This window comes from Aplidium turbinatum, chromosome 2, assembly GCF_918807975.1.
Source record: "Aplidium turbinatum chromosome 2, kaAplTurb1.1, whole genome shotgun sequence".
In the NCBI taxonomy this organism is placed as follows: Eukaryota; Metazoa; Chordata; class Ascidiacea; order Aplousobranchia; family Polyclinidae; genus Aplidium; species Aplidium turbinatum.
In genome coordinates, this window is record NC_137473.1 from 30765924 (window position 1) to 30904646 (window position 138723).

General features: G+C 37.9%; 4 protein-coding genes across 4 annotated transcripts; 3 read left to right on the forward strand and 1 right to left on the reverse strand.

Moving 5' to 3' along the window:
- The first annotated feature begins 2308 nt into the window (after positions 1 to 2308).
- On the forward strand, positions 2309 to 76458 carry LOC145765295 (ATPase family AAA domain-containing protein 2-like). Its single transcript, XM_082577097.1, has 30 exons — positions 2309 to 2399; positions 17723 to 17826; positions 19829 to 19933; positions 20577 to 20683; positions 23932 to 24043; positions 24842 to 24947; positions 25569 to 25752; positions 26039 to 26179; positions 26569 to 26723; positions 36535 to 36632; positions 36945 to 37059; positions 37209 to 37324; positions 38000 to 38174; positions 38580 to 38736; positions 42524 to 42615; positions 42945 to 43058; positions 43413 to 43544; positions 50817 to 50949; positions 56600 to 56768; positions 57271 to 57445; positions 57687 to 57834; positions 58123 to 58296; positions 59863 to 60029; positions 66831 to 67020; positions 68928 to 69128; positions 69494 to 69645; positions 70856 to 71486; positions 72046 to 72167; positions 72632 to 72736; positions 73264 to 76458. The coding sequence occupies exons 1-30, from the start codon at positions 2367 to 2369 to the stop codon at positions 73327 to 73329; spliced, it is 4479 nt and encodes a 1492-aa protein (XP_082433223.1). The 5' UTR covers positions 2309 to 2366; the 3' UTR covers positions 73330 to 76458.
- An 11835-nt stretch (positions 76459 to 88293) lies between these two features.
- LOC145765661 (uncharacterized) lies at positions 88294 to 102316 on the forward strand. The gene is made up of 4 exons (XM_082577483.1): positions 88294 to 88372; positions 88835 to 88969; positions 101153 to 101275; positions 101736 to 102316. Exons 1-4 carry the CDS (start codon positions 88321 to 88323, stop codon positions 101825 to 101827), a joined length of 402 nt encoding a protein of 133 aa, XP_082433609.1. The 5' UTR covers positions 88294 to 88320; the 3' UTR covers positions 101828 to 102316.
- A 376-nt stretch (positions 102317 to 102692) lies between these two features.
- LOC145764591 (alpha-2 adrenergic receptor-like) lies at positions 102693 to 116655 on the reverse strand. Its single transcript, XM_082576221.1, has 8 exons — positions 116202 to 116655; positions 111738 to 111838; positions 110679 to 110804; positions 109321 to 109424; positions 108144 to 108397; positions 107231 to 107616; positions 106033 to 106174; positions 102693 to 103700 (listed from the first exon to the last, which is right to left on the reverse strand). The coding sequence occupies exons 1-8, from the start codon at positions 116652 to 116654 to the stop codon at positions 103518 to 103520; spliced, it is 1749 nt and encodes a 582-aa protein (XP_082432347.1). The 5' UTR covers position 116655; the 3' UTR covers positions 102693 to 103517.
- Positions 116656 to 119044: 2389 nt separating this feature from the next.
- Positions 119045 to 119596, forward strand: LOC145788499 (uncharacterized). Its single transcript, XM_082600262.1, has one exon. The coding sequence runs from the start codon at positions 119045 to 119047 to the stop codon at positions 119594 to 119596; it is 552 nt and encodes a 183-aa protein (XP_082456388.1).
- Positions 119597 to 138723: the final 19127 nt, after the last annotated feature.

The following is a 138723-nucleotide window of genomic DNA, read 5'->3' on the forward strand; positions in this document are numbered from 1 at the left end:
AAGCCTACGACAACACATTTCACTGATTGTTGAACACTCCACGTTTACTTCTGATCCGGTTTGCAATACGCAAAATGCTACAGAACGACAGGGAATCTTTGCATTCGTTTATTTTTGATTTTTTAGGTTCGTGGTTTTAAACTTCTATACATCAAATAAGTTTTGATGTGAGTGAAGGCTATATTTTATATTGCTATTGCGAAATTGAATTTAGACATTCTATAGTTGATACAAACAGTGTTTTATTTTAATAATTCTTCTGTAGTCATGTATAGCACTGAAAATAGTTTCCAATCCTGTAGTTGTAGACATCCGTGATTCCCTGGTACATATACTCAATAAGACAAATTCATGCTTATTGCTTAGCTAGATGTTCCGAATAGCACTGTTCATGAATTGAAGTAATAATGGTTTCTAGTTTATCTGCTACTACAGTAATTTTTCATTAATCAAATTATGCAAACGAACCGGTCATTATGCTCTGACAGTGCTAAATTATTATCTGTCACATTTGATTGTAAAATGGCATTTTCAAAAAATTATTTCAATTAAGTTGTTAGCGTTTATTTAGCCTTAGAAGTAAATAAAAAATTTGGCCTTTTTTTGGCCTTATTTTATAATGGATTTGGCCTTATTATAGCTTGAGTATCTGGCAACCCTGGTTGATATTAACACTATCTGTAGCGATACGGGGCTGTATGAGGACGACCCACTCTAGTAGTGAAATATTTCTCGGAAGGAAATGTGAAATTTCTTGACTTTTAGTTTTTGGTCTTTGTGAATTTTCTAAACCTACGCTGGTAATTTTTCTACTTTCCTCCCTTCACAATTTTTCGAGCAATGCTTTATGCTAGATACATATAATTTAGGCTGTGGCTATATTTACACTATATAGTGTAAGAATAGCCTCAACAGTGTTGCCAGATAAGGAATTCTGCCCTAATTTGAGCAAAGTTGAAAGCTGTTGAAAACAAAAACTTGTATTTGGAAATCTTTTTAGTCCTGTTCAAAGATCAAAACCCTAAACTTATTCCTAACTCCAGCCCTTACCTTAACCCTTCCTAACTTTAATCTAACTCTGGCAACACCTCATTGTGTAAAAATAGCCACTTCCTATAAAATTTAATGAAAGTGCAATATAAATGTTAGTGCAATTACTTTGAAATGTAAAAAACGCCCAAAAATGCCTTATATTTATGAGCGAAAGTAATTTTTTGTTTAGTTTAGCATTACTTTGTGTTATAATTTTCGGAAAAGTAGAATAAAACCTGATTTTCTGACGTCTTTTCATCTCAAACACTTTATTTCAATAAATTTGTTGGGTAAAACTTTAATTTCTATACGCACAATACACATGCCCTATTATCTTGTAAAATATTTTGGCGCTGTGATTTTCATATCTCCCGTTATTAGCAATTAATTAGCATGGGAGCAAATAGGATGAACTACTTCATTGACAGAACTTTCCTAGGTACTGGCATAGGCGTCGAAATTGGGTGGGCCGGGTGGGCGGCACCCACCCTACCGTGAAATGAGGGTGGGAAAAATATGTTTCGCCCACCCTGTTTTCATTACACTTATGAAGTGTTTGTTACAATTGTTTCCGTTTTTGTTAAACGCTGAATTATCCAACCAACTGCAGCGCAACTTCTTGTTTTACGCTATGGTATGTCTCTCGCTAGGTATCCGACAGAACAAAGCAATTCCGCAACAACGTTGCGTTGAAAAAAAAGGATTTAGGCACAATTTGATATTAAGCCAATACGCTGTAAAACCGCCGCACAGTCAGCAGTCACCTGTCCAAACATTTTGCGGCAAATCAGAAGACACCACTTTAAAGATAACAGGTCACGAGTCATGCGCTGTTTAAAACATAAAATAAGTTTACTTAGTTTAGCAGCGCTCATAAGATCGCAAGGCGCAAGAAAGCAAACATCAAACCTATTAAAGCTTAATTGCTGCAGCGACGCTAAATGCAGTCTTTGTGAGAAAGACTAACCATTGCGAATTTGCAAACATACACATTCAACGAAATCTGTTTGAAAACTCTCGCCCACCCAGAATTTCTCTCTTCTAAGAAAAAATTGACGCCTATGGGTACTGGTATTGATAAATTGCATAAAAAATCTTATACCGTACCTCATGTCATTTATTTGTTTTTCTTGTCTTATTTTTACAATTAAATGAAGCAATAATTTTTTTAATCTTATGTAGTTTAAAGTAATCGCAAACTTATGTCTGATGACAAGACTTTACAATTTTCCTCCAATACTTCCATTTTTCGACAACGACGGGTTGTGAAGTACGCTGAATCCAATGATGATTCTAATGATGAAACTAAAAACCTTTCAATCAAGCGGCGAAGAATGGAAAGTGATTCAAGATATTCTGAAATTGAGGTATGTACTGACTACTGACAGTCAGACATGTTTTAAAAATCAAGGATGTACACTGTGCAGTAGCTGGTGCACTTTCATAATTCGCCCTGTTGGTCAACTGGATAATGACAATATCGTACGTCACACATGTTGGAATGGACTATTATAAAGGAGGAAGTATGGGGTGGTAATGCACTGAAAAGCACCTGAAGGGAATTGTCTCCCATTTATTCATTTGTTGTTCAACTTTAACAAATTTGCTATCGTTGGAAAGCACAAACATAGATCTAACCAACTAAGTTAATACCAAGTCCCAAAATAGTACTAGCTCCATCTGGTGGCCACCTAAACTTGACCAAATTCAAACCATTATCAAAAGTTTACTTTAAATGATAAAAACATTAAACGACAGCCAATTAAAAGAACATGTTTTACTGTGTACTGTGTTACTAACCCTAAACCCTGTGCATTTCCACCTCGTACTTCCTCCTTTATAATAGTCCATTCTAACGTGTGTGACGTATGATGACATGATCGTCCAGTTGACCAACAGTGCGAATTGTGAAAGAGCACCCAGTACCCTATATTGCACTTTTTACTTTCTGACAAACTTTACGCCTCCAATCATCTTATTCTAGTTTTCTTAAATTTTTGCACTCATGATCATCTTTTCGTAACATATTCTGTGATCTGCAATATGTACTTTGAACTGAGCAGTCTGATACTATTCAGAAATGCAAATTCCTCAACGTTGTTACAAATTACCGCACAGACTTTTTAGTACCAAAATCAAATTTGTTGCAAGCACCATTTGCTTGAAGACATCACCTGAATATAAACAAAAAAGTGTAATTTTGTATTATTTGACCTCTAATCAAAAACAATCAGTTAAGTCTTTCACTCTAAGTGCTTTCCAGCTTAAAAATCCGGGGCACACCTGTCAATCTTATGTTAGTAAACATTGTAATTCAATAGTTCTAAATATATTTTAGTTTGCTTTTATTCATTTATATATATATTCAAACCGATATGATGGGCGTCAGACTAGGATGTATCCTATCCCCAGACCTTTTCAATGTTTACAGTGAGGTGATTTTGAGACACATCGAAGATATGAGTTTTTTGGTAAGGGTTTGGGGACAGAACATAACAAACTTGAGATACGCTGATGATCGGCCACCCCCACTAGTGGGGAACACACCGACGATGGATTATGATGATGATGATGCAGTCCTGATAGCAGAATATGCAACCAATCTACAGAATTTACTAAATTCTGTTAATGTCAATTCTATGTCGATGAAAGTACAGCAATGGGTTTAGAGTTAAATTCAAGAAAAACAGAATGTATGACTAACTAACTGTATCAAAAACGAAAACTTATCCAAAATGCAACCTTACACTCAACACATTATAACGTATGATGGCAAAAGTGACTCTGAAATTACAAAGAGATTCGCTATAGCAAAAGACACTTTTAGTAAAATGAGCACAGTCTTCAAAAATCACAACATAGCAATAAAAACCAAAATTAAAGTTTTAAAATCATTTGTAGAATCAAGTATAACCTACGTATGCGAATGCTGAACAATAAGTAATGAAGTGATGCTACTCCGGCTTGAAGTGATGCTGCAGTTCCTGCAGTATAATCATGAACATAGGCGTCGAAATAGGGTGGGCAGGGTGGGCGGCGCCCACCCGGCCGTGAAACGAGAGTGGGAAAAATATGTTTCGCCCACCCTGTTTTCATGACACTTATGAAGTGCTCGTTACAATTATTTCCGCTTTTGTTATACGCTGAATTATCCAACCAACTGCCGCGCAACTTCTTGTTTTACGTTATGTCTCTCGCTAGGTATCCGACAGAATAAAGCAATTCCGCAACACTGCGTTGAAAAAAAGGCGTTAGGCCTACTCACTGCATTGTTGTTGCTACGGCAACTGCCACACGCTGGCAATTCCTGGTGAGAGAAAGCCACGTTTGATCTTTTCTCCGAATGGTCTCACTTTCATTACGTCACAATCAAACTTCAATTCTGGGTCAGCGTAAGGGAATATGAATATGACATCTGAACATGACAATAAAATAACCGATACAAGTTCAGTGATGACACGACAACCTCATCCTCCGATACAACATCTGATCATTCCGATTCTGACAGCTAGTTCTTTATCAAACATACTTTGTGTTGCTCGCAGTATCCCAATTGTGCCGAAATTATGTTGGTGTATACGTAAATCGAGGCAATCTTCTCGCAGGGAGCTATTAATTTGTTACCGGTACTTGGTTGAGCAATTAACGTTATATTATGATAATTCAACGTCGCTAAATATCGAATTAATGTAAAACAAACGTAAATTTCTTATTGAGCATTGTTGTTACGCAATATAACTCGCTGGGAAAATTAAATCGATTTGTGCTGACTCGAACGTTGAATCAACTTAAAATTAACTTTTCTCCCCCCGTGAGTTATTTAACGTGAATTACCGTAACAGCGTGCGTATCGCGTTGCTCGCTTTATCGCTACTTTTAGTATTACTGTATTAGAAAAGATGTATATACTATCCAGAATACAAACCAACATGGAAATTCTACAAACAGTTAAATCAAGAAAATTGAAATGTTTTGGTCACATGATTTGCAATAATTCTATTCAAAGACAACTGCTAGAAGGAAAAATGAACGGCAAACGAAATAGCGGCAGAACACCAAGAATTTGGACTAATGATATTAAAGACTGGTTAGGACTTAATTACAAAACTGCAGTAAAAAAATCTCACAACAGAGAAACTTGGCCTCTCATTGCCTCCTACCCTCGACGAGAGGAACTTAATGAATAATGATGATGAATTGATGATGGTATTATTACATCACAACAAATCAAACAGTGCGGTCGTGATAGACTACTCTAGTATATTTTTCGCTTCTCGTTTTACATGTTTTGGTAGGGGTTTACAGTTGGTTCGTCCCTCTAAGTTGTTTACAGAGACTTAAATTTAGAGAGCTTGTAACATAAGTTTCCCTATCCTTTCTAAGACTTCTTTTAACACACAATTTTTGAAGTTGATTTGATTTTCTTATTGAAGGATTCAAAATAGTCTTTCACAAATACCAAGCAGTAACACCAAAAGATTTTAGCCATCCGGACGGCAAATAACAGAAAACTGGAATGATTGAAAGTAAAGTGAACAGTGCTGGCTCTACCTTTGAGAAGGCGCCTTCCCGCAGGTAAAGCGCTAACAAATCAGATGACGCGTGCGTAGAAACAATAAACAAATGAGCCTCTGGAACATTGCGGCCCCTAATTATTGCACATAATTACAAGCGATTAAAGAAGAGGTTCATTGCCAGGCCTACACATAAATATTTACTAACATGTACCGTACATTATTACTTGCCTGCTGCAGCAGGCTGGAGAGAACAATTAGAAGTAAGCTATACATATACCTTGAGTCGATACAAGTACATTGAGTAAGTATACATATACATTGAATCGAACACTAATCACACAGGATTTAACACAATAACGCAAAGTGATGAGTTGCCGGACAACGTCGACTATGAAGTTTAGTTACACAAACTGGCGCAAATGCAAGGAATAACATGAAGCTCGAATAACACTCGACATAAATTGGCGTGATGCGCACAGATAAGAAAAAAAAAAAAAAAGCAAGGCGTCGCAAATGGTACACAAATTGATGTGATACGTAAGAGAACCGCTACACAGGGCATCACGTATGTTAAACATACGAAAGGTACAAAGCATATAGAGTTAGCAGACGTATTAAATTACGTTGGGAGCAGGGTTGTCCACCACCCACCGATCGAGTAAACTACCTAAATAACAAGGATCCCGAGTACCTTACCGAACTGTGGGATGAGCAGGTCAAGGGGCTTCGGTTTAAGGGCTACAGTAAAGTACACAGTTACGGTTCAAAGTTACGGCCCAAGTTACGGCCTAAGGTTACGGCCCAAGGTTACGAGCCCAGTTACGGCCCAAGTTACGGCATCTCAACTGGGGCAATGCACGAGATGTCTCTTAAGACCAATTTCACTTTGGTTTCACCTGTATGTTCATCACAGTGAGAGATGACAATTTTAGCCCTTCTTACAATAGGCTTACCATTCCTCATTTGAGGAATGACTTCCTCTACTCTACCCATTTGATAATTACCTCTTTTTGCAATATCTTCTGGAGATCCCAACACAACTAATTGGCCAGGTTTTAAGTTTTCGCGTAATTTAATCCATTTTTTTCTGCCTTGCAGCCATGGTAAGTAGAATTCTACCCATTTGTCCCAAAATTGTTTGGACAAGGATACGTTGAAGCGATAGTCCCTTCTGAGGTGATCTCGCTCAGCGGGTTGACCTAATACGGAGAGTGGAGAAAAAAATGGGGTTAAAAGAGTTGCAGGTGTGATAGCAGTGAAATCTTTGGGGTCATCACTGATTGGGATCAAAGGGCGTTCATTAACGATGCGGACAGCATTACTTATGTAAGTAATTAGTTCGATAAGGTTTGGTTTACGTGAGTTCGTATCCAAGATGTGATATAGCACATTCTTGATTTGTTTTACCATTGATTCCCAAGCACCACCTTGGGCTGGAGCATAAGGTGGAATAAAAACCCAGTCAATCCCTTCCTTTCTCAAGGAGTTTTGAAATGGTTTGGACTGGAGGGTTTCAGGTAAACTTTTTTGGGCAGCTTGGAAGGTACTCCCATTGTCGGAGTAAACTGTCTTAACCGGCCCACGTAAATCACAAAACCTTGAGAATGCAAGTAAAAGATCATTGAGCGCCAGTGAAGTGACTAATTCTACGTGAACCGCTCTAGAGGCCATACATGTAAAGAGGAGACCCCAAGCTTTCTTGTGACTTCTTCCCTCTGCGTAAAGCAAAGGGCCAAAATAATCGATGCCGCAATTGAAAAAGGGCTTGTTGTTAGCCGTGATACGAGATTGCGGCAAGTCAGACATAAGTTGTCTAATGGGTTGTGCCTTATTTATAGCACACACAGCGCAGTCATGTAAGTATTTCCGCACAGCAGCATTGCCATTGGCTATCCAGAATCTTTGTCTGGAGGAAAGTAATGTGTGTTGAGAACCACTGTGCGAATTTCGGTTATGGTAAAATAGCACGACAAGTCTTGTTAACGTATGCCTGGAGGGCAGGATCAAGGGATGTTTTGTCTCCAATGAGATGGCAGGGGATTTGCTTAAGCGGCCCTCGATGCGGAGTCCCCCTAAGTTGTCCACGCAGGGTCTGTATTTCTTTAAAAGGGTAATTTCTTTCAGGTTTGCTTGTTTATTAGTAGCGGCATTCGCAATGCAGTGCTTTAATACATGTTGAAAGGATTCTGGAGATTCCTCCTTGGTCTGTTGTATTACATCACCGTACACCGATTTCTGAACATACCGTACAATGTTATTAAGTGCGTTGTCAAGATAAGGGGCGTTCAACTTTGGTATGGCAAATTCACTCTTCAAGGCCTTAGCGCGAACATACTCAACAAAGGCAGTAAGGTAAGAGGTTCTTTTTTGTAACAGATATAGCGTTGGTGCGCTCTCTATGAGCCGATCTAAACCTCCACCATGCGGCGCATTTGATAGATCTGCTTTAATGGCATGGACTGCAGTAGTCTCTTGTCCGGGTGTCAGTTTACCCGCCTGTTGAAGGAAAAGTGGGCCGTTTAGCCAAAGCGACCACAACTCTTTTTTCAGCACAAGATTTGGGCGAGAGCCTACGTCCGCCGCGTTCATGTTGCTTGGGCAGTATCGCCAGTCACAGGCTTTGGACCATAGCAAGATCTTATCGATCCTTCTTACAATAAATTTAGCGAGTCGCAAGTCAGGATTTTTTATCCATTGCAGAACAGTACGAGAGTCACACCAAAAATGTTTCTCACAATTTAAAGATCCTAAAGCCTCATCTGCTTGCTTAACAAGTTCCAGCGTGTTTACCGCTGCCACTAACTCCTTTCTGGCGATAGGCCAGGAGAACTGATTTTTTAGCACAATTGTGCATTTTCCGAGTACAAACGAGACACTCGGCATATCATTCACGACTCTGCGTAAATATACCATGGACGAGAATGCTTGATTAGAAGCGTCGCAAAACCCGTGCAACTGATACGTCACAACGTCAATTGGGCCTGGCGTTATGCCATCCACAAAGTACCACCTCGGTAACGAAAATTCTTTCAAGAGCGACAAGGACTGGAGCCAAACGGTCCAATCCTTAACAACACTATCAGGGATCTCATCGTCCCAATCCAATTTATCGATGGCTAGTTGTTGAAGGATCAAACGTGCCTTTACAAAAAATGGGGCACAAAACCCAAGTGGGTCGAAGTTTTGTCCCAGCTGACTTAGCGTAGTTCTACGTGTGTACTTAACCAGGGGCTCTAGAGAGCATTTAATGAGTAACTCATCAGACTCTGTTTGCCACACACAGCCCAAAGTCTTGGCAGACGGTAAATACGTCCCGTCCGCATGTAAATCAAGGTCACGGATAGCAGGCGCCAGGGACTCACTGGTCAGTCCAGCTAAAATATCCATAGCGCTTCTGTTAGCACTCCACTTTACTAGTTTAAAGCCACGACTATGAAATAATTCTATTGATTCATCTGCGATTTTCTTTGCGTCTTCCAAGCAATTAACTGAAAAGATAAAGTCATCCATGTACATATTCTGCAGAACGTTACTTAAAGTCAACTTACATGCCTCATTGGAATTCTGCTCAGCCATCTTCTTGAAGGCTAAACAGGCTACATACGGGCTGCTTTTCACACCCCAAGGATGGACACAAAAACGAAATGGGACTAGTTTGCCGTTTTCTATGTCATCTTGGTCAAACCAGAGTATTCGAAAGAGATTCCTCTGCCTCGCAGGCAGTCTTATCTGAAAGAAACATTTTGTAACATCGGCCATCAAGGCAAATTTCCCTAACCTGAACCTAGTTAGCACATGTAGCAACGGATTCAAAAGATCCGGGCCAGACATAATTACGTCATTTACACACACGCCGTTAAATTCGGACTTGCCATCATATACAATGCGCTTCTTAGATTGTGAAGTGACAAAATATGGCAGATACCATGTACAACCCGTAGCGTGAGTTGCACTCAAGTCGTCATCGATACGCTCGATATAGCCATTCGACTGCAAGTCTTTCATCGTATCGGTTAGATATTCACAAAGGTCGGGTTGTTTCAAAGCCTTTTTCCGAAGTGCCGCAGCCCTGTCTACCGCCAGCTTATAATTGTTTGGTAAGTTGATGTTACTCATCAAAGGGACGGGGATTTCAAATTGTTCCCCTTCTAACTTAATATTTGGTTCGACTTGTTGAGTTGCAATCACATCATTACGAGATAACTGAGGTAATTCGTCATTTATCGAGATTTCCCTAACCACCTCTTTCAGGTCATTAATTTCCTGATTTTTAGTTTTAACTTCAGATTTGAGGTAAGATATCACATCACATTCTAAAGCCAGACTGGTTTTACCAACTTTTGTAACGCTCGCCTCTATGGGTGATCTCCCACCACAGGCCAGCCAACCAAGAGGAGTAAGAATTGCGTGTGGGTCAGTAACATTTCCTCCTGGGCGCTCCTCGTGGACCAACATGAGATGAGCATTGTCGTTACCTATAAGTACGTCGACCGTATCCATTTTGTCTAAGGAAAAAATCTCTACATCATCAAAATTCCGATAGTCACTCACGTTCTGTCTGTGTGGCAGTGCGTGAACATCATCACCCCAAGGGGGGTTGACTACTGATGTAATGCTGTTAAACAATTCTCCAGTGCTTAATGACTGGATGCTAAACTCTACTAAATCAGCATTGGTTGCTTTCTTCCCAATCATTGTATCCATATTAAACGATACATTGTCGAAAGGAGATAAACCCAGGTCTCGGACTAATTTACTTGACACAAAGGTTAGTTGAGATCCTGGGTCATGTTGACAGTAAACTAACTTCGACTGTCCGTTGATAGGATTGACAATCCGGGCGGCAGTCACACGATTCCAGGCCGCCTTGACATTCCGGATACAGACGCTACGTACCTCTAAGTTGTTGCTGCGTCCAGGTGCCTGATTTCTATTGCCGTTGTAGTGTACTTTTGTAGAAGAATTACCCTGAGGTACCAACTTATAAAGTTGATGTAAGAGGAAATGATGCTTTTCAACTCGATCATCTCTGCATTCACGACAAGTATTACGGTAGGTACAGTCATCAACAATATGGTTACTACTCAAGCAATTCAAACATCTTTTAGCCTTAATGATCAGGTTTTTTCGTTCTACAAGAGACATGTTTAAGAATCTAGTACATTGTGATAAACGGTGATGTTCTTCAGCACCATTCACCGAACAACAAAGACAAGGGCGTGTTGTAGAGGAATATTTACTGTTACTAAATACCTTTGCTGAAGTATGGGCATGCAGATGATTTCTTGTACGTCATTTTGGCTCCCGAAGGGTCAGAATCACCTAGCAACAATATGGCGAAGTCGGAAGATAGACATGTTTCTTCCCGTACTACAAAATCAAGTAAATTGTGAAACTCAGGTTCGTTAGTACTGCCATGTTGCTCAAACAGGAAGTCTAAAAATTTCGATTGTGTTGCCAGTGGCAGTCGTTTCGCTAAGTCTAATACAAACCGTCCTTCCAACTTGTTGCGTTGGTCATGTGCCTGAGCGTAAAGCAAACATTGTGATAATTGATCTTTGTAGTCTTTCCACATAGAAGCCGACACCGATTGCCACTTAGGTCCGTAACGATACTTCCTGACTTCCGGTTCCGCATAAAAGCCACCACGTACTCCAAAGCGTTGTGATAGCCGTTCTAGAGACATTTTAATCCTAGCCTCAGGAGGCAAACCTGGGGTATCAGAAACAAGATTAGCTATAGTTTGCGCAGCCGTTCCGACACACGCAGCTTGCAGTAAAGTTAGGCAAGATTCTTGGAAGGGGCAGCTTTTCATTAAAGCAGTGATGCGATTTTTGAAAAATATGAAGGGCATATTCTCCCCATTATAAGCAATCAAAGTAGCTCTATCGAGATAGGCCCTACAGTTTTGATATTGAAAAAATGAATCTTGTTGTGTACCATTAATTTCAGACTCCCTGGGTGGCCGAGAATCATAGATGTTAGAACGACCAGTACTTACGTGCCTTGGGATTACTTGTGGGTTGTGAGAATGGTTCATACCAAAGTTCTGAGTTCCTGTCGTCTGGCACCCATACGTGTCCCTAAAGTTAGACTTGGGCACATAAGGCTCCGGGGATCGGGAGACCGCTGGGGTTTCGTCAAGAAGTAAGGCTTCCCAGGTTAAATTATCGTTCCTATTTAAATTCGACTCGGTGGGGACATCTCTAGCGGCCCCAAAGCTTACATGTCTTTTAAATTCCGGGTACGTGGGGTCATCTCTAGCGGCCCCAAAGCTTCCACGTCTCTTAAATTCCGGATACGTGGGGTCATCAAAGGGAACGTTAGTATTCAGATTAGTGCTAGACTCGGGAAACGATCGGTGATCTTCACCCAAGCCAGTAGTGACATTTAATTTCATTTGCTGTTTCTTGAATTCAGACTCGGCACTTAAGTTTTGAATGGCTAGGTTAGATCTTATCTCTTCCTTTTTCAATTCATTCCTAGCTATCAGGGCATTAATTTCTCTTTGTTTATTAAATTCTATAAGGGCTTCAGAGTGCCCTGCATCGGGGTCAAAGTTTCGAGGCTGTAGTTTAAGTCGGGATTCGTAAGCAGCCAGATGAGATTGAGTTTCGATCTTAGCTTTAAGCCGAGTTGTCATGGGATGAGACCCCTTTTTATATGTGTAGTTAACTTCAGGAACTGTCTCATCACACTCTTTAGTCAAGTTAACGATCGGTGGGTGGGTGGCCCTCAACACATCACCATGATAACCAATTCCAACATTTAGGCCCTCAAAGATACAACTAGATATGGGCGACGAAGACATTCGCCTAACAATTACTGGTTAAAGAATTACAGTACAATACTACAATTAATTACCGGCTAAGAAATACAATATAATACAACACTACGATTAATTACTCAATTGAGAAAAGTTCGGAACTACCTTGCATGCCAAGAGTTCGTTTGTTTGGCTGTTCTTTGTTTCTTCTGAAGCTTCTTTATTTATTCCCTTTATGATTGAATTCTTTCACATTAGATTTCTTTTCTTCTTTCTTCTGATGTTGCAAAGTTAGATTAATTTGATGGTCTTTGAACTACTATTTTTAATTTGGTTCGTCCCTCTAAGTTGTTTACAGAGACTTAAATTTAGAGAGCTTGTAACATAAGTTTCCCTATCCTTTCTAAGACTTCTTTTAACACACAATTTTTGAAGTTGATTTGATTTTCTTATTGAAGGATTAAAAATAGTCTTTCACAAATACCAAGCAGTAACACCAAAAGATTTTAGCCATCCGGACGGCAAATAACAGAAAACTGGAATGATTGAAAGTAAAGTGAACAGTGCTGGCTCTACCTTTGAGAAGGCGCCTTCCCGCAGGTAAAGCGCTAACAAATCAGATGACGCGTGCGTAGAAACAAAAAACAAATGAGCCTCTGGAACAACAGTTACGAGTTAGGGCTGTAATAGTTAAAATATTGAACAAAATTGAAATAAATAGGCTATCGATATTGAAAAGATATCGTATCGAAAATTCGATATATCGCCCAACACTAAAACCAGCTTCCAAAAGGCGTCGAGATGATAACGCTGAAGAAGCCACGTCCAGCACGAATGAACGTAGAGATGACATTGATGAAGAAAGCAGTGCTTCAAGGATGGACAGTGGTGAAGTCAATGTCTCAGGCAATGTACCGGTAGTTGTAGAAGACAGCATGAACCATTGAGCCATGGATCTCTACCTGCTCCATTTGACGTTAGCATGATGCCGGATCAGCTTACGGCTCGAGAAGGTCGCGTGTTGCAAAGGAAGCTTTTTTCCGAATTCCAGTGGATGCGTCTTAACCCTGATGGTACTTGTTACTGTAGCTGCTGTTTGTGGGCCTCGGAAAACAATCGGTTATCTGCCGCAGACCAACGGTACAGTCAGCAGTCACCTGTCCAAACATTTTGCGGTAAATCCGAAGGTGCCACTTTAAAGATAACAGGTCATGCGTCACGCGCTTTTTAGGTCGCAAAGGAAAACATAAAAGAAGTTTTTTTAGTTTAGCAGCGCTCACAAGATCGCAAGGCGCAAGAAAGCAAACATCAAACTTATTAAAGCTTAATTGCTGCACAGTCTTTGTGAGAAAGACTAACCATTGCGAATTTGCGAACATATAATACACATTCAATGAAATCTGTTTGAAAACTCTCGCCCACCCAGAATTCCTCTGTACTAAGAAAAAATCGACGCCTATGGTCATGAAGATAAAGTACTGATTATTAAATTGCATGATGAAGGAACCATGGTAACCATTTTTTATTAAAATGGCAAAAGCAAAACTTGGCTAAAAATTGCAAATTGTAGGTTTGCAATTGAATAGGGGAGTTCAAGAAGGGCCCAAATTCCCACAAAGGTGTTTTTGAGATAAGTGCGTTTTAGTTATTTTGGTCATTTCTTTTGCGGTGGAATTTTGATAATGATAATATGAATAGATGCATAATTAAAAGGACTATACCTGAAAGTGTCACTTGGTGAAGATTCTGTGGAGTAAATCGGGCAGTGCAATTAAGCGTGAGTAAATTGGGCAGCCGGCATGGGACTACAGTATTTAATTTGAGAAGTTTAACTTGAAAAAAAAATCAAGACAATGGATGTAATAAAATGAAGCAAAATTTTGAGCAAAACACTCTTACGCGAAACAATAGTTCATATATCTTGAGCAAGCACTTTATAGGTGATGCAAGCTCGCTCATTTTGCTCTCATGATGCTTTCTGCATTGTAACATTTTCCTGCATTTAATATTTTTTCAAGCGAAAGTTTATGAAACCAAATCGTTGCAATTTGGAAATGATATTATAATAATCATAGTTATATATATATATATATAATAATCGTGTTTTTATTTGTGAGTAAATCGGGCAGTGAATCAATGAATGAAGGCAAAAGATTTTCTGTCAAAATGAAACAAAATTTTGTGTTAAACACTTTTCAACATTAAAACACCTTAAAACATGGAAAAATAACTTTAGGCCTATTCACTATATGCATACTTGCAAGTTGCAAGGTCGGATTAATGCAAAGTACCGTACCTGCACATCATTATGTCCTGTTGAAATCCTACCCCCTCCCTGAAAATACTTGCTGAATCTGCCCCTCTGTATTTTTTTTCAGTAGTCTTACTTTTGTGTTATGGTATTCTAAAGTGGGTTATGCGTTTTTTGTATAGGAATGTGGTCTCACACAAAAACCTGATCTCAGAACAGAATGTGTTTGGCTTTGATTTTGTTTTTTGTGTATGTTCAATTGTTCAGTATTGAGTTGAGTAAACCTTACCCTTCATTACAAACATTCTGGATTAGTAAACTGTTGTCAATTAACCATCACAAGACTCACAATTATGTAATGAATAGTGGTTTTCGGTCCTGGTTTCTTTATCACACTAAACTCATTTCTTGCACTTTAAATTGGAAAGTAGTGGCTGGAAGAATTGTAGTGCCTCTTCCCTACTACTGCAGTCACTACTCCGACAAAAATGTAGCGGTGCTACTGCCCCCAAGAAAGTCGCCAATTGTTTAAATCAAATCTTAATGTAGTATATATTTGGATTTTCGACACATATATATACATATTATGCAATATGCATTCTTCACTCCTATTTTAAGTACAGTAATTGTTGTTAAATAAATAACTTAACGTGTGATGTGAAAAGTTATGACTAACATGAGTCCATGTCACACCATTTAGGAACCATTTGGTCTATTTGACTCTTATATAATAATTGACAGAACTTTAATAGTTTTTGAATTCGTCATAAACTAAAAATTGTCAACCTTTTACTTTCGTTTATTCCTTACCCACTTTGTCATGATATATTTAATTCCACTAAGTATGAAAGTTCAGTCGATTATCATGTGGCATCCTGTCTTTTCTGCTTTATAAATTTACAAAATATATACTGTAGTAAATTTAAGCTTGAATTTTATATTTTAAGTTTTTCAATAATTTAAAATTTAAACTGATAAACTCGCTTTTAAATCACGTGTGGTTAAGTTTTAATTTAGCAAATATAATCTTGCCTTAAAAAAGAACACATGATACCATATTGGGGTCTGCTACTATTTGGTGAGTCCGATTCGGTGAGTCTGATTCGGTGAGTTCCTAACTTCTAACCCCTAACTCTAACCCCTAACCCTAAAACGGCAATGATAATTAGGCTACGGTACCCAATAATTTAAAAAAAAAATTGAAAAAATCCCCCGTTAAGGGATCGGACTCACCGAATCGGACTAACCGAATCGGACTCACCAAATCGGACTCACCGAAACGGGCCATTCCGACCATATTGGTATGTTACTAAGAGAGAGATATAGGCCTACTGTACTAGTGGGGTCTGCTACTATTCGGCTAGTCCGATTTGGCTACAGTCTTTTTCGACAGACGACCTGCGAACATATGCAAGCATTTAAATGGTCAACTTCAATTACAACTAAGACATGCAACGCTGAAACCCAGGTTTATTCTAAACTGCCACTTAGGTTTTAAGTTCATCTTTTGTGTCAAACGCTATTTGGCAAACTGTCTTTTTTTCGTTGACACGTTTTCGCTGAGACTTTATTAACCTCTATTGTTAATCATGAAAAATGTTGCTTTGTTGTAAAACATTTATTTTGAACGAACCCAGACAACAAAATCCGTCATTTTTACATTGATTCAACGTCTGCAGACATTGAATCAATGTAAAAATGACGGATTTTGCCGTCTGGGAAGGCACTCAAAGGTAAACACTGGATAAAATGCAAAAGAAACAATATTGTGGAATAAAATACAAAATTCTCTAAATAAACAGAAGAATCGGACATACATCTCTCTGTTATCATTTTTAATGTAAAAATTCCGTTTTGTGGTTCCTTTGTCTGGAACAAATCCAAACTGTGCTGTTGAAATTTCCGATTTTAGTTTTGGTCTCAATCTCATCATCATGATTCGGAGTAAGATCTTTGTTAGATCATTCACAAGGCTAATTGTTCTGTTGAGTGAGCATTCTGTTGCTCCGGTTTTCTTTGGTAAAGTTATGAATATGGAACGTACCATATCACTAGGGATGTTTCCGGTGTCATAAATATGATTTAAGATCTCAGTGGTTAGGTCTAAACCCCACTCATCTAAAGCTTCGATAATTTCAACTATAAAAGAAACAATATTGTGGAATAAAATACAAAATTCTCTAAATAAACAGAAGGCGTCGTTGGATTTAGAATTTTGTAATAGTTGAGGATTCTAATATATTCTAAGTTTGCATGCAGACGGCGACGCAGGATACATGTCAATTGTCAATTTTATCTGAGCAAACATTAATAGTTCAAAAATAAATTTAATTCGCTTTTTAGTTTTAAGATTTCAGTGATTAGGTCTACACCCCACTCATCTAAAGCTTCGATAATTTCAACTATAAAAGAATCGATATTGTGGAATAAAATACAACATTCTCTAAACAAGCAGAAGGCGTTATTGGATTTGGAATTTTGTAATAGTTGAGGATTCTAATGTATTCTAAGTTTGCATACAGACGGTGACGTCGGATACATGTCGATTGTCGATTTTATGTGAGCAAACATTTCAATTTAATAGTTCAAACAGTTTGCGCTAGATTTCATTTCAATTTATTTTTCTGTGTCGAAATGCAAAAGAAACGATATTGTGGAATAAAATACAATTCAAAACTGTAGCCGAAAAAGGAAATAGTCGAATTGGACTAGCCGAAACGGGACGCAACTTTCCAAAAGGTACCATTAAAAAATCCCCTAAGGCGAAACAAAAGAAAAACCCAAATCATAGTTAAATTAAGTCATTTGTTTTCCATCGGCTGACTTGGCGCAGAGGGTTAGGGCGGTAATAGGCCAGTCATTTCATTGACATGGGTTTGATTTCCACCACTGCTATTGCTCTTTTTTCTTCTGTAATTACCAAACAAACTTCAAAGGGGATTTTTTATGGTACCTTTTGGAAAGTTGCAAGCGGGCCATTCCGGTACTAGTGTACCGGGCTACCGGTAATATGCGCTATGGTTGCAATATAGTTCTGCATGATTGTTAAAGCAGGACTCTAGTTTGAAATGCTATTTAGAATATTTCAATATATATTATAGTATTAACATTTTTAATATTCAACAGCAAAACTTCTAACCTCATATATTTTTAAAGGAGACCTCCAGCCCACCACTCAATGGCAATAGTGATGTAGATCTTCCTTCTAAATCTTACAATGAAAATTCTACGCAAATGTGTAGCCCTTCAAGAAAATTGAGGTAATCACTGTCTTACACTCCATTCAGTCTGTTTGTATCAAGATTGTGGGATTGTTTATTAAGTTTTATGTAGTGAGAATTTGTTTCCAACACCACAACAATTGCAAGAGATTCACACCATAGCAAGATTCAGAAAAACGCAATTAGTGAAAAAATTCAATGAGAAGCGGAGGATGAACTATATCTGCGTTGTTCAGAAAATAACAGTAGCCACTAATTTAAAGGACAATCACAGTATTATCATTGCACTTTTTATTACAAAAATTTCTAATCGACTACCAACTATCTCAATCCAACAAAGTAATCCACAGGGTGTGCACTGTGCAGTGTAGCGGACGCGACAGTCAACACGAGCGCTCATATACAGCCGTCAATGAGGACGGCGACATTCCTGGGCATAACTGGCGAGGAATGACCGGGACACGAAGTCGTCTTCTCTGCTGCCTTGTTTATCGACTGAACTTAATAGAATAATGCTTGATCACAAGTAGAGTTCTTCAAGGCTGCGTTATTTATTAATTCGGCTTCTAACTTCCGAAGAACAGAATCCAAACACGCCAAAAATGAAAACACCGAACGACTAATAACTCCACCACCAAAACTTGGTTCAGCATACTGGCATACGACATTATTAACTTCATTACAAAGGAAAGAACTTTAACTTCGGAATGGAAGAACTTCGTTTTCACTTTCATTTACAATTGCATCTTGATTATGAAGTAGAATTCTACATATTACATCTGGAATCCTAGCTTCATAGTTACATTTTACAGGTTACATCCTACAGGGTCTGCTACTATTCGGTGAGTCCGATTCGGTGAGAACCTTTTTCGGAGAGTTCCCTATTCGATGAATTTTTAATTTTTTTTTTGAAAATTATCGGGTACCGTAGCCTATCATTGCCGCTTTTACATCATTTTAACGTCGCTAAACGTTGAAATAAGACCCTAACCCTTACCCCTACCCGTAACCCCTAACCCTTACCTCTAACATCTAACCCTCTAATCCCTACCCATAACCCTAACCCCAACCCTTAACCCCTAACCCTAAAACGGCAATGATAATTAGGCTACGGTACCCAATAATTTAAAAAAAAATCACCGAATAGGGCTCTCACTGAAAAAGGCTCTCACCGAATAGGGAACTCACCGAATCGGACTCACCGAAACGGGCCATTCCGCATCCTACAAGCCACATCCTTTATTACAACATCTATATCAGGGATCATAGTTTCAGTTTCTTAAAAAGAACTCTAGTTTTGATTAGAAAAGCGCAGCCACAAGCATCGCAAACTCTACACGCGACCATATAACGCAACACAACAGTAGATCTACGTGTCGATAAAGTGCAGTAGCAGTGCGATTCAGGCATAATGCAAAAATTGATTACAAGACTGCATTCTGAGAGCACGCGATATTTGTTAATTGGAGAGGAAGGTTCTAGAATTCGACTTGACGTCAGTGAAGTGACGCGCGTTGCGTCAGAGAAAATAGCTCTCGAGCGCCACATGCAGTATTGATTTTAGTTAATAGTTGTAAATGTTTTGAATTGAGCTCATAGTTCTTTGTTCATTTTTATTTTACTAAATTTGCTTGATGGTTAATGATGTCATGGTTCGAATGACTTCAACCCAAATGTAATTCCCACTATACCTGAATACTACTAGTTCTAGTATTGTTGAAATTGCGCTATTCATTTCAGTGCTCGTATAGGTATATCAAAATCAAATCTAGCAAAACTGACGCCACTGTTGTATACATTGCGTCCATTGTTCACCGTCATGCGTAGGTACTTCTTACAGCGTTTTCAATTTGTATTATATCATAATGTTAAATATCCAAATCGTTTTATAAGCTTCCTTATTAATTATTATTTCGTTGCTTAAGGGAAGCTCATGCTCCATCCGCTGGTGGTAACCCTTTAGTAGTAGAAAAGATGTAAATTTGAGATTTTATCTGTAATGATCATTTTCCATAATAATGACTTAACTGTTCATCAATAGCACTGATTGCGATGACTACCAGCAATTGCCAGTAAAACACAAAGAGCCAGAGGCTGGATCCAAAAGGAGAAAGAAAAAGAAAAGACATATAATTAGTCATAGACGGTTTGTATATTATGATACATTTTTATTAATACATTTATGGAGTCTCAACAAAATAGTGGTAATCCAGTTTTAATCGGGTGACGTCCCCGTTACCGATAGTGGCCGGATCCACATCCACGTGCCACAATCGCCTTCATACCCTGCCTCCACATTGACCTGTCTAAAGCAGGATCAACAAAGAAGTGTATTATTTAGCACTGATACCGTAGTTATAAAAGATTTTCATCGACATCATGTCCATATTTAATACTTGTATTGCACATGCAAAGTGTATGCAACATTGGTGTTGAGTTAACTTTGTAACATCATAGAATGCCATAAGTGTATCAACGACTCAACCTGGTTAAGTATTGCTTCGTATATTGCATCTCCACTTCAGTGCAGTTGTCAGCAATTTGAACACTTGTACGTCGGTTATGCATTTGGTGTTGCAGTTATGCAGTTACTGTATAAACTATAAAGAATAATAGTTTTGACATGTTTTGTGTACGTCTGGAATTACTTACAGTTATGATTTTATTGAGTACGAGTTCCAACAATTAGTCGTATTAGGTAGAGATTGGGAAGTGTGGTGCTGCGTCACCTGATTAATGCATTTTTCTTATTGCTGCTCATTATCTTTCTATTAATGCTTTACGTATAGGTCTCTTCGTTCTCTCGGACTGGAAGAAGAGGGCAGCTCTTGTGAGGATGAAGATGGAATTGGAGCTCTAGCCACTTCCTCCAAACGTCTCAGATCTTCATCTAGAGGTATGTACGTGTATTAGGGTGTTCCATTTCAAAAAAGTTTTTTTGTAATAGTGATTATGAGATGGGATTTTTGCTCAAACGAAGTATCCTTTTTAAATTTTTGACCAACTCCAATTTTTTGAGGTCCCATACCCCCCTTGAAATTTAGAGAAATACCCCCTCGGTAGACATAAAAGTCGAATGTTTGAATGGTCATAACTTCTGGTTAGAATGTAATAAAACCATCATATTTTCATTAATTCTGCATGATTTTTCATGCTAAACAAGATTACATGGTTTTTAAATTCCTAAAATAAAAATAAAAAAAATTTAAAAATTGAATAAAAAGTAGCTTTTGATATTTTTTTGAAACAAAACTTGATAATGGCATTCACTACTTAGAAAGTAACACAAAGAATTTCAATACACTCCACAGGCAACTTAGAAAATACAAGATAAGAAAACACAAAAGACTAACGAAAGTTAATGTAAAACGTTCACAATAACGTACTAAATTTTCATATTAAACTTGTAACATGCTAAACCATTACTAAACAGTAAACATGCATTCTTATTGCATCATTGCAACCACATATTGGCGAATATCATTGTCAGTTTTTTTCTAATTTATCATCATCACTGGCATCTGTGCTATCCTTGACTCGTTTTTCGATGACACATCGTTTCAGCAGTCCAATGACTCTTTCATTGTTCATCTGATTGTTTTTGAATGATCTCCATGCATCCGGTGTGCCCAATGAAAGACATGGAGAACACTGACTGGTGACATCATAAAATGAAATGAGTGTCTTTTTACTTGATAGCGCAAGCATTGATTCAGTTTTTTTAGCATCTATTGGCTTTCTTGCAATCTTGCTGACGTTTTCTGGCAAAATTGGTGGTTCATTAGAATTAGATGCTAGGGTGACGTTTTTTGGGGAAAACCACAAGCTTCCATGCCTGATAAAACTTGGCATCGCATACTTTACAATAGCATGATCAGACGCTGCCATCAAATCTCTATTGAGAAGTGTAATGGCTGGTCCGTTTACAGCACTGGGGTGCAAAAAAAATTGAAATAAACATTGGAGCATACACATCAACTATAAATTGGCTGATAGACCTTAATCCAGCAAGTTGAGTGGCATTGAGTGCAAATGGCCTAAAAAGTAGAATACGAAGATATCCATTGTCCTTGGTCAACTAGCGAGCATGATGAACAGCCTCCTGTGCAACGAACAAATATTGTTTCCACTCATCAGGAATGTCCTGGAATGTTGCACAACTTAGGACTAAGAGTGAAGCTTGGTCACCTCTTATGGATTTGTTGCCTGGAGTTGATGTTGCTATCTTTCCCAAAGATTGGATAAGAATTTGTTTGCTTTTTTCTGATGGCTTAATTAAAGTATCTCTGTAATTTTGTAGTTTATCAACCATTAAGTGATTTTTTGTTAGTTGGCTAATGAAATTAAACACAGCTCCATCACTTAAAAGATCTGGTGATTTTGTATTGCCATCAATAGCTGTTATCACATCTCCTAACAGCAGCTCAATGCAATGATACAAACATTCAAGCGATATTACATCATGACCGTATTTCAGATTGCAATACTTCACAATTCTCGTCACTATTCCTTTTTTTGAGCCTGTGTTAACTGCAGTACTGTCAGAAATTACACACAAGATATTTTGCATGTCATCGTCTGCAACAAGCTTTTTTATAGCTGTAAAACATGCCTCCCCGCTAGCACTTTCCTTTTCTCTGAACGTTTTGAGGGCAATGAAAAAGCAACCACATATAAAATTGGAAATAACAGCCAGTCTTTCCCGATTGAATAGCTTTTTTCCATCGAAACAAAGCTGATGGAAAACAGCATTCCTCAATTTCAACAAACCATCATCAGTGATCTTCTTTCTATGTGCAATGGCATTGCGATACCATGTTGAATGACTTGTCATTGCTGACGGTGAGCCCAAAGTATCAGCAGCACAGTTAAGCAACGAACTAGCTGCTCTAATTGATACCAGCTTTTTAGCAGCTATTACTGATGATTTCTCAGTAAAAACCGTTTTACGCTTGGTATGAGTGGAACGTTGCACATTTTTCATCTCCTGCTCTTGTTGCTGAACAGTATTGGCACAAGAATTGTCATCAGCACTACTAAAACCATCAGATTCTGAACTTAATTGGAGTTGTTCTGCTGTTCCATCTTGATCATGTTGGTCAACAGGAAGTGGAAGTTTCAATGGGTGTCACCTACGGGAAACAACAGATGGAAGAGGGGGGTCGTCTTATCTGGCAAACATACCTTAAATCACAGATTTTTTGCTTGTAAAGTCAGGAGTCGTCTTATACGCCGCGAAATACGGTATTGTAATTTTTTTTAAAAATTTGCAAAAAAATTTGTTCAGCATGAAAAACCATGCACAATTAATGAAAAGATGAAGGTTCTACTACATTCTAACCAGAAGTGATGATCATTCAAACATTTGAATTTTATGTCTACCGAGGGGGTATTTCTCTAAGTTTCAAGGGGGTCATGGGACCTCAAAAAGTTGGAGTTGGTCAAAAATTTAAAAAGGATACTTTGTTTGACCAAAAATTCCATCTCATAATCACTATTACAAGTGCAAATTCAAAAATTTTTGTCAAAATGGAACACCCTAACGTGTATACTGTTATATTATATATAACTGCATACAGTGATACACTGTTTCGGCCTTACAGCCTCATCAGTGCAGTAGGTACACTGGGTATGACCACAGAGGTATAAACCCAGTGTGGTCCCTAAAGAGGACACAAAATTGGTACTTCGCCAACCTTGCCAAAGTGCTCAAACTACAACTCAGTGAGCGATCCTGTGTATTCAAGTAGATTGAATCACTATTATCAAAGTAACCTTTACAGCCTGTTTCACCCTTTGCGGATCGTCAGAAGGTGCTTATTGAAATATAATCTGATAAAAATAGATTCAATTTGAATAAGCTTTTTGACGATCCCGCAAAGGGTGAAACAGGCTGTAAAGGTTACTTTGATAATAGTGATTCAATTTACTTGAATTAGCTCTGCTTAGCATTGCGCTTGGCATTGAGCAATTTGTGGTATTAATGCCGTTTATCGTATACTGTACTGTAGTGTATATTCCTATCAAATTTAATACTTACACTCTATTGATCATCTTTATTTTTTGCATCTTCATAAGGTCTTGACGCAATCATTTAATGCATTTTTTTATTTCGTTGTGTGTAATTTGCTGTTGCTCTTGTAGAATGCTTTCCCAATATGCTGTTGAGGAGGAGCAATCGGCAGCGGAAGACAATCTACAAGACATTGAATGTGAGCTCTATAGAGGAAGCAGCAATGTCACCGGATGTTTCAGAGTAAGTCCTTGCTGTTTTCACATTCTTGTCGTACCGATAACTCACTTAGAAATGCATTTCGTAGTTAAAAGTGATAGGTACAAGTGACAAGCTTGTGCTTTAGCACACACACTCACACAATGTAAGGGGAGGAGTTAATCGGCTTTTTTTTGGAATCCAGATTTAGCCCTATTTTTAGCTTACAGCAGGACATTCTAAGGCATCTAGAGATTCTAGAGATAATTTTGAAATTTCCGTCCTAAACCAAAGTTAAACTACCAACAACTTCAGTGGTTTTCAAACTTTTTTAGACTATGTCACGCTTGGACTTTCAGTATCCCTGCACAGTGCACACTGACTTACTACGTTAATTTTTTATGCATGACAGCAGTTATTATTTTAAGTTAGCTTTATTTCAATCCATGTATGCCAATGCCAGTAAGTCATTTACTTTTACGACAATGTAAAAAATATTTCTGATTATGTTAACGCCTGGAGTCTTAAGACAGTCTTGATTGGAGGCTTCACACCAGTTGAGAGTGATTTGATAGTCAAGCGATTTACACAGTGGGTTAATTGTTGGTCTGCCATAACACGAAAGCAAAGGCTTTCTTCTAAATTTATTTGACACTTGCAGCTTTGCGGTATGGCTGCAACATCCAAATCAAAATTTTAGTGGCACACTTGTGACCCTCTCAGGCTCTCACGACACACTTATAACCCTCTCGTGGCACAATTTTGACCCCCTCACAGTGCATGCTTCTCTGAAAAGTTTTGTTATTCTTCATTCACAAAATTGTGCGTCGAAATTCTTTCTAGACACAGTGGGCCTTCTACGAGGCAGAGATCGGAATCACTTCATAGAGTAAAGCCAGAGGTACGGAATTTGCTCATCTCACAAGGGAAAAGCCCAGAAGACGTTGTGGTATGTAGCACTCAGACTGAGAAGTATCATTAATGGATAACTCTGTAAGCGATTTATAAGCTCTCCAAATATCGGTTGCTGGTTGCTACCCATTCAGTGTGACCAGGCAGTGGCGTCGGACGGATATTGACGTGTCCAGAGTCGTTAAAAAAGGCCGACTTAATAAAATTTTTGCTTGGACTTTTCTTCAAAATATTATTTCTTTTCCTATTGCACTCTAAAATTTGGACCATAAAATAAAAGTGTTTGTTTTTGTCAGTTTTTTTGATAGTCGCCATTTCGATCAGAACTTGAGTAAAATGAAATGAAAAAAAAAACGAAATTAAAAAACTGGCAACACTGAAGTCGGAATCGTCCAATTATAAATCGAGCAGTCGGTGTCGTATATTTTTCGCCCGACTCCACAGCCCTGAGTGTGACTATGACTATATTATACAAAACTAGCTAACTGGTTTACGAGCTGACATTTCTTTGTGTATGTTGTGATAACCTTCATCTTATACTACATACAATTTATATTCTTAGCTATAAGGTAAATATTGTTGTATCAAGTAAAAATAGATTCGCTTTGTGCATTATTGCAGCATGGAAACTGTTGCAATGATTAAATTATTTTTGTAGAACTTCAGTCAACCAGATATATACAGCAACATTAAATCAAGGAAAAGGTCGCGTCGTCCAAAAAAATTCTTTGATGAAACCGATGCCAATATAAAGGATGCTTCGCAAGATCATGCTACTCCCGAACACTCTGATGAAGAGAAGATGGCAGTACCAGAGAAAGAGGAAAAAGCTGAGGATGAAGGTGAGCATAAAGAGCATTTTTATGAAGAATTTTTATGGCCAGTTTTTCACGAAGAAAGGCACAGCAGCGTATGCGTAAATTGATCATTTATTTCTTTGTTTTTGGCTGGTACAGTTTCTTATTTTCAAAGAAACGTGCAACAAGAACTATCAAGGGCTGGTATAAACTGTTGCAGTGTTAGCAATGTCTTAACCATTCAACTAACAAAAAAGCCCGTTCTAACATTATCCTTTTTCATGATACGTTTTACCAAACTATAAAGAAAAAAATAGCAATGAATTAACAGATGAGGAAGAAGAAGAAGATGAAACGGATGACGACGACGATGATGACGACGACGATGATGATGATGATGACGAGGAGAATGTCATAAAAAGAAAATATTCGCTTCGAAAGAAAAGAGCACAACCGATTAGACTTGTCTACGGTCAGTTCTTTAGTTAGAGGTTTTTGAAGATTTTCATCAACAAACACTTTTGTATTTCACGAGCTACGTATTTGAAATTTAGGTTGTCCTTCCATGTAGTGTCTTCTAATTTGCAAAAACATGATAATACCCTACGTGTGGTTGCTATAATTTTGGTTTGCCGAGTTAGAATTTATATAAGTGATCGCTTTTATCATATTGAACAGCCTGCGATCGGTCAAATCCGGTTGTGTCCGTCGCTGGGTGGCACTTTCAGATTTTTTTTTCTTTTTCATGTCATCTCTTTTCTGTACGCCTCACCAACTACCCAAACTGAGCATATCATTTCTGTATTCAACGCATCACCACCGATGACCTGTAAGTGTAAAATCAGACAAATCTATTTTCAGAAATTCAATCTCCCCCCCGACAAGCTCCAAACGAGATTTTTGATCATCTTCCTGCTTCATCACGTCATCGCAGAAGGAGGAAGAGGACACGAGATCTGGCCATGCAGCATTCCACCAGTCCTTACCAGCAGCGAGGATTAAGAACAAACTCGCAGGTTTTTCTATACGTAGCCTGATATATTTGAGAGAAATGCCCCCACTCTGCAATGACATACATCCTGTGTTCGAAAGTTTGTAGCTGCTATTATGAAATTGTATAGCTTTGGGAGAGAAGTAATTTTATAATACCATAAACAAATGACTGACAATAACTTAATAGGATTGAATAGCATAATTCAAAACAAATATTTTGAGTAAGACTATAGTATTCAATCCTGTTAAGTTATTGTCAGTCATCTGTTTATGCTATTATGAAATAAATTCTTGACTTTATTATACCACTTTTATTAAAGCTCTGATTGCAGACTTGTTGAACGAACAAACCTTATCGTAAACGTAGGACGCTTAAAAACTAGAGATGTACCGATACCAATATTTTGACTGATACCAATATTTTGGCCGATACCGATATCACTTTTTTAGGCCGATACCGATATTTTGACCGATACTTTAGTGTTACAAAAAGAAGCAATTTTGGTATTTGCAAGGAATTATATCAAAGGTGAATTATTCGTAAACAGTTGTTCGTAAAACAATTCTTCGTAAATCATTTCTTCGTATATACATCAATTGTTCGTATAGGTGAATTGTTCGTAAACAGGTGATAGGTCAATTGTTTGTGAACAATTTTTCAGTTATTAGTCAGGGGGCGCCGGAAGCGGGGGGCAGGGGTAGGCATCATGGAGAGACAGGGGGCAATGGTGCCCTTTTAAAGTCATGTAAGCCAGAGGTTCTTAACCTTTCGACACTGCCGGACCGGTAAAATTAGAAAAATCTTTTTACGGACCGGTATCCAGAGTATCGAAGACACGTTTATTTCAGTAGAGGTGCGGGAGGAAATTTAAACAAAAAACTTACGCAAAACTATGCTCATATATTCAGCGTAGCCTACTCTAATAGTTTAGTGTGTACTGGGACCAAATTTATTTTAAAGTTGCTTGTATAAAATATTTTTGCCTCTGAAATTGAAATTCAAAGTGCTGGTTTGTACGATCAGTTTGAACAATACCACTTCTACAAATCAGATTGAAATAAACAGAATAGACTGCCATAAAAATATTGTTGCTAATCAATCATATTCAAACTCAGCGCTACTAAAAGACGCTTTCCCACAAAAGAATATGAAATATGCGTGCGGAATAACATAAAATCATAAATCAACATAATCGGTTTTTGGTACCAGAAATTAGAAAAACAAAACATTAATGTACAAGAGTTACGAGTATTTAATGTGAAATTTGCTGCTGTTTCGTTGCTAATATTTGAGATAAACGCGGCTGCAACGAAGTTTCAGAGAGACGAAGTGCTGCATTGACATCCAATCGATTTCTCTGCTTGTTTTTGATTAGAGACAAAGAAGAAAAGCTCTTCTCGCATAAGTAAGTTGTCGAAAGTATCATTAACAGTTTGATCGCTTTGTGACTGAGAGAGGGATATTCGTTTTCACGAGATATCCAGAACTGAGACAACGTTTCCTTCTTGTACCGTGTAAGCAGAGTGGTATCAGAAGACAATTCAATCAGGCGTTCTTTTTCACTGGAATTAAGGTTGCATGTATTGACATCTTCAATGAAGGGATCATTGATCTAGAGGTTTCCTTTTCGGGGATCTTCTTCTTCTGGGAAATAACGTTGGAAGCTGAGAGTTAACTCCTTTAAGTGTTCACTTACAAGAATTATCAATTCTTTGCTAATGTTGTCATCGACATTTTTCAAAAAGTTGTTTATAGTTGGATACATTTCGATGTCTCCTCTTTGCACACGACTTTCCCAAAAAGCCAGCTTTTTGAATGCATCGGTTTTGTTTCTCATAGTAAAAACATTGGTGTTAAACCCTTGAAGAGAAATGTTAAGCTCATTTAAGCGGCCAATATATCCACCAAGTATGCAAGCTTACTCATCCACATTTCATCGATTAAAAATTCTGTTAATGGAGAGTTTATCTCTTGTAAAAACTGTTTTGTTTCTTCCCTGAGTTCAAGCAATCGTGACAGAACACGTCCTCTTGACAACCACCGCACTTCTGCATGAAACAGAAGATGCTGATGCTGCGAATCCATACTTTCACACAGCAGTTTGAACAGCCTGGAGTTCAAAGCTCGACTACGAATTTGATTTACGATTTTCACCGTGATATCCAGCACAGTTTTAAATTCAGAAGAGAGTTTCTTTGCAGACAAATGCTTTCGATGAATTATACAGCGAGTAGACACTATAGACAGTATGTCTTTGTGACTGACTGCTTTTATTCTGGCAACCACACCAGAGTGACATCCAGTCATGCTCGCAGCTCCATCTGTACATACTCCTACGCAATTTTCCCAGTCTATGCAATGCTCATAAAAATAATTAAGAGACCTAAAAATCTCAGAACCGGTGGTTTTACTAGGCAAGTTAAGGCACCAAAGCAGTTCTTCTTTAAAATCCTTTTCCCCTTTGTAACGCACATAGCAAAGCAGAATGGCACAATTACTCACGTCAGTCGATTCGTCGAGTTGAATTGCAAAATGTTTTGACTTCTTTATTTCTTCTATAAGCTGCTTTTCAACATCCATTGCCATATCTAAAGTCCGTTGTTGAACTGTGTCATTCGAAAGCGGTATCGCCTAAGTTTTTGAGCTGCTTGAATACTCAAAACTTCTTCAGCGGCAGCTAAGATGCAAGGTTTTACTAGCTCTTCCCTGATCGTGAACGGCTTCTTTGTTTTTGATATTTTAAGAGAAATTGCATACGGCGCACGAAGAAGAGATTTTTCGGTGGTTGTCATCATTTTTATTTGATTTTTCTGACTTTTCATTTCGCTGAGTAGTCTTCGAAAATAATCCAGCGGTTTACCTTCGAGATTGCTATGCTTCGACAGAAAGTGACGAGAGAGTTTTGAAGGTTTCATTGCATCATTTGATAGAATTTGGGAGCATACTAAACACAAAGGACGTGGCAATTCTTCGGTACAAGGAGCTACAGTAAAACCAAATTCTAAGTATTTCAAGTCATACTGCCTGATGAACTCGCCTTTTCTTCGTTTCTTGGTTCCTTCTGTCAACAAATCAGCACCTTTCTTTTTTGTAATTTGCTTTAATTTTGAAGTACTAGATCTAACATCTTCACTTTCAAAAGTGTTTCTGTTTGTATTTTTAATACTATCCGTTTGAATAAAGAACCGCAAAATGCCTTGTTGTTTGGTTGACTCCATTTCAAACTTACTTAAAATTTAGGCCTAATCTTTGGTTGGATTTTATTTGCGTTATTTACTGAGACAACTAGCATTGCATAAGTCATTAATAAACCAGACTGGGAGTGTAGTATTATCTTCCAGCTGTGAAATTATGACGACACAATCGTAAAAAGAGGAGTTTTTCGTTCACTCGCCATGCCTCGCTACACTGCTACAATATAGCCTCACAGGAGAACATTAGAAATGGCATAAAATTATGCCTACATAAGCAAAATGCGGAAACAACAAAGCGAAACGTTGATTTATCGAAAAAACTGAACAAATGAAGCCAACTTTTTGGCGGACCTGCAAAAGATTATCGCGGACCGGCGGTTAAGAACCACTGATGTAAGCCAGTGGTTCTTAACCTTTTAACAGTGAGGGACCGGCAAAATTTTAAAAAAATGTTCGCGGACCGGCAACCAAAGATCGTAGTGAATAGAATGAATATTTGTAACGTTTTGTTAACCAAAGTTGTCGTTGCGCACCATAATGCAAGGTTTTAGCATATGATTTGTATTCAGGACGAAAATTAGAATAAAACGGCAATCAAATCAACTCAAACAGCAAAATGTCAATCCATTTCCATACAAAATCAATGTCAGTGGGAAATTTGCTACTGTTACGCTGCCAGTAGCCTATGTGAGGAAAACGAGATATCAAAGAAGTTTCTAAAACACCTAGCTCTGTGTTCGGCATCCAGGCGATTTCTTTGCTTTGTGTATTCATCGAGCGTTGTTAGGTCCACATGTCTAATTGTCTATCTTGTGGTCGGTATACAGGACATTGATAGATAATGTGGTGTGCAGTTTGAAAATCTGAGCCACACGCACAAAAGTCAGACATGAAAAAGAACTGTCGTTTCTAAATAGCTGGTTGAAACAATTACCATCAAATCGATTGTTTTGAAAGTTAGGCACGAATTCGTTTGCAAGAGATGAGTAGCGTAGCCAGGAATTTTGATAGGGGGGATTTTGAAAACCCAGCGGCGGGGGGTCTGGGGTAGCAGGCCTATTTTTCAAAATTTTCTGGCCTCCCAGAAAATTTTGAAAAATCACTTTGAATTTGGTGCATTCTGAGAGCATTTTCAACTAAAATGTGGTTACGAATATTCCAGTAAAATGGTGGTGTCTGGTGGCATAGCAAAAGGATATGATCATGTTTTCTTCGGCATTTTTCGGAAATAAAGCTAAGTCTCTATGTTTTCTTGTTGCTAATTCCTGGTTGAGATGTTTGGTATTGGCAAAACTTGCTCTTTTAATGCAGTTTTGTTTAAAATTATCCAATTTTTTTTAGACTGAAAGCATCATTCTCAATATCATGACGTCACACGCGTGCCAAAAGGTGGGCTAGGTCGTGGGGTGGGGTTGTAACCCCCAACCCTCTTCCCCCCCCCTTGGCTACGCCACTGCAAGAGATAACCAGAAGTGTGACGATGATGTTTTTCGAATCTGGACTGCAAAGTAGAAGCATAACATATTGTAATTCAATCAGACTTTCTTTTTCATAAAGATTAAGGTCGCACGTGTTGATATCATCGATGCATGGATTGTTTATCCAAAAGTTTCCATGTCGAGGATCTTCATGTTACGCGAAATGAATCGTTAAAATTGTTAGCCAACTCTTTCAATTGTTGACTCACAACGCTCAGCACCTCTTTACTTTTTTCACCACTCCATTTCACCAGCATTTTCCACAGCAAATCGACTTGTCTTCATTCCATTCTTTGAAAAACAAGATCTTTGCTTTCTCAAACTCCGATTCTGGCAAATTTCCATTGCAGGCCTGACTTCATCCCGGAACTTCAAACTTATCTAATTCCAAATTTTCGTCTCCAACGACTTTGAAATTTTTCAAAATCAAGGACAAAATTCCCCATTTGTTTATGTATTTCTGTGTTTCAAAACTTTTTAAAAACTATTATGCAATTTGTCACAAAAACATTATCAACGGCACAAAATTAGGTCATCAAAAAGTTCACCTTTATTATCAAACAATTTTACGTGGAGATATGTCAGTTGTACAGCTGTGCATGTGCACAGTGCGATCACAATTTTACAATATGCTAATGACTCCACATTAAAATAAGCTTTGCAGAAAGTAAGATCTTTTGCGGACCGGCAAAAAAATTACGCGGACCGGCACCGATCCGAGGACCGGCGGTTAAGAACCACTGATGTAAGCTACTGCGCATTTTGCAATATAACAATTTCTGCTATTCGCTTTTAGCCTAATTATAACACAGGCCAACAAAAAAATTTTGGCACAAGGTGACAGTCATTTTAAAGTATTTCAAGGCCCCTGATTCCGAAAATGCACTTAGTTTTTTCGAATCGGCTCTAGTTTTCGAGATATTAGACAATGAAAATATTTTTGAAATCGTTAATCAAAAGCTTTCAATCTAAAGCTCAAAATAATATTCACAGCACAAATTCTGCAACACAGTAGCAGGCCTCGAAATGCACGGCGGACATGTCCGCCGTCACAGCATATGATGTCCGCGGGAAGTACCATCTAGATCGGTCATATTTGTCCGCCGAAAAATAACACAGGAACTACCGATGCAAATCGTCATTGCATAGCACAAACAGTCGAACAATTGTTGTGAAAATATAATTTCTCGCGCAACTAGAAAATGTGAATACTGTATCCCTTAGCCTCCATTCAAGCAGAAGTCTTACGTCACAATGTCTGGCTTTGATCTACGAGTAATATTGATTAGGCAAGGTTGGTTACAAAATTTGTTAAGTTTTGATATTACAGTAAGAAAGAAAATGCCCAGGGAAAATTCACTTTCGCTCACATGATACGCAAAAATAAACCTAGAGAAAAAGGCCTAGTGAAACTTTGCACAGCAGAAAATAGTAGCGTTAGTGTAGAAGTTTTCCGACTCGTGCCCAGAGCATTGTGACGCAAGAAGCCACACGACCTCGTTCGGTGGAAGTTAATCAGTTATACGGCGTATCAAGCAGCTACACGGCGCTTTGACTCTTCAAGCGCACGTCGTTGGACTGATGAAAGCCTTTCAGAGTGACGTCGCTGAAATTTTAAAAAGCCTTCTAAACCTTAGCTACAGTTCTCGAATAGTGAAGAATTTACAAGATAAAGTGATTAAGCATAACGATCGACGCTAAAACTGGTGTGTCCGCCGTGAGACTTAATTTGTCCGCCGAGATAGCTGCTCAGACCGGACACGTTTGTCCGCCGTCAACAAAAACGAATTTCGAGGCCTGCAGTAGGTTACATCATTATAACATAACATGATGTCCTTCTTTATATACCGGACACTTGTAGGCTATCATTACTCAATACATAGTGAGCTGATAGATGAGCATTATCGCTATATCTTATCGTAAAAGTTTTTTCAAAATTGGCTATTCAGTAACAAAAGTGCCCTTTTTCATAATCCGCCCCCCCCCCCAGTTCAAAAGTTGTTTCGGCGCCCCTGTTGTTACTCGTGCAGGACATTTCCTTTGAAAATGCTCAAATTTCCAATAAGTAGTTTCTTGCCCTTGTGCGTTAAGTGCACTATATTCTTTGTAATAAAGCTGGCCGCCATACAAAAGTTTTGGCTTTCCTTTTTCGCTGCCATTCTGAATCAGGTGTCCGACGTTTTTTTCGTAAACAGTTGTTCGTAAAACAATTGTTCGTAAACAATTGTTCGTAAAATTAATTCTTCGTAAAGCATTTCTTCGTGCATGCAATTGACCGCAAAACAGTTACAATTCTTTACAAACAATTAATTAGGGTAGCGTATATGCTAGATATGTGCTAGATGTGACGTGCTGTAGACGAGGAGACAGAGTGTAGAGTCTCCTCTACACTCTGTCTCCTCGTCTACAGCACGTCACATCTAGCACATATCTAGCATATACGCTACCCTAATTAATTGTTTGTAAAGAATTGTAACTGTTTTGCGGTCAATTGCATGCACGAAGAAATGCTTTACGAAGAATTAATTTTACGAACAATTGTTTACGAACAATTGTTTTACGAACAACTGTTTACGAAAAAAACGTCGGACACCGTTTTACCTTATTTGCATAAACCTATTAAAAAAAGCTTTGAATTGGCATCAAAGCTTTTTTAACAGTTTTATGCAAATAAGATAAAACTTAAAGCACAAGAGCACAAGATCAAAAGTAAAACCACAAGATCTTGTGCTAAAACACAAGATGACAGTGACAAATTAGTCTAAAACCAAAAAATCCCCTAAATTCAAAATTAGTTGTGTTCAAGTTTGGCGCTTACAATAAATAAATTACAAAATACGCCACAAAACCAACCAACTTTGGAAATTTATAGAGGAGCAAGGGGAACTTGAAATGGGCAACATTAGGTGCCCAAGGGCATTGTTACGTCATTATGAGTGACAATGGACGGATTTGGACGTCCTTGGCACTTGAAAATTCAATAATCCAATTTCAACCGCATTGTTGTGTCATAATAGTAGGTTTTAGTAATGAAAGACCACCGTGATTGAGGACTGGGGTAAGGGAAGAAACATTACAGTACATTATAATTGGGGTTTCTGAAAAATTAATAAAGGGTTTGCGCAAACTCTCCAAATAGGCTATCATAATATAATAAGATGTAAAATGTAAACCAAGTCATTTGTGTAGTCGTACAAAAACTATTCGACAAGTAATGTGCAACCTAAGGGCGGTAGGCACTTTAACATGCTGATATCCCATTGAACCACGAACCATCAACCAATCAGAAGCTACGCTGTTCATGACGTCATCAAGGTTGCGTTTCTCGGAACAAAGGAAAAATGCAACTTCCCACCACTGCTGCTATTGTTCTTGTTTTTTGTGTAATTACCAAAAAAAGTTTAAAGTAATAATAATCAACTCTCTGGCTGAATGCTGAAATGGTCACAATTGGACGGACAACCTAACATCTGATGGTTCGTGGTTCGGGTTCGTTCAATTGAATATCAGTATGGCAAAGTTCCTACCCCTAAGGGCGCTTGTCGTTTGGTTGAGAAGCTTTTGCCAGGCCAAGACTACCCACTACCCAGGTAGCAAAAATGTATAATTTTGCATCGTTAGTAAGTTAGTTAGTATTTTTAGTAAGCTGGTTCTATCAGTTTGTGATTTAATTTCCACCTTTCGTTGTAATAAACTCATCAAGCATCAAACAATGTCAGAGTTTAGATGATGTCACGTCATTATGCCGATTGAGATATAATTTAATTCATTTTGTTTGTCGTATCCAGGCTTACGTTGTTACGGCTTACACCCGGTGGTTAAAGATTTAGATTAAATGGACGGGAAGGCAAGGAAGCCAATCTTCGTGTCCACCTTCAGGCACGCCTTTAAGTATCCTGCCACAGACACAGCCGCATGCTCTTGAGCGGTGTCGAACCGGCGCCCTTTCGATTGCCGTTCCAGTGTTCTCACCACTCGGCTATGCAGCCGACATTCAATTCATGACGTTGTATGGATGAAAAACTTTTACAAGTTTTATACTCTGCTGAGTGCTGAGAGTAAAAAGAAACACAAATGATAAATATTGGAGAAATTGAGTCTTCTTACACAACTTAAGAATCGAACAACGCAAAACTGCTAAAACAAAACGTTTTGTTTTTAAAAGTGAAAGAATCACTGTAAGCAACCAATGTTAAAACGTGCGTGCAAGAAGTCATGGGAGTGTGACGTATCAAAAATTTGAACAGGTTGTTATTTTTCTATATTAATGTGACGTTAGTTACAACTTTAAAAAATCTATATCTTTGCGTTCTGTAGAAAATCCGCAGCAAACGCCTTTTTTACGTGTTTAATATCGACCAAATTTTGCCGATACCGATACTCAAAAAATGGCCGATACCGATATATCGGTACATCTCTATTAAAAACTAAAATGAAACGGGCTAATATTTTTTCTTTGAAGCTCATTCTCTTAGGAACGAATTGTCAAGAATATAGTTAAAAAATGGAAACGTTTTGTTAAGATTTTAAAAGAATTGCGGTTTGACTTGCCAAATGGGTAATGGGTACGGTATATATATTATAAGATTGTAGTATTTCTGTTTTTTTTGTTTTTTTTTGTACCTGAGTACATTGTTGATCGTCATGTAATGACAGAGCATTGGCCTATAGTCTATAGATTGTAATGTCCAATGTTCTATTGTCTGTCTCATGAGATGGAGAAGGCTGTGTTGGTACGGACACGTGCAACGCATGGAAGAAGTTGCGTGGCAGAAGAAAATTCAATCCTTTGACGACATGAGTATAACTCTCGAGGACGTCCAAAGAAGCGTTGGCTCGACAACATTCGGAAAGATCTGCGACTGGAAGATTTTGTTTCGGTCGACCATCATGGAGGACTGGGTGGCACTGAGACGTGCTATCAGACAAAATAGACATTCGTTAGCGTTCAACCTTCTTAATATGGGGAAGAAGAGATGTTAAATCGTATGAATAGATTGACTTCGAGCATTGTATTCTGGAGCAAAATATATTACGTTGATTGCTCACTTGGCGCTCAATGCGGAAAAGTGTCCCTCATGAGATCAGATTCCGTCGTTGAAAAGCGGTCAATGATGCTGAACTTAGCGTCAGATCACCGATTGATATTCTGGTGATGTAGGGAGGAGCAAGCAGTGGGACGACAGAAACAGATGAGGATGATGATGAAGCGAGATTTGAGAGAAGAAAGAAGAAGAGCATGTCCAAAGCACGAAACAGGTTGAGTAATATCTTTTGGTTGAACGATTTACATGGCACTTTTGTGAAATTAGGTCAAGGGCTGCTTTCTTCCCCTATGTACTATTTATGCGATTGTTCACAGTTTGCTTTAGTCTTATACTCATTGAAAAGTGATTGACAAATGACGACTACCATTGTCAGAATTGAACAATTTCCCGTTGCACCCCAGACGGTTCACAAAACGAAAGCATACGTATGACGTAGTGTCACATTAATTGCAATACTTTTAAGTTTCAAAATTGTAAAAAAAAAGATCACTTCAAACTTACTGGGGGCGTTGTGCTTTTTCAGATGTTTGCCTATGAACTTGACACTTAACGACCTATCTAAACACGGGTTTGCTAATGAAAGAGGAAAGATAGGATCCTCCCTTGCTGATGTAGATCCAATGCAAGTAGACAAGTCTGTAAGTATGTTTCGTCCACCTTGACTGTAATTAGAACTAATAAAACTAGTTTGTTTTTCTGTACAAATAAAGTTGTTACGATCGCGTTACATTTGTTGTGACTTCAAACCCTAACGTTTTATAATGATCGGTTATTATATTCTCGCAAGGTAATGTTCTCTTCTATCGGAGGCAATCGGAACCACGTGCGGTCACTCAAAGAGATGGTTGTCTTTCCGCTTATGTACCCGGAAGTATTTAAAAAGTTTCACATCAATCCTCCTAGGTAAGGTAGTTTCCACAGCAGACATTTTTCAGCCTTGATAGTCTTGACTGCGTTTTGTCTACAATTACATTGACACGAATTATTTTCATCTCTCTTTAGCTTTTTCATTAGGTCTCTAGTCATCCTTACTCTGAATAAAACTCTCACCTCCTATCTGGTCGAAAAACATTCGTCAAGAATGTTGTCTCATAGCATCTTACATTTCCTATTAGAAAGATCGTGCTTGATGAAGAACTGTTCAATCAATTTTAAGATGCAGTTTTTTTTAAATGGTTTATGTTTTAATTGTAGAAAAAGATAAAAATTAACGGTTAGATTAGATGTATCTACTTCTGTTTATTTATGATGTAAATCAAATTAAAATATCGACCAAGCTGATGTCATATTACTGCTAAGAATTCAATTTAACAATTCATTCTTGAAAAATACTTTAGCCTATTACCAACCATTACATTCAACATGCCAAAATTACAGTCGTAGCTATAAAATGCATGAAGACTTGGCAGCACTCAGGCTTGGGCAGCCGTTGTGGTTAATCTATTTGTAAGCTCGGTAATTGACGTATAGTGTATTGATTAGCAACCCTGCTCGAGTTACAAGGACATGATTACCTGCAGTTTTAAAGCAGCGAGAAACTAACTGAGGAGATGTCTTCTCAAATTTTCATCTTTTCAGGGGTTGTCTCTTTTATGGCCCACCTGGCACAGGAAAGACATTGATGGCCAGGGCGTTGGCAAATGAGTGCTCGGTCGAGGGAAAGAAAGTGGCCTTCTTCATGAGGAAGGGGGCTGACTGTTTAAGCAAATGGGTAGGAGAATCAGAGAGGCAGCTCCGGTTGCTATTCGATCAGGTAATACCGAATAAGGACTTGTCACTTTGAAAAATGCTTTTCATTGTCATTTGCCAGTATTCGGATCCTAAAGAGTTGGTAGTACATAGTACATACTCTTGACCAGGTAGAACTATCCTTTCTTCACTATGGTGTTGACTGCAATGGTTGATGCTTATTTTGTTCCCACAACAGAAGCAATATCGACGTCATGTTGTCTGAATTGGTGACACTAATGATGTATGAAAGATCGAACATGTGTTTGTCGCTAGCATCCTTCACACAATCGACTACCGATTTATAGTCTCCCTGTATCTCAGCTAACAAAAGTTACCATTTTCACATCGTTTCAACATCTGGCTGGGATAGGCCTGTGTAGGAACGTTTGTTTTCTGCTTGTTTAAATCATTATCAACCATTGTTCAGGCTTATCAAATGCGACCTTCCATCATATTCTTCGATGAAATAGACGGCTTGGCTCCAGTCCGATCCTCCCGTCAAGATCAGATCCATTCCTCCATCGTCTCCACACTGCTCGGGCTCATGGATGGTTTGGACAACCGTGGGGAAATCATTGTTATCGGTCAGTGCAAACACTGCAATTTGTAACGTTGATTTAATGTTACAAAATGTGGATTTTTCGCATTCAGACAAAATCTCCATGTTCTGGTGAAAGGCGCCTTTTCTTTTATTATTTTAATTTAAAAAAACTCCATTTTTAGTATGTTTTTTATAAAATTTCAATATTTTCTTGTTTTTTTTTGCTTGTGAAAGTTTTGGAACAATAGTTTGTCAGGCTTGCGTGAGCACGACGCTTAGGCTACGTTTACATGTGAAGCGAAATAAAAATGACCGAAATGAACTCTCAATGAAGCGTGAAAAACTTTTGTTCGCATGGAATCCCACTATAACTGTAACGACATTCCAAACTGAAAAGCACAAACTCAACAAGTGATTCAAGAACAATTACGAGTAAATAACACGGCAGGAAACAGATCACATGAAGTATAAAATACAAGCATGTGACAAACAATTAGGACACACGCAGAAGGAAAGACAAGTTCAAAAAATATCAAGTTCGCCATTGAAAAATCTAATCATACTATCGCTTTTTTAGATGTTGAAATAGAAATTAAACACAATTCTTTTGATACCCGGGTTTGGCGAAAACGTATTAATGCTGGTTTAGTAGTAGTAGTCCAGTTTTAATCCGGTGATGTCCCCGTCACCGAAGGTGGCCGAGGGTTTGCTTTTAAATTATAATACTCTGTGCCCTAACCAGTGGAAATCTGGTTTAATCTTGTTATCTCGTGCCCGTTTGGTGTGTTCTGATGATCAGTTGTTTCAAAAAGAAATCAAGACGTTGAAAAACATATTTTATTTAAATGGTTATCCTTCTCATTTTTTCAATTTTTTGGCTTGTTAAGCCATGATCATGACGGTGAAACCTTCATCTCAACTGAAAACACTTTTATCTAATGCCTTGCTGGTTAGCTCGCAAGTGAAAATTAACTTTTGGATATTTGGCATCATTTTGAGAAGTGTGGACTGTGGAGGTAATAAGAAGATTAAGAAGCAGCACTTAGTGCCATTAGTGGTGAAAAGGCATTTGCTTATTTCAGGCAACTTAATACACATCTTTTTTAATTTCTCAATGGGTCTAGTAGTCTGACAGAAATATACCTCAGGTTTAGTTTTGACGATGACGTCAATGTGGTGTCATAAAAGTCATGATGGCCTTATTCTGTCATTTTAAACTTGAGCTATAATGATCAATTAAAGAGCAAGAGATTAGCTCATTACTCTGTAAGACCAGGTAGCAAAATTAGTAGGCTGCATTGCGGTATTGCTACCTCCTAACCAGAGGTGGGCAGTAGCGCGCTACTTTTTTGGTAAAAGTAGCGGTAGCGGCGCTACTTTTTAGCTGGAGTAGCGGCTGCAGTAGCGGCGCTATTTTTTTTTCAAAGTAGCGGTAGCGGGAGAGGCGCTACTTTTTTTCAGTCGCACTCCCGCTACCCGCTACTTTTTAATTTAAATTGAAAAAAATGCTTGTTTTTTTTGCAATACTCGCGTGGTCAAGCAGCTATATAATCGGCTTGGTTACAAAGTTTCGGTCTTTTCTAGCTGACGTCAACTTCTTCGGCGAATATCTCCGTGTAATGAAGCCTATCTGCCAGGCTTTAGACATTCTTCAGGGCGAGTCCAAGACATATTACGGAGTCTTGCTTCCAACCATCACAATTTTCGGGAAGAAGTTGACCGAGATCAGTGATCTTGTGACCTGTGAGGAGTTGAAAGTGAAAGTCCTTGAAGGGGTGAAGAAACGATTCAACCAGTGCTTCAACAACATGAAATGCGTTATGGCATCATATCTTCATCCCTCCTTCAAGACGACGTGGCTACAATTTCTGCACTACGTTTCCACGGATGATGCTGACGCACTGCGAGAAAAAGTCAAGACAGATGTAATTCGACTGTTGCGGGAGACATCAAGCCAGGTTGATACCGAGAAGAGTGACACCAACACCAGTCATGACTCCGAGGATGTATTTTTTGGAGTGTTTGCGCTATCCCGTAAAACATCGGTGCAGAAGGAAGCAGCAATTGTGGACGCATTTTTTTCGGACAAGAGCAAGTCCTTGAGCTTTTGGAATACCGAGTTAAAACATATCTGTTCATTAAATACTACAACACCCCCATTTCTTCCAGTGCTGCGGTGGAGAGACTTTTCTCTGTTGGAAAAGATGTGCTTAAGCGAAAGCGGGCAGTACTTAGTGACTCTCATTTTGAAATGCTCGTGTTTTTGAAAGATGCGTAACAATAAATTTCCCTTAGAATGTGTTTTCTATAACGGCGTTAAAATGACAGCGTAAACGAATGATAACATTTGTTTTCAAGGTCATTTTTGCGTCACTAGGGACTTGCGTGTTTCCTAGTGTCATTTTAGACAAAAGTAGCGGAAGAAGTAGCGGTAGCGCGCGCTACTTTGGCCCGAGTAGCGGTAGCGGGTAGCGCGCTACTTTTGTAAATTGGTAGCGGGTAGCGGTAGCGCGCACTACTTTGGCCCAAGTAGCGGTAGCGGGTAGCGGGTGCCCACCTCTGCTCCTAACCCTATCAAATTGCAAGAGTGAAAATAATTGAACTGCGCAAATAAGAAAGAACACTCACTCTGAAAGAAAAACTGTTGCTGTATTATTGATACTACCGTTTCTCAAAACATACTAACTTTCCTGCATAAAACATAAAGCTCAGAAAATAAATTACAGCTGCACATTACAAAAATGCAAATACAAAAAACAATGGTATGCAAAGCTACATAATGTTACTGCTTCAAACTTGTCTTCATTGTAACTTAGGGCATGGTAACATGATTGAAGATGAAGCCGTGGAATTTTTCATGAGTGGAGATTTTAACTGTGTTGCAAATGCAGTCCATCAAGGAGTTCAGAAAGAAATATTGGCATTCCCAAAAGCAATTATCGCCAATGGAAACGTTTGCACCGCAGCTTTTCATCTTTCGATGTCAAACAATCAAACCACTGCCTTAGCCGCTACTGGTACTGTATTGACTGGTGGTGCAAGCCTTGACGAATTTTAAATCTCAATCTCGACCACAAGAAGAAGCGAATCAGTTTAAGGTGCCACTTAAGCCTACCTTATAAAACAATTTCGAGAACAACTACTAAACCATTGTGTTTTCATTGAGTGGAAAACTCTTCAAAAATACGCTGGGTTTGCAGCCAGGTCAGGTATCAGAAACTTTGACAATGTCAGTGTTTGGGACACCATAATATGACGAAGAAAAACTGGTGGGTGTGCAAAATCTCAGAGATTCTTCTGGTGCATCCCAAGCAAAAGCATTACTTGAGTTGCTCAGTGTATGGGACCTAAGGAAAATGTAGTTGCATTGATAAGTGTTATAGTAACAACAGTGGAATTCATACTGTGTTGCTAAACGTTTGGAAGAAGGCCTGGTTTGAAAATTGTTGTAGTTAGCTTGACTTCACCATGGGCTGGAGGTAACGTTGATGCAGTGTGGAATATTGTATGTGGTAGAGTAAAAAGTCTTGAAAATCTATGGTATAAAGAACTATGATCAAACTACTAGGATTAATCTCATTGCGGCGTGTTTACATCACCAGCAACCGCTTGATGGCTTTACGTCGGTCAAAACTACCGACATGAAATGCAGACCGCCAGTAATTTTGCATCGGTCGTCGCATGTACTGTAACCACTAAACAGTAAACAGTACGCGTCTAGCAAACGAACCGAAACGGAAATCTTTCATTTCGGGCGCAATGAAATGTCATGTAAATGTAGCCTTATTTTGTGTACCGCCGGCATCCTTATTACTGTTCTTTATGCGAAGGTGCCACAAACAGAATTGACTCAATCGACCCCGCTTTGAGAAGGCCTGGAAGGTTCGATAGAGAGTTTTTATTTCCTCTTCCTGATAAAAAGGTAAGAAAAGTGATATTTCTCGTTTATCAGTTCAGTTTGACAGGCCATAGCCCATGAAGGGCCGCAGGCATTTCTCTCTAGAGTAAATCCATAATCATGAGAGAATCATAATCTCTTTTATCACATAAACGTTTTTTTAATGGTTCCCGTCAGCCTTCTAGCAAAAATCATTCAACGTTATCGCTTACCCAAAGGCATCGACCATGTTGACCTGGGCAGAAAAGTCCTGTTGCCCAGCTTCGATTATAAGCAGCATTTTAGGCTTCAATCAAGATGCAGTGCATGAAGTGTAATATAAAGTGCTTGATGTATCATTATTTTATTTTTAGGCCAGACGAGATATTCTGGCCATCCATACACAGAAATGGTCGCCTCCTCCTGCTAACCATTTGCTGGACAATTTAGCAGAAAAAACTGCCGGATATTGTGGCGCTGACATTATGGTGATTTTTTTCTTTGCTTTTCTTATATCGTGGCTTTTAAATTGGATACACGTTTCACTAATTTAGTTTTTATAACTTTTTTGAAACCTGTATGAAAACGTTTGTAGCCGTGGTTGAGTTAAAACAATATTCCAGTTCCACTAGATGACATTCCCTTAAAGTATTGTTTTAACATGTTACCAACATTTCGTCATTAAACAAAACAAATTTCCTCAATATTCTGCCAAAAAGCCAAAAGTGATTTATGACTATTGGTCAAGATAGTTAGAAATAAATCGACTTCTAATGGTCACAGTGGAAAGGTTTTGACAATCACATCTGTTCTCTTCCTAATGAAGCATCATCACTATACAGGCGTTGTGTGCTGAGTCAGCATTGTTCGCTTTGCGTCGGCGATATCCACAGATTTATGCATCCAGTGACAAGTTGAAACTGGACGTTGACAAAATTGACATCAAAGGGCAAGACTTCTTCAAAGCGATGAAGGTTAGTGATGCTGGGTCTACTACAATAGTTCAATGGACTAATGCATTTCTAAGGCTAAACAAATCGGACAAATAATAATGGAAGCAATGACAGCCCATGCACCCGTACTGGACCAAAACATTTCTCTTCAGTAGCACCCGGCACTAGGAATTATAGTTGACGACCAAGTATCGGCCACAATCGGAAATTTTAACGTAAGAACTGTGCCAACATTACCTGTTACCTCTGTAATAATAGTAACATAAAGATATGTTTTTATATAGCGTTGTACCCCTGTCAGAATATGTGGTTTTAAAGAGATTCACAATGCAGAAAGCAATGTATCAGAAGAGCAAGGTTATTTATATTTATACACAAACTACGCACTGTACAGTGTACCATAGAAATGGTGACCATTCCAGGTCAGATGAAACCAACAAAATATAAGGGTCCTCAGACCCCCCCCCCCCCCTACCACTACTTCCTCAGTCCTCATTCCTCAACCCCCTAAATTTGATTTAGTAATATCGCTATAACTCCAAAACAAAACAAGTAGTATACAGTGTTTGAATTGAGTATGTAAAAAGTATGAATTAATTTTGATAACTACTATGATAAAAGCTAAATTATCTGACTTGCAAATTTTGTACTTTTTCACACTCATTGTTCAAGATTTTTGTTCATATTTTTTATTTGACATGAAAGAGTATTGGTATAAGTATAAAACATGTGAATTTCAGTTCTTAAGTTTTGTACCCATGTTTTTTATAGGCCCCCAAAGTTTGGCCTCCGAAAAATGCATGTAGCAAATTGAAACCTTTATAATCATATCAAGCAATTCTCTGTCAACTTTTGGATTCCTTGGGTCATAAAATGTCTGTCTAGCAATTTTCAGCCATTTTGTAGTATCATATGTTAAGAAATTAGAAATATGATAAGAAATTAGGAAATATCACTGAAGCGGAACAGGCAAAAATGGTGATTTTTCTAATCACCATAACTCTACTAATATTTAAAAATTTTCAATTTTTTTTTGCATTCTTCATATTTCTTTGACATCTACATTCTACAAGTATGCCAAATTTCAATAAAATCTGCGGCATGTGGTGTAACTCATTTGCTCATCTGGCATGGAATGACCCTGCAGTAGTGCAGTAAGCCAATTCCAGGGTGGGGAGGCGAGAAGCAATTTCTAAAAGTTGTCTATTTTCAGCCTAAACGATTATAATGCACTATTTGGGGACCCGTATGTCAGTCTGTCGCGATTGTCTTGCAAAATTCTGCGCATTATTTAATTTGGTTGTAATTGCGTAACGTTGACCAAACGCCCTGGAAGACTCACAGCCTTCTAATTTGGGGCCGGCAAATGTCGAAGTAATACTTGGTAAATGCTGAAATAGCCTAATCGTACAAAATATGAATTGCGCCCGCAAAAAAGTGTCAACGCAAATTTCGTTTATGGTGTTAATTACGGAAACCCAGTAAGCAAATCAATTGTTTTTGCATTGATTTAACGCCTGTAAAGGTTGAATGAATGTAAAAAATGGCTGATGTCCGCCAACAATTGGTTAGGAAAAAACGTGTCCAGCAGCGGTAAGGAAAATTGCAACTCGCTTTGTGGATTGTGAACGTCAATGTCATTAAAAACAGGTGGAGAAGTGCAGCCTTGAAAGATCAAAACAATTGAGTTCAGACAAAACTAGGTCAGTGAAGTGCGCGATGAAAACTCTCTATGGCGTTCTGAAAGCAAAGATATTAGTAACGTGTGAGAATTCAATCGAAAAACCATAAAAGATGTTCAATGGTATTGATTGCAAATATAAATATTGCGCTTTGACGTTCTCAACATTTTTTTAAAGTTTAGTGCCGAAATCGTCATAAAAATACTTAAGCAAGTTACTGTTAAACGATGGAGATTGAATATTACCGTTGTTGGTGGGTGTAGTTAGAGATGTAAATGCAGAAAAACGAACCTTTTTTTTTTTAAAAACGTGTTTTTTTTCAAAAAAAAACTTGGGCCGAAAAAAACACGCGGTTTTTTGTTTTTTTGTTTTTTTTCATACTTTTCTGGAAAAGTTGCAAATTTTTTACAATTTGCAGCTTAGTTTCATTATAGTGCTCTTGAAAAACATTAAATTAGTAAAAATGGTTTTATGGTTGTGCTGAAATTCCTAAGTGTTTGTGCTTGGCAGCAGCATATGTTTTTTGCATAGTCCTACGTTGTTTCGCTTTCTTCTTCATTCTCAGGCATGTTTGTGGCAGTAGACCTGATAAACATTGAATTAAGGCAATTTGATACATGACATAATGTAGATGAGTTAATTTCTTTTTCCTTTTATGGAAGTTAGCCTACAATGTTAGTATATCGGGAGTCGGGACTGGTTATTCTTGTACACACTCAATGGGTTAACGAAATTTTGACAAAAACAAAATGACAGTATTCAGAACACACATTACCTTGTTTGTGGTAATTTACTAATGCACATAATACTTTTCCTGACAAGTATAAAGTTTTACCCATATTCCCGCAATGCAGGATAAAAATACAAAACAGACATCAAAGATGAAAAGTTATTTTATTTGGGAACAAGGCCTACTACTTTTTGAGATAAAAAGAAATTGACCTAACCCTTGAAATGGACCCTAACCCTTACGCACCAATAAAACCATGATGCGTAACTTAAAAAAAAAGTCATTGGGTAGAGGAAAGATTGACGAAAAGTTTGGCGAAAACAGAAAAGTGCTAAAGTCTCAAAGTCCTGCAAACTAGTTTAAATTGGATGGATTAAGTGCAACCATATTTCTTTTAACCATGTCTATGACAGCACAATAGTGTGATTAAAGGAAAAACAAACATGACTATGACATCACAAAGGAGTATTGAACCTCTTCAGCGAAAATAAAAAACATCAAAATGTTCCATCTTTCACTACATTCAAATGTGATTTGGGCTAAAAGTTGCGACTTTAGCACTACACTGCTTTTGCCAAACTTTTCATCTATCTTTCCTCTACCCAATTAATTTTTTTTTAAGTTACGCATCATGGTTTTATTGGTGCGTAACGACAAGAGGTTAATTTCTTTTTATCTCAAAAAGTAGTAGCCAAAACTTGTTTTAATGTTCATAAACAGGTAGCCCACCCAGAAAACATGGGGGTTAGAGCTAAAAATTATCCAAATATGTTGAGCGGTTCTTGAGATATTGCCGTTTTTCTATTGCTCCTTATCTATGAAGCCACCTAGTGGCTAAGGTTATTTCACTTATAACTCGAGAACCGCTTGTGTGGTTTTCATCAAGTTTGCACCAAATGCACATCAACTGGAACAACCTCTTGACGTTGTACTGGAAAAGGTGTGGAGTGCTGGTCAAAAGTGCCTTTGTGAAGCAAAGAAACAGGACACTGACCAGTGACCACCTGGTCCTAACATGCCCATTAACCAAAATCCCAGGTGGCTTCGAAACTGTACACGAGTGTGGTACTGCATTTAACAACTGGCTGGACCAAATTACGGACAATACTTGAGATGTGCCAACCATAGGACACTGTTACTGCTATTTGAGACGATGAGAAATCTTTATGGCTCGTGTGTTGAGACTTGAGATCTACAAAATTGCAATGAAACAATATACCAGACATATAGTCTGATTTGAAATAAGTTATACGAGTTATAAGACTGTTTGTTTGTTGAAAAAGACGCTATTGCAATGAGTTTAACCTAATTGCTGCATATTGTGACATTTAATGTCAAAATAGGTAAAAAAAAAAAACGATAAAAAACAAAAAAAAAAAACGAGCTTGTTTTTAACGTTTTTTTATATCTCTAGGTGTGGTATCGTTTTAAACTTTTCGAGTATTTTTACTTTATTTTCTCTTGTTTTTCTGAAATTTTTTTTGTATGATCAGCTGCTTGCATTAACGACGTTCATTACCCCTATTATTACCCAGCCAACCTTACAATTCATGCGGCCGCTAAGGTTTAAGATCGACTACAACGATCATAGATTGTTACGTAATGAGAACGATTATATACGCAAAAAAAAATGATCGCTTAAAGCAGTTCGTATTGCTTACTGAGTAGTGAGTACTATTTTCCGAAAAGCAGTTAGTTTGTTTCGTGAGCTTTGCATATTAAATAACGGCATAAAGTTTAGAATCGACAAGAAGTCATTAAATTTGAAAATACAATTTGAATCCTGGCAAATGAACGTGTCCAAAGTTTTTACTTCGGCAATTGCCGACTCTATTTCGCAATCCGTAATTTTACGTTGGTAATCATTTTTGCCGCAGTAAAAACATACCAAGTTCGAAGGCTGGACACATAGCACGTAGCGATTACCCTTGCATGCTCAATTGCTCATGCGGTACTCAGTTAAATACAACGCAATGAATGTCGTTCATTCATGATTGAATCCGTTGGTCCATCAAACAAAACAAAGAAGTAAAGAGAGTAAAAAAAAAAAAACTCAACACCTTTTGTTATCTAAATATTGTTGGCGATTTTCGTTTCATACACTCTTGATAAATAGCTTGAACAGTTTCGCGTTCCATCTGTGAAATGAAGTCACAAACTCGATATCAACTTGTTACGGGTTTGACTTCTGGAAAAAAATTATCTACGGCTTCGGTGAGAGCTTGAGCTTCCACGTGATGTGTATTCAAGATAGCTAAGTCACATAACTCATATAAGTCACAAACTCGATGTCAACTTGTTGCGGGTCATTTGAACGCTGCTGTGTTTGTGTAGACCGCAAATACGTTTTCAACCTATGCAACAGAGAAAAAGATTACTTTGCATCGCATGCAAAACTGGGAATAATCATGTAAGTTTACAATACAGAAACAAAGCTTGGTGCTATGTCTGCTAAAGCGCAATTTCTTTCTTGATTTGGGCAATCGGTCCAGTTGTCTAAACTGAACAAACAATAGCCTAGCTGATGTTCACGCATAATTTTTTACTTTTGTAATTATTTTTGTTGTGTATTATTGTGAAGCATAAAAAAGTATGTGGCCACAGTCGCAACACAAATTTGCTAGCCTGTTAGACTAGATATTGCCAAAAGTCGTAACAGACATTCCGGACAAGCTCGTTAATTAACGTTAAATAGACGAAAAATTGCCGCAGCACGATCAGACCCGCAACTTTTGTTACAAAACATCTGGCGAAGCCGACTTTTGGAATTGAACAAAGGTAACTTGTGCATTCGCGTAAACAGCGCAAAGCCGGCAGTTTTCTTACAAAGTTGTTAATACTAACAAAAAACCGAGAGGCCAAACACATCTCGCCCCCTGTCTCAGGCCCGAGGGGGCGCCGCTCCTGCCCCCGCGTAATTGACGCCTATCGACCATGTACAACACATGGTAAAATGGTAATGCGGAATTCAATGCAATAAGTGTGAAGAGTGAGTACATGCAAGATGGAACAAGCTATAAGATTGGCAGGCGTTTTGTTTGTGAGAAATGTAATAACAAGGACAAGGAAGAAGAAAAGGACTGAAAAGCTGATAGATATGCTAGTGATGAGGAAGACTATTAACCCAGTTGCAAAAGAAAACGTATATGTAGAATGGGATATGCTTAGAAGGAAGAAATGTTCGAGATTTGTAGGTGGATGGGAAGAGGAAACGGGAACATCCAATAAGGACATGGAAAACATGTGAATTATAAGGGAGACGAGATTGGCTAAAGGTGGAAGATGCGATAAACAACGGTTGAATATAATTGCTTCCCAGAAAAGAACCTGCGCCACCAAGGAATGTTAACATACAGTAAAAAGAAATGTAGAAACAAAAATCAACAACACATAGATAAAATAAGAAAAACTAGAATCATTGCTGTTGTTTGTAACTGTTTAGAGTGAGGTATTAATTTGGCTACAGACCATCAATCATCAAAATATATAGAAAAAACTTGAAGACTACTCTTTGATTAGTGAAAAAAAGCGAATGTAACATGCTCAAGTTATGAAATAATTAATTTTTAATGCAGTTTGCAGTTATTTTTGTTGATTATTTTGATATGGCAGAGTTTCAGTTTCGTTGTTTGTCCCTGCTTTCTATAGATTGTCTTACACCTTTAGTCTAATAGATACGTCTCATAGTCTGTTGTGTAGTCTGTTGTCTGTAGTCTGTCTGTAGTCTGTTGCCAACCTCCTCGTGGTGAGTCCTGGTAATTCAAACTAATGAAGCGAATGGCAACAATCAGAGACCGCAACTCACAGGGCACCTGGGGTGGTAAAAGGATAAACCCTCGGCCCCGGTGTCCAATGAGAGAAATTCATCTCAAACGCAAGAAGAAGATAGATACGGTTTTTTATAGTTTTTCCATCCCTTGTCACCTATTTCTGCCGCATTGAATGCTTAACCTTTTGCGTATGTAAGTTTTGCATGATGATGTAATAGAAGCGTTTGTTCTAGCTTTCACCGACAAAGCATTTCTGTTATCCTCCTGATTAGTAAATTTTATTTGAATTTTCAACTGCTTGCCTTTACTTAATCAAGCTAGGTCAAATTATATTATTCGAAAGTTGCGTTTTTGCTAAAACAATGAAGAAAAGGAAAAGAAAAAAAGAAAAGAACATGGAAGACATGAACATTTTATCTAATTAATACCGTATGTAAATTTTCGTTCGTTTTGGTACAGTTATGCTGACAGTGTCATCTATTTATTTTGTAGGCTAAATTTTGTTTCAAGTAATTTTGTTTCGATCCAGTTGTGCTGAAGAGTTCTAATGAACGAAAACCGGTTCCACGACATAAATTAAATTTTATTGAAATACTTTTGTGAGTGTTTGCCTGGACAAATGAATTAAGGTTCAGACTTTAGGGAAAAAAAGCTATTGATTTGTTTTCTTAGTGATTGCTTTCTGTATTAGGTAGATCGCCCATTTGAGGAAGTGTCATAGTACCAGATCACCTTTTGCAGTTAGTTCTTCCCACTTTTGACCTTTAGTCTATAAAGTATGAAGTATGTAGACATTTTTTAAAACATTATTTTCTTTGCATATTGCAACTAAATCTAGTAGTTGCAATAAATTTAGTACCGAGCACTGTGTGGTTATCTTGTTTAGTTTTTGAGTTATAGCGATTTTACTAAATCAAATTTTAGGGGTTGAGGAAGTAGTGGTAGGGGGTCTGAGGGCCCTCATTTTTTTGGTTACGTCTTACTTGGAATGGTCACCATTTCTCAATGGCACAAGTTGAATTTCCAAAATGAAGGGAAAATGGTGCACCCTACTGTACACCTAATAATACTGCTATGTTCGTTTGACAAAAGCTGTTAATTTTTTTCCCAGAATGTTGTGCCAACCGCTCAGAGATCTGATGCTAACCCAAGCCACGCCCTCCAGCCTATTATACGACCCTTGCTGGCCAGCACATTGCGCAGTGCCATCATTCAACTTGCCAAGATATTTCCGCTTGTTTGCAGTAAGAAACTAACGCCATGGCTTTCATGCTTGCGTTTTAAATTTGTGACTGCTAGCTACAGACACGTAACACACTTTTTACCAATTATGTGTACAAGTTTTAAGCTTTATTCATCATCAGTCGTCATCTCCGCCTGCGGCAGATTGCGCATCAACATGGCTTATTTGCTTCCAAGAGTGGCGATTTTGAGCCAACTCGCCCAGTGTCGTCAAGTTGAGTCCGGTCCATGATTGAATGTTGTCTTGCCATCGTTTTGGTTATCTGCCACGTTTTGGTTATCTTGCCATCGTTTTGGTTGTCTGCTACGTTTTCTTTTTCCTTCTACTTTGCCTTGTGTGCAAACTTTGCTGATTCCGAATTGTGATCTTTCAGTGTGGCCGAACAGTTTTAAAACTTTTGATTTTATTATTGCTGCAATTGGATGTAGTTTTGTCATAGTTAGAAGATCTTCTATTTTCGTGTGATCAAGTAACCTTTTGTTGGTCATGCTTCTCATGATGTGATTTTGGAAGGTAGTGAATTTTTTCATTGTTGATGATGTACAATTTCCGCATTCTAGACTGTACAGCACGACTGGTAAAACGTAGGTAGGTGTTGAAAATTTTTGCTTTCAGTTTGATTGGGAGTCTATTGGATATTAGAATATTTTTGTTCTGTTCAAATGCTGCCCAGCCTAAGCCAATTCGGTGTTGCACTGCAGTGTTTCTATCGTTGGTCGCGGATAGTCGGTGGCCAAGATATATGAATTCTGGTACTTGTTCTATTTGTTTTCCATAGAGAGTGAGATTGAGTATGTTGTTAGATTTGTCGGTTGTTATACATTTGGTTTTGGACACATTTATTTGGAAGCCGAATTTAGCAGTATTTTTTGACAGAGCATCTAGGTATTCCTGCATTTTCAGTTTAGAATTATTCAAACTGGCCATATCGTCTGCGTAGCTTAAGTTGGATATTACATGACCGCCGATGGTGAATCCAGTTGTACACTCATTTTCTGTTTCTGAGATTATTGCAGTAGCTACGATGCAAAACAGGATAGCAGACAAGACATCTTGCTTAACACCTTTTATAATATCGATTCGTCTGGTTGTTCCGATGTTTGTTTTGATTAGTGCTTTCGAGTCGTCGTACGTTGCTTTCAAGTAGTTGATGTACAGGGTGTAAACGCTAAGTGTAGACAAACAAAAATTGTCATAAATAAAAACAAAATTTGTCATAAAAAGAAGGATTCAGTGGTCCCCTGGGTTGATAGGAGTCTAGGAGACAGCGGGGTGACACTACAGCAAGATGGGGCAACCTCTCATACCGCGAAGTTGGTCCAGAGCTTCTGCAAGGACAATTTCAAGGGATTCTGGTCAAAGGAACTCTGGCCTCCATCTTCGCCAGATTTGAATCCTACCGTATGGACTTTGGTGTCTGGTCACTATTGGAGCAGAAGGCCTGTGTAATCTCCCACAAAAATACTGATGCACTTAAACGAGCTTTGCTCAAATGCTGGGATGAAATAGATGCTAAAACTTTGCGTGCAACATGTGCCCAAGTTTCAAATAGACTCAGACGTTTAATTCATGCCAAAGGTGGATATTTTGAATAAATGGCGATGGATATTAATCAGTGTGTCTTTGTTTTATTATTTAGCCCTCATTTAATGAAATCTATTCGATATTGACTTATTTATGACAATTTTTGTTTGTCTACACTTGGCGTTTACACCCTGTATTTTTTGTTGATGGAAGTTTTATCCAGAAGTTGCCAAAGGTAGGGTAATTTAACACTGTCAAACGCTTTTTTGAAGTCAATAAAGGTGATATGAACGGGATTGTTGAATTCAATCATCATCATCATTAAGTTCCTTCCTCTCGTCGAGGGTTGGAGGCAATGAGACGCCAAGTTTCTCTGTTGTAAGATTTTTCTACTGCAGTTTTGTAGTTAATATACAATAGACTTAGTAGAATTCAATAGACTTTTCTATAATTTGTTCCAGCGCTAAGATTTGCTCGATTGTTCCTCTTCCTGGTTGGTAGGCTGCTTGTGTAGGGGGGAGGGATGCATAAATTACATATAGGTCATTTTTTACGCGTGCCGCAATGATAGTGATAAAGACTTTGTATACATGACTGAGTAGACTTATTGGACGGTAGTTGCTGCAGTCGAGTCTATTGCCTTTCTTGTAGATTACAATTATTAGAGCTTCTTTAAAATTGCTGGGTATCTTTTTCGTTGTTAAGATAGAATTAAAGAGGTGAAGCAGTGCTGTGATTAGAGGTTCGCCTCCTGCTTTGAGGTATTCCGAGTAAAAGCCGTCTATACCGGGACATTTGTCATACTTTAAGTTGCTAATAGCATTAGATATTTTGCTTCTTAAAATAGATGGGATTTCGTCAGAGGCAGAGTCATCGATGAGTATCTGTTGTGGATTGTCGTGATAGAGTTCTTCATAGAATTTTGCCCAACGTTCGAGGATACAGCTTTTGCTCGTGAGGATGTTTCCTTTTACATCTTTAATTCCACAACTGATGTTTTTAGGTTTTGTTTTAAGTTTCTTTATGGCAGCATAATAGATTTTGTGTGGAGGTAGGGTGTTGAGTTCATCAATTTTATCTTCTAATTGCTTTATTTGGTCTTTTTTCACGAGCTTCTTCGACTCAGATTTAGCGATTTTGTATTGAGTAGATGAGGATTCATGTTCTTTTCTAATTTTATGTTTAGATTGGATGGCTTTTTTAGTTTGTTGCGACATCCAGTTCGGTTGGTCTTGTTGCATTGTTCTGGAAGAACAACTTCTGATACTTCCTGTAGTCCTGCAGTTATAGCTTCTTGTATGGGCTCTGGGTCTGTCATTTGGTGTAAAGTGGCATATCTGTTTTGTAAATTTACTTGGAAGTGTTCAGCGACTTCTTGTTGTTTCATAAGGTGGGGTCTCTGGATTGGTTTCCGCTTCTGTTTCTGAGACCATGAGAAGCTTATTCTGAATTTTGTACGTATTATTCTGTGGTCTGATACGTCGGGATTGTTCAAGGTAGAGCTGTTCAGGACGTTTAGTCTAGAGGGCGTGATGCGTGGTAGGATAAAGTCTATTTGTTTTTTGTCTTCCCGTCAGGAAAGGTCCAAGTAAACAACATTTCCTTTTTTGAACCATGTGTTAGCGACTTGGAGGTTGTTTTTTACGCAGAACTGGCCCAGTAGTTCGCCTCTTGTATTTCCGGTCGCCAGAGTGTGTTTTCCAATTGATGACGGGAAAGTTTTATGTAGTTGACCTAGTTTGCAGTTGAAGTCTCCCATAATGGAGGTGATCCCTTTTTGGTGTCAATGATAGCTTGGATTTTGTCATATAGTTCTTGGACTTCCTCATCGCGGTGGGATGACGTAGGGAAATTGCACTGTATGAGAACTAGTTTTGAGAATTTTCCTTGAAGACGTAACACAGCAAGTCTGTCAGATATAGGTTGGTATCCTTCCACAAAGGGAGTATAGGATTTGTGTACCAGGAAGCCGACTCCATTAGATCGAGAGGTTTCATTACTTGATAGGAACAGTTTGTGATTAGAGGTGTTACGGTATGAATTGTAATTTGGCTTTTCATGACTTTGGTTTCAGCTAGACCGACCACATCCCAATTCACATTTTCGAGTTCATGGAACATTGTTTCAAGTGCGTGACTGTTTAAGTCATTGATTGTCCTTTTGTTGTATGTGCAATGTGCATAGGTTGAAATTTTGTTTATTTTTCTTCTTGTTACCTCTGTTCGCTTGTCTTACATCGGTCCAAGGCTCATCATCATAATCCATCGTCGGTTTGTTCCCCACTAGTGGAGGTGGCCGATTGTTTCCGCGCAGCAATTGTTTTAATCCCTTTTCTCCATTTCACCCTGTCCCTTGCATCTTCCTCCTTCAGTCCGACTTTTTTAAATTCATCCTTCACTTGTTGTTTTCACGTTCTTCTTGGACGACCGCGTTTCCTCTTCCCATCCACCTTTAGATCTAGTGCCTTTCTAAGAAAACTTCCTTCCTCCCTCCTTATCACATGTCCATACCATCTTACTCCATTTGCCCTTGCCAGTTGGTCTATGGTCTCTCTCATCTCTAGCATATCCAACAATTCTTCAGTCCTTTTTTCCCTTCTCGTTTTCACCCCACACATTGCTCTCACCATTGACCTTTCCGTTCTTCTCAGGATTGCTAGTTCACTCTCTGTCAATACCCATGTCTCGCTACCATATAGCATTGCAGGCCGCACACAGCTCCGATATACTTTTCCTTTCATCCTTAGTGAAAATTTTCTGCCATGCAACATTTCCCCACATTCCCTGAACTTTGCCCAGCCCAATCTTGCCCTTGTTGTCACCGCTGCTTCACATCCACCACTTCCATTTATCCGATCACCCAGATAACAGAAGTCCGTCACTGTTTTGATGCCATGGCAGAACTCATCATCATGGTCTTCCACTTCATTTCTTCCATTACTGCATTTCCCACAAACAAAACACTTCGCCAATCTTGTTGCGGCTCTCTTGACATTAGCACATCTTGCATGTACCCACTTTCCACATTCCTTGCATTGCATTGAATTTCTCATCACTCTCTTGCCACATATTCCACAGGGATCTACTTTGTTCTCAACAACTGTTCCTTCTGCTCCACTCACCATCACTTTTGTTTTTTCAAGATTCACCTTCATACCCTTGGTTTCAAATGCTTCTTTCCATTTTTCAAACTTTCTCTCCAGTCCCTCCATACTATTACTTGTCAAGACCAGGTCGTCTGCATACAAAATTTCACTCAATAAGCCCTCCCTCACTCCTTCAGTTACAACGTCAACCAACCAGGCTGCTGATGCAAACCCCTGGTCGTAACTGTCACATCAGTCCGGGGCTGCTGATGTGCCCTCCTGGTCGACATGCGAGGATCCTGAGGTAGCCTCCTCTTAGTTGCGATACTATTGGTTGACATATTATTCCATGTGATTTTACAAGCCGTAGGCTACTGCTTCCATGCTGGCTCATGGCAGGTTGGAAGAGAGTGATTTGATTTTGTGTCACCATCACTAGGAGATTGTCTTACTGGACTAGAGGGCTCTCCTGCCCTGGTCGAGGGACTACGTTTTGTCTGGCCTCTACCTTTTGACCAAACTGGCCTGGGTGTCCCTACCAGGAGCAGATGCTCCTGCCAGTATAGCTCTAGAGGTCATCGAGGCACTGAAACTCTCTCACCACGTTAAGGTAGTAGTCCAGGAGAGAGCTTTATTAGGTTTTTGCTAAGTTTTCATTTCTTTAGTGTACCTCCAGTATATTGGCACATTGTAACTGACTGTGCTTTTTTGTGTTACACTCGTTGGTAAAATACAAACTGTAATGAAGTCAAAGAATTTGTGTCATGGTGTCCCCTTTACTGTTAGTTATCAATCTAAAGCTGTTATTAAAGTTTGACATACTCCATCCATTCTGTGCAGATAATCTTTTAAATTACATTCGACTGCTTTTGAACTTGAATTTACGGTGTACCGCAAACGTTATGACGTCAATCACGGTTTTTATCTGCTATTTCAACTTTATTTTCTTGAGGAGTGAAGTAGTCATAGTTATGTCTCCTTAGTAAAAGCTCAGTTTTACTCATTGAAACTATTTGCTTTTTAACTCACGATTTTACTTCAGAGAAATCTAAAATCCTGAAAGCAGACGACGGAAATGATGTCCCGTCACGTTGGAGTGATTCAGACAGCGACATGGATGACGACAACCAACAACCATTATTGCCTCTTCCTCCAAACGGACTCTCCATTAGCAATTCGTTTTTAAATGAAATGTCATCTCACCCTTATCGGTGCTTTGCTATTTTATTGTTTAAGTGCTTTAGTTTTTCGCCGAATATAAATTTGTTATCTTTCTTGTCCGAAGCTCGCTTTGTTCATAGAATTTGCAAATCAGTTTTGGTTCAAACACCGTGACAGAAAAATGCATTACCCCGATCGAATAGATTTCAAAACTCACCATGAATTGACACTGAGTTAGGCGATTTTATTTATGCTTCTAACATACCTTGTTTTTTTCAGTCGTAAACCACAGAGTTTTGTTTCATATCTTATGCACAAAGCTTACTAGCTGCATGTCAATACATACGACTACCGAGTTGGTTGAAGAACTTTTTGCTTAAAAATAGGTTGTTTCGAAATTGAGTAGCCTTTCAGTCTTCTAAAACGTTGCTTGGCATAAAATCATTGCTAAATATCCGTGTTTTATCAAGGCCAGTAGCCAATTATTGTTGTTTTATGGTGTTTTGGCATTATTTTTGTCTTTTAGTGATACGTTTTTATTGCTTGTTACAGTGAGTCCACCACACACCGACCCCGTATTCTCCTCTGCGGCCATCCCAAAGATGGCCAGACTGCCCATCTTGGCCCTGCTTTACTGCACGATCTAGAAGGGCTACCGGTCCACTTGTTGGACACACCAACTCTCTATGGAATAAGTGCGAGAACTCCAGAAGAAGCATGTGGTCAGGTAGTAACGCTCAAAACTATTTTAGACCCCTGATGGCGACTCCATATTTTGATAAAACGAGCATTGTCGTTTTGTACTGTTTGAGTGTTAATTTTATTTTGAGTAAATCTGAAATAGCTGTTATAAGATTAGTGTAGTTCCAGGCAACTTTTGAATAGAATAAAAGCTTTTATTTGAGTTGACCTTGTCATTTATTTTTCCCACAATTATTGCAAAATGTCATTCCAACTTTCCTGTTTAGATTTTCCGAGAAGCACGACGCACTGCGCCCAGCGTGATATTCATCCCAAACGCCTCCATGTGGTGGCAGTCTGCTAACTTCACTGTGCATCATACATTTAAGTCCCTCTTAAAAACACTGCCTGCCTCTACTCCCGTGGCCGTTATTGGTACGACAAATTTATTGTATTGTCATCGTGACTATATGGAATTTATTTTTAATAGTAGCTTCTTTGTTATAGTTGTTTGGATTTTTTGTTTCTATTGTTTTTTTTTAATTATTCTATGATTTAAGTTACCTCTCAACTTGTTGTTATCTTAATTGTTCGCGAGTTGTTTTGAAAACAGTATTTTTTAAATTTTTTCTGTGTCTTTTTTTCATTAGTCGTTTTTGTTTTATTTTTTCATTTTGTTGATTTATCGCTTTTTCTTAAATTAAAACTCCTCCCTTCCCTCAGCCACGGCGGATTGTTTGAGAAAAGATCTTCCTCCTGGATTATCCTCATTGTTTCGAGAATATCGCAAAGAAGTCTTCACAATTCGACATCCGACTGAAGAAGAAAGAAAGTCATTTTTCTCTCCTGTCTTCTTGCAATTAACAAGGAAACTTCCTGTGAACAAGTTAAAAAAACGTAAGAATTGCTACTTGTGTACGTATGTACGGATGTATGTATGTGTATATGTACCTTAATGTACAATGTACAATTGTACATGTTACAGCGCATCTTTCCTTGTTTTCAATACTTAGCGCACTAAATATCCTAACAATTTTGCTTTGGCCTGCCTGAACAATTTAAGTGCCCCAAATACTTTTGTATGGAATGGACTACGTCAAAAAAATTAGCGTTCCGCTATCTAAGTTTTAGGGCCCTTTGAACTTTTTTTTTGCATAAATTTTTTTGTACATGACTGTTCAGTACGTGTATAGGTTGCCAATGTTTTGGTAATGTACTGCAGTGGTCTCCAACGTTTTCAAGAAGCGACCTCCATTTAAAAGAAAATGAAATTAGCGTTTACATGCGACCCCAGTTTGTTTTCTGGTACGGTATGGAGAAATATATTTCAAGTAACGCCAAAAGAAAAACATGAGTGAGTATGCGCAGATTATAGAAAAATTACAGAAAAATCTGCATATGCATTCCAAAATGATTGTTTTTTAAGATTTACTCGTTGACACAAATGATTTTGATTTCAGGAACACAAAATTGTCAATTTGTTTCAACCTTTAATTTGCACTGTTAATGCGTTGGTTGTTTTGCTGCTTGTTTTGTTGTTTTGTTTTGCTCCACAAGTTTTGCTGCCGCGGCTTGACTTTGCATAAGCATAGTTACATGTCATGTTCTACATCCTATCGATTACGGTGTTTCGTTTTTATTTAAATGAAATGCGGTTTGCTGCATCTATTGTCATTTCTGTAAATTCTTCCGCATCACGGAGGGGAAGTTCCGACAAATCTTTGACAAGAAAAGGATCTATAATCCAGTCTTGTTCTTTGAACGGCATCAAGATGTTGACACAGTAGTGCTCAAACTACTTGCCAAGGTTGACAGATACATCTCTGTCGACAATGTGGGGATATTGTTGCAGTTCTGGAAACGTGTTTTCAAACTCAAACTTTGTGTTCAAACTCATTTCGCTTGACGTAACTTTGCCACAGGATAAGCTTTTTATAGAAAGCTATTATTTTGGTAGTGTATTAATAACTGAAAAGCCAGTCCCTTACATGGATTGATTCAAATAGTTCAGCGAATCAAATATGTCTGCAAAGTAAGCCACGTTTGCAATAAATTGCAGGGACGTACTGTGACGTCATTAGCCTATGCGCAATAATCATCTTGGAAATTGTTTAAAAAGAAGAGACGTAATGTCGACCACATCAAAATACTTTCAACTTAAGTTTCAAAAGAAAATCTAAAAATAAAAAGTGCTAGACTGGCAAAAAATAACCCCAAAAACGAGCAACATACAATTTAAACAAAATTACTTAAACTCGAAAAGTTGAAGCTAGTTTAAGCACATAAGTTGTACCAAAACAGCGAGCATATGGTGAGTTATGGCGAATTCAGAAAAAGTTTAGGTGACCCCACTTGGGTTCGCGACCTACAGGTTAAATACCACTGATAACACTGTAATACTTTTAGGGATGTTGTTTTTTTGTATATTTTCATGTATTATGTTTACCATGTCGCGCATTTCAGAGATCCAGAGTTTAGAAGTCCTTGAAGCAGCTCCTCCTCCCAAAGAAGTTCAACTGACGGAGCTGGAGCTCCAAAAAATAGAACTAGAAGAAGAAGCAACTATGCGGAACCTTCGCCTCTTCCTCCGAGATGTACTCACTCGGTTGGCCCAAGATCGTAGATTTAAGGTCTGTTTCATCTCCTCGTGATGTGCTGCTTTTTTGTTAAAAATCTTTCTTCGGCTCTCGACCGGAGAGACACATTGTAAAAAATCTTTCATCACAAACTTGTTCAAGACATGAAAGTTTACGTGACAGGAAGATTGCCCGTCGAAAAATTGCCGTGTGGGAATATTGCCCGCCGGAAACTTGCCCGTGTGAGAAGATTGCCGTCGAGAAAATTGCCACCTGGAAAATTGCCCGTTTTTGCCTAAGAAATAGCTGCGAAAAAATCCAGCTGTGAGTCTGTGATTGAACCATTGTTCCTCAAATAGTTTAAACTTAGCACCCTTGCAACCAGATTAGTGCGACGAAATTTAATTATCACGTTTTGGCACTGATCTTTGTCATGTATTAAGCGAAATTCATGCAGTAGCCTACTTTAATCTGTAGCAAACTTGAAAATGTACATTAGGTTGTTTTTTTTTTTGTCGTATCCAGGCTTACACCTGGTGGTTGAAGATTTAGATTAAGTGGACGGGAAAGCAAGGAAGCCAATCTTCATGTCCACCTTCAGGCATGCCTTTAAGTGTCTTGCCAAAGACACAGCTGCATGCTCATGAGCGGTGTCGAACCGGCGTCCTTTCGATTGCCGTTCCAGCGCTCTCACCACTCGGCTATGCAGCCGACAGGTGAGAGCGCTGGTAATTAGGTAATTACATTAGGTAATTCGCAGTAATAAAGGCACATCACATCATAAATTTATCATTTAGACATTGAAAGTAGCAACAACTTTCATGCGGGAATGACAAGTATGGGGAAAGTTTAATTGATATCAGGAATTGCATGATTACTATTGACTATTGTTGCTCATATGTTAACCAAAGCGATCATACAGAAGGCAAATAATGAAAATTGCTTTTTGTCTCCAATTCCTAACATTTCTACTCATGTGAATTAAATTTGGCATTTGGGAAAGTGCATATTTGTCTAGAGATGAAACACACTCGGAAACCAAGGCACGACATGATTGGTGAGAAGAAACTACCTTATCTTTTAAAGCTTATTTTGCTCGTTTTGCTTCCACAATATCTTTACCTGATGAATGTGTATGTTCATTGTTCATTTACTTTCTTTAAAATTTGAATATTGTCAATATGCGAGTTCGTGTGTAATCTTGCTTTGCAACTTGTAGATTTTCTTTCACTGCACTCCCAATAAATCTTAGTAGCCTACCACTTTCATTCGTCTTATTCCGATGATACATAAATTACAATTCATCTACAAGAATGTCTTTTCCGCGCCTACTTTTTATGATGGTCACCATTTTGGGATGACAAAATTTGAGACAATAGTGGAATCTGAAAGAAGACTGTCCTCAGAACTCATTGTAAAGCTGTATACGCTTGTCGGTATGAGATAGAGAGTTGATATTTATATTCCAGGGCTTCCCAAACTTTTTTGCTCGCGACCCCTTTTAATCTCCTAAAATTTTCCGCGACCCTTTACGGTTAAAAGAACAAACAATGCGAAATATACGTTTGTGATATTTATTGAAAGGCTTAATTTAAACGAAAACTAAGAACAAGCTATCCGTACTCGAACCCTACTACTTTACTACTTGTAGCCTGCTGGAAACAAAACCAAAAAGTAAACACATTTGTTCAGTGTGGTGGGTGCGACTGCTTTCTACTACAAAGCAGGTCTAGCCGTCTCTCGATGTTTGTCAATGCTGGTCTCAAGGCGGTTTTAATGTTACTTATGCTGGAACGGTATTTTATCAACGTTGAAAACACTGACACGCACATATACGTGGAGACAAACAGTAGGAGTGCGGTTACTGTTAAGCCATTATAATGGTGAATATTCCGGTCTAACGTTAGGCTAAGCCAAAAAGTGTGAAACTTTTTTCCAGAAAATTCAAGCCACGAGCCTACTTAGAGTCAAAAGATAAATCTGCAAATTTTTCCTGAGATTTGAAAGAGAGGTGCTCGGTACTTTGTTTTTTGCATTGCAAATGGCTTTTGGATCCAATCTAAATTGGTATTGTCCAATTTTAGATAAAAAATACTTTTTAAACTCTTTCAACAATCTTGACAAGTGTCGGTAACCAGAAGCTTAATAACGTTTGATTCCACGCCATTGTTAGCCAAAAACTTTTCAATAAACGAGAATATTTCAAATGAATCATTTTCAATCTTTTGTTTCTAGATGTTTAATTTTTTGATGAACGTTCCAACTTTAGATTTCAATGTAAAAACATCGATGTTTTCTCCTTGGAAGGACAAATTAAATTCGTTCCCCTTTTTCAAACAAACCGGACATATAGCATAATTTGAAAAGCATTTTTAAAAACGGTGGACAAAGTCTAAACTTTTTTTCCGTTGAAAAAATTACGACTTAATTTTTTAACACTAATAACTTTTTAAAGCATTGACTTTAGTTTTGAAGTCCACGTTTGCAATGCAGCAAAGAGGGTTTTCAACTCCGATTCCATATTTCACCATATAAATTTACAAAATACGGGTAGCCTATTGAGTGCACGACTGTCACAATCAAGGTGCAAATGCCTCGCGATGGCTTGCTTTGTATCTTCAACGAATGTGCTATTTTCATTATGGAATTCTGGTGCGTTGTGTTATTATCGGTTATGACCTGAAGTAACCTCTGATGACGAAATCTGTATTATGTAACGTGTTTTCTGGAATCATTTTCCCTACGTGACCTTCTATAGACTTCTGTTGTTTACATTTAAATGCTACGTGACCGAACGATGGTTCTTTATGATGTAACCTTCTCGAAGTTATTGGACTGAACAGCCAACTATAAATAGTGGTGTAGTTTGTGTAATGTTTATTCGGAGATTCTGAGATTATTATTATGGTGATTATTATGATGATTATTATTGAGTTGGTTATGAGAGTTGTGCTATGAGTTGTAGATTGGTAGTTGATGCAGAAATTAGAGTTATTTGAGAAGCCGTTCGTTAAAGTTCTTCAAGAAGTCAGATTATCATTTCGCTAGTAGAATTATTCGACATTTAATTGACTGCTTTTCGGTTGACCCATTAAACTACGTCATTGAACCTTTCCAAGTCTTTTTCCTGGTAAGAGATAGAAAGAAATCGTGACATTCTGGGGGCTCGTCCGGGATCAACCGAAAAAGATTTAACCGAAAAACCGAAGAATACCGAAAGATTTATTGAAGGAATAATAAATTAACAACAAGCTGTCAAAATGGCGGATACTGTCAAACATGAGATGATTGAAAACTTAGGGAGCATGGCTGAACGAATGGGGCTGACTGGTAATGAAAAGTCTCAGTTTGTGATGGAAGAGTATCACAAGATAATGGACCAAAAAGCTCAGCGAGAAGCTGACGAAAGAGAAGATAGAAGAGCTGCTCGTGAAATAAGGAAAGCAGAACTTGAAGCTGAAGAAAAGCGAGCACAACTTGAAGCTGAAGAAAAGCGAGCAGAACTTGAAGCTGAAGAGAAGCGGGCGCAGCGTGAAGCAGAAGAGAAGCGGGCGCAGCGCGAAGCAGAAGCCGAAGAGAATCGGGCGCAACGCGAAGCAGAAGCTGAAGAAAGAAGAGCGCAATATGAATTGGAAAAGTTAAAACTTGAATTAGAAAGACAAAAGCTGGACATTGGTGAGCGATCTAATTCTACTAATGATAATGCTCGAGATGTTATTGTGGCGCAAGTTAGACGTCCAGATTTGCCATCATTTGTTGAAGAAAAAGATGAGTTGGATAGTTATTTGTTAAGATTTGAAAGATATGCTACAATAGCCAAATTGGAGAAGTCGACGTGGGCTACCCAGTTAAGCATGTTATTATCGGGACAAGCTCTTGATGTATATTCAAGACTTTCGCAAGAAGAAGCCATGAACTACGACAGATTGAAGTTAGCTCTGTTAAAACGATACAATTTTACCGAGCATGGATACCGTCAAAGATTCCGTGAGGCAAAGCCTGAAAAACACGAAAGCCCAGGTCAATTTATTGAACGTTTAAGAAACCTTTTGTTAAAATGGTTTGAACTTTCGGGGGCCGAACAATCATTGGACGGATTGGCAAACCTTATAGTTAAGGAACAATTCACAGATTCATGTTCAAAAGATCTGTCTGTTTATCTAATGGAGAGAAGTCCAAAGAATCTAGAAGAAATAGCCAGTGTGGCAGAACAGTACTTAGTTGCTCATGATGAGAAGTTGTCGACTGAAGAAACGTTGTCATGCGATAATGACGAAGAGCAAACAAATAATTTTAAAGGAGGTGCGGTTCCAAGAGAAGTACGTTGTTTTAATTGTAATGGCTTAGGTCATAAGTCTGTTAACTGCCGGAAGAAGACTAACAGAAATCATCAGGAATCGAGGAAGTGGTGCAATCGTTGCAATAGGCAGGGACACGAAGCGAAGGAATGCAAGGACAAGTCGTTTTCCTTACCTAATCAGTCTGGAAAAGATAAAGACACGGACGTTTATCGATGCGGTTGTGCGTTAATGATTCCTAAACCCACGCTTGACGAGAAGAATCCGGATGAAGATGTTTGCGGAAAAATAATACCTGAAGATCACCTGCCAGTAGTGGATGGAAAAGTTGGAGACAAAAAGGTAAAAGTTTTACGTGATTCTGGTTCTACTGGTATAATAGTGAGGAGAGATTTGGTTAAAGACAGTCAATTAACGGGAAAAACTGGCCATGTGACAAAAATAGATACCACTTCAATCCAAGGACCGTTAGCGATGATATCTATCGAAACTCCGTATTGTAGTGGGACTGTGAAAGCGTTATGTTTACAAAACTCTTTAGTTGATCTGATAATCGGAAATGTTTTTGAGAGAGATTCTGAAGTTACTTGTTATTCTTGTGGCAAGAATGGTCACTTTGCTCGAGATTGTTCTGCAGATAATCAGCAACGATCTCACGATGACGGATATTACGAGCGCGAAGAACCGAGGAGAAGAGGCAGGCGACGACCATTTGGAGTTTGCTATAGATGCGGTAGACGCGGACACTTCGCCAGGGAGTGCGTTGCTGACGGCGGACATTCGGAAAATAGACGTTGCCGTGACAACCACTGCTACCGATGTGGGGAGATTGGACACATAGCCAGGAGCTGCTCTTTTGGTGAAAAGGCTTGCTACAACTGTCACAAGGAAGGTCATCTCGCCAAGGACTGTCCGGAGAGGAGATGTTTCCGATGTAGGAAGATGGGTCATCTCGCTCGCCGATGCACTGAAGATGTTGAGGACGTTGGAGACTTTCGCAGAAAACGTGACTATTGTTTTGAGAAAAGCTATCGTTGGTAGATCATGCAACGATAGACTTATGAGAACTGATTATTGAGTAATTAATTGTTTTATGGTGTGTTTTGTATTGATTGTGTTGTTATATTGTTTGCAACAATATTCAAAGGGGGGGCGTATGTCACAATCAAGGTGCAAATGCCTCGCGATGGCTTGCTTTGTATCTTCAACGAATGTGCTATTTTCATTATGGAATTCTGGTGCGTTGTGTTATTATCGGTTATGACCTGAAGTAACCTCTGGTGACGAAATCTGTATTATGTAACGTGTTTTCTGGAATCATTTTCCCTACGTGACCTTCTATAGACTTCTGTTGTTTACATTTAAATGCTACGTGACCGAACGATGGTTCTTTATGATGTAACCTTCTCGAAGTTATTGGACTGAACAGCCAACTATAAATAGTGGTGTAGTTTGTGTAATGTTTATTCGGAGATTCTGAGATTATTATTATGGTGATTATTATGATGATTATTATTGAGTTGGTTATGAGAGTTGTGCTATGAGTTGTAGATTGGTAGTTGATGCAGAAATTAGAGTTATTTGAGAAGCCGTTCGTTAAAGTTCTTCAAGAAGTCAGATTATCATTTCGCTAGTAGAATTATTCGACATTTAATTGACTGCTTTTCGGTTGACCCATTAAACTACGTCATTGAACCTTTCCAAGTCTTTTTCCTGGTAAGAGATAGAAAGAAATCGTGACAACGACTCTTAATAAAGTTAATAACTTCCACAGCATCTTGCACATACGTGTTAATATGCAGTGCTTTGTGTAAAGTTTGTATACTTTCTGCGACCCCCGAAGTTCGTTACGCGACCCCCAGTTTGGGAAGCCCTGCCCCAGAAGCTCTTTTTCATTTAGTTTAGCATTTGCCGGTTAAAATCTATCACGCCTTTTATCACAGCTGGGTACTAAGTTTAAACTATTTTATGAGAGAAACAATGGTTCATTGCAGACTCACAGCTGGACTTTTTTTGCAGCTATTTCTTACTCAAAGACGGGCAATTTTCCGTCGGGCAATTTTCCGGCAGGCAATTTTCCGGCAGGCAATTTTCCGGCTGGCAATTTTCCGGTGGGCAATTTTCCGGCGGGCAATTTTCCGGCGGGCAATTTTCCGGCGGGCAATTTTCCGGCGGGCAATTTTCCAGCGGGCAATTATCCGACGGGCAATTTTCCTAGTGCCGAAAGCTGAACAGAAAAGTAGAAAATATTAAACAAATATTTCGGTTTTAAAACGGAAAACTTTAAAACATTGTGAACAACGATAAACTTTGTAAATAATCCTCCTTCAGTTTCTCGAGCCTTGAACTCAATTTGGAAACATTCTGACTTGCGCTCCAGTAGTAGTCATTTGGCAACCCACTTTTTATCTCGTTGTTAATAATTAACTTTAAGCTTGTAAAACCTATGAAAATGTTTCAACAATGGCAATCTGCTTTGAAACAAATTTAAGTACTTCATTGTTTAATGGATATGAAGCAGAGCATAGACCTTGGTCTTACAGGTAATTTTTACCAGGTCTTTTTGAAACCAGTGGACACAGAAGAGGTCACAGATTACACGGAAGTTATAGATGAGCCAATGGACATTTCATCCATGATGAACAAGATAGACCAACACAAGTACAACAACGTCGTTTCCTTCCTCAGTGACATCAACCTTATATGTGACAACGCACTGGAGTACAACCCTGACGTATGCGCTGAAGGTATTGGAACAATCGGTTGTAAGAAATACCGGTGGTTGATACTTTTTAAAACTGATTGTTTTTTCAACTCTCGTTAAGCAAACTTTTTGTTTTTTTTTATTAAAACTTGTTCAATGTTCATCACTTAACCAGAAAGAGAAGCGATAGGACAACGAGCGATATCAACGCCAACGTTTTGCATTGATGTGACGTGGATCAGCACTGTGAAGAGTTGACAGGATCATTTATTTTTGCCATACTTGTCGCGTTATGTGTCATTGCAGTTAGTGACAAACTGGATACCCACTTTATCTCGGTACCGTATTTTGAAAAGTCTTTTCACTTTTCTGCCTCAGTTTATCACGAAGAACGTTTACATTAAAAATCTTTTTCATGCTGACATCTTTGCGTGAACTTTCGGAACACGTCATGCTGTGAGCATGTCAGCTTGCGATTAGCAGTTTTCAGTTCAGTTTATGTTTGTTTTGTTGGCGAAAAAGAAAGACACAAAAAGCAAAAACACAATAAACACAAATTATTCGCACAACAAGGATGGCAGCGAAAGACCAAAAGGTCACCAAAGTCAGCTGCCACCCAAACATTTAAACAAAAGACCCAAAATTAAGAACATTAACACATACGGTATATAATATATAGCACAATACCAGCACTTTAATTTGTAAAAATTAACAATGGAATTAACAATACATTAACAATGGAATAACACAGGGCAACATAAAAAAAACATTGTGTAGAGAAATAAGCGGATGATACGTTTCAGGAGTGATCATTGTACAAATTCTTTAATAAACATTTATATTTAAATTTAAAAACATTGTAAGACTTTTCTTTTATTTCTTTTGGTACTTTATTCCATAGTTTCACTCCATTAAAACATAGCATCTTCTTACCAGAGTTTGACGTTGTAGAAGGCAAATATAAATCATTTTTTTGGTTCTGACGGGTTTTATGATGGTGAATTTCATTTACAAAAATAAAGCAGCCAGCAAAGGCCCGGAGCAGCATTTTGTGCACATATTTGTACATAAATTTTGCAGTTTCTAATTTAATAATATCGTCAATTCTGAGCACATTAAATTGGTGATAAAGAACAGTTGTATTTGTTGACCTCGGCAAAAATAAGCAGGATTGAATGAACTTGTTTTGTAACACTTGTAGTGGAGCAAGCAATGTAGAGTTTGCTCTTCCCCAATTTATAATCGAGTATTGGATCTTGGATTGAAACAAAGCATAATATAAAGCCCGTAATACTGTTAAAGGGGCAATGTATCTCAGCTTAAATGCTATGCCGCAGACCTTTGCAGGCTGCTTTCTAAGATTAATAATATGACTATCCCATGTCAATCGCTCATCCAAAGTTACACCTAGATAGTTTATACATTTCTTCCTTTCGATGGATCGGTCACTGATGGACAGACTAAAATTTTCTGCTGCACTTTTTTTGTTGCAGAGGGTCATATAAGTAGTTTTACTATAATTTAATGAAAGTTTATTGGATTTCATCCACACATCAATTTTTTCTATTTCTCTATTAACATTTTTTTGGAGAGATGACAGGCATTTATCTGACATATGAAAGTTTGAGTCATCAGCAAAAAGTGTAGTTGAAAAAGAAGATGCATTTGGAAGATCATTCACATAAAGAAGAAGTGAATACATGAACACTGAACAGTTTGAATGTTCATCAAGATTATTTACTTTTCTTGCAATAGTATTAGTTTACCGAATAAATGAACAACAAGTAGCAGAAAGATACTCATTCTTTATTTGCTTACCGCCCTTTCACTCGCATCCTCAGCGAATATCTGAATATTTCAAAGCTGTTCTTGAAAACACAGTTAATGTTTACCTGTATAATTAAATCTCTTGGAATTGCTGACTGATTCACTGCAATCTTCAATTTGCAGATAAAGCCATCCGTCATCGGGCATGCTTGCTGCGTGATATGGCTCATGCCATTATACAAGGAGAACTAGAACCCAAGTTCGAGATTCTGTGCAATGAGGTAACAGAAGCAAGACGCAAACGAAACGCTGACCCTCTCAAGTTCGCACCGACTCAGTTCAGTAAATCTCGACGCCAATCTCAAACAAAGAAAGCGGGTGAGGGTATGTTTCGAAATATGTTTAAATTTGTTTCATACATGTAAACAAGATTTTGCATATTGCATTGTTTTGATATAGTTTCATGGTATTACATAAGATGCTAACGTAGCTATTCCATAGAAACCAACAAGCTTTTTTATCGTATGACGGGGGTACAAACTTTTTCAAGATAATCTGAATTTCTAAGCTCACGTTGTAGCTTGCATGGTGAAAACTGAACCTACATACTCAGGTGCAGTTTGTTGAATTTTTAAATTAAAAACAACGGTTTTAGTGGGTACCCTTTTGCAATTCGAAAAAACTCTTTTTTTTTCACTGCCTTACGTAACATGATACGACCAACTCACTTAGCTACGTTTGTATTGCAGCTGACTCAACTTCTCAATCCATCCGACGCGAATCCTTCCTTGAGAGCATCTCTGAAGAGCCGACCTGCACATCACATCCTCGCCATTATGACCCACGGAGGAAACCGAAGTCGGTGTGGGCGTCTGCAGCCACCAGGAAGAAGAAAGTCAGAGTCAGTAGTTTTTTTTTTCAAATAAAAGAATTGTCTGCTTTTCCTCATACTTTTCATGTGATAAACAAGTGAAAATAGTTTTCTATCACAACCTGAACAACCGATGGAATCTTGGCGTGACACCCCGCAAAGCTGGTCGTGGAACAATATCATTCTGAAGGAAATTGAAGCAGACGTGTTTACGTGGCTGGAATAGGATCAGCACGATGAGACCCCGTCTTTTCTTCACACTCTACTGCAGTGGTTTCCAACCGGGGTGCCGCGAGCTATTTCTCATATTCAGTTTTTATTTGTTTTCAAACGTTTAGCTAAGATCAATGTTGCTGATGAAATTTTCATGCACGGTTGTTTTTGTTTGTATAAGTAAAGCCTTTACACTACAGTCTACAACTGACCAAACATATTGCTTTGTGGTCACAAATTCCTAGTGTTGCATCCTTTTGTTGTTGTGGTTTTGTGATGTCACACGCAACATCGGTAGAGTTGTGCTGATTGTGATTGTAGTTCATTTAATAGGTAAATGCTGTTCATCGAAAGGTTTTTATTCTTTATTGTGAAGAGCAGCATCTTATATTAAGTTTCAGGGTAACTTCAAAATAAGTAAATTTCACTTTTTTTCCAAAACGCCGTCTCAAAGTGGCATTCAATCTCCCAGTAATACTGCTGTTACTATTATTATGTTGGTTTCTAAAGGTGTTATTATAAATTGCCTTTTCTAAGGGCACAACTAGCGAACTTGTCTACTTTTCGCCACACTGCATAAGAGCTGTATATCAAGCAGAGAAGCCATGAATGCCATTTCTAAAGTCTTTGGTATGAAACAATTAAGGTTTGTTTCAACAATCTGCTGTGATCGAGGTAAAAGATCGTTGGTCTACCACGGGGTGCCACAAAATATTTTCTGTTCAGTAGCGTGCCGTAGTCTTAAAAGCTTGGGAACCACTGCTCTACTGTATAAAATAAATATGTGATCGTCTGATTCTTCATTAATTTTGTTTTCTTATCCAAGTCGTACATTGCTTGGCATAATCACTACCACACTGCCATTTGCTATCACAGCTACAGGAGAGAAAAGAACGTCTTTTCACTCTCCTTCATAAAGCAAGGTGCAGAACAAAACATACTTACCATCGTCTCATGGAGATTCAGTTTCACCAGACATACGTGATTAAGGGAAGGTGAAAGTTTTTACAAAATCTTTCTGTTTCAGATTGAAGATGACAGTGATGATGGAAGCAGTGGAAGAGATGAGGAAATTGTGCAAGGTCACAAAAATGAAAATTTATCACAGAATAAGATGATGTTAGATGATAAAGAAGTTATGTCCACCATCAGGAATGGGGCAATGAAACCTGATAAAATATTGGATGGAGATCATCGAGTGGGACCATCAGGTGATGCGGACACGGAGTTTTACGTGAGAAATTCCCATAAACTTCTTCCTCAGTGTTTTGATGAAGAAAATGATCCCAATTTGAACAATGTCTTCTTGGAAGATCCATCGTCTTCCACAGATAAAAATCCAGAAAAAATAGAAAACATTTGTGATGAAAGTAGTCCCTCTTTTCAAGAAACGCAGGATGCTAGTGGTGAAGAGGTGAAGAGCAGTGGCGTTAAAAAGGAGGATCCTTCAAGGATGTATTCCGACATTTCATCGTATTCAAATGAGAGTGAACACGAAAACAATGACAAGCAGCATCATATTCCTCTGGATGAAACCGGTGACATGATGGAAGATCAACCTCCATCAGAGGTTGCATCAGATAAAACAGAAAATCTTAAAACGCATCGAAAATTTAAAGAACAAAATAAAACAAAAGAATTAATCGTACCGGACACAGGTTCGTAAATGAATGTGTTTAATTTTCTATGTGAATAAACTTAATATGCTGTTACTAATTCTAGCCCTTATCGCAAAATGGTTGAATGCAAATCAAGCTTGTAGCATTATACTGTCAACTTGTCCAGAGAGAGCGAAAGTGCTGCCTCTTTTTACATTGACGTTATCATCCTTTCTTGATCACACGAGATTTTCAATCTCAAACCCAAGAGGTTTTCCCTTTTCAAACCGGAGGTGCCACGCAGATTGTACAGCGAGGCTGGGCATAAACTGGGCTGCTGCTTCATTGTCTTTAGTCAATCAAATCTTACATAGCGATTGCTCTTACATCTTCTTTTCTGTGTAAATGAAACCTGGCTCCCCAGATTATTGTCTTTGTTAATCCTTGCTTACCTATGAGTTAGTTCTCTCAGTGCTTAATATGGTTATAATGAACTGTATACCGAAGTATCATGCCACTGATGCTATTATAATGTTTTGACGGTATCACATACAAATTTGTCTTTAATTTTGTTACACCCCGTTTCTTTTTCATATTACGTATTTTGTTTTCTTTCAAGATCTTAGTAATCGAAATGAACTTTCCAGTAAGGAGGAAGTCGAACCTGTGCGCCTCGCTACCCCACCACCTCTCATTGTGGATGAGAAGAAACTAAAGGGCTTGCTACACTACACAGTGCAGGTACTTTGCGTTGCTCATCCCCCCCCCCCCCTGATGGCTAAATTTGGTTTAACAGTTAAACACCCGACTTTGTGCACAAAGAAATGGAAAAATGAGGCAACACTGATTCGGCTTTCGAGGTGTGCGCTCGATCAACTCATTGCAAGGACTGTTCTCCCTCCAAGCTGCACCTAGTACATGGAATAATTCACAGACAACAACACTTCACAGCAAGCTGACACTTCACTCTCGATCTCGGCGACATGGCCTGCGTCAGCGGTTCAAAACCCCTACAAGTATGCGAAACTTCCTGGTCTGTTAGCATAGAAGTTTTCTCGGTTCTAAAAGATTCCCTCGATCAATTACGCTTTCTGATAGTCTCAAATAAAATCTCATGTTCGTACGATTGGTATCATTGATAGAGTTTTGCCAAAGGCTTCAAGCTTTCCAAAATTTTGTTAAGCACTGCACGTTTTTCATTATAGGCTACCCAATTTTTTTGCCTCGAGGAATTAGAAGAACTCTACTCCGTTTTAACAAGATGTGTTTATAAATACAGACAAGATTACGATAAAACATTGCTAATTCAGGTAAGTCTGACTCAATTTTTACTCGTTTAACCCAGGAGCCTTGTATAAAGGCACACCAGCTCGCTGTTCGTGGTTGTATGGCCCACGGCGATATTACATTTTTGGGGCATAGTCACCTAAGAGCAAGGCCACTTAAAAATGCCTCCATGTATATTGAGACCAACTTTAATTTGATAGTTATATACTAAGCGGTGAGTTACTGATTTCGAAAAGTTGCTAAACTTTAGAAACTCGACATTTTAAAAACTTAAGAATATGAATTTGACGAATGCAACTAATGATTCACAATAGTTTTGGCTTTCTTTCGCTATATTAACTGGGTGAATACAATGCAGTGACACTGATTTTGTAACCAATCATGTTCTATTTGTTTCAACCACCTTTTTGGATCACCCTCATTCATGAGGGGTGTTAAATGTTTGCTACTTTACTTTTGATGTATCGAAGATTAACGTTTTAAGAAGTCCCGCTCCAAGAAATGTCTTTTCTTGCAATAGATTAAAATGCAATATATTTTGTTTTTACAGGAACTTTCTACCGAAGTGACTTCATTTGTAAAATGCGTTGCTGAAGCTTCTGATGTGGACTCATGACGTCATGCGGTCGCGCATGGGGACAATTGATCTACATACTTTTGTTGTTGTTTTGTTTGTTTCTGTCTTGTTGTAACCAAAGACTTATTTTCGTACGTGTAAAGCTTGTAACATTTTGCAATACAATTTCTTGGAACTTGTATCTCGGCCTTAGCAAAGTTACCTGGGCATTGGGCAATCACAAGTAGCTAAGTTTTTGCATTGAGGTGTTGAATTTTGCAAGTAATTCTCTGTGGCCTTTGTTGATCAATATTGCAAAACTCGAATGTTTGAACAAAATATTTCGATTTGTCATCTTTCACTCTTTGCTTTTTTATATTGATAGTTATTGAGAGTTCTTTGATGGAGTCGTTTCTGAATGGAGGCGAAGCGTTAGTTTGAATGAACATTTTTTTATTGACCTTTTGCTGCCATAATCCTGATGAACATATATATCGCTTTCACTTTCAATCAAGTGCTGGAATTCCAACGAATGCACAACTTGGATTTTCCATGAACTCACTGCTCTCAACCAGTTAGAACCAGTTTGTTGGTTTAAGTTACCCCCGCTGTGCAGTTATGCCACAAGCTTCATCTGCCACTGCTTTTGTATTGCTCTTAAAATATTTCCTTTGTTATCAATTCCAAGAGTAAATAAAATGTTGCCATATGACCAGAAGGGTTCGCTTTCTAAGCTGGCCGTTCAGAGCCTTTTGTGGTTGAAAGATGTTACATCATCATCTAAACTCGGTTTTGTCCTCACTAGTGGCGGTGGCCGATTTTTTTCTTGCAGTCAGTTTGAAGAACCTTTATTTTTTTTGCATTATGCGTGAATTAGTAGTTTTAGTAAAACTTGTTAGAAAATTGGCATCATGTTTGATCTCAGCATAGTTCCTATTCGAGGAGATGTACGTATTCTTCGAATCGTGTCAAACATCTGGCTATGTGCTAACCGGTTAACCAAGACATTGTTTCTGTTAGTGTGCGCAGAGCGGGTTAGGCTTTGTTCTGATTTACAGTTAACATGCTGACCGATCGAAATCGTGGATTGTATTTGAATAATCACAAGTAGTAACAGAACTACCACGGCATGTTTTGAGCGGAAATAAGATCACGTCACAGTAACGGAATTTCACACAAAATTACGGAAAAAAGATTTAAATGTTCCACGTCTCCCACAAAGATCTTTCTTCTGGTAAAAATGTACTATTTGTTGTTATTTTGTGTTCTGCATGTTAAGATTAGGCTATTAGCCGACAAGAATGAATTCACCCGTTTAAACTGACAAAGCGTTTGATATACTGTAAATAAAACAAAGTTGCTCCGTTGCAATTCTACAAACCCGACCGTAACAATCCATGTATTAAATGTTTTGTGTTTTTGTAATGATATTTCTAGGTTGCCGGAAAAACAACCAACAATTCAACTTTTGCCTGAAGTTATTAGATCTACTGCCTCTGTTTCTCTGAGCCCTTCTTTTATTTGTGTCAATGTTTCTTTGTTTTAAGCAAGTTTTTACACAGGTTTAACATCATATTTTGTTTTTACATTTGTAAAGTTTTTTTTTCAGTAGTTGAATATGGAAAGGCGCAAGTGGGTATTTAAGACAATAATCCGTCTGAATTTAACATCCATTGGGTATTAAAAATACACCAACATACTACATGTATTTCACTGGGATAGCATCGTTTACTGCTAACGTTAGTTTATTCTGGCAGTTAAATTTTGGCATTAATTGGTTGAATCAGTAATGCAGACCTGATTGATGATAAAGGAATTTTGGCAATAGTGCATTTCAGTAAATGATTATTTTATCCCGAAGAAAGTGATATTTTTATAGTACTATTTTCATACTGCCATGACTCGAACTCACTCATACCAGAATATTCGTACTAAAAAAAACTGGCCGCTTTACGCACGGGGATCTTAAAGTGTAATTTTACTTTCTTTGAAAAATTTAATTTCTAGTAGTCCACAGTTCTCAACGTTGGTTGAGTGTATGGACTCGTTGAAACACATCACAAATTCTATCCGACAAGCACAAAACTATGCACTGTATTTGAATTCCGTTATATTCGTCTGTGCATTCATATATTCCAAGTCGTCTAACGCACCGGAGTTGACTGTTTCACGTCATTAAGATGGAAGTTTATACAGATTGTACTTGATGCAAGCGATTTACTGCATCGCATCAATAGCAATGAAAAGACTTTGATTTGTGCCATTTTGTTTTCGTTCATTTAAAACAGGGGTGGGGAACCTGCGGCCCGCGGGCCGAATGTGGCCCGCGTGACTGTTCCATGTGGCCCGCGTCAAAATTTCTTTACCCAAAATATATTGAAACAACAGCTCAAAAAAGAGTAGGCTCTGCATTCTCGGTATATTGCGAATGGCCGTCGATGAAGAAATGAAACGAAACGAAGTCGATCAGTTCATGAATAATCAGGGAAACCATGTCGTCGAACTCACTGATAGCCAATGGTTGTGTGACCTAGCGTTTATGGTTGACATTAGCGAGCACCTCTCCGAGCTCAACGTCAAGTTGCAGGGACCGAATCAGCTTTTGAACTCCTTGTTTGCAAAAGTGAAATCATTTGAAGCTAAACTACATCTGTGGAAAGTACAACTTGAAAACAATAAGATGTTCTTAATAATGATGTTCCTAATAACTTCCAACATGAAATAGTAGATCTCCAGAATGACGGTACGTTGAAAGCGATGTACCAAAACATTCCACAGCTCAACTTTTATCAAAGCTGCATAAATGCTGGTGATTTTCCAGTCATGCGGGAACATGCTTTGAAATATGTGTCTCTGTTTGGAAGCACCTACCGCTGCGAATCAGTTTTTTCTTTAAATAAAATTTCGAAATTTTTAGTGGCCCGCTTGTGTTATTTCTCATTTTATGTGGCCCGCAATACTGAAAAGGTTCCCCACCCCTGATTTAAAATATGATAATTTGCGCTGTAAAAGTGCCTTTGTGTGTCATTTGTTTACATGCCGCCATAATGATATCGTAGGCTGTTTTATATTTGTTTCAAAATTTGAGACCCTAAAGGCGCATGCTTTGGTCAATAGTTTGCCTCCCCCCGAAAATGTTGACAAATTTTACCTTGTTCTGGTCACTTTTTGCGTGCGTTGTTGGCTTGTTGCCCAATACACCTGTATTTTCGTTTATGACACGCACTTTGTATGTCAACATAGCAAAGGTCGAGAGAAAGGTAGAAGCGACAAAACACAAACGTTAAAACGTGCTTGTGACCGAAGTAAGTTATTAAGTTGAAGCTTAAGCTACCTAGCTTTTAGAGAAATTCGCGTTCATTAGACAAGACCGATAATAACGCAGACATTCTACAGTAGCCTACGTTCCCACGTAGCGATGGTTCAAGTTTCAAGGTGTGCGCTCAACAACTTTCTATTCAACCGGCACTTTGGAATAGTGCCAGAATCGAAATTTCAAAAAAGTATTCTCAGTCCGAGGATAAAGATTCAATTCAGTGGTGCCGAAGTAGGGGGGCATATATCCCCACAATTCAGTGGTGCCGAAGTAGGGGGGATATATCCCCCCAATAATTTAGAAAAAAAATTGCTATGAAGTTGTACTTCGATTTAATTGTTTGCAACCATCTCGAATTGCTGTTGTGCTTCTTTTATTGATGTTTGATCGTAACTTAGTTCTAAATTGTCTTGGATTTGACGCTAGACAATGAAGGACCTTTATTGAAGCAAACGGTGGCCATTGTGCCCAACGAGATGGTTGTTCAAGGTGACACCGATACGGTCAACGGTGGTCAACTATCATGTCATCACGAAAGCTTTGTCAGAAATTGTTGCTTCTGGTCTACTGTCTACGCTAGAAGTAAAAGCACAAGGAATTTTAACAAGCTTAGTTAAAGCTGAAACATGTTTGGGACTTGTGCTGATTTTGAAGTCTTTGGCACATGGAGCAATTTAGTATCACGTTGCAAGGAGAAAAGCTTGACGTTGACTCTTGTGAAGAGCTGTTTCAGGCCCTGAAAATCACTCTAGAGAAATTTCGTGATTTGGAGTTTGAGAACAATTACAAAAATGCAGTTTCACTTCCTGAAAAATTTGCTGCTAATTTTATCACGCCTTTGCAAGCATCATGGCAAAGAAGAGTCCCTGAAAGATTGGGTGGAGGCTCGATGGAAGCTACTGCAGACACTCAACTGCATTATAAACTACTTTACAATCAGTTAATGGACAGAGTTTTCTCTGAACTGACCGAACAATTTAAAAGTAGCCTGAACTCCGGTTCGGCAAAGCTTAAAGAACTTGCACGAATTTTCAAGGCCGTCATAGGTCTTGAAATGATCAAAAATTATCCAAATCGATGAGTTATCAAATTGATTCATTCAGAAAGGCAACAAGAGCAAAATCTATGTTGGATGCTAAAAGTGCTTACCAGGCATTTTTCGAGTTGGAAAATCCTCTCTATTCTCAAATACTCCAGCTGATTAAGATCCTCTTAGTTTGCCTAATAAGCTCTGCTGCTTGCAGAGATGTACGTATACGCCGCAAATTCTACGCCGTACTTTTGGTTTGCGCTAGCGCTTGCGGCCACATTTTTTTGGATAGTTGTCGCTTGAGGCTGCGCCGTAAAGTTTTTGCGGTTTTTTAGCGCATAGCGTCAACGCATACTTTTTAATGTCTTTTTTTGCTACAACACGCCAATACCTTCCAGTGCTGCAGTTGAAAAAATGTTTTCAATGGGCAAAGACATATTGAAACCAAAACGCAGCAAAATGTCAGATGAACACTTTCAGATGCTTGTGTTTCTTTGTGGAAATTCAAAATAAAGCTTGTTTGTTTCGAGTGGTTTATACCGTGTGAATGTTTGGCACCTAGCACACAAAATGAGTTTACGCTAGTGTATGCGTTCACGCTGACGGCGTCAATACTTTTTGTATGCGCGTACATCGCACTGGCTGCTTGTGAGAGGTCGTTTCCAATCTTCGTAGATTGAAAACCCCGGCTGAGAAATACTTTGGGACAGGAATGGTTGAATGCCAGCATTGTTTGCAACATTCACCAAAATATTCTTAATGACATCAGCATAAATGACATTGTTAATGAGTTTTCAATGCGCACTACCGTAAGCCGCAATAAGTTATTATTTTTGTCATAAATTTGCAGATGTTCTTCTGTTTTTCCAAAAATTTCCGTGCCTTCCCTAATTCTTTTTCTCCAAAGTGGTCTGTCACTAGCAAGTAGTTCCCATGATGTTTGCATGATTAGGGGAAGGCGGGCAAATTGTGCAAGTCCCCGTTTGAAAGGAAATTAATAGCGTAATGAACCTTTAACGCCATTAGCCTATTATATTTTCCTATAATGCCTTTGAAGCACGTGAATCGCAGTTATCAGTTTTTTGGGCAGGTTAGGCTTGATCAACGATATAAGGTGTTTACTGTTTAGGTCTTAGGATCTAAATTCGGATGCAAACGAAATTTTGATTGTTTGGATACACAGTACTGTAGAACTAGTCGAACTTTAGCAGTAGTGGTCAGTAGACATATGATGTAGTTGTATTTTCACAGGTAATTTTTTTCGTACATTTGTTAGTTTTCTTGAAATTTTTTGTTCTTTAAAAAAAAGTGTGAATGGGGCAAGTTGTGCAACTGTTCCTGTAAACCGCCTTTGTTAATTTACAAATGTTGTAGCCTATTAGCCATTTTTACATAGTTTCAAAGTCTTCCACATGAATGAATGTAAAAAATGACTAGTGAATGAATGTAAAATTAGCTGATTTGTTAAATTGTCTGTAGGCTACTTTTGCTGGCCGTAATATGTTGCTCAACTTGCCCCTAGTCAAAACGAACGATTGTTCTTGCTTAACTTACCACATGGTGCTACACAGCTTGCCCCATGGTGCTGCACAACTTGCCCCGAAAAAATAATCCGGGACAAGTTGTGCAATCGTTACTTAAACTTGAATATAGTGCAAAATAATAAATAAAACCAACCAGATTTTTGTCTAAAAACTTGGCTTATTATTAGTATGTTTTTGAAATGCAATACTAGAGTCTTCGCAAAAGTTAGTGAAATAAAAAAATTAGATTTTAAAAAAACCTGCTCAGCTTGCCCCGCCTTCCCCTAAGGGAGACTTTCAGCTGATCTTTGTATCTCATTTTTGGTTTTCCAGGGAGTCTTTCCCCTGTCTCTAGTTCACCATAAAGCATTATTCGTGGAAGCCTTTGTTTGTTTGTTTGTTTATCTTTATCCTGCATTGCGGGAAAGCGGACTTGAGCGCTATGCATCGGTGTACGCCTTCCGACGTAGGCTACACCTGACCCACGCTGCAGCCGACGGCAATGTCTGTTTCCGGTTGTCTACTCTATTTATGACTTAAATTTGGTAGCCTACTACCCATTACTCGAAATCGATCACTGGGTAGAGGCAATTATCGTAAAGTTTCTTGCCCAGAGAAACAACAGCAAGTGCGGGTGGCTGGAGTCGAACATACAGGCTCTCGACTGCGAGCCCAACGCGCTATCCACTCGGCCATTGCCTTGTTGGGTCCATTCGTATGACATGCTCTGTCCAGCGAAGGCGGTGTTGCAATATGGTGGCTTCCAAACTGGGCAGCCTAGCGCGATCAAGGATTGCATCGTTGGTAAGACAATCTTTCCAACGAGTAGCCTACCTAGCATTTTCCTCTGCTGGAAATTTTCAAGACGTTTGATGTCACGGCGGTATAATGTCCAGGTTTCACAAGCATAGAGAAGGGTAGATAGAACGACTGCCCGGAAGACCATAATTTTTGTGCGGATAGATAAAGCATGGTTGTGGAAAACACGATAGTTAAGTCTTCCATAGGCACAGTGAGCTGCTTTTATACGTTGTTCAATATGTTGCACATGTTGGTGCTGTTGAAAGTATGCTACCAAGGTAAGAAAAGTAGTCTACTTCACCTAAAGGTCTTTCGTTGATATCGATCTCTGGGGAGACCTCTGTTTCCACACCATTGTAAGTTAGGCTATGTCACAGCTGTTTTTGCCATAGCAATTCGCCTTCTAATTTCCGTGCTATCATCGTAAGTGTCTGCTATGACACTGCCAAGATAGCAGAAATTACTTACATTTTTAACAACACTACCACCAATGTATAAGCTTAGACGAATTTCATCTTTTTTACTTATGGCCATCACTTTTGTTTCTGTGGGATGTAATTGCAAACCATATTCTTCACTGCTTGAATTGACCCTATTCAAAAGTTCTTGTAGTTCCGTTACACTTCCACCAAGGAGGACTATACTTCCACCGACCAACACTATGTCGTCAGCATATCGAAAGTTAGTTACCATTTTTCCTCCAATTTTCATAGGGCCTTCAAAATTCTCCAAAGCTTTTCTCATTATGTGTTGTAGGCCTATATAGATTGAAAAGATATGGTGACAATATACATTCCTGTCTGACACATTTTCGAATGGAAAGCTACTTGGTGAGTTCACTTCCAGTTCTTACTGCTTCTTTTTGAGCAGTAGCCTATACTACAGGCTTCGGATTAAATTGATCAAATGTGTAGGAAAGCCATGACCTATCAGAATTGTTCACAATTGTTGGTGCTTCACTGAAACAAAAGCCTTTCGATTGTCTAGAAAACATTAAAAGGTTGCGTTCTCTTCGTTTCTCTATTAGCATTTTAAGATTGAATATTCCGTCTTTGTTCCTTTGCGAGGTCTATAACCAGCCTGTTCAGGAGTTAATTCATGTTCAAATTTGTTTTCTAGTCTTTTTTAATTATATTGTTAACATTAACTTGCTGGCATGATTAATCTAGGCAATTGTTCGGTTGTTGCTGCATTCCGTTATATCGCCTTTTTTGGTGATGGAACAAATATTGACTTTACCCAATCATCTGGCCAAATGTTGGTTTTCCATATTCTGATACAAAGTTTATGAATTGTTCTCACTGCATTTTCTCCGATATTTTTCAATAGCTCGATGGGTATAGGCTATCATCAGATCCGGAACTGTTGTTGTTTTTAATAGTGTTTAAAGCATTTTCAACTTCACTCAGCAGGGGTAGTGGCTCTGTATCATTTTCATCTTTGCATTGTGTAATTGGATTTGTTTGTTCATTCGATAGGATCTTTTTCTTTGTAAGCTATAATTCTTCGCAATATTCTTTCCATCTCTTTCTTACCTCATCTTTCTGCCACAAAACCTCACCATCTATACTTTTATGTTGTCTAGCTTTGGTTTGAACTTATTGGTTATGCTTGTTACCGCTTGATATTAATCACGACATGAGTTATTGATGCGTGTTTTTCGATTTTACAACACTGTTGTTCTATATTGTCTCGTTTGTCTTTTCTCATGGCCTTTTGTACCTCCCTATTGAGCTGAGTCTACTCTTGTCTGGCCTCTTCTAAATGGGAAATTTTAGCTTTCAATTTTTTCCGTTGTTTTATTTTCATTAATGTCTCTTCTCTAATCCAGTTGTTTCGTTTTTTGTTTTTAATTGGTAATGTGCTCTTGGCTGATTTTAAAATTGTTTCCTTTGTGTTATCCCAAAGCTCCTGAGGTGATACTTCTCCGTCTATACCTAATAACACCTCAAATCTGTTGCTTGTTTTATTTGAATAATCTTCTGTGATATTGTCATAATCGAATGGAAGTGGGGGCAAAGAGTGTGTCATCTTTTGTAGCCGAAGCTTTAATGTTGCTTTTAGCAGCTGGTTATCGGGACCACAGTCAGCTCCAGGATAGGTTTTTACTTTTTAATGTTGCTTCTCCATTTTTGTGATCATGATCATGCATGATCAGATCATGATAAATAGGCCTACCATATTTTCATCGCCTAAAAAGAGGACACGTTTCGCCAGCAAGTAGAATTTTACGCTTGAAGAATCTTTTACATGTTTTTAGATCATTACAGTAGCCTATAGGCCAGTGGTTCTCAACCTTTTTGTTTTGGCGGACCCCTTTTGGTACCTTCGCATCGGTCGCGGACCCTTAAAAAAATTATCTGAAATTTTTGGTATATCGCTTCTCCTATAATGGAATCAAACGTTTCAGAAATTTCGAAACGACACACTTAGAATAATTTGCTGAAATTGCGAAGCACTTATGACGATTGATGACATTGACTAAATTATGTTATCAGCTTTATGTTGGCACACAGCATCAAAAATCAGTAATCTATATGTTGATTTTATGTTTTTCTATTAAGTTTATCAAAAATCAATAGAATTTTGCGACCGTTACAAAGAATTTCTTCTTTTTTTTCATTTCTAATCAATATTAATTCGTTATAATCTTTGTCATTGCAAAACTATGCAAAACTATGCACAACATAGCCTTATTAAAAAACTAATTCATTTATATGATATTTTTTTAGTTGGGAAACCAAACCTTTGTGCAATGTCCTTTGAAAGTTCAAAGGACATTGCACCAGTTAGTTGGGAAGTACAGTTTGAAAATCATGATTATACACAAATAAAGCACAACCAACCAATTTTTAAATTTCGTAATTTATCAATCATTCTGAAAACTCGGAAACTTTCATGGACCCCCTGAAATCGCTTCGCGGACCCCTAGGGGTCCGCGGACCCCGGTTGAGAACCACTGCTATAGGCCTACGCAGCAAAGTAAAGGTCCCATACTCATGAGTAGGGTGGTGGCCAGTTCCTTTCTCTCGGCCCAGTCGGCCGCCTTTCCATAAGCCACTACGCCCACCCAGTTTATTACACCCTGGATAGAGGGGAGCGGTGTTTTTCAACAACTAGCTGAAGCCGGGAGTCGAACCAGGCTTGCATAATTGGAAAGCCAACGCCTTATCCGTTGCGCCATCCCACCGCTCTACGCAGCAAACTTTTGCTACGCAGCAAAAGTTACCAGAAAAAAACAAGAAAACAGATTGACTAGACGTTTAACTTATTTTTTCTCATTTCTAGTGCTTCTAAAGACAACAAATGATTTTATACTTTTAAGAGTCAGCAAAAAGTGAAAAAAGACCTAATTTTTAGACAGTTTCAGTCAGACAGCCATGATCGCAAAAGTCTGCAAAATGTTACAAATCAGCAGGTAGCCCTATCCATTCCACGATTTCTTTTGGTAGGTTAGGTGTTATAGGCTACACATTGCACTTTTAGACATTCGTTTCGATTTGTTTCGAGTAACAAACGAACCAAACTGAGTTGGTAATCATTTAATCAACAACGTCTGCAAGCGTTGTATCAACATAAACATAAAGCGTATGAAGGCAAAAGAATAGTTTTTTGTGAAAGTGTGAGCATGGCCTTTAAAATGTCGTTTAATATCTTACAGTGAACCAAGCAATGAACGTTCAACAACAGCTCCATAAAATGCGCCAGCTTTTTGTAGAATTTAGAAATCAGCATCTTCCGTGGGTATACAAAATGTTTAGAAAACAAACAGCCTACAAGCCGTCGCCGAAACGCCATCAAGCAATATATTCCCATTGAAAATATAAGCATGAAAACCCAAACTGTCAAAAAAGAGGACATTTGAGCATTTTTTAGTGTCCTCGGAGGACAATTCATTTTTCTTGAAAAAAGAGGACAAATCCTTTTAAAAGAGGACGTATGGTAGCCCTAATGATAAATCAATTTGATTTTGTATATTTCCATCGGGTGATGTCCAGGTATACAGTATAGCCGACGAGGATGCTGTGCAAATGTTCTGTTTGTTACTACAAGCTTGTTGTTTTCACAAAACTCTATTAGTTGTTCTCCTTGTGCATTCTTTTGACCAAGGTCCATGGATTACATGTGTACTAGATGCACAATTAACTTTTCCTATTTTTGAATTAGTGTCTCCCATAACTACTAAAATATCTTCTTTTGGAATTTTGTCCATTGTATCTTGTAATGAATCACAAAACTCTTCGATAAAAATTTTCTGCTGATGTAGTAATTTGTCAACTAGCCTACCAGTAGGTCTATCGCCCAAATAATGCGAAAGCACCATAACAATACAAATAGGCTAAACTTAATACGGTACAAAAAAACTATTTCACATCAATAAAATAATAATAGGCTTACATGTAGGCCTACTTCAAAATACAAACTGGCAAAATGATCTTAACAAGTTAAAAGTTATTTCTAAAATTTTACAAACTAAACTTGTAGACTACATTATCAGCTGAGCATTTTGATATTGTAAGTTAAGTCATGTGTTAACGCTGAGACAGTGAGGGTTCTTTCTCATGCAATATAGAACTTCTGAAACGAGGCACATTATTTGTAATTATTTTTATTGAAAAGATTGCTTGAACATGAAACTATTTCAAAATTTGCTGCAGTCTACCTCGGGCGGCATTTTCAACGAAAGCCAGGGGCGGCAGCATAGCCTATGCTCCTACGCCACTGGAGCCCAGCCTCACGGGTGAAGTAGCCTACGTGTCTATCGCTGTCAATTCTTGCTACACGCGACTGCCGAGAAACTCATAAAAATATAATTTTGATTACTTGAGCAAAAAATCAAAACTAAGTTCAATAGTAATGAAATTTTTGAAACATGCTGAAAGTTCTTTCCCAAGTTTTTATCAAATTTTACCAAATTTTCGACTGATGGAATAGTTTAGAAGTGCGGTTGCGCTTTATATGACATTTGCATAACACTGGTCTACAAGATATTTTTACAGGACAAACTAACAATTATTATTTTCAAGTAAATGTGGTCCGCTGAGCTCGAATCTGAAATCAGAATTTGGCTATCAGGTCAAGATTTTATGATAATCCACTTTTTGTTGTTTTTCCAGCAAATAACAAATATTTTATGGAGTTCGTTATCTCCAACATCGTAATTATGACATAACAATTGTTTTAGCAATCTGATGTAAAAGTTCTAATTCTTCGAAATAACGCATTGGCTGTTTCGATATTGTGACATCACTAGCCTATATGTCATAATTGACTGCTAGTTATGTGGCCTACGTCTCTTTCAAGGGGCTGTATCATCTGGGGACTACGTGATTGTTTTTGAGATTGTTACCATTTTGTGCTGAAGTTATAGGCCTACGTAGCCAGTGCTATGCTGTGTCAAACTTAGTATTGTTTTTAGAAGCATAAGTTGTACAAGGTAGCTTTCAAGTTACTGTATGTTTGTTATAAGCATAGCTCGCTTACTGAAAAGCATCTTGCGATACTGACAATGGATATTTAGAGGTATCCTTTTACATTACCGTACTTAGGCTATAACAACAACACTTTTGTTTAGAAAAGTAACTTTACAAACATTATAAAAAAGTGACACGCCAAAGTAACTAACATTTTATGAAACTACACCCTGAAATCTTTAAACCAGGCTACAACCCTAAGAAAAGCCTCTATTTTGGTTCGATAAAAGTATGCTGGGGAGATAGTCAATGCATTTCCGCGCAAGTAACAAGTCCTTACTCTTCCGGAACGTGACATGACTGGACCAAACCAAATTTCACCACAGTTTAGTCATACTCAGAGTAAGTGTTTGAAGCTTGCTATAAACGTTTGATGCGAAACTTGTTTATGATCGAAGTTACTCAGCTATTAGGCTCGCAGCCAGCAGTTTTCTTGAGTTAGTGGAAAGATTAAAATAAAGCGCGATTGAAATAATAATTATAATAGAGCTGTAGGCCTGTATGTACAATTGTACATATAGGTGGAACTTCTTTTAGTTTAACAGGCCATTGCCCTAAGAAAAGTCGTAGGCCTTTCTTTCTAGAGCTGCCACCTGCTCATGATTACGAGAAAAATCTAGTCGATAAGGCGTCATTCCGCAAACGATGCATTTAAACTCCTTACTTTTCCTAAAAGCATGTCAAAGGTTATGAAATTGTAAAATGAACAATATAGTCTACGATCAAAAATATTAAAAAAGGCAGTAGGTTTAAGGCAGTAGGTTTAAAGCAGTGGTTTCCAAAGAAGGGAAAATTATTTACGGGTTTATATGCAATTCTTCTAGCGGCAACGCGACATCACAGCGACGCTAAAGATATTCGTTGTTTGTTTTTATGAGGGATCACTATAACAAAAATCACCAGAAATGCGTGCAACACTAACAATAACTGCTTTCGTTGCTGCTACTTGGCTGATGTTTTGGGTGACTCAACAAAGCTCTTTAAGAAAAACTAGCCTATAGCCTACAATAATCTTAGACAAGTGGTTCTCAAATTTTTTTCTATCGTGGCCTATTTTCGTTGCACAAAAATTCTTATGGCTCATTAATTATTTAAGTAAGAAAAAAAATGCAAAATAGGCCTAGATTTACAAACAAAAAAACAGCAGAAAATGTTCCAAAACAGATTATACCGTGCATCAATGAGATGCGTGCTCCTAAACATTATTAGCCAACTTGATACAGTAGTTACAGTGGTTCTCTTTGCAAGACACAACTATTGTCAATTTTTCCCCACAATAATTCACAAAAAAAAATACTAAAAACAGATTTGCACAAATTTCAGCAGGCTACCGCTTTCAGTTAGGGCCTAACTGATAGGCTATGACTTGATGCTAATCACAAAGTGGTATTACATCAGAAAGTGTTGTGAAAACTCGATGTTGATCTAATTCTAAAACTATGTGTTCAGTCATAAATAAATTAACCATTTCAATAGATCATTTAGATAAATTTACATTTGATTTACATTTCTTCCCAATTCCTTTCAACACGATTATTCCTCCCTTATAGTGAAAAACTTCTCCTTACGGAGCCAAGTGGCTCCCTATAAGAACCACACTGTTGTAGTTGCTTAAAATCAACGTTCGTATTTATGCAACAGACGGCATTGCTTACATCACGCCAACAAAATTATTATTTCAATAATTAGAATGGAAATTACCATTCTGCAACAAATTACAGCAGCACTATTCATTGTTGCTACAATCAAAACAACTAAACAAAGCACACAAGTGTAAAATTAACTATAGTAACAGAAATGAAACTAAATTTTTTCCCTTCTAACAAATTTTTAATGGGTCTGTGGCCCATCTAAAAATCTTTCCATGGCCCACCGGTTGAGAACCCCAGGGCTAAATCAGTTTCTCGGAATTTATCAGAAACTGTGGAGCAGAAAGATCTCGAGATCAGTTGTGGCACAGTTTTTAATATTGGATTAGTTTATTCGATAACCATGAGGAAGGTCAACAGCTTCTAGATGTGTTGAAGTCGAACATCCAGGGGCACTTGAACCAACTTGTTGACCAGCCAGCTCGTTGCGTTTCAAACAGAAAAAAGTGTTTTTTCATCGTCTTTGTAGTCGTTTTCATCGAATAAGAGCCATGTTGCGGATGGTAATCTTCCAGTGAAGAAAGAGTAAATCACCCTCAGGTTAAACGAACGAAAGAAGGTGAAGTTTTAGCACACAGATCTAGATCAACTAATTCAGCAATGCACCATCACTGGCAAAGTTTTAAACATTTTGACATTCTTCTCCACTACTTAGGCTACTTGGTGAGGAAGGATTTTCAACTGGAATGGGTTTGAAAACTCAAAATATTTTGAACGTGCTAAACGATGTAGGCTATGTGTTGCACTCAGTTGTAAAGCTGAGGATTGCAGCTTTGAGATCGCATATGCAGTTTATAGGCGTAGCCAAGGGGACATGCTCCCCTTACATTTATAAGTTTCTTAATTACACAAGGCAACAAAAAAAAATTAATGGCACGGCATGTGAGAGTCGTGTTGGAGTATTTAAAGGCCCCTGATTCCGAAAATGCACTTAGTTTTTTTTTGAATTGGCTCTAGTTTTCGAGATATTCGACAATGAAAGTATTTTCGAAATCCTTGCCCAAAAACACTTGGAAAAATCCAATGATACCATCGCTTTTTTAGATTTTGAAATTGAAAATTAAGGCCCATTACCTTAATGGAGAAGGTTGAGGTTTCAGATTTTATAGTAGTTTGGTTGTGGGTGCCTTAAGGCTACAATTGTACATAAGTTGCTCATTTGGCCTGTCCACCGGCTTTTAGAGATAGTTAGTTAATATTCTAATATGGAGTTATCTTTTTATAAATTTGCAGTGTATCAAAGTTGCAATAAGGAAATATGGGCATGCGTTGGATTTTCGTTCTTCTTCTTGTAGTTTTTTTTTCTCCATGTAAGTGACTAACTTAGTTTACTTGGAAAGTGAATTACCCTTGTTAGGTTTATTACTGCATCGTCTTTTTTAAGAAGGCTACCGTACCGTAGCCCAGCGTTTTCAGGTGGGATGAGAATGCGACAAGCATAAAAATTTTACATCAGGTTGTTTATTTTCGCTACCCTACAAAATGGGATTGTCTACATGCTTATCAATCACCAGTTGCCGAATCATCCTACCAGTGCCGTTGAAAGGATAATTTGGGCCCTACATCTGAAAAATATGCTGAGGTTTCATCAAATTCCTGGATCCCTTGGAAAGGTTACGGGCCCTTAATATCATCCTGGCAGGATTTAAAAGTACCCCCTGGTCCTAGACACCCCTGTTAACGGTACTTGCGTCCTACTATAACGCAGCTATCATTTTTCCAGCTTCCAAAATACTATTTGTTGTTATATCGGTACCGTACATATTTTTTAGGTAAAGGACTGTATTGTTACGAATGTGGCAATACCACGACTTCCACGAGCTGCGGCAGTAAGCCAGTCAATCAATCACAACTGATTAACTGCGAAGAAGAAAAAGAATATTGCATTTTCATGAGATTAGTCATAAGTAAGTTGATGTGTTGAAAAGTTACAGTAGGCTACAGATTTTCTGCTTAGCACGCCACAACAGCAAGTAAGCCACATCGCCTACCCTACATCAATACCTCTACGTTACTTGCAATCCTATTGTTTCTTACTTTCTAACAGATGCATTTTAAGTTTCAACGAAGATGCCATCAGGTTCTTCACCTTTCTTTTTTGATTAGTTGCAAATTGTGAACAAATGCTAACCGGTAACCTCTTCTTGCTCCTTTTAGCTAATTATGTTTCTTGTCATGTCATCTTGCACAATTTATGTCAAAATCAACAATGTTATTTACAGAAAGTAATACATTTTACAATTTGTTTTAGATTTTTGATAACTAACAATAACATAGCCAAGGCCTAATCATCAATAGCGGGTTATTTGTAATAGAGCAAAGTTTCCACAGTGTCGCGCTAAACAGTCTCTGATCTTTCTTGGTGAGAATTATCTGAAATATTCTTGATACTTTCTTGTCGAAATCACAAAGCTGAATATCAAAGAAAATGAAGGGGTTCAAAACTTCAACTTTCATTTTACTACGCCGAAGAGCTCGGAAGATCGAAACACTGGCCACTGTCCGTAGTTACCGTCAATAATGTCTTTTCAAACATTAAACAAATAAAAAAAAGATAGAAAAGTCATGCGACTTTCATTTTGTGTGGAGCTACGTACACTTGAAAGGTTACTGTAATTTTTTTATTCACTAATTATTATCAGACTTAGCTCAAAAGTTACTCGGCAATGACTATGATAACATTTGCGATAGCCTACTCTCGGCTCCAAACTAAACTTTCTATGAGAATCTAATTTGATACAATTTGGGTAGAAAGGTAACTTTTTTAAACCATAAATAGACACAACTCAGCAACAACACTACATTTAAGTTTTAACATTATAAAAACAATAAGCTAACGTTTTCGGCTAGTCATACTAGTCATATTTTTCTTATTGGTTTGAAAAGGGTTTATAATCTGACTTGAGTTCCAGGCTGAAATGAAACCTTCGGTAAAAGTTATCCACATTCCAACTCTGTTTGACTTATTGAAACATGAATGTTGATTGACAGGCTCCTTAGCCAAGCTTTTAATTTGTATTATTACCTCACAAATCAAATCTCCACGTTACAAACCAAAAAAAAAAGTTTGTTCGTACGGAAATCAAGAAAATGAAATATCTTCTGACAGGTGTCAAACCCACAACAATGCTTGATATGAACGACTCGGTTACATGTCTTGTAATAAAAACGAATTTATTTTCACACGAGTCAGTTCAATCATAAACAGCCAAAATCGATTTCGATCAGCTAGCAACTAGATCAGTGGTTCCCAACCGGGGGGGGGGGGGGGGATTCCCCACTAGGGGGGGATATTTTGCAATATTCCGGGGGATTTTGGTTTTAGGATTGTCAACCTTTTTAAGCCTAGTAAGTTGGCCTAGACTAGAGCGTTAAAGAGGAAATTATTATTAGATTAACTCCCGATTATTTAAGAAACTGTGTACTGACATGGATGCAGACCATCACGTAGGCCTACTTTTGTTTCATGCAAGTACTCGATGGCTTTCAAGAGGAAACGTAACCAAGCGAGTGCTTGGGCTTAAATTATTTTTTGACCTTTAAATAAAGTTGGAATTAATTTCATTGCTGAATGATGACAGATGGATTAGATTCCTTGCTTGTTAGGTTGATATGTTTGGTGGTTTGGTACATTGAATAAACTAAACGTATTCAATCAATAGGCTATACGGTATTCAATCGTCATCTCCGTTAAAGCAGATTGCGCATCAATATGGGTTATCTGTATCCATGAGCCCTTGACATATTGATACCATGTGAATTTACAAGCTGTAGGCCTACTGCTTCCATGCTGGCTCAAGGCAAGTTGGAAGAGAGTGATTGATTTATGTTACTGTCATTAGGAGATTGTCTTAAAGGTGCTAGAAGGCTCTGCTGTCCTGGTCGTAGGGTGACTACGTTTTGTCTGGCCTCTACCTTTCGACCAGCCTGGCTTGAGTGGTCCTTCCAGGAGCAGATGCCAGTACCGTTCAGCATTTAAAGATGCATTGGAAGCTTTCACCAGCTAGCTTGATAATTGAAAGAGAAAAGTTAGAATGAACAATTGAACATGTTACCATGTTTAAAGAATTATCATCGGTGCGGGTTGTTGACAGCAAAGAACAAGTTCTTCCAGAGTTGGAAAAAGATTTGATTTTGTAACATCTCACAGGAGTCACAGCATTACAATTGGAATTCATTCGATATTTTCCTGAAATTTATGACGATGAGCTTGATTTAATACGAAATTCATTCACATTGTTGATGGAAAAACTTCCCGATAAATTGCAGGATGAATTTTTAAAACTCAAAACGGATTCTCGCGCAAGAGATTTATTCAGAGAAAAGTCAATCACTGGATTTTGGCCATTAATGTGTAATTTGTAGCCTATCCCAAAATGGCAGAGAAAGCTATTCGAAGTATCTTTCCGTTTGCTTCCACTTATCTATGCGAATCAGGTTTTTCAACTCTTGCAAATGAAAACAAAACAGAGAAACAGACAGTGTCGGGCGCGATAACTCATTTTTCAGTTAAGCGATAACGATATAATCGATAAACGAAAAATGCCTAAAGCGATAACGATAAACGATAAATCAAAAAAAAGTTAAGCGATAACGATAAACGATAAAATTATCGCCAATAATGTCCGATAACGATAATTTTTTTCTTGATTAGCGCTGCCCCATCCCATGCAGCACGAACTGTTTTCATAAGCATGACAAAAAATCGAACATAATATAAGCTACTGTAAAGGGACAAAACTGTCTGTAAGCTTTGCATGAATAGAATCGCAACAGCGGCAGTGGGTATCGAATCTTCAACCTCTTGATCCAGAATCAAACCACTGAGGTAACCGCCGTGCTTATAATTATACCTTCAGACACCAGTTGGATGCTTTTATCAATTGAGTTACACTGCCGCTTACGTGCAGTAGGCAAAATAATTGAATCAAATGAAAATACCATGAAAAATTCCAAACTTTGTATTTTGCTTTCTGCTTCAAGGGCTGTTTACAGCAAAGTGAGCAATAATTGAAAAAATTCCAAAAAACGCAAAATCAAACGAAACTTATGTCGGAACAACAATATCGGATTTTTCAATGTTAAAATTAGCCATTTAATGCCAAAAACTTTCTGATAAACTCCCTGAGCTTCCGATCCTCGGATTCCACTGAGTGAGTTTGCAGCGGTTTCCCAGTTCTCTGGCTGAATTTTAAATGATTTTTCATTCAAATTCACTAAGTTATTATTTGTTACGTTTTTTTTGTCTCTGTGGCCTCTTTTTATAAACCGATTTCTTATTATGTTGATTAGTTATTTGTTAACTTCGATTTGCAAAATTACCATTCCGCATTCATAATATTGTTGCCCCACGAAAACTTATGGCGTTTATTATGTGACCGGCTTTTTTATGACTTGTTCATTAGGTTAACATTTTGGTGCTCTCTCACTTTGGGCAGGTGCCCCCCCTCCCAGTGGCGGCTCGTGTAATGGTGCTGTAAAGGCACACCATTCTATTTGTAATCAAGGTTTATGGATCGATAGGATTTCGATAAACTTGTACCTAAATACATTTACCATCAATAACCTTATAATTATCTGCATCTGATCAACTGTTTAAATAAAATGACACAAGAACAACTGAAGAACATTGTCAAAACAACACTAAAGGATGAAAATGTGCTGACAATAAAAAATTTAGCTGACAATTGTACTTTCATAGACTCAATTGTAAATAAATTATATCAGCTCCTTTCTCAGGATGACAAGTTTAAACAATCAATATATGAAGCTGTAAAAATAGATTTTCAGAAAGACGTGGAAAAACAAAGTCAACAATTTTATAACACTGCAAAAGACGTCAAAAAGGACATCAACAAACTGAAAGAAGAGCAAAAAAAGATTGAGCAATATTCTAGAAGAAGCTGTCTCCTCTTCCATGGTATTCAAGTCAGCGAAAACGAAGACACGGATAAAAAAATTGAAGACTTTTGCAGCACTAATCTTGGTTTTGATCTTCGTAATCATGAGATTGACAAAAGCCACCGTCTAAAAGGCACACCAAAAAAAGTTGGAAAACCTCGCCCAATTATTGTGAAGTTTACATCTCATAATGTGAAACATGAAATCTTCAGAAGAAAGAAAGCTCTTAAAGGAAAACAACTACTAATCACGGAATCATTGACCCAGGAACGAATGAAAATAATCAATCAACTACAGAATGAAAAAATGAAAGGAAATATATATGCATATTGGACAATGGACGGTAATATTTTCTATTCAAAAAGTGAAGACAGAAGCAAAAGGTATTCTTTGTTGCCTTTTCAAACCCTTGCTCTCAATTAACTTTAATACTGTTACTGTATGCTACATTTAATCTTCGTATAATTATGTACTGTTTTAAAAGTTAAATGATGGTACAAGTTTTGATGAAATTGCCTTGACCAGTCCTGTTGAAGGTGCCATGCCCTTAAAGTACCCATGTAGTAAATGTTTTAAACCCTGTAAATCTAACCAGAACTCTTTGTGCTGTGATGTTTGTAATGAATGGATACACTTAAAATGTACCTATATGAAATATGAAGACTTTGTGTCCCTTGGGGCTTCCACTGATCCATATTTTTGCTGTCAATGCTATCCAAATATGTTTCCTTTTACTTCAGTACCTACCTGTGAACTAACTAGCTTATTTTCTGATCAATCTCATCCCGATGTAAATGATTCATCCAAAAGATTACCCCAAAAATTTGACTGTAATTACTGCAAACCAGATTGTCTAATAAAAACAGTTGATTTAAATTTGGAAAAAGCTTTTACACTACTGCACATAAACATTCGAAGCCTTTCAAAAAACTTTGCTAGTCTGGAAGAATTATTGCTTCAGCTGCAAGTAATGCCTGATGTGATTGCAATATCAGAAACAAAACTTCAGCAATTTATATTCTTTCAATTTTCGCTACCTGGATATAACTTTGTGCATAATGATTCCCCAACCTCAGCTGGAGGGGTAGGTTTGTTTATTAATAAAAATTTTGTCTTTAATATAAACAACGATATTAGGTTTGATGTTACTGGTTGTGAAAACCTATGGGTTGAGCTACAACTGGCAAATCAAAAGAAGTTGGTCTGTGGTGTAATATACAGACATCCAACTTATGACTTTAGTGAATATCAAAGTCACCTGTTAGCATCAATAGATAATTTGAATCAAAACAACAGCACTTATTACATATGTGGTGACATGAATATAGATTTACTAAAGATAGAACACAACTTAAAAGTTAAAAATTACTGGCAGTGCTTAGAAAGTGCTGGTTGTAGCTCCCTAATTAACAAACCAACAAGAATTTCATCTCACAGCTCCACTCTCATTGATCACATCTACACAAACGATGTAGTTCATAATAAGAAAGCTCATATACTGCTAAGTGACATATCCGATCATCTTCCAATTATTACAATAATAAACTTGACTAAACCAAAATGTAATGCACACACTAGTCTCATTCGTGATATAAAAAAATTTAATCCTGACCAGTTTCTGTGTGACCTTGATGAAAATCTGAAAAAAATGACTGATATTAATTGCACTTCTGTAAATACCTCTATGAGCAAATTCATTAGTATATTTGAAACAGTCTTACAAAAGCATGCACCACTAAGGAAACGTACCCGTAAAGAAAAAAAATTAACAGGAAAACCTTGGATTACTAAAGCAATCTTGGTGTCTATTAAGCACAAAAACAAACTATTTAAGTCAAGGTTAAAAGTAAACACTATCGAAGCATTAAATGAATACAGAGTGTACAGAAACAAACTAACACATATTAAAGAACAAGCTAAAAAAATGCATTATAGCAAATTAATTCATAGCACTCATCATAACACATCTAAGCTATGGCAAACAATAAATGACATAACAAAATTTAAAAAAAGTTGTAAACTACATACACCTACAAGTATCAAGAAGGAAGATGATGAAATCATCTCTGATTCTACTGCTATTGCAAACTCGTTTAATGAATACTTTGCTAACATAGGCAATAAAATGGCATCAAAAATTTCTGCTCCATCTCAAGATTGTTATCATGACCCTGTCTCAGTTATTCCTAACCACCCTAAAACATTTTTTCTTAAACCTATTACCACAGAAGAAGTATCAAAACATTTAAAAAACTTGAATGCAAATAAAAGCACTGGGATGCATGGAATACCAATTAAGTTTTTAAAAATGTCCTCTCCAATCATTTCTCCAATCTTAACTACCTTATTTAATGAATGTAGGCTATTGTACAAACCACGTATCCAGACCAGCTTAAAGTAGCTCAAATTGTACCAGTTCACAAGTCTGGTTCATTTGAAACCTGTAAAAATTATAGACCTATATCACTTCTCTCCCCAATTTCTAAAATATTTGAAAAATGCCTCTATGAACGGATTTACAGTTATTTTGACAAATCAGATCTTCTGACTTCATGTCAACATGGTTTCAGGAGTGGTCATTCTACCTCACTCGCTGTCTCTCACATATACGATGAATTTATTTCAAATATAGATAAAAAAAACATAACTTGTTCAATATTTCTTGACCTTGCAAAAGCATTTGATACAGTAAATCATGATATCCTAATCAAGAAATTACAAAGATATGGAATACGTGGACTACCTTTGAAACTATTAGAAAGTTATCTCACACACAGAAAGCAATACACAATAATTAATGGTATGGCATCAGGTCTGCGCAGTGTAACATGTGGTGTTCCACAGGGTTCCACTCTTGGACCGTTGTTATTCATTATTTACATAAACGATCTTCCTTCCATTTCTTCTTTCCAGGTGAGCCTTTTTGCTGATGACACCAATTTAACTATGTCCAATAAAAATCTTTCTTCTCTAGAACAAAACGTCAATACAGAATTAATCAAAATTGACAACTGGATGAAAATGAACAAGCTCTCCATTAACTACAACAAAACTGAGTACATGATACTAACTAAACAAAAGCTCGATGTAAGGATGCACGTTACGATAAACGGAATTACATTGCAAAAAAAAAGTGTATTAAATATCTTGGTGTATTAATTGATGACTCTCTCAACTGGAAATGTCACATTCAAAATGTTTGTAAAAAACTTGCTAGAGGCTCCTGGGCCATTCTTCAACTTAGAAATTATGTGGATACTAACACACTGAAGACTGTGTATTACAGTCTTATATATTCTCATCTTCAATACTGCATATCCAGCTGGGGTGGAGCTTGTGACAATGCGCTGGATCATTTATTTAAGCTGCATAAAAGAGTTGTTAGAGCCATGACATTCAGCAACTATACAGCTCACGCATTACAACTCTTTCAAAAACTACAGCTGTTAAATATACAAGAAATTTATAAACTAGAGATAGCAAAATACATGCACAGAGTCCATTTAAATCTATTACCAGAAACGGAATGTAATATCTTCCACAGACTATCTGAATGCCACTCACACAATACGCGCCAATCATCCAGCAGTAACTATTTTGTTTCAAAGGTGCGTACTGAATTAGGTAAAAGGCAGATGTTAATAAGGGGTCCTAAAGTGTGGCATGAGGTCCCAGGTGATCTCAAAGGTCTTTCTCCAACTTCTTTTAAAAGAAACTTTAAACACTACCTTCTTGATTTAAACGCCACTGTTGAATAATAACTGTTTTGTCTATTTAATTACATTATTCTATTTGCTCATCTCTTTGGTATACGTTGCTTTTTATCTTTTTTACTGATTAAAATTGTCGATTGATATCTCTTAAACTCCGCTCACAATTAATTCATTCAGTAGCACGGTAAACCTGCTTAGTTTGTTTGCTTTTTTTTTTCTCTTTTGCATAATGAAAACATGTGTAGGCTATCTGTATCACCAAATGCTTTATTTTCTTTTTTTGTATGTGTGTTTGTGTATTTACTGTATATATGTTATTTAGGCCTACATCACCAAGCTTGAGGTGGCTGCTGACTAGATGACCGTTTGGTCTTTTCGCAGTCTCCTCGTCATATGACACACAACCGATTATTATTGTATACTTTGTATTCTTTTCATGTTTGTGTTTGTGACAAATAAATAAATGAACTGAACTGAACTGAACTGTGGCGCTGCAGCTCGACCAATTTTTTGAGCTCATTCTGCCCGTAAAACACGTCGTGACTTTTCATTATTTTTATCAAATTTGTTTAGGTTTGCAGACCTTTCCGTTTGTTGACTGGAAACGCGAGAAGGAAAGAAAAAAAAGTTTCTCTCAGAGAGGGAAACTACCTCGTTGTCACATGACTTCCACTCAAGCTTGACCGCTATGATTTCGCTCTGAGGCGCTGCGATTTTCCGTGCACCGAAGCGCAAGCGTCATAAAAGCAAACAAAGCAAGTCGAAGTCACGTGACAATGACGTAGTTTATCAGTCTGGCAATGCTAACGTTCGTCGTTTTGGCGCTGTCTTGAACAGCGCGCCTAGGATTGCCATATTGGCGATTTTATCGCCAAATTCAAAAAAATTGCCCATTTTCAAAGGTGTTTGTCTACATATTTGAGGTTTGGTTATTTGGTTCTTTTTTAACTATTTTTTTAGAACCGATTTAGTTTAATTAATTGTGTTTGGCGATTCCCCAACCTATATTAACTTACTTGCAAAACAATACATTGCAAAAGTGTTTAGCAACGCTTTCTGTCACAATAATGGCTGCAGCCAATACACCAATTCAATTTATTTTTCCTTGTCTTAATACAAAAGAAACGATATAGTGGAAATTATATCAGCAACGCAACGAAACCAACACCAGCAACGAAACCAACAAAAGGAAAAACTTCAAACCGCAAAAGGTTTATCTATCTTAACTTTTCATGACAATTTAGAGCTGAAGATGCGCACAGAATGCACCAAATTAAGTGTCATTTTTCAAATTTTTCTGGGGGAGGCCCCCCAGACCCCCCCGCCGTTTTACTCGCCTTCGGCGAAGACGCGACCGGGCTGCGCCCGTCCGCAGCACCACTACTTTCACACCTCATGAGCCGCCACTGGAACCACTGATCTATAGCCTACTGAGAAATGTTAAAGAAAATCAATGTAGCCCATGCTGTAAGCATCTGTTCTTAGTCCAACATCATAATTGTCTAAAACACTGACGTCTAGGTCTAACTCTACAAAAATACTTAATTTACATTAGTCTAACTCTAAACAGCTCAAAAAGCAACTGCAACTCTGCAAGTTAGTGAGGGAGAACACACATTTAGCTGCCTGACTAGCTTCGACTGACAGGGTTGCCAATAGTAATACCACTGGCTTACAGTCCAGCAGTTTCTGTCGTAAGAGAAATTTCAAGACTACAAGATGGCAACTCTGGTACTGCAAAAAACGCAGTCCCTCTCCCAGCCAAAATCGTTGCTTGTGAGAAATTCGCGCATGCGCAATACCGCACAAACTAGCCGAAACTGGGACTGCAGTACCAGAGTTTCCGTACCAGAATTTGTTTAATGCGGTGATTTGTGCTATTGTTTTCTAGATATGACGATAGGTTTGAGAAGATTTTCAAGAAATACACATATGTTAGGTTTTTCAATAAAGGTTAGGTTATACATTAAGTTATATTTGTAACAAGTGAAATTACGCTAGGGGGTGCTGCAGTACCGCAGCACCTTCTGACGAGCCGCCACTGCCCCCTCCCTACTTTCTTCGCTCTGGCGAGAGCACTGAACTATAGGCCTACTGTATTGTTTTTGCATCTTTTCTCCACGGTCATACATAGGGGAAAGTGGTGTAACTTGGACCAGTGTGTAATTTGGACCAGTCCCCTAACTCAAAAAATAAAAATTGTTTTGTCAATATTTTTGAACAGCTTGAAAGAAAAAATAATAATAGCCCGGATGTGAAAAACTCAGCGCATTTGGTTTAGAAACGTGGATGGGAGATTGGAATTTGTGGTTTTGGGTATGCTGATGTTATTTTGGGGAGTTGGTTGCTTTGCGCTCAGATGTTATTGGCATGACGTTTGAGACTGATATGATGTTGGTATTATCTTTAACCTATAAGGAGATGTTGTGATCAATTACAAGACTTATAAACAAGTATGGAGGTCATAGTTGGTAATTTTTAACAGTGCACGACAGTGTGTAATTTGGACCAGTCATCTCACCTATGCAGCATCGCGTCAGTTCAAAATTCCCAAAGATACATTGTTAAGACATGTCAATAATAGGCTACCAATAAATGTGCTACACAAGGGTCAAAAACCATTGGTCGACAACTTGATCTTTCCGAAAATATTGAAGATCAACTGGTCAAACATGTTTTGGAAATGGAGTCAAGATTTTATGGTTTAAGGGCCACAGACTTAAGAAAGCTTGCGTATGACATTGCGTCTGCCAATAGGCCCTAATATCAATACCCGCTTCAACAGTGAAAAGAGTTTGGCTGGAAAAAGTTGGCCGAGGGGATTCTTGAACCGCCATCCACAAATTTCATTGCGAAGACCTCAAGCAACTTCGGTTCCAATTACATACTCCAATGGTCCAAAATACACAACCCAATGGTCCAAAATACAAACCATATGTGTAATTTGGACCATTTTTAAACATTTTTTATTGCTTAATTATTCTGTATTTTTTTATTGTACGTGGTTTATTTTTTCTACATTGGTTTGCAAGTACCTTGGCTGTATCTGGGTGAAAAATAATACACGTTGACCGGAAGTTGGCTGAGTTGTGCTTATTTTTCTTTCAGGGGTGCAAAATACACACCTTTCCTAATTTTCTTTAACTTTAAACAGGAACAACTTTTAACTTGCTACGCCCCTAATCTAAGCCTATGCAATAAAATCCTACTCTCCAGAGTCTTGATCTTGAAAAGTGCGGTAAAATGCACGATGCTGCAATCAGAGTTGCGCTTACATTTTAATGGTAAAATTCACTCAAGATTGCCGATTGCAGCAAAACAACAAGAGAGTTGTTGCATGCATTTCATTGCATTGCAATTTGCAACTCTAAAAATTATTGTGTGGTCAAGGCCGTCGCTGCAGAGGGGCGTGCCCCCTCTCTTGACAACGACCTGTGCACACACACTTCAGGCACTGAAGAAGAACTGGTTTCAATTTTAGTTTCATTAACTAGGTGGCTAGTAAAAATATTACTTTTCATGCTTTTTCCACTTGTGTGTTGATCCGAAATAAAATTTATCAGCGATTATCGGCAATAATCAAATATTGCCTTTGGCGATAACGATAAACGATAACTGAAAAAATAATTGAGCGATAACGATAAGCGATAAAAACTTATCGCCGATAATTATCGCCGGTAAATTATCGCCGATAATGCCCATCACTGGAAACAGATTAGACGTAGAGAATGATATTCGTTGTGCTTTTTCCAATACTCTTCCACCACATTCATGAGTTGTTAAAACAATAAAATCACAAGCATCACACACACTGTTAAATGCATTGACTTGTATTCTGAATTTGAATGCATTCTTTGAATAAACTACTTTGCAGCAACGTTCTCATTAATTAAATTGTTTTAGTATGAAGAGAAATAAGGCTAAAAAGCTTTTTACTAGTGAAAGTTTAGTTTATCCTCCAAGACTTAGATTAAAGTATTAATGTAAACAAGTTTTTAACAAACTAAATTTGTAGGGGGGGGGGGGAATTTAAATTTGAATACCGACTAAAAGGGTCCACCGGATAAAAAAGGTTGGGAACCACTGATCTAGATCATCTTCAGGCTTATTCAAATAGAATAAGTAATATATTCAAATATTTCTATTTGAATAAGCTGAACTTAAGATGATCTAGCTGCTAGCTGATCGAAATCGATTTTAGCTGTTTATGATTGAACTGACTCGTGTGAAAATAAATTCCATTGTAATCGTTAATAAGGGGACCATTTAATATATTTATTAATAACTGCTGATGATATATTAATAGTCCTTGGACTTTTTGACGTCACTGTGACTTCTTTCAAACTGTTAGACCTAACCTAAAATTTGTGTCAACTAAATTTGACAAAAAATAAAAAATATTGAGGACTACCACCTGGTAGGAATTATGAATAACGATTTATTACCTCAAATCTTGCATTGTTGACGCAATCGCAGATAATGATCAAAACACAGTTGTAAGATCATGTTCGTCAGCTGCTGTAACGGACTGCTCGTCAATCACTTCAACTTCGCACGAGATTAAGTCATCAAGTTGCAAAACTTATTCTTGCACAGAAGGCAAGTTTTATTGAAGTTTGGTTAACTAAAGCCTCTTTGTTTAGTTTGTACGGCTTAGGCATTACTTAGGATGGTAAATTGCTCTCGAATGACGATGTAAAAGGCCTCGTTTCAATTTTTGTAGGAATGAAGTTTTCAAAATGACTTATGCATTAATTTGAAAAGTTGAGCTGTCTGCAATGTGAAAAATCAGCCTTGTTCGTACATGATGCAAAGTTAATTAACCTCGATTTGTTATCATAACCAAGTAAAGATAGACACTTAACGACATGCTTGAAAACGATCTTAAAGACAAAACAGGAAAAAATCTTACATTTTAAAAGTTGAAAACCACTTTCTTTGTAGATCTTCAAATTTTTACAACGTTTGGGTTTAAGAAGCTGCATATTTTTATTTAAGCTGCTGCTTTTTGTTTTTGGAAACTTTAGACGTTTGCGAGTAACATTTTTGTCACCCACAGATGGATGTAATGCTTCATCGGCGTTTGCCATCAAGATCGATGTGCTCTGTACTGCCATGCTTTCGCTTTCGTCGCTTCTTTGTCAATTTTAGAAGATTTTACGTTCGGCTGCAACAAGAAACAGCGTTTGTGCATCTTTTACTGGCTTCAAGAAGATTGTGCAGCTGGAGGCGAAAATCCAACCTGCATGGCCGCTTCACAAAACACAGGAAATTTTTATAACCCTCCACACACAATAGTCTCAGTTATACCTAGCCTGCATACACGTTCTAAATCCTGAATTTAATTCATAATTGCACTTCACTTGTAGCCTATATATAGCATACATCAATTGCATTGGATCAGTTATAATATTGAAAACGTGCTTTTAAGCTTTTAATTTTTGTTAGAACTTGCTTTTTAAGTTTGTACCTTGTGTTTCGCATTTTTGCCTTACGCGTTTTCCATGACCTCTTAGTTGTCCGCTGTTAAATATGCTTCCTTGACAGCGTTGCGGCATTTCGTTTCTTGTTTCAACAATAAGTTCAATCGTTTTAGTGCCGCAGCTATGTGGGCGTTCACAATGCTAGTTTATGTTGAAGTCTGAGTACATGTTGAGAATCAAATGAAGCTATCTGTTTGCGTATGACAGTTCGTCCGAGATAGCTAGACGTCAAGGATTCCGTGAAGCAGTACATGGTGTCAGAAGTGGGATTCGAACCCACGCCTCCATTTGGAGACACTGGCGCGGTGAACCTAAAAATCGGGGCAAATAAGTATTATTGCACTTGTCAGCGAGCCGGCAACGAGTCGACAAAAGTGAAGCACTGGAAAGGGAGTGTGGAAAGGGAGCGTCTCCCATAAAATTTCGAACAAAATACCTTAAAATTGCGCATTCTGAGAGTACTTTCAGCCTATATCCGTAGTAAAAATCTGTCAAATAATGTTGTAACAGAAGGTGAAATCTTTATTCAAAATACTTTCGAAGGAGGCAAATGCCTTCTTTGCCCCTTCTGATTACGCTCCTGAGTGAAGACAAACATTCTTGAAAACCTATGCAGTCACAACCAATTGTACTTTATTTTATGAAACTTGACAGAATAGCAAATTTAATTTTCTCACAGTTGTAAATCATTCTTATGCGACGTTATGTTACTGGCGTGTTTCTTCTTTCCTACACTGGACAAAATTCATACAAGAAATTACCAATCACGATGAGAATGAAGGCACGTAGGTAGGATGTTGTAACAGAGAAGCAATTGTTTGTGATAACCATGCATCAATAAATCAATTGTATATCATATTTATCAAACAAAACACAAAAAGGAGATAAAACAAAATACACACGCTCTTTTAAGTTTTGTCTTTGAAAGAGAGACAACGAAACCACCACAGGCTACTACGGTCTACTAATAGTCAGTTGCCACCCTGGAAAGAATAATTTGAAACTATTTTATAATTTAAAAAATCAGTTATACCCAAAAAAGAAAACACAAACAAGGCTAACACTTTTATTATTAGTAACTTAAAATTGACTGTTAGCTTTATAAAATTTTATTCTAAATTTAAGATAAAAGTCTGAAATGAACTTAAGCAGTGACAAGATCCAGTTTGCACAACCTTTTCTTTAAATTTCATGTTTGGCTTACAATTCAGAATAAACGGTAACCGTGTGTCACTGTGTGCAAGTTGTACAACTACTGCTTATAAAATTTTAACAATGATTGAGGAAAGCAAACAACATGCTTCAAGTGGACGAATTTATTTTGAAATTTCTCTTTCTCACCGCTGGTTTTACTCAATTTACCAAGACTTGCGTTTTGAGCATTGAAATAATCTTTTGAACGCCAGTCTAAAGTCTTTGTTAAAGACAGTATATAGAACTGGGTTAATAGCACTGTTCAGGTAACCAACCCAGAAAAACGCCTTGAACATGAAAGGATTGATGCAGCAAGTTTCTCGACATATGGCGTAGACAAAGTAAGTCTGCAAACAAAAATGTATCGGTTGTTGAACATCTCCGACCATGGTACGATGGGTTAGTGAGTCATAATATATTTGTCAAATTTGAAGAATAAAACGATGGCAGTAACAGCAGCTTTGATACAGTTTTCGATTCTACTTCAAAAGTCAACTACTGCTGTGATTATTACAGTTTTTTGTCTGTTTCAAAAATCAGCAGGTTTAGTAAAACACAATTTATGTGTGTTCTATTAACCTATCCAGCGGTTCTTAACCTTTTCTGTCCCGCTACCTCGCTTTAATATCCTGGGCATCTCCACTAGGTTACTCCAGCCATGAACGAGAAGAATAGAGCAACCATAAAATTTATTGAGTCACCAATAAACGAGCAGCCAAATTACGAGCAGAGCTACTAATAGAGAATGGAATGGCGTTTATGTTAAATCCCAAAAAACATGATTAATGAGTGACTTGAAACTGCTTCACTGCCATCAAACTGTTTAATCGTGAGATAGTGAAGCTACACCTCAAGTTCCATCCATTACAAGCCTGTTTTGAGAGTTGATCTTCATAGTTAGCATGATTGAAAACCGAAGACCCTGTTTCACAACGATACATTGGTGCGGCCTGGGCAAGAGCAGCAAGGGCTTCCTCCGCCAGCTGGGGATAATAGTCTCTTTGGGTTGCGCAGAAGGAGATCACGGTTTTACCATCTTAAAAATCGGTTCTCTAACGGTTGTCCTCTCTCAGCCTCAGGAACTCTAACTTCATTTGAACGAGGATGTCAGGAATAGTATTTTCGGCCGCGGTAAATAGTCGCAATGATTCAGGCATTACTTCCTAGTTTTACCAGGCCTGGGAAATAGTCTTCAATCGCTTACGTCACAGCGACAAGGTGTGCTGAAATCTCCCTTCGAATGGAACACTAGGTATCGGAACAGCTTCCAGCAGTAGCGTAGCCAGGAATTTTGAAAGGGGGGGGATTTTGACGACCCAGCGGCGGGGGGTCTGGGGGGCCTCCCCCAGAAAATTTTGAAAAATTACTTTGAATTTGGTGCATTCTGAGAGCATTTTCAACAAAAATGTAGGTATGAATATTCCTGTAAAATGGTGCTGTCCGGTAGCATAGCAAAAGGATAAGATCATGTTTTCTTCGGCATTTTTCGGAAATAAAGCTAAGTCTCAATGTTTTCTTGTTGCTAATTCCTGGCTGAGATGTTTTAATGTTTGGTATTGGCAAAACTCGCTCTTTTAATGCAGTTTTGTTTAAAATTAGGCAATTTTTTTTTAGACTGAAAGCATCATTCTCAATATCGTGACGTCACACGCGTGCCAAAGGGGGGGGGGGGTTGTAACCCCCAAAACCCCCCCCCCTTGGCTACGCCACTGGCTTCCAGTAACTCAGTCAAGTCCGCAAAAAGGGAGGGATTGCCATCACTGACGCACCTTGTGTACAACTCCAGCGTTCTATTGAATCCAGCAATCTTGTCATTGGCGATCGGCCTGAGACTGATTGTCCTGCATGCCAACGTTCAATTTGTTCACGTCAGAGAAAGTCACACAAGTAGGCAACCTTCGTCAAAAAAACATGATCCTGCATCTTCTCGTGAAAATGCCTCTGTGCTGGCTTCGTACTAATTAGTGTTTTGCAATCAATTTAACGGAATATCAAAAAACCAACAATCAATTAATTTTGATTAAAAATTGTTAACAATTAATTTTTGCCCTGTCCTGCTCCTTACTCCCTGGAAGCCCCCAAATTTCCTTATTTGGGGTAATTACCTACCGATTAAAAACCGCTGGTGAATTACTATAACTTAATAACTAGGCTAAATTATAGTTTAAACCAATTGTTTTATTGCAATGTAATGTTGTTGCTGTTCTTTCTGAGTTGTCACAATTAATAAAAAGTAATTACCATTAGGCCTACCCCCATGTGCACCTCAGGAGGATGTCATGATGACGCATTAACGTTCCTTAATATTTCAGGGCGAATCCAACAGGTAGCCTAGACTCGGAAGAAAGACGATTTTAACAAAACACCATGAATAGTTACTTTTGTTGTGTTTTAAGGGGAGGACAACCGCACCAATCGTCCTCTGGACCGTCGACTGCTTAATTTTGATCCAGATACAAACGCTAGATGAACCGTAAATTGAGAATATAAAATACGAAAATGTTGCAGGTGCTTGAAAACTTGCATCCAACAAGACATACTACCTGCTGTATAAGTTTTTGTTTTTATCTCTAATTTTCACACCGGATGTAGCCAGACTTACGCGATGGTGGAAATCGCAAGCACCACGTCAAAGCGTAATTGTAGGCTGTGATGCTTTGAATAAACGAGTTAACTTACAATGAAGAATGGAGACCAACAGACAAGAAAACAGCCTGTAATCACGGTTATTATAAATATGAAGCGTCGTTCTCGTCTCGAAGGAAAAATGTTGTTGCTTTGAGTTGACATAGCACTTGCCCTTCTGGCTAGCGCGCTGTTCCTGCAATGTAAAAATCGATGACATTATGTTTCGTAATAAGTATTTCTCCATTTACAAATTAGGTCGAAGGAAAAATAAACAAAGTCTGTCGAAATGGTATTTCCATATTTTCATTGATTTTCAGAAATTTTCGATCGAACACGATTACGTGCTACCGCGTTGATTAAACAAGAACTGAGGTAAAATCGATTCAGCAATGGTGAACTCAAGCAAGCAACTGGAACAAACGCAAAGTATTTCACTGAGATTTACCAAATATTTGAGAAAAAGCATGTCAATTTATTTAACCCCAAATACATCACAAATAGTAAGCGCCAATTTTTATGCTTTGTTGACGATTCAGAAATGTTATATTTATAAAATTATTTTAATCGGATTGAAGGCAATGTTTTTCAGGAAGGTTAAGATAAAATTTTCATAAATATATTAACTTAGAGTAATAAAAGATCGTTTGTTCAACGTAAAAATCTTATACACTTTGAAAACTAGTAGGCTATAGTTTTACTTTAAATTCAGCTTTTCTGTAATGGCAACACATCTTGCAATGTTACCAATGTGCTGTTTATACAAACAATAAAGCCCATCATTCAACTTTTTTGAGTTTTAATTTGTTTTTAGTAGAAATCTTAGTTTAAGATAAAATAGTGCAGTTAATACGAAAACACCCAACACCCTAAACTGCGGTATATGTTACTGTATAGTACTAGTACATGCAAGGGCTTTGATAAATTGGTTTGGGCCAGGTACCATTGAGCATGCATCGATCTCCGCAAACAAAACTCCTCTAAGAGGGAAAGGATTAGAGATCACTCGTGATTTCATCAAAAAATGTAGTTTTTTGCTAAAAAAAAGAGTTTTGTCTAAAATAAGAATTCGAAACAGATCCAAATGCATTGATGACGATAGAATGACTTCAAAAAATATCTGCGATGTTTGTTTTTCGATTCTTGGACTCCGTGGAAAGATTCCGGATCATCAACATCATTCAAATCCCGGGTCTTGTTAAAGTTACTGAATGCATGATTGCATAAATCTGCTCTTACCACAAATACTCACCTTCGCATATTTGATATCAAAGAGGATGAACTGCAAAATTTTGCTTTGGAACATTTTATATCCACATCAACGCCTCTCGGTTTTCTAATGATACGGGATTGTGGTTTGGTGTCCTTTTCTTTCCAGTTTAGTTTTGTGCAACACGTTCTTAAAAGACTGGAAATTATGCTTAAAAACTTTTTGTCGCTTTCTTGATTCGAATAGGTAGAGCTGCATAAGTTTGATTCGGTATATATCAGATTAGAATTGGTGCCTTGTCTGTTTTCCTTTTGCAGAAGCTTATCCGCGGAAACGAGCTGACTGTCTTCAAAAACTGCATCAGAATGTATCGAGTTAGATTGCCTTTCCTCGATCAAGCTTAAATCAGATCTTGCATTCTTGAAATTCTGAAAAACGCAAGTCATTATTCATTAATGTGTGGTTCTTATAAACTAAAGAGTAGGGGACTGATGCCTACCTACAATCCTTCCGTCGCTCGCTCTACTGTCGCACACATAACTTCCAATCCTTTATTTTTTGATTTACTTGAGTCTACGAGTGGGAATAAAAACTTGATTTTTTCAAACACAATTTAAGGACTTCACATACGGTTATAAACCAAACTAATATCACAAATGTCTAGATAGGCGTCCCACTATTCTCTTGCTTGTTAACGAATACTACTGGTTTTCCAACACAAAAGGGTACGTGGTCTCAATACAATGGTCTTTGGCAGGCAGCAGAAGCGGTTACACAATGAAAATACCTATGGTGTGGTCGGTCCACAGGCAGAACAATATGAGAGCATTTTTTATTTTAAAAAGCAATAAGGCCTTTTTAAGCCAACAAAGTACAAAAGCTCATTTCACAGCAGTGCACGACCACAAAATTTACCCTTACAAACAATCGATAACAATAACAAGTAACTTTTTACCGAATGGTGGAGTGTTATTGCTTGGGAATGGATGTTCGTTGGTAGGGCTAAAAATTGGCCAGAAGTCATTTTTTGTTGGTTTTCCAGCGATTTCACAGAAGGTCGTTTTATTTCTTCATTGTTTGACTGTCCAGTCATTTTCGTCTGAACCGAGCTTAAACTAACAGATCGGACTATACGATCTTCCGCTTTTCGGAAGTGTTTTGAAAGTGGTCTAGGTGAGGACTGTATCTTTTCCATGGAAGAGTACAAAGCTGTGTAAAGTAAGAAGACAAATAAAAACAGTTACCTGCACAATAGCAGGCTATAAATGTAGCGAAAACATAATCGTAGTTTGTAGTATGCGGATAAAAGCTTTAAAGTAAAATTTTTTTAAAACACTTTGTCCTTTCACATTTGAGTTGTCTTAAGCGAAAACAGCATTCAGATATAAAATGTTGACAACTGCATTTTCTTTTCAAACGAAAACAATAACTTCCACCGTTTGTGGTAATTTGTGACCAACAAATTACAAGTCGCTTAATAGCCTACAATACAAACTTTGCGGTGTACAAGGTTTGTGAGCTATGTACAGCTTTATCAATTAGTAAAACTACAAATATCCAAAGCTTAAGTTTTCTAGAAATCTCAATTTAGCGTAATCTAGCCTCATTTTGATGGTCGTTGGACCACTCGGCATGCGACAAATCAGCAAGTGTTTTAACTCAGCAAGTACACTTCAGGTACTGCCAAGTCAGCGAATGAGATTTTATGCTAGCATCGGACTTGCTTGGTCATCGCTTGCTAAACTGAATTTGCTGACTTGTGACATGCCAAGTTTTGGCTTTCTCAGTTTTATCATTTGCCAACTTCAGCCACTTGCTCAAATATGGCTACCTCGGTCGTCACTTGCTCAATTGTCGCTTGCTCAGTTCACAAGAGATGGCTTTTAGGAGACTCGTTTTCGAAGACCTTTAAAAGTTTAAGATGTCCTTTCGCATAACTTTGTCTGTTATTGTCAATATTTTCAAAGGCAACATTTTTTGGTTTGATGATAATAGCCTACATAGTTTTGTCGATCTGGGACGCCATTCAAAAAAGTTTTGTTTCTAATAGCAGCTACACTGAGAGGTGGCACTTCCAAGAGCGACATTTTTCTGTTGAATTAGGTCCTGGAAATGCATAAAAATCATCTTACCGGGTGACACACCAATGTCGGCTTTCCACTTTGATGGGGATTTGGATCCACGTTGTGGCCTCAGGAAAGCGTGTGTTGACTTTATGTCACCCATTTCTGGATGGCTATGATGATATTCGTTTAACATTATTTATTTGTAAATCAAGACAGAAGAAACACTAGTGATAATAATGCATACATGCAATGGTGTACGTTACAACTTCAATTTTTGAGATATAAGCAAAATCGGTATGTTTGTAAATAACATAAATATTTAAAAAATGCATATGACTACGGCTTTCTTGAAACGTTTAAGCTAACTTCTAACGTCTCCAGTTGGCTGAAGGTTACAAACAATTGTGTTATATCACACCAGACCAGTGGCGTAGCTAAGAGTGGGAGGGGGGGTGGGGATTACAACCCCCCTTTGGCACGCGTGTGACGTCACAATATTGAGAATGATGCTTTCAGTCTAAAAAAAATGCTTAATTTTAAACAAAATTGCATTAAAAGAGCAAGTTTTGCCAATACCAAATATCTCAGCCAGAAATTAGCAACAAGAAAACATAGTGACTTAGCTTTATTTCCGAAAAATGCCGAAGAAAACATGATCTTATCCTTTTGCTATCCCACCAGACACCACCATTTTTCAGGAATATTCGTAACTACATTTTTGTTGAAAATGCTCTCAGAATGCACCAAATGCAAAGTAATTTTTCAAAATTTTCTGGGAGAGGCCCCCACACTCCCCGCCGTTGGGTCGTCAACCCCCCTCCTCCCCCCCTTTTAAAATTCCTGGCTACGCTACTGCACCAGACCATAGACGTCTGCATAAACCTGGCTTCAAATAAGATGTAAACAATATAAGCACTGATAAGAAATAATAAAATGAGATCGTCTGTCACTCTGTCACATCAAACTTTTGATTGACAATTGCCATTGATATAACTGCTCCATAGTCTTGCGATATCTCGATTAAATTCTCTACACCTTTCTTCAGACTTAAGACTATCTCATGTATCATTGGTCATAACAAACGTGACAAGTAAGGACAAGATATTTTAAACAGACGTCATCTTTGATCAGAACACTTCTCCCAACAAAAGTGCATTTTCTCACTTCATACCTAAGACTAAAGGTGTAAAGAAGATGTAGTTATCATATCAAAAACAAAACTTAAAAACTGAAAAAAAAATCGTTCAGGATTTTGTTGCAAGTTTAAAAAAATAGCCAGTTTTCCTCACAACAAAAGTAAAATGGCATGTTTACACTTTAACCATGAAGAGAGAGTTGTCAAATGTTTGCTACACAAACTCTATGCACAAATTAATAAACAGTTGTTCATTTTACATGCGGCTTATCTTGATGAACATCGTTACCTGGCAGCATAGCGAGCTCGTTTTGATTCTTCCAGTCTCTTTCCGATAAGAAATATATTGATGTACACTGGACCAATGATAAAAGCTGGAAGAAAGAAGGACAGAGAGGACGAGAGGATGATAAACCTGGGATAAAGGTGATGCTTGTAACTAAACTATAGGCTACAATTCCTCTAAAGTATTTGAGACGTTATATCGCGTCCGTACTAACACTGCAAACATACACGACGTTATAACTTGCAGAAATTCTAGCCTGAAGTAATAACGGTCTCGCGATTGGTTTCCTGGTTACTTTTGGTTTCAAAGCAACATTTTTTTTTTAACCTATTAAATAAACCTCTATCAAGAAATGTATCGTTGACGATTGTTGTCATAATTTTGCGAAGTTGATTTTACAAAATTATGTTTTTGTCACAGACTCTGTAATAGAACTTCGGTACAGAGTTTGTCTTGTTGAATCATAGGCATACAAGGCCGAGCAACGTGATCAAGTTTAACATAATTATTCAAGTTTATTACATTTACAGAAACACAAAACTACGTAACAAATTAAATATCGATCGTTTTCGACATCATAAGATGTCCTCTTCAGGAATAACATACATGCAATTTAACTACATCTGAATAAAATACAATGGCTTACTAAATCTATAAACAAGAAAAAACAAAACCACAGTGCTTCTGACTAGCTCAAACTCAACGATATAGGCTCTACGAGAATCATAGGTAACTGCATCAAAGGGTGTTGAACAGTGATTCTCGTAAAGCCTATATCGTTGAGTTTGAGCTAGTCAGAAGCACTGTGTTTTTTTTTGTTTTTTTTATAGATTAAGTAAACCATTGTATTTTATTCAGATGTAGTTAAATTGTTGGTATGTTATTCCTGAAAAGGACATCTTATGATGTCGAAAAAGTTCGATATTTAATTTGTTACGTAGTTTTGTGTTTCTGTAAATGTAATAAAGTTGAATATGTTAAACTTGATCACGTTGCTCGGCTTCGTATGCCTATGGTTCTGTAATACGACCAAAACATGTCCAAAAATACTCTAGTTCTTACCAGGACGAATCGTTGATGAAACACTCGTTCGGCCGTTCATGGATTAACGCAGTTTCACCTGAGAATGGCAGCAGAGATACTGAAATCGCGTAAATCCAGACCTAAATTGAAAAAAAAACGCCTTGAATAAAGACGCTACATTCCATTTTCTTAATCTAAGATATCCATTTTCACCGAATATAAGTTCAATAAATTTTATTAATTATAGAGTCCAAGGGTATATAAAGCGATACAAGGAGATAGTGATCTATCATTTATGTCAGCTATACATAATAGGTTTCATCATATCACTAAGTAATTAATAATTTACCAATTTATGTTTAAATGATAACAGTCATTCTTTTTTTTTACGTTGAAGCAGTTGAAATTCAGACCTTCAATTGTTGTTATGTATTATTGTATAAACATCTAACTTCATTTTAGATATAACTGCACTGACATAAATAAGCACCTTCTGACGATCCCGTAAAGGGTGAAACAGGCTGTAAAGGTTACTTTGATAATAGTGATTCAATGTAGCCTACTTGAATTAGCTCTGCTTCATTGCGTTTGGCATTAAGCACTCTGTGATATTAATACCATTTTTCTTACTAGGCTAACAGTTTTTCCTACTATTTTACTTATGTATAAAGTATATGAAGTCCAATGGACATTTATGCTATTTCATCATCGCTTGTTCGAATCCTTGTCTGAATCCGCATAATTGGAGAAATAATGTTATAGATTTGATGGATTTGGGTTTAAACTCCGACGGCCATTTGCTTTAACATAGAAAAACGTAGAATCTAACTCGTATTTTGAGTTACAAAAGCAAGAAAATGTATGACACAAACCAAAGACTTACGTACTTATTAGTTACAAAAAAGTATGGTTTGTGTATTTTATCGCGCTACTTTAAAAATCATAAGAAAATGGTATAAATTTAGTTCTTTAATGATGTGCAGCTTCAAGTATAAATAGGTTTTAAGTGCATCACTTTGTTGTATGGAAACTGCCTCTTCTGCGATTCCTTCTTATTATGGATTCCAAGTTATTCTAAAGTAACAGCATAAGACTTATGAAAAAGTCCATAAACTGAAGTGAGCGTGAAACTAGAGCCTATCGATTTCTTAAGCTAAGAATTCGTGTGCTGTCGATAGTATGCGACCTTTCAACAAGCCAACAAAAGTGCCCTTTTTAAATTTCTTCAACTTGGCCAGACGTCAACATCAAACATTCAATCGAGCCATGGTTTTATCTGACAACAAATCATCGATTTAACTGACGAAACAAGAAGCTGGCTTATTTGAAGTGGAAAGTGCATAATATCTTCTGATAAATCTAATTGCAGCCTACTAACGGGTTAATTTTTTTTTTTAATATTTCAAGGGTTTAAATATTTCAAGTTATTTTTTATTGGTTTTTGCATGAAAGATTCTGTGGGATAGGCAACACTTCTGATACCTCATTTCCTACTTTTTCTGTTTGCGTAAATATCAAATTATTCAATGTTTGAAAAGAACATATCATAGGCGTAGCCAGGGGGGGCGAAAGGGGCCATGGCCCCCCCCAAATTTTCAAAGTTTGGATCCGAAGTTGAACACTTTGTTGAAAATATAATAAATTTTGTAGAAACTTATAACGTTTTCCAAGACATCAGGCTATTACACCCCCAAGGACTTGTTTTAGACACACAGAAAGACATACAGAAAGACAATTTTGCAAATCGTAGATCGCGCAAAATTTACGCGATTTACGTTTCTTTTGACTAATTTGTGGAAGCAATTTCAGAATGGCTTACTCTGTTGGGTTTTTATGTAGCTGAGTTTTTGGTGTTCTCTAATTTTAGACACAGATTTTGCCGTTCGTGTGTAAGAGCTACCTTTAAAACGTTAATAGCTGTTTATCTGCTAATAAATTTCATACAAATATTACCCTAGAAGTGTTTCCAGAAAGCGCTATAATCCATCATTTAAGTGTAATTTTGCAAAAATTTTCCGGGGGAGCATGCCCCCGGACCCCCCTAGAATACGCGTGCCTTCGGCACGCTCTAACCCCACCTGTTTTATTGCTTCCCTTGCTCAAGCCACCAAGATACGCCACTGCACACCAGGTGGCGATGTCTTCATTTAAATCAAACACTTTCTCGTTATCTTCAACTCACCAAATATTTGGCCCACCCCAAATTTTTTTCCTGGCTACGCCACTGGAACATATGTTCCGAATTTTTGTTTGTTATTATTTACAGGAGGCTACAAAATATATTAGTATTATCGATCGGGTTTAATCAATTATGTCGTGTCATTTACTTTAGTTCCAGCCAGAAGATAAGTGATTTCTTTTTAGTTTCATATCTTCAAATATATTTTTAGGAATTATTTATTTACAATATTCTCTGTTTTCTAAGCCAAGGATGTTATTTTCTTAATTATGAACTTTTTATCACTTTCAAGCAGTTATGATAGGCAAGCTCAATTTGATTAAGTTGATATATTGCTTAAATAAATGTCTTGAAAAAAATCTGACAGTTAATCGATAAAATGAGTGCACAAAAATATGTTTGAACTTTTATGCTTTTACTCTTATCTCGCCAAGATGAGAACCGTATAATGGGATTTTATTTCGAAACAATTCCTGCAAACCACTTGACGCAAATACCCTGATCAACCAGTAACTACAATCCACTTAAAAAGTTTGTTGTTGCAAGACGACTTTTCCATAAACACTTCCTAGCAAGTGACATGAAATGTTGCTACGTAACTGAAACATGACGTAACAAGATTATGAGCTGTGCCCAGTCTACAGTGTCTACTTTTAGCCTTCTAAGTAAGGTTAATATGTAGGCTATCTATGTAGGCTAGAGAACAATAGAGTTTTGACAAAACATTCAAACTTCTAATAACAAGAATGTAGGTTTTGAAAAATGTTATAAAATTGCAAAAGTTGCTAAACTCTATAAACTTTATTCATCTTTCTTGAAGAACGGGATAGATTATGTTTAGTTTGGTTGTACAAGTTATTCAAAGTTTGAGCTGTATGATACAACAACAACTGGTAAAACAATTTCAATGGTGTTTTTATTGTATACAGAGAATTTACATAGCTTCCTAAAAAATCGTTGAAAGTAGAAAACGTTTGATATATTTCAAAATAACTTTAAATCCGGTCTGGTCATCTGGTTACAACATATAAAAAGTGGAAAACGGTTGGTTGGTTGGTTGGTTGGTTACGTCAGCTTACACACGTTTCATCTTTCACAAAGTTAAACGAGTAGGTTTACCTGAACAAGAAATGTTAGTTTGTGATTTCATGTTTGGTTTTACTGACTGATATCTTCAATTTTCTCAATACCATAGCTTAGATATAATGTAGCCCATGCATGTGCCAAGCTAACATGAATTGATGTTTTGATAAGTATTCATTGAAAGTGGACCCAAAAGTCTCAAAAACGTTTATGTTAACACTAGAACAGAAACGTCTAATTAGTAGATTTTTAATAAAACATCTAAGTACAACTACTTTATGCCAAATACATAAACTTTTAACGGTATTGTTTTTACACTTCACCGAACCTGATGTTACAAGCACTCGTGCGGAACGCACAAGACATGCTGGCCCCAAAAGCGTGCAAATCGCGTTAAAAAAATGAAACATGATTCTCTTGATGACATGCAGTCTGAGAGAGGGAAACAGTGTTCAAACAAAGACTTTTAAACTCACTCATTCATACGTTGCTTTAACATTTCTAAACGCTAAACAGCCACAAGCAACTTAAAGTTTCTAAGCCCAAGTTCTCATTTTGAAGAACACCACCAAACGTTCTCAACCAGAATCTGAACACATGTGCTCTAATTTGTAGGTGGTTAACTTATTTTAACTTTCTAAAGTTGAGAAACACAACTTCCTTGAAACATCGGATATAGGCAAAAGTCAACTGATCTTCATCCTTTACTACACCAATAGCAATAGTAGCTTTACAAGTTTAACTAAAGGTGGTCTACTGGACAGTGGACACCCTAAATGACATCCAGTTATAAAGAATTGTAGATTTGATACAAAATGTTAGTACAAGGGGTCTTTCTTTTCTTTGACGTAGCTTGCCAAGTAAGATTTACAGCTCTCCGCTTGTCAATCAGTAGGTTAAGCGCCTGACTTTACGAACGAAGATACTGCAAGATCAAACGTTGCTGGTTCGACTCTCCAGGCGTGCGCTTGAGACCAGGCATGCGTCAGTGATTCAAAGCCTCGAAAAGTATATGAAACTGCAACGATTAAGCTCTGAAAAAAGTTTTCTCAGTCCGAGGATAAAAATTCAATCTATCAATCACACCACCACTAATGTGTAAAACCAATAAAAATTGAACCAATGCAATTTTACAGCCTGAATAAATTGTATAAAATGGTAACTTATGCTTGCTGGATTTATGTGGTACCACAGCACTAACGGTTAGTTTGATAAGAATGCAAGAAACAAAAAAGACTCACGAATCCAATGGCAAGTCGTATTTTTTTTGTTGTTCTGAACCTTTTATAAGTTGCTGGGTATTTGACAGAGACGAGACGGTCAGCACCGATGCAGCATATGTTGCATATTGATGCCGTACATAGCAAGATGTCCAGAGATAAGTAAATGCGACAGTACACTTCTCCAAAAGGCCAGTTGCCCAATAGTTCGTTAGTTAACGAAAATGGAACAACAGATACGGCCAGCAGAGCATCTGCGGCCGCTAGAGATAGCAAATACTGGTTCTGCTTATGTTTACTGATGACCCGGTCACGAATAATTGCTATGATTACAGCTAAATTTCCAAAAACGGCAAACAAACAAAAAATTCCTGTAACTGTGCACAATATGATCTTTGCAGCTAAATTGTAACCCGAAGACAATTCAGTTTCATTCTTATTCCCAAGACATTGTCTTCTTGATTGATTTATCATATCGTTGGCGTACAGAAAACTGGTGTCGAAAATTAATTCATTTTCAACTGTTGTAAACTCCATTGATAGTTTAGTCGACTTCGTTTCCGCAGCAAAATTTTAGGCGTTTAATATTAAACCAGTCTGTAAAATAATGTAATGTCAGAAAAGTCCCCTACTCCAAAATGACAATCCAACACATTTTAATCCAAGGCACTGGTTCCCAAACTGTGATCCATGGCCCAGTAAAGGGTCACAAATATACTTTCATTAGGCCACAGAGGTAAGGTTATTTAAACAGATCAAGTTATATTGTTTTGCGTCAATCACTCATGGTCGGTTTTCGCTTCTGTTTGAGCAGAATGTACGCGAATCGGCCAGATCAAAGCGCTCTAATTTGGTCGCATCAGTGCGAAGACTCGGTCATATCAGCAGAAGCGTTTTTAGAAGGTGGATTGGCCGCCGTTTCCTCTTCGATGTGCTCACTGAATCGTTGCAGTCATGTAGTTTTGGTAAAGCGCAGCAGCAGCACTGTTACATGCCGGATTACGCACCACTGTTCTAAGTCTAGGACACTTGTTACCAATAAAATTTTCGTGGCAATGTGTATCTGACTTTTCAACACTAGTTACGTACTGTGAAGTACACGCTACGTAGCTGTCTTGAAGTTGAGCAAAATACTCACTGTGGTCTGTCATTAACGTGACCAAAATTTAAAACCTTGTAGCCAAATTGCAATAGCAAGTGTCTCATTAAAAACTAAATGCCTGGATTTCTGTTGAATTTTCATGTTTCAAGAATTGTCTGTGCCCAAACTTTACAGCACGTGATGAGCCACGAATCGCCATTACTTAAATATTTGGGCCACGGGTAAAAGTTTGAGAAGCACTGACTCTCGGGGTTAATTGCAAGGTGAGGGTTTAGTTTTAGCAGTTTGACCGAAAGTGCAAGATTTGTGACCGCACTTAGCGTTGGTATCTAGCGGCCATCACAAGCGTTGAGAGTTGGTGGCACGTTTAAGCAATAGCGGCTTTGACTTATTGCGTTAACTACAAAATATTATGAATTATGCAAAGAAAATTCGCATATTCTACGTTAGATTGGTGACTAACTAGCACTCTGGAAATTATACATTAAAAAATTACCTAACCAGCGAATTAGTGTTTTTTTTCATGTCGCTTTAACGTTTGCAGATGTTGAATTTATGTAAAAAAAGGAGTGATTGACTGACTGGATAGGCACAGCTTACTTCCGACCTTCAAGAGTAATCTCACACCTCAAAGATTTCAAAATGTGCTGAGGCTTAAACATTTTATTTCAATTGTCAGTTTCTCGGCAAACTAAATTGTGACCACGATGAGTCACTCTCCTTCACAAACTACCTAATTTTTTCAATTTAGTCTGACCTTCTTGCATTTTGAATAGACTGCAATATTATTGCTGTGACCACAACAAACCGCGCAGGGTGTTAATTGATGTTGAGATTAAAGTTATTTTAGGCTTGCGATCTTATTAAGATTTTTGTTCTATGATCGATACGTGGTGGTCTACGACTGTTGCGTAATGGTTTTCCTAATGGAATTTCGCGTTGTAGGTTTAAGGAGACATGGAACAAATCTTTAACGTTTTTAAATGCTGAAGGTACGTGTGAAATTCTGTTTCCTTACTTTGAAGTCTTCAATAATTTATTGTTTCTCCCCAGAGTAGGCTAAGTCTCCTGACTGACGTTGTGTTTTGTGAATAAAATGGTATCTAATTGAAAGGTGTGGATAAATTAATTGCTATTTGTTATCAGGGTGGCTGTAAAAAATTAACTGCTTCTAGTTCTATAATATCAATAACTTCAAACGTGCTTTGTAGCCACATTTTTTTGTTCATAGAATTATCAAGTTTGCGGACACTTGAACTTCATACAGTAGAATATCCCTGAGTAGCCTACAAATTTTGCAAAATTACTTTTGTTTAAAAGAGTTTTAACTTTTAATAGGCTACTTAAATTTGAGTACTTTTCCTAAAGTCAACACATTTTTACCCATTGAAAACATTCTAAAAATCTTTAAGTCTAAGGACTGCTGGACCCAAGTTTAGGAAAGCAGTGCTTTTGGATATTATCATCAGGAAAAAAAGCTATAAAAAGTTATTTCAAATATATCCATAAGCATTTCTTGCTTTGATGCCCTACTAAAATTTAACCACTGTGCCATGAAGTCAAGGTAGCTTACAAGTCAAAGATCTTCCTGAAAGTTACTAATGATTTTAAAGTTTCTTGAAAAGTCATCACATACAAAACAATCTTTGTATGAGAATTCATAACTTTTGACCTTGTCAGCAGGAGAGGCCTTTTTCAGCTACTGCAGAAGATTGGTTGTCCCCCACAGCTGCTTAGCATCATCATCTCCTTCCACAAGGACATGCAGGGTGTGGTCAGTTACGACGGGGAGACCTCTGAACCCTTCGCAATTCGGTCTGGTGTGAAACAAGGATGTGTCCTTGCGCCGACTTTGTTTGGGATTTTCTTCTTTCTGTTACTGAAGTTTGCATTCGGTCACTCCACACAAGGTGTCCACCTACACACCCGCAGTGATGGGAAACTGCTCAACCTGGCCCGACTGAGAGCCAAGACGAAGGTTCGCACAGTGCTGATCAGAGAACTGCTGTTTGCCGACGACGCAGCACTGTCAGCACACTCCGAGCACGAGCTGCAGCAGTTGCTCAACCAGTTTGCACGCGCCTGTAAGGAATTCGCACTGACCATCAGCATCAAGAAAACAGTAGTCATGGGCCAAGATGTCCCCAAGCCACCTGTCATCACCATAGGACCAGAAGTGCTCGAAGTGACAGACCACTTCACCTACCTTGGTTCAACGGTCACCAGCAACCTGTCCTTAGATAAGGAAATCGACAGACGGATAGCCAGGGCTGCAGGAGTGATGACTCAACTCGGGAGGAGAGTGGGACAATAATCCTTTGACACTTAACACAAAACTCAAAGTGTACCGTGCGTGTGTTCTTAGTACTCTGCTGTACGGTAGTGAGTCCTGGACCACTTACGCCAGACAAAAAAACCGCCTTGAAAGCTTTCACCTTCGTTGCTTGAGGCGCATTCTTGGTATTTCCTGGAAGGACAGAATACCCAACACCACTGTTCTGGAACGTTCTTGCTCCCTGAGCATACACCTTCTCCTCTGCCAGCGACGTCTACGCTGGTTGGGGCATGTATCCAGAATGAAGGATGGGCGCATTCCAAAGGACATTCTGTACAGTGAACTTGCCACAGGGAAACGCCCAGTAGGACGACCCGCACTGCGTTACAGAGACGTTTGCAAACGAGACCTGCGAAGCAGACTGACATAGACCCTGCCAGCTGGGAACTGATCGCAGCAAATCGCAACAAATGGCGCTACGAAGTCAGTGCGGGTCTAGCAAAGGGTCAGTCGAGGCGGAGGAAGCAACTAGAGGAAAGAAGACAAAGAAGAAAAGAGAGACAGCAGCCTCAGAACTCCTCTGATTTCATATGTCCAAACTGTGGACGAGACTGCCACGCCAGGATTGGACTTCAGAGCCATATGAGAAGCTGCCGTACCCAGAGTGCTACCATCACAGGCCCGGATTTAGGGGAGGGCAGAAGGGGCAGTTGCCCCGGGCCCCCCGACTTTTGAAGGGCCCCCCTATATGGAAAAAAATGTGATTTTGTGTTATTTTTTTCCTTTTGGCCTTTAAAGTTTCTGCAAAATGCTGTGCAGTACTGGAGTGATGCTACTGTAGACCAGGGGCGGATCTACCGGGTGGGCCTGATTGGTACAGGCCCACCCAGATTCACAGCGGGCCCACCCAAAGTCAGATTCATGCAAAAAAAATATTAATGTTTAACACTAGAACCACCAAGAACACTAGAACTGAATTATCCGTGGCATCACTATTTCACAGCATGATACCAAAAAAAAAAAAAAACATTCTAAATGATCCGTGTGCACTGTATGGCATTGAGACCGCATATGCTGAACATGCTGTATTCATTCAACACATCAGAGGGAAAATGGATTGGGAAAACTTTCCTGCATTAATGGAAGGAGGCTGCTGGATAGCTGCCCTGCTGACATTTTCCTGAACATGAACAGTGTTTTAAGGACCATCATAACACTGCCTTCCACGTCCTGCAGCGTTGAGAGACTTTTCTCCGAAACAAACAGGATCCAAACGCGCTTGAAATCATCCATGCTGACTGGACGTCTTAACAACTTAACACTTTTGTCTTTTGAAAGACAACTCATTGACAGTTCGGATTATAATGACATTTATAATCTACTTTTTTAACTCGAAACCTAGAAGACTCCACCTTGTGTAGAAGCTCTGGTAAATTTTTTTTGTATGCTGGCCCGCCGTGGCATCATTGGTGAAGGCCCACCAAGATATTTCGTAGGCCCACCCATGAATTACATTCCGAATCCGCCACTGCTGTAGACGTAGAGATGGTTTTACGCGGCGTAGGCGCGAAAAATTTTTTTGCACGGGGCCCTCCGATCTAAAAGTGCCCCGGGCCCCCCATCAGCTAAATCCGGCCCTGTACCATCATCTGAAAAGATGGAAGGATGCCTACTACTACTACTGTTTGTAGCGAAAACGATAGCACAATAGGCTATACCAAATTGCCGAATCACGAATACTTGTAATAAAGTGCAGAAAATCGAACATTCCAAAAGACGTCGTTGACAAGAGAAGCAAACCAAAAATATTATTACTGTTTCTTGATAATTAAGCCTGGTGAGAGTGCTATCTTCAGAAAGTTCTATGGGTATGTATAGACTTTATTCTCGAGCTCTACTGGCAGAGACACGTAACCTTGGTCCGGTAGCTTAGGTTTTGCATTGAGATTAATATAATCAACAATCACACAAAACGGCGTCTTTGCTACTGTTTATCCAAATTTAACATATATTTCTAATCTGCCGTTAGCCTACCCAACATATTATAGATGCAGGGGGGTACTGAAATTGTAGACATGACACAACGCATAATGTACTTAGTTGATGCGTAATTTGAATGTAATAATAATGTAACACTTTCTCAATCTAATCGTAACAGCAACATTTCGAAAAGCTTTGCGGTATAGGCAAATTTGAAATAGGTATAGTTGAAATAGCTTTGCGACCCACTGATTGGCAAGTACCAAGCACTGGTCTACGAAATCCATTATTAATACAAATTTAGAAGCGTTTTGATTAAGCTCTTGTCTAGGTGTTGTCATCTAAGTAGCCAAAACTGCGGTATGCAAAACTACTATGATAATCTCGCTAAACGTTTGAAATTCTAAATCGCAAAGGACAAATCTTAACCAAGCTGAAACTGACTGAAAATAGAACACAATACTGTACATCAAACTGTTTTCAACGGCTGAAATCATAGTCGAGTAGTAGCTTAAAACCATAGGTGATGGTAGGCTTACACTGTACGGAACAGGCGCAATAAAGACCGACCTGATAACTGACCTTCAGTTCGCAAACTGGAGAAACATAATTAACGAAGGTTTAAATCTTAGAAATTTGATAGTGGCCATGGCTTCTTTGGCCCCCTGACTGCTCCTATGTGTGAGGAGAGGCAATTGGCACCGTTGTACCACCCTGACTGCGCCCCTGCAGCTAGATGCTCATTGCTCAAGTTTTTTTTGCTTCCATACAAAATATCTTCATTGTTTAATTTCGCCACTTTGAAACAAAGAGTTTCGTTTAAGCCGGCTTTCATAGAGTCGAAGCTTGTTTCGTTTAGATTTTAGAACATCTCTATTGGTTTTGTTTTGTATAAAAAAACAAACCAAAAAAACATAGTAGCCTAGGCTACTAATTTGGAGCTGTATTTTAAAATTTCTGAACTAGTTTGAGTAATCCGCCATTGAATGTTTACCCATTTATTTAAAAATGCATAAAAATCCTGAACCATATTTTTTCAGAATGAGATGACAAAATTGATACCAACACTATATTCCATGAAAGAAAAAACAGCGCTTGAAATAATTTTATGAGGACAACCTCATTCAAGAATAAAAAGTCTTAAATAAATAAATGTCCATTGAAAAACTGCATTCAGCAGGAGTAGACGAGTGAGACAGAAAAAAGATTTGGTAAGTGGGTTGTTGCTTTACTCAAATTTTATCTGGTGTTATTTCTTCTACCGAGATTTGTTTGAATTACCTAACATTATGCAATATTTATAGCTTTCCTCTGCATAATAGATGGAGTCTTATTTTGGTTATCAATGTATCTGCTATAAACATTTAATGAACATAAAATGAACCTGGAAAGCCAGTATTTGAAGTGCTGCTGTTTCTACAGACATAGCTCGTAAATATCTAACTGGCATTTATTATATTTGCACACTATGTTATAAAGTTTAATATTCCTTATTTAACGTCTTCAAACGTGCACACAAAGCTATTTCTGACTGATAAAACTTTCTCATCTTAGTCACAGTTTCAAATGCTCTCTTCGAAAACATCTACTTCAAGGTAAAAGCAAAAGGAAGTCTCAGCGATTTGCCTTAGCCGATAAATCTCGCATGTCCCTTTTTCTTTTCTGAATGTAATGTAATGAATGAAGCAGATATAACCAATCAGGCGTTTTACAGCATGAAAGCCAATGACGCATTGTTTCAATGTCAAGTATTGTTTAACCTGGGTAGCAAGTGCACAAAATTAAAGGAGGTATCATGTATCTCAAAATTATGTTTGTTTTCACTTGAACTCCATTTGGATAATGTCAGAAAATTTGAATACAATCATTGTCATTCCCAGTTAATGTGGATTAGCAAATATGGAGTATCGAACAAAGAATTTACAACATGACATTTATTTCACAAAATAATTCCAGTTGTTTTGTATAAAATTTTACTGCCCCACAACTAATTGGGCGTAGTGTAGGCTAATGACTAAATTTTCAAGCTATAGGCTACTATAGGCCTACTACCCTACATACATCCAGCTTAGAAACTTAAATCTAGTTTTACTTGTAGGTGGCTTCAGAAAACATGGACAACAGTACTGTATTAACATAAAAATGTTTTATGTTACTATAGCTTATGATTAAACTTGCGCAGGCTTTCAGGTAGGCCTAATCCACGGTTATTTAAGAGACATTTCTTTTAACCACATCTTAATTTCTTGTTTTACATATCTTTGGAAACTTACAACTAAAAGCTTGTGGTACAAAATTTATTTTCTCCAACGTATGATATTGTCATTGATTATACTATTTGCTATTAAACCACGAAAAATACTTTAAAACTTAATTAACAATACAGTAGACCTATCAGATCATTCTTGAATGAAGCTGATGAGCACGGAATTAACTAAGTGATCTAGTTTAGATAATGAAGGTTTAATGCTGTTATAGCTTGGCTTACCTTCAAACTTGCTACGAATTATTCCCCGAGGAAAGGATTGCGATGCCTCGGAGCAGTAGCGTACGCAGGGGGGGTCCATGGCCCCCCTTAAAAGATGTTGATTTTTTTAGCGTTGTTGGAATTGTGTAGTGCAAACATGTTATTGTTAAAGAGTGGTCTTGGGTAGCAGAGTCGTATTAACCGCCCCTCGTACTTTCCGGGGAGAAGAGGTGTTACGGCTGTTTGGGGACCCACTCATTTCAGTTTTTTTGGCTATTTGAAATGAAAAAATGTGGTAGATATTGCTGCAGAAGCTCTATATTCAATAGCTTAAATCACACAAGGCCCTATTACTGTTTACAAAACCTCAGTTAGTGGGCCCACATCTCTCTTTAGGGGCCCACCCATAGTCATATTTAGTAGGTGCGCGTTTTTCGGCAATTGTATAATTTAAATAAAAAATGTGACAATACTGCTACAAAAACTCGAATTTCATAGCTCAGGATGCATCCATCGATTTTGTATTGCTATTGCTTGATTTTGTATTGCTTATATTGCTGTATTAAGAGGAGCAGCTGACTCGAAGACTATGTCCCTTCGCTGCTTCCTGTCGTCTGTTGTATCGCATCTGTGATCGCAGTGTACTGTATGTTATCGCAATGGGCGCAAATAAAAACACGATTATGATCATCATTTAGAAAGACTATTTTAATCAGTGAAACCAGCCAATCTATGTTATTTTGTTAGAGTTTACAGAATACGTTCTCGCTTTCTTGGAAAACTACATTATATTTTATGCACACTGTAAGCTGTCCATATTTCACCATCATTAATAGTTCATTGTGGTATTAGTGTTTGTGTGATATATCGTACTCGTATCTATGGCTGTTAGGGTTGAGGTTAAGGGCCTTTCTTTCTAGCTTAGGGCTGCTCTTTCTCTACATTCGGTCCTGAATCCAACCTTGCAAACACAACGTGAATAAATAAACAATTTTCTGTGGTTTAGGGAAGCCATCACCCAAATTGCCCTGAATTCGCCACTTTATGCCATTGGCTCCGACAGGGGGTGTGTCGTGTAAATTTCCCCTAGCAAAATATTGTAAAAGAAAAACGAGTAGTTTGTGGAAGGCTCATTCTTACTACTAAAATAAAAATGTACCAACTTAATAATAAACAAATTTATGAATGAAGAGCGTAGTTTTAATTATTTTTCAATCTTTGATAAATGTTAGCCTACTCCAGATGCTTTTACCAAGAACAAATCATTCTTGTGTTAATGTAGGCTATGTTAAACTGCTTCAAGACGTAAAATTTTTGGATGGAAGATGACTCCCGACTGTGTGATTGCGGCTTAACCTTAGACAATCAGACGATGAAGCACATCATCACCAACTTTCCTTTAGCGCTTCCTGTGACGACAACGACCTCAAAAACATTACGGACAATGCTCTTATCTGGCTTCGACACTGACGAAACAAGCTATGAATGAATCTGATGCTGAGCTGATTTCTGTATCACTAAACGGTTTATATGATATTCAACTTGAAAACTAATGCTGCTTTGGCTACGCGCGTAGGCTACTAGTTTTGCTTGACAACTAAACCTTGACTTTAAAATCTAAACGTTGGTCAGACTTATGATATTGCCTATCCAACATATCTGCAAAAATGAAAGATGCCAGTCCAAGCGGAGATTGAAAGAAGCGAACCATTGCTTATGGATGCCGTTGCTTAAATCTAGGTAGAGTTTATATACTGTTAATTAAGGTAAAGTGTTTTTTTTTTAACAACCAGCTAAAGCCGGGAGTCCAACCAGGTTTGCATAATTGGAAAGCCAACGCCTTATCCGTTGCGCCATCCTCCCTTTATACCTAGGGTCTCAAACTTCACTTGCTCTGAGGTGAAGGGTTAGCCATATTGGGGATTTTATCGCCAAATTCAAAAAATTGCCCATTTTCAAAGGTGTTTGTCTACTAGGACCTTTGCAGTTCGTCATATTTTGTATTTTATCTTATTTTATTGTATTCAGTAAATCTTGCTTTATTAGTTAGACCAGAACTTTACAAAACTATTTTGCGCTGAACTCGCTATTCAGATTTGTCTAATTTTTTCGACGCTGCTCGATTTTTACTTCATATTTAGGAGACTTACGTTGATTACTCTCTGGAGTTAAACCTCGAATTAAAAATCTAGTCGCTAAGAAGCAGTGTCAAGTATCTCGCTGATGTGTCCTACAATAAACAGACAAAAATGCATTTTTTGGTATGATACTTATTTAAAATCTAGGGGGGCACGAGGCACATGGCCACTATTGAAGGGGGGCTTGATAGAAAAAGGTTAAGAACCACTGGTCTACATATTTGGGGTTTGGTTATTTGGTTCTTTTTTAACCTTTTTTAAAACCGATTTAATTTGATTAATTGTGTTTGGCGGCTCCCCAACCTATATCAACTTACTTGCAGAACAATACATTGCAAAAGTGTTAAACACGCTTTCTGTCACAATAATGGTTGCAGCCAATTCACCAATTCAATTTATTTTTCCTTGTCTTAATACAAAAGAAACGATATAGTGGAAATAAAACACAGCAAAAAAACCAACAAAAGGAAAAAGTTCAAACCATAAAAGTTTTATCTCAGCTGTACACAGTGAACAAATGAGCTTCAACATGTCTGCTGTGGTGTCAGAAATCAAATTTGTACTGTTGTGCAATGTTTAATGATTAGGTGAAGAAAATACAGTAAGCTTTTTTTTTTCAAGGAAGAATTATATATTTTTATTGGGTGCTCTTGCACAAGACGCCCTGTTGGTCAAGTGGACAAAATGATGACGTCACACACATTGGAATATACTATTATGAAAGAAGAAGTGCGGGGTGGCAATGCAATGAAACACACCAGAAGGAAATTGTCTCCCATTTATTGATTTGTTGTTCAATTTAAACAAATATGCCATCGGTGAAAAGCACAAGCATAGATCTAACCAAAAAAGTTAATACCAAGTCCCACTATGCTACTAGCTCCATCTGGTGGCTACCTAAACTTGACCAAATTCAAACCATAACGAAAACATCATTTTAAATGATAAACAATCTAAATCAAATCCAATTAAAAGAACATGTTACTGTTTATTGAAGTGCTAACTTTCATTTTTATATCTTATTGAATATGCGCGCAATCGTTGTTCGAAAACAGCCCCCCAACGAAGCTTTTGCCCAATGCATTTCAATGGCGAATCGATCGTCTTTCAGTTCACGCCCTGCGTGTTCACGATAATTAATTGTCTCCCATTTATTCATTTCTTGCTCAATTTCAACAGATTTGCTACCGTTGAAAAGCACAAGTATAGATTTAACCAAATAAGTTAATATCAAGTCCCAAAATACTACTAGCTCCATCTAGTGGCCAACTAAACTTGACCAAATTCAAACCATTATCAAAAGTTTATTTGCAATGATAAAAACATTTAACGACAACCAATTAAAAGAACATGTTACTGTTTATTGAAGGGCTAACTTTCATTTTTATATCTTATTTAATATATGAGCAATCGTTGTTCGAAGACAGCCCCCCCAACGAAGCTTTTGCCCAATGCATTTCAATGGCGAATCGATCGTCTTTCAGTTCACGCCCTGCGTGATCACGATAATTAATTGTCTCCCATTTATTCATTTCTTGCTCAATTTCAACAGATTTGCTATCGTTGAAAAGCACAAGCATAGATCTAACCAACTAAGTTAATATCAAGTCCCAAAAAACTACTAGCTTCATCTAGTCGCCACCTAAACTTGACCAAATGCAAACCATCACCAAAACTTCATTTTAAATGATAAACAATCTAAATCAAATCCAATTAAAAGAACATGTCACTGTTTATTGAAGGGCTAACCTTCATTTTTATATCTTATTTAATATGCGCGCAATCGTTGTTCGAAGACAGCCCCCCAACGAAGCTATTGCCCAATGCATTTCAATGGCGAATCGATCGTCTTTCAGTTCACGCCCTGCGTGTTCACGATAATTAATTGTCTCCCATTTATTCATTTCTTGCTCAATTTCAACAGATTTGCTATCGTTGAAAAGCACAAGTATAGATCTAACCAACTAAGTTAATATCAAGTCCCAAAATACTACTAGCTCCATCTAGTGGCCACCTAAACTTAACCAAATTCAAACCATTATCAAAAGTTTATTTGCAATGATAAAAACATTTAACGACAACCAATTAAAAGAACATATTACTGTTTATTGAAGAGCTAACTTTCATTTTTATATCTTATTTAATATGCGAGCAATCGTTGTTCGAAGACAGCCCCCCCAACGAAGCTTTTGCCCAATGCATTTCAATGGCGAATCGATCGTCTTTCAGTTCACGCCCTGCGTGATCACGATAATTAATTGTCTCTCATTTATTCATTTCTTGCTCAATTTCAACAGATTTGCTACCGTTGAAAAGCACAAGCATAGATCTAACCAACTAAGTTAATATCAAGTCCCAAAAAAACTACTAGCTCCATCTAGTGGCCACCTAAACTTGACCAAATGCAAACCATCACCAAAACTTCATTTTAAATGATAAACAATCTAAATCAAATCCAATTAAAAGAACATGTCACTGTTTATTGAAGGGCTAACCTTCAGTTTTATATCTTATTTAATATATGAGCAATCGTTGTTCGAAGACAGCCCCCCAACGAAGCTTTTTCCCAATGCATTTCAATGGCGAATCGATCGTCTTTCAGTTCACGCCCTGCGTGTTCACGATAATTAATTGTCTCCCATTTATTTATTTCTTGCTCAATTTCAACAGATTTGCTACCGTTGAAAAGCACAAGCATAGATCTAACCAACTAAGTTAATATCAAGTCCAAAAAAAACTACTAGCTCCATCTAGTGGCCACCTAAACTTGACCAAATGCAAACCATCACCAAAACTTCATTTTAAATGATACACAATCTAAATCAAATCCAATTAAAAGAACATATTACTGTTTATTGAAGGGCTAACTTTCATTTTTATATCTTATTTAATATGCGAGCAATCGTTGTTCGAAAACAGCCCCCCAACGAAGCTTTTGCCCAATGCATTTCAATGGCGAATCGATGGTCTTTCAGTTCACGCCCTGCGTGATCACGATAATTAATTGTCTCCCATTAATTCATTTCTTGCTCAATTTCAACAGATTTGCTACCGTTGAAAAGCACAAGCATAGATCTAACCAACTAAGTTAATATCAAGTCCCAAAACGCTACTAGCTCCATCTAGTGGCCAACTAAACGTGACCAAATGCAAACAATCACCAAAACTTCATTTTAAATGATAAACAATCTAAATCAAATCCAATTAAACATACATACCAAACAGCGAATCCCACTTGACATATCCATAAGAGGTGATCTTCGAATGTTTCTCACTGGCTTTACACCGGATGTGAAGAAACTGACACTTTCTCAATAAGCCCAAGGTTCACATTGACTACCAGTAGGCCTATAGGCTACTATTTTCATGCTCGCAAATATATATATATTGCTTTTCATCAAATATAGTTACTAGTCTCTAAAACCCTTACAGCCTGTTTCACCCTAAAATGGGATAATCAAAAGGTCCTTATTCTAATAGAAATATAATTCTATTTGAATAAGGACCTTCTGATGATCCCCTTTTTAGGGTAAAATAGGCTGTAAGGGTTTTAGAGACTGGTAACTATATTTGATATAATTATATCGCTCTGTTTGTCTTTTTGCTTGGCATTGAGCACTTTTTGTAGAATAAATAATATTTATTATAAACACTGATTTAAAGTTACTTTGGGAGCAGAAAAAACAATCAACTGACCTCGCCACTTAATTGCACAGCTCCTTTTCAAAAAGCACGATGGCTCATGTCAAAAGAATTATGCATCCATTAAAAATAAATTTACCAATTTAACATGTTTTTGTTATTTCTATTTGGAAACCGTTGCAGCAAGCATTTTACGCTGAAATTTATTTAAAGTTGCTTTCGTATGTTTTTAGATCTTGGATATCGCCACCAAACGGTCAACCATCACCATCATTATGTTTCGGCCACAGGGGTTCATACGAACCACATTGAAAACCTGTGGTTGAATTGTAAACGGAAATTTAAAAAGAATGGGTGGCACCACAAGACACATGATACCTGGGTATCTTGATGAATTTATGTGGCGACATCAGTTTCCACGGGGACGACATTTTCCGGAAGTTCTCCGCGCCATAAGGGAGTCCTACCCATTACTGTAGCCGCCACATCGTCCATTTGCCAAAAAACAGCCCTTTTCAGGGCTACCTAATGATAAAAAAGAGTTGCTGCCCACATACTTTGTGATGTTTATTCTATTACAAACAAACTAGGCTAACAAAAGTGCAATGTCGCATGAAACAATATTATTTTTTTAACTTAATAAAAGTTACGATTGTAACATGATTTTTGTGTGTCAAAGTTTAAGGTTTGGACCTATGAATCATTTTGTTTACACACACGGATGCCTTTGGGAAAATGACTTCATGTGGTTATGAAAGAACACAAGAATGCAAGCCCAAGTCATTTCATTACGGTTTCGTTACTTACCTTTGATCCATATTTAAGCCTAGGTTTATTCGGCTTAGCCTATGTGTTGTGAAAAAATTATTTGGCTAAGCATTGAACAAAACATAAGTATCCGCACCCACTGTATCGCTGGTTGTTGTTTCTTTTTATTATTTGCAGAAGTTTCTCCATCCAAATAGGAACAATTTTCTGGTTCCTGCACTTGGAGCTGACATCACTTGCTTCCTCAACCGAACTTTTCCTGTTGATGTCGACTGCGGGCCGAGTGACAAGAATTCTTCCACGACCTCACGAAGGATCAAAGTTCTACACCGCTCTAGAGCACACATCGCTTTCCTATTGATCAGTGTTCGTTACATTACTTGATTCGGACAAGCCATTACACCACTAATTAGGCTATTTGTGTGCCTGATCCTAATCCTTTCTATGACTTTAGCATTTTTTCAATATAATTGGGAGACAATTAATTATCGTGAACACGCAATGCGAATCCAAAAAGACGATCGATTCGTCATTGAAATGCATTGGGCAAAAGCTTCGTTGGGAGGCTGTCTTCGAACAACGATTGCTCATATATTCAATGAGGTATAAAAACAAAATTTAGCGCTTCAATAAACAGTAATATGTTCTTTTAATTGGTTGTCGTTTAATGTTTTTATCATTGCAAATGAACTTCTGATAATGGTTTGAATTTGGTTAAGTTTAGGTGGCCACCAGTTGGAGCTAGTAGTATTTTGGGACTTAATTTTAGCTTAGTTGGTTAGATCTATGCTTGTGCTTTTCAACGGTAGCAAATCTGTTAAAATTGAGCAAGAAGTGAATAAATGGGAGACAATTAATTATCGTGATCACGCAGGGCGTGAACTGAAAGACGATCGATTCGCCATTGAAATGCATTGGGCAAAAGCTTCGTTGGGGGGCTGTCTTCGAACAACGATTGCTCGCATATTAAATAAGATATAAAAATGAAAGTTAGCCCTTCAATAAACAATAATATGTTCTTTTAATTGGTTGTCGTTAAATGTTTTTATCATTGCAAATAAACTTTTGATAATGGTTTGAATTTGGTCAAGTTTAGGTGGCCACTAGATGGAGCTAGTAGTATTTTGGGACTTGATATTAACTTAGTTGGTTAGATCTATACTTGTGCTTTTCAACGATAGCAAATCTGTTGAAATTGAGCAAGAAATGAATAAATGGGAGACAATTAATTATCGTGAACACGCAGGGCGTGAACTGAAAGACGATCGATTCGCCATTGAAATGCATTGGGCAAAAGCTTCGTTGGGGGGCTGTCTTCGAACAACGATTGCTCATATATTAAATAAGATATAAAAATGAAAGTTAGCTCTTCAATAAACAGTGACATGTTCTTTTAATTGGATTTGATTTAGATTGTTTATCATTTAAAATGAAGTTTTGGTGATGGTTTGCATTTGGTCAAGTTTAGGTGGTCACTAGATGAAGCTAATAGTTTTATGGGACTTGGTATTAACTTAGTTGGTTAGATCTATGCTTGTGCTTTTCAACGGTAGCAAATCTGTTGAAATTGAGCAAGAAATGAATAAATGGGAGACAATTAATTATCGTGAACACGCAGGGCGTGAACTGAAAGACGATCGATTCGCCATTGAAATGCATTGGGGAAAAGCTTCGTTGGGGGGCTGTCTTCGAACAACGATTGCTCATATATTAAATAAGATATAAAAATGAAGGTTAGCCCTTCAATAAACAGTGACATGTTCTTTTAATTGGATTTGATTTAGATTGTTTATCATTTAAAATGATGTTTTCGTTTTGTTTTGAATTTGGTCAAGTTTAGGTGGCCACCAGATGGAGCTAGTAGCATAGTGGGACTTGGTATTAACTTTTTTGGTTAGATCTATGCTTGTGCTTTTCACCGATCGCATATTTGTTTAAATTCAACAACAAATCAATAAATGGGAGACAATTTCCTTCTGGTGTGTTTCATTGCATTGCCACCCCGCACTTCCTCTTTCATAATAGTATATTCCAATGTGTGTGACGTCATCATTTTGTCCACTTGACCAACAGGGCGTCTTGTGCAAGAGCACCTTTTATTGCATGTTTTGCTGTTTTGTTAGGTGTTGAAATTCATACCACATAGGACCAGCATAGCCTACCAGATCTTCCCAACAGCCAAATTCTCGTGCCCAGCAGCCAAAATAAAAAACTTGTGTTTTTAAAAATCTGTTAATTAATGTCGAGTTTTTGCATTCACTCATGTAAGAACAACAAAAAGAAGGCCCTGAAATATATTTGCAGTTGTAGTTTTATCTAAAGCAGTGTTTCCCAACCCGAGTCCGCGAAAGGCTCTGGCTGAGTCCGCAAGCACACCAACTAAGATCATATATGTAAGCAAAATGTGTTTCAATGCAACTCTGATGTAACTCAACGGAATTGTTTGTTTAATTACGCGTGTTCTCTCTGTAATTGTTTTGTACCGGTACAGTAGTTAGTAATTAGCGTAGTGGTCTTTATAATATAAAAATATGTTCATTGAGAAAACCTGGCAGCAAAAGAGATTCAAGAAGACCTAGCCATGTAGTCTTTAATGAGGTTGTATATGTGGGTAATTATATCAAATCCCGCCCTTTGTTTGTTTGTTTGTTTGTTTTTCATATCTTTATCCTGCGTTGCGGGAAAGCGGACTTGAGCGCTATGCATCGGTGTACGCCTTCCGACGTACACCTGACCCACGCCTGCAGCCGATGGCAATGTCTGTTTTCGGTTGTCTACTTTACTTATGACTTAAATTTGGTAGCTACTACCGTACTCATTACTCAAAATCGATCACTAGGTAGAGACAATTATCGTAAAGTTTTTTGCCCAGAGAAATAACAGCAAGTGCTGGTGACTGGAGTCGAACATGCAGGCTCTCGACTGCGAGCCCAACGTGCTAACCACTCGGCCACTGCTGCCGACTTTGTGTACTCCTATATCTCGAGCGTTGGGTGACGAGATGGGTGCGGAGCACGCTGGGCATTTATTTCATTCGAACATCCGTTGGCTGTCACAAGGAAAAGTGTTAGAGAGAGTGGCTAGCCTACGCAAGTCTTAAAGCAGCCGGCGGGCATCGCGGCAATGGCCGCTAAGTAGTGCTTGAATGACCGCCTGTGCTACCGCCAGTTTCTTTTAGCCAATTATTTAATTTCGCAATAGAATGATCGTGGATTAAATGTCGAAAATATGTAGTATCAAAGAATGATGCAGAATTAGGTCAGCGCATCATAGTCACTGCTGTTGTATTGAATATATCCAGCTGCGATCACCAACGCTGTAAGTCTTGTTTGCAATTCCCAATGTTTATTTTAACAAACTGTTAATCCGAAGTGTTAATTTACATCGCCTGGCAATATTGTTGTTTTTATATCGATTCAATGTTGTCGGACATTGAAAGGAGAACTAGGTTAGTTGATTCATAGTTGAGAACGCTGTGGGTTAGTGACTTCACACCCTCAATGGTGACATCATAACAGAATAAATGGTCAGCTTTTATGAAAGGCGGTATGCAGTTGAAACAATTTACTGAGTTGCGAGCAGTTAAAACAATTTAGGGTCGTTAGATGGTCCCGCAATACTGCATTACAATCCCGATAAAGCATTTAATGCGTGGTACAATGATTCTATTGCAGGACGTCGCCCAGACTTCAACAACTCTACGGTATGTGATCAGTTTAACATTGTTGCAAGTTTAATGCTATTTACTTGTGCTATCGTTATTGTATTTTGGCCTCTAAGCACACAGATTTGGCCGCCGAGAAGGAGCTCTCGGTAGACCACGATGGCTGCCGGAAAAAAACACGAGTTTTAAGGCCTGCCTACGCAATGAAATCGGTGCTTTTTTAAAAGAGCAGAATCATAAACTTGCCAAGCAATTCAGCGACAACGAGTGGATTGTCAAATTGCTGTTCTCATCTGATTTTTTCAGCCATTTAAACCAGCTGAACACTACTATGCAGGGAAGAAATAAAATCTTTTTGGATGTATCGGAAGACATTGTCGTATTTAAAGGTAAAATGAAACTGTGGATGCATCGAATAGAAAGTGGAAAGATAGCTGCTTTACTTCATTTATGTTCGAGCTGGATAGATATATTCCTTCCCACAATTTCAACAAAGAGTTTAAGTGGGTGCGAAATCCCTTCGAGGTTTCAGCACTACTGGTTCATCCAGAAATAGATTGCATTGGTAAACAACTGGTTGTGCTGCAAAGTCGACAGCTGTGAAAAGAGAAATACAAAAATGTTTCTGTGACTCAATTTTGGGCCAACGTCCAAGTAATGGAACCCAATCTATCTGAACGCTGTTTGCAGGCAATAAGAGCCCTTTCCCTTTCCGACAACATATCTTCGTGAAGCTGGTTTTTCAGCACTAGCTTTCATTGAAACCAAGTACCGCAACCAACTACAACCAGAAGACGACATCAGATGTGCCTTAACGACCATCAACCCCAATTTCTATGAACTGGTGAAGCAACTTCAGGGACAAAGTTCCCATTGAAATTTGAGAATGTGGGAATAAACAAATTTCGCTAAAACAAGTTCTTTTGTGATTGCTGTTACATGAGTCTGCAAAAGTTTGGGCTATTGCAAAAATAGTCCGTGAATTGAAAAGGTTGGGAAACACTGATCTAAAGGCTCTGCTTCCTAATTCCTAAGTGGATGTAGACTGTAGAGCTATCGTAGTCTTTGAGGTTTTACAGGTTGATGCTCAGACTTTTGCGAAACTTTTATCAGCAATATTTCTCGTTGGCATGTGAGAGACAACCTTGTTTGTAAAAAAGGTTGCAAATGCAAGTGATGAAAAAAGTTTGAAATACCAACAAAGTGGAGAAATGTGGAAGCTGACGATCAAACATGGCCTACCCACTCAGTAGTTTCAGAGACCATTTAATAACTTCTCGGCGGCCTCGATGGCTGCTAAGAGGTTAGAGGCCTGCACAGGATACATTAAGCTAGCCTGTGACTCAAAATATTGAGAATTAAATCCAAAACTGATAAAGAAAAGATGTTGAAGTGGCCACGCACATAAATACACTAATATTGCCACTTAGCTGTTTTCAACATTTATTTACAATATTCCATTTTTGTGCCACTCAGTTGAGTTTTGAAATAGTTAAGCCAGTGGTTTTCAACCTTTTTGGTGGAACGGAACCCAATGAAACATTCCAAAAGCTCGAGGAACCCCTGTTCAATATTATAATTTAATTGCCTTATGCAAAAAAACATCGTTTGATTAATAAAATTAAATTAAAATACTCATGTTCAGATTTATTTATGTACAATAAAAATACAAACTGTAAAAAATTACATTTATTCTAAAAAAACAAATTTAATGAGAAACTTGAGCCTGGTGTTTCTTGCACAAGTCCTTAATATTGGATCGTGTGTTTGACAGACACACACAAAGTTCATCTTCCACAGACAGCAATTGTGCTCGCCTCTTGTGCTTGATGTTTGTCAGAGCTGAAAATCCAAACTCACACAAGTAATAGGTTGAAAACAGCATAAGAAGTCGCAGCGCTTTCTGAGCAATTAATAATAATAAAATAGACTCTCGGATTTGAATGTAAACTTGCGGAACCCCTAGACTTACTGGCGGAACCCTGGTTGAAAACCACCAAGTTAACTGTTGAACGTTGCCATGTTAGTCAGGTCAACTTTATGTGCTTACTAGGAAGCACTGTGAATTGAATTAGTCTTGCAATTTCTTTCCATTAACTGACATTCCAAACTTTGAAGATAATATAATTGCTGATAGCTATCATATATTATAATTGTTGTGTTGTCACTACATAGAGCATCTTCCATGCTTACAAGGAAAAAGAATGCAGCAGCATAATGGGACAAAGATCGTCGAGATTTTAAATGTTGGGTGTTGGGGCTCCTAGAAGTGCTTATTTTGGGCCATCTAGTTGAGGAGGTGGCCATCTCTTGATGTGCCTTGTAAAAAGATATTAAGGCATACACATAGGCGTCGATTTTCTTTTAGAAGAAAGGAATTCTGGGTGGGCGAGAGTTTTCAAACAGATTTCATTGAATGTGTATGTTCGCAAATTCGCAATGGTTAGTCTTTCTCACAAAGACTGCGTTTAGCGTCGCTGCAGCAATTAAGCTTTAAAGACATACTAAATGAAATTTTCAAACGGGAATGAAGCATTAAAATGCGTAAACTGAACATTCAAGAATACATTTAAAAAAGAATTACCGAAAAAAAAATGTTTTGAATGGCACTGGCAAGGCCCAAAGTCCAATGTTTCATTTATTTTTTTATTTTTTCTAAATGACCAAAAAGTGGAAACACTGCTCGAGAATACGTCACTATCGACAGCAATAACAAAAGCCACATTACCACATCTGATGTTTTAACATCAGATGTGATGTTTTGAGCAAACCGTCTGATGTTTTGATGTTGAAATCTGATGTTTTGATGTACATACAATATACATATTACATAGCATACAGTTAAATCGCCCGCAATAAAAACCATTGCCCGATCAGCTGATTGCTAGTCGATAGTGACGTAGACTGTACAGTCGCATGCTTCGCAGCTCACGTCCATTCCCGTTTTGAAAGCTTTGACAAAAGCATGCGCGGAATGCTGATCAGACCGCAATGGGGCAAAATTTTATTCAAATTTGTTTTATGGTAGCATCTTAAACACAAAGAACGTGTACAATCGCCAAGTCAGGTTTTTCCTTTAGTATCCCTTTAATGTTCTGCTTTCTTGTGCCTTGCGATCTTATGAGCGCTGCTAAACTAAACAAACTTTTATGTTTTCTTTTGCGACCTAAACAGCGCGTGACCTGTTATCTTTGAAGTGGCGCCTTCGAATTTGCCGCACTTTGATTTGTAAAAAGCAAAGATTTGTAAAAATCGATTGTTTCAGTACTTTCAGTACGGGTTTAGTTTGTATCGGTCATGTTCATTATGATGTCATATTCACATTCCCTTACGCTGACCCTGAACTGAAGTTTGATTGTGACATAACGAAAGCGAGACCATTCGGAGAAAAGATCAAACGTGGCTTTCTCTCACCAGGAATTGCCAGTGTGTGGCAGTTGCCGTAGCAACAACAGTGCAGAGAGTATCGCATTTTTTTAACGCAGCGTTGTTGCGGAATTGCTTTGTTCTGACGGATACCTAGCGAGAGACATAGCGTAAAACAAAAAGTTGCGCTGCAGTTGGTTGGATAATTTTTTACGTTTAACGTGTTTACGTTTAACAAAAACGGAAATAATTGTAACGAGCACTTCGTAAGTGTCATGAAAACAGGGTGGGCAAAACATATTTTGCCCACCCTCGTTTCACGGCCGGCCACGGGCGTCGCCCACCCGGCCCACCCTATTTCGACGCCTATAGGCATACACATAGGCGCCGACTTTTATTTTTGCACGGGGTGGCGGATAGCACAATATGGCAACCTAAACACTTTCAAACTGCATGTTTTTGTTTGATTTTTACTAAGCGTGTTTCGTAGATGCAATTGTCTTTTCACACCTGATTTGTAGCTCGATAATTTACAAAGCAACTTTAAAACAAAGCACAGGAGGTATGTCTTGAATTTTATTGTTGCGTTGCTGCTCTGACAATTAACATTGGCAAAAGTATTTTTGCGAACAGCAGCTCTGTCAATCTAACTGTTAATCAACTGGTCAGGTTGTCATGGTAGATCGCAAGTAGGTTTTTATGCGTCTGAGTGCACTAAACGATCGCTCCGCCTTGCATGTGGTGGAAGGCAACGATAAGTATATTTTCACAATGGCAGTGGCACACTTTCGTTGCGTGGCGTGGCCACCCCGTAACCCCGTATGTCGGCGCCAGTGGGCATACACACGATTTTTCTTATGCAGTCTACCTGAGCAAATGTGTGATAGTTTCTGTAGGCAACCAGTGATTATCTCCATAGAAACTGCAACTTCACTTCTTTAATCACTGGTCAACACGAGTTTTGTAACATTAACTTTGAAAATTGATTTAGGGCGAGGCAGCTACGGTAAGTAGCCTAGTGCTTGAATGACCGCCGGTGCTACCTCCTCAGTCGGCCAAGTTTGGTTGCTGGTTTCTTCTAGCCAATTATTTAACTTTGCAATAGGATGATCATGGATTAACTATTAAAAATATCTAGTAT

What these genes read in the sequence shown, in the direction of transcription:
- LOC145765295 (XM_082577097.1), top strand. Translation starts at nt 2,367, where the DNA reads ATGGAAAGTGATTCAAGATATTCTGAAATTGAG. An exon ending in ATGTCACCGGATGTTTCAGA is followed by an intron (nt 24,044 to 24,841) that starts GTAAGTCCTTGC and finishes AATTCTTTCTAG; the next exon opens with ACACAGTGGGCCTTCTACGA. An exon ending in CAGAAGAAGCATGTGGTCAG is followed by an intron (nt 57,446 to 57,686) that starts GTAGTAACGCTC and finishes TTTCCTGTTTAG; the next exon opens with ATTTTCCGAGAAGCACGACG.
- LOC145765661 (XM_082577483.1), top strand. Translation starts at nt 88,321, where the DNA reads ATGGGCATGCGTTGGATTTTCGTTCTTCTTCTTGTAGTTTTTTTTTCT. An exon ending in TGTAGTTTTTTTTTCTCCAT is followed by an intron (nt 88,373 to 88,834) that starts GTAAGTGACTAA and finishes CATATTTTTTAG; the next exon opens with GTAAAGGACTGTATTGTTAC. An exon ending in TTTCATGAGATTAGTCATAA is followed by an intron (nt 88,970 to 101,152) that starts GTAAGTTGATGT and finishes ACGCAATCGCAG; the next exon opens with ATAATGATCAAAACACAGTT.
- LOC145764591 (XM_082576221.1), bottom strand. Translation starts at nt 116,654, where the DNA reads ATGATAAATCAATCAAGAAGACAATGTCTTGGGAATAAGAATGAAACT. An exon ending in CGAGCTCGCTATGCTGCCAG is followed by an intron (nt 109,425 to 110,678) that starts GTAACGATGTTC and finishes ATATCATCATAG; the next exon opens with CCATCCAGAAATGGGTGACA. An exon ending in CGACATTGGTGTGTCACCCG is followed by an intron (nt 108,398 to 109,320) that starts GTAAGATGATTT and finishes TACTTTACACAG; the next exon opens with CTTTGTACTCTTCCATGGAA.
- LOC145788499 (XM_082600262.1), top strand. Translation starts at nt 119,045, where the DNA reads ATGCAGGGTGTGGTCAGTTACGACGGGGAGACCTCTGAACCCTTCGCA.